This window comes from Durio zibethinus, chromosome 4 (genome assembly GCF_047325235.1).
Source record: "Durio zibethinus cultivar Kanyao isolate XHJ-2024 chromosome 4, ASM4732523v1, whole genome shotgun sequence".
NCBI classification, from domain to species: Eukaryota; Viridiplantae; Streptophyta; class Magnoliopsida; order Malvales; family Malvaceae; genus Durio; species Durio zibethinus.
Window position 1 is genome coordinate 3685112 of NC_143165.1, and position 140256 is coordinate 3825367.

Consider the following 140256-nt stretch of genomic DNA (forward strand, 5'->3'; position numbering starts at 1 on the left):
CTTTTATTTTTCTTATAATTTTTTACTTTTTTACTATGATTTTTTTTTGACAATTTAAGCTTAACTATTAACCATTACTAATAATGAGATTCATTTATTATAATGTTTTCATTTCTATAATTTTTTTAATTTTTTAATAATGATTTATGATTTTTTTTTTTTTACATTTCAAAATTGTTTCTCAACTAATTAGTGTATTTTTTATTGTTTGTGTTTTTATGATTTTTTTTACCGTATTTTTTTTTGTAATTTAAATTTAGCTATTAATAAATTAGAATGTACCACGGTTAATTATTATCTTTTAAAAAGATGATTTGATAATCAAAATTTGTGTTTGTCATTGTGAGATATTTATAATTTTAAAACTAAACAGCATGTTAGTACAAAATTTATGTTAATTGATGAAAATGTATATATATTTTTCTCTGTTTTTGTCACATTACTTTCTTTCTCTAATTTATTTTATTATTTTTTAGTTAAATTATAGGCATAAATATTATTTTTTATATTTTTTATTTATGACTTTTGATTTTTTTATTATATAAATTCTTTCAATCTGTTATATATTTTATTTTTAGATTTTTAGTATGTAGCATGTTACTAATCATGAGATTTGTAAGCGTTCTCTTTATGTTTATATATTTATAATTTTTTTAATTTTTTATATGATTTATGATTGATGTTTTAACTATTCAAATATATTTGCTTGGCATTTGAGACACGTTTAGAATCCATTTTTGCATATGGCTTTTGAATTTCTTTTTTTAAATGACAAATAAATTGTTGTAAAGAGGATTGAAAGGTTTGATTTATCAATTGTATCATAATTTTTCATTTTATTATGAAAGTACAAGTTAATATTTTATTTGCATATTATTTTTAGAGAACCAAGTTAACATTAAATTTGCTTCTTTTTTTTTTTTTTTTATCATGTTTGATTTTGTACAAGAATATAGCATGGTTAATGATTATCTCTTAAAAAGACGATTGAATAGTTAAAGTCTGTGTTTATCGATTGTGAGATATTTATAATTTTAAGAGTAAACAACGTGTTAGTACAAAAATAATGTTGATTGATGAAAAGGTATACATGCTTTTTTCTCTATTTTTGTCATATTACTTTTTTATCTTTAATTTATTTTATTATTTTTAAGTTAAATTGTAGGATTGAATATTATTTTTATATTGTTTTTTTATGACTTTCGATTTTTTTCTTTTGGATTATGTAAATTCTTTCAGTCTTTTATATATTTTATTTTTTAGATTTTTTGTATGTAGCGTGTTACTAATCCTAATATTTGTTAGCATCTTTTTTAAGTTTGCATCTCTATAATTTTTTATTTTTATATGATTCATAATCGATGTTTTTGCTATTCAAGTCTATATGTTTGGCATTTGAGACACATTTAAAACTCATTTTTGCTTATGGCTTTTGAATTTATTCTTTTAAGCGATAAATAAATTGTTATAATGAGAATTGAAATGTTTGATTTATTAATTGTATCATAATTTTTCATTTTATTTTGAAAGTACAAATTGATATTTTATTTGCATTTTATTTTTAGGGAATCAAGTTAATATAAAATTTGCTTCTTTTTCTATTTTTCACAATGTTTGATTTTTTTACAGGAATTTTAAAATTTTGATAAAGTATAAGATTATTGACAATGAAAAATAATACTCAAGTTTCAATATTTCAATAAGATTTTGATTCATTTTGTTATCTTATGTTTTCTCTTTTTCTTCCTTAATCTATTTATTGATTTTTTTTCATTTTTTTCTTTTCATAATTTTCATGTGATAATTAAACTATAATATATATATATATATTATGTTATTATATTCATTTATATTGTTAACAAATTTATGTTTTCTTTAAAAATTTTCTTTTAACTTTTAATGGTTGCTCTATGTGGTTATAGTTTGATTTTTTATGTTCAAGTAGCAGTGTAAATATTTCAAAAACTCGAGATCAATGTAGATTTTAACATTTTTATTTTGTAGGTCTTGAGTTGAGTGAAATTAAAGAGAGAAGCTTTAGTAGATAAAAAAATTTATACCAAAATATTTAGTTAAAATATTTATGATTTTTTTAATTTAATTTCATTATATTCCTTTATTAAACACAAGGCACTGAGTGGTAATGATTTAATTATAATAATACAACTTTTTTTTTTTTTTATAGATTTTTCTTTTTAAAAGGCACAAACATTCACAAAGGAAAAATGAGAATGTCAATATTAAATACTTATAAGGTTTATAAATCTTATGACTAAATATATTTACTTTATTATTTTTAAATTTAAGATTTTTTTATCAAAATACTAACTTAACATGATTAATAAAAATGGGTAAAAATTATTTGATAAAATGTTGTATGAATTTGAATGGAAGCTAGGAGTTTAATATGACATTGATAAATACTATAAAAATCATAATAAATTTTATTTATTTCTTACATGTTCTTTGCAATTTATTATTCATAAAACAATATTTTAACTTTGTTAATAAATATTTTTATTTCTCTTTTTATACACCTATTGTTTAATTAAAATATAGGTTAAAGTGATGATTTATATAATAAAAACTTTTATAGTAAAACAAAAGGTAAATAGTGTTTATATTGGATATATATATATATATATATATATATATATAAACTTGATTAGATTGTAAAGGTTTAATTTCAATTTCAAAAATCTCATGGTTAATTAAATTTATTTATTTATATTCATATTTTATTTGTAAATCAATTCTTTTCAAAACAATACTTTAAATGTTTCTTTTATTTTTTTTATTCACACTCATAATTGAAAACAAGAATTAAAGCAATAATTTATAATAATAGAACTTTCATTTGAATTTTTATTTTAATAATATAAATAAGAGACAAATAAAAATATTAATATTATAAATATATGTGAATTTGGATAAATTTTTTGAATTTAATGCTAATTCATAAAACCATAATTGAAGCAGGACTAAATTTATTAACTTTTTTTTTATATTTTTTCTCAATTTAATTTTTATCAAAAGAATGTTTTGAATTTGTCAATGATAATAATTCTTTTTAATCGCTACATTGATTAATGGCTCTAAGATTAGGTTTAAGGTTTTACATTCATAGGCAATTTATGGTTTTAGTAATTAGCAAAAAGATAATTGTTGTTTCACATTTTTTTCCTCTACATGCATAACTTAAAGCTCATGTTTGAACTATAAATTTTTATACAAATTTTCATTTATAAAAGGCACAAGTATAGCTAAAAAGAAGAGTTAAAAATTTTCCTATTAAACAAATTTGAGGTCAAATAAACATTAGAGATTTAATGCCAAATTGACAAATTTCATCATTTAAAGTAAAATAAAAAACTGAGTGATAAATACTATTAGTAACTTGTTTACCTTTTAGGAGTTGACCTCTTTTTTCTCATGAGATTGATACATTTATTAAAAGGATTGTTTCTTCTTTTGAAAGATAAATAAATTTAATAATCAATACTGAATAGTAAATTTCTTACCTTTTCACATTATTTAAGTATAGTTAATTTATTAAAATCTCTTATATATTTTTAAAAAATTTGTTTATATCTCATTTTTTTAGAAATTGATCAATTTTTTAGTTAAATTGCAATTTTGGTAAATTTCAACATCTACTAAAATTTCCTAAAGAAAATTTGGTTTATAATAAATAAAAATATATACCATTTAGAAGAATATTTTTAATGATATTTTTAACATTATAAATATTTTTTATTACTCAAGTAGGTTAATTTAACCCATATGTTACAAGATCATTTTTTAATATATTATTTAAAATTTAAAATTAAATATATCTCTACAAAATTTAAATATCATATATCAAATATATTATTATAATGTAATTTGGATTTGTAAGACTATTATAATAAATATATCTTTCTACCCGTTAGCAAGTTTATGCATTTTTTTAATTCCTGTTGTGGAATTTATTAAATACATATTAATGCAAATTATTTGAAAATCTCATTAAATAAATAAAGAGTTTAAATATATAAATGTACACACATACACATATACATATATGATTATATTTTTTAAGCTTGTTGAAAATCAAAAGGCAAAAACAGCAATACACAATTAATATAATATATATCTCTTTAAAATGATGAAAAATCAAAATGTCAGAAAAACAAAAAAAAAAATTATCACAATTAATAAACAAACATTATTTTTATTAAAACCAAAAAAAAATTGAAAAGCAAATAAACTCCAAAAAACATATTTACTGATTATAGTTAATCCAAATTTATATACATGAATACTATATTTAAAATTAAAAAAAAAACTAAAAGATAAAAAAACCCAAAAGACACAATTAATTATCACAATTAATAGATAAATATAATTTTTCATATTTGCTAATTATTTAAACTTAATTAATAATAGAAAGAAAAACACCACAAATCATTATTATATTAATTTTAATCTATACATATTCCCTGATAAATCTTTTAAAAATGAAGAACATAAATAAATTTTATTGATTTTTCACTTAATTTCTTTTGTATGTTTCATGATTACATTGATCTTTCATAACAATGTTTTTTCTTTGATATGATTGTTATTTTAATTTTTTGTTTTATTTTTTAAAATTAAGTTTTTTTATCTTAATTTTTATTTTAATAAAGAAAAACTTTTTAAAATTTAGAAAACTTATATATATGTATGAGTGCGTGCGTGTACATACGTACATATATATATATATATATATTATGCACTTATATATTATTTAAGTGTTTTTAAAGATAAGAAACTAATCATGTTAAGCACAGGGTGAAAAAACCTAGTATTTAAAAAAAGTTATAAACCTAAAACATAAACTTAAGGTCTTGAATAACCAATTAAAAATAGTCTTGAATATCTAAATATTGAAAACATGCATTAAAATTAATTTTAATAATCACTTTATGAGATTTTTACATGCATAACTATATCAGAACTGTAATATGCTAAATAAATGAATATAATCATTTTACCAGCAATTGATATTTCTTTAGTTGAATTAAGTACAACAAAACATTTAGGCTAAAACGACAAAAATAATTCTCAATTTCAAAATTCAAGGTAAAATGATAAAATAGACCGATTATTGTTCGAAATTAAAACTTGAAAACATAAAATTTGTATTAAGTGTCATTTTTTTTTTAATGAAAATCTGATCACAACATTAAATGAGTTTCATATTTGTAAGATTATAGTTATCTAAGTAGGATTTTATAAAAATTACCAATGTTAACAAAATTTCATAAGAATATGTTTTTATAAAAGTAAAAATTCAATAAAATAACATTATAATGGGAATTAATTCAGTTTATAACTAAACATAATGATTATTGTCCTTAAATCACTTTTAAAATAATTAAAAATATTGTCATAACGTACAAATTGGTAAACTTGATCGCTAGACACAAAAAGAGTTGTCACCAATCTATTTTGTTTGGATATGATTGACTATATAATTGAATCTATTCTCTTTCAAAGAGATCCTAAGCTTGACCCAAGAGTATATTCTAATCTACAAAGCCAGACTACATTTAACAACAAGATTACATGCAGAGAAGGTTATAATATTCCTACAACGCCCATTTAAAGGATTATATTAGGTGATTTCGTGTTATTCAAAGACTAAAATAATATCTTAAAGTACATCTTTTTCAATAATTTATATATTAGAAAATTTTCTTATATTACTTTGATAGTTTGGTATAAATTTAAAAATATTTTTTTATCTCAAGTGTATTCAACAAAACTTTTGTCACTCTTGAAGATGCTTTGTTATTAGATTTTATTTTCAAAAATTTATTTTTCAAATTGATAAAATCATTCAATAGTTTGGTAAGATTTTATTTTAAAATCAATAAAATCCTCCAATAATTTGGTAATATTAATTTTCAAAAATTAAAATTTTAAAACTAAAAGATAATGAATATGAACATGATCAAATATCGAAATAATGTGAAATATTTCCTTGATTTGTAATAGCACAATGAAAGTGTTGCGGAATCGACACTAACTTGATTCACTAGGCGGGGACAAGATTACAGATTGAAAATTATCCATTATCCATAGCTTAAATACTTAATCGTCGATGTAAGAGATTCCTTAGATGGTTTCTTTCTCTCTGCCAATCTCTCTCTTTTTCTCTCTTATTATCTTTTTGTGGCTTATCGCACATTCTATCATATATGAAAGTTATCTCGTACTTGGTTTTGGATAAAGATTTTTTATCCTTTTTTTCTCATTCATTTGCTATGGTCGAATGCCATGCTTAAATGAAAAGAGGAAGATACGTGATCATTCTTGTCTATTTTAGTTGAACTTTTTCATCCCTTTCATCATTTGGCTTGTAGCAATTTACATGAGAAAAGTAAGAGGGAGCAATATTGTTTTTTTACTTAGTTTGAAATTCAAACTAATTCTAATCAATTGTCAATGGAAGTTATTTGATATAGAAACTTATTCACCTATTATGGGTGGATATTTCTTACATCTCTCACTTGCACAGAATGGGTAACAAACTTTTATGATCAGAAAAATATTTTCTCTACTTTTTGCAATAGGTTCATATAAAGAAATAAGCTATACAACCAACATATTTTGAGAGCTTAGTTACTATACGACTATTAGGTGCATATAACAACTCATAATCACATCTAGTAACTTATACAACTATTAGGTATGAATGATAACTCTCAAGTACAAGTAGAGTAAGTATGCAACACTCTAAATCCATTTAGTCACATTTCAAGTTTCTCACAATCTTTCTTTTATCATATCACATGATATATTTATATATTCACAATTATGTTTGAAATCTCAAACATAATTGATCGATTTATGAATACAACCAAATGTGATACTAGAATGATCTTTTCTTTTTTTTAAATCTCTTTATTTCAATTCAGCTACTATATAGATATGTCCTATTAGATCAAATCATCCATGATCATTGGCAACATTCCAAGATGGCTATCACTAAACTGAAACTTTAAGAAGCATTCAAAAGTTCTTGAGGTACTAAATGTGATATCCTTTAATCTTAAAGGTTTCACAAAATAAGAAGCAGAGATCTATTTTTTTGTTACCCTTGTTGGTTGAATAATGTACATGTGATATAAAACACATGCAACAATATTAATCTTTTTTTTCTAGAGAGTGAATGTCTTTATCATTAAATATCAACATCATATAAGTGATAGTTTAAATACTCCTGGTACCTTAGTTAAGTCCATAAATCTTCTCGATTATCATAATCAATAATACTTCCACTTGGCATATTAGGATAAACAAAATGAACTATTGGATTATTCATTTTAGGTCACAAGTTATATCATTAAGTGACCTCGTTTTGATTGTTGTCATGGTGATTCTATTTTAAGCTTGGACTCTTAATCCATAGCTTAAAACTAATCTCATCTCTATGGTACCAAATCATTGAACTGATTGCTTGTGTGAGAAAACTAATCATTTGTTTGACATACCTTTCAAATCATATCGTATATGTACGTATACATATACATGATGCATGCTTCAAAAAACAAAGTACTAAACTTTAATGACAGTAATTGCATTCAATATAAGTCAACTCAAATGAAAAAAATCATAGATTGTTCACATGAAACATCTTAATTAGTACATCCTTATTAACGCAACCCTAGAGATTTCGTGTGGCTAAGAAATGTATATTTTGGCATGGGCTTAGTTAATGGATCTGTAATTATCTCATGTGTAAAAATGTACCACATATTGACTTTTTTTTATGCATCCTTATCTCTCACAAAATCATACTTGATATCTTTATGTTCAGTCGTTGGGATATTTCTGTGAATGCAGTTATTGCTTGACTATTACAATTCACTAAAATTAAGTTAAATTCATCTTTCTAAATTTTCAAATGATTCAAAACATCTTATAAGCCAAACAATCTCTTACACTGTTATTGAAAAACTTTAAATTCAACTTTCATTATACATAATGCTATTCAAGTCTTTTTCTTACTGATCCAAAATATACTCTAATATTCTATAAGAAAATATAACCAGAGGTAGATTTTTCTTTCATTTAAATCTTCTTTGGTGTCTATATAGCTAATAACATGTAGACCAATTTCTTGATAGCACAACAAGTAATCATAATGCCTTTATGATACCTTAATATCCTTTTCAATATTTTCTAAGGGGATTGACTTGATATATGCTTACCATGCTTGTGGCATAACAGATGTTCACCCTTGTACACAACATAGCATATATAAGGCCTCCAATAGCATTAGAGTAAAAAACTCTTATCATTTGTTCTTTTATCTTATAGAGTCTTAAGACACATTTTTTGGCTTAAGCTTTCACCTTTTGCCATATAAGTATCAATTGGCTTGTAGTTTTGCATATTGGATCATTTAAGAATTTTTTTAATATATTACTCTTGAGAAATGGAATAATTTCTTGAAATGATCTTTCTTGATTCTTAAACCAAATATGTAAGTTACTTCGCACATGTCCTTAATTTCAAATTTAATGACAACCAATGTTCACCTTAGTGAAATACTGCTTATCATTTTAGCCAACAATATATCATCCATATAGAATGACAAGATATAAGCTCGTCTTTAACTCTTTTGATATACATGCAGTGATCTTCTTCAATCATGATAAAATCATATGAAATTATCATTTAATGAATACTAATGTACCACTGCCTAAAAGATTCGTTAAGATTATAAATGATCTTAATCATCCACATGTTTTTGTGTTATTAACCTCTGTCAATGAAATTTATACGTCATTTCATATGAATTTTCTTTTTTAGTTCTCCACTTAGAAAGGTAATTGTCACATCCATTTGATGTAACTCAAAATTTAAACATGTTATAATGGTTAAAATTGCATCATTTGGATAGATCAATCAATTCTCATATATTGTTTGATCTTAAACTTTAATTACTTTCATCCACTTTTTTTTGCCTTACTTATGAGTTTTGTGAAACAAATTTATCAACTTTAGTTATGCTTCTACTTGGATGAGATATTGTTGGTTATTGATCAAGAATATACATTAATTGGTTTGCCACTTACCAAATTATTTGCATCTTCAATCTCATAAAAAGATATTTTTTTGACTTATTTCACCTTTATTAGAAACTAATTTTCTAATGAAGTGGTATTTTGAGATTCAAAATTTAGTTATACTCCCATTTGATTGTTTATTTATGAACAAATATCATTTAGAGTAACTTAAAGATATATTCTTTTTGCATTATGGACTTAACTTACCATGTTAATGAGCGAATTCAAGAACATAGATAGTAAAACCTCAAGTTCTCAACCTATTAAGATGGGTTTTCTACTAGTCCATAATTCATAAGAAGTGGTTATAACTAATTTGGAGGATATTCAATTAAATATATAGATAGTTGATAACAATACTTCACCCTAAACATGATTTGCAAATTTATTAGGGCCAATATTAACCTAACCAATTTCGCTACACATTTTTATGACTCAAAATTTTGTATGTTCCACTTTGGAGACTTGAGCTGATAAAAAAAATAGCATTCCTCTACTCTATCCTTACCAATTTATAAAATTCTTTATCAAAGTTGTAACATTAAAATGTTTCCTCTCATTAGACATGTAAAGATCTTCAAATTTTTTTTTTGTCTAACTATAAAGAGTGTATCTATTCAACATCATGTATGTATTCAAATCCTCCTTACATGTATATTGCTTACAAGATCAACTCTTTAATATTGTCATTAGCCTTTTATGATATGATATACAATACCATCATTATTTGAATCCATTTGATGCTACACTAATTCAATTAGCGACCTTATGACTTAAGCAATTACATCTAAGCCTTTATAACAATAGGAGTTCTCACAATCATTGTTATAATTTTTTGTAACATATATACAAAAAATTTCATGAACATATACGTCTTATAATGACTAAAACTTATGTAGTCATTCTTATGCTTTTCATACTTTTAAAGTTAATCAAGAACTATCAAAATTTTTGAAAAATTTTTCATTTTTAAAGAAAATGTTGTAAGGTAGTTGATTTACATGATGGTAGCTGATTGCATTTTTTATTTTTTCAAATTGTTTGAAAAATCATAGGAAATTCGAATCCTCTGAGAAGGTACTTGAATACCTTGTTTGTTTTTCCATTATATTTTGAAAAACCAAAGGGGCATTTGAATGCTTTAATATGGGTATTCAAATGCCTATAAAAAAATTATGATTACAAATTAAAATTCTCTTTAAGGCAGTTGGATACCCTATTGAGCATTCAAATGCTCGGATTTTGGCAATAAAAAACTTGATCTAAATGTTTCAAACGACTATGGCAACTTGTATTTGAATATTCCAAAACATTCACAATAACTTTCTATTTTTACATAATTCTTTCATAGATTTTCGGATGTATTCCTGTAAGAACCCAAGAATATGTTAAAGTTTTTGGTGTTTCAAGATAAACATTGAAATAATTAAGAATCAATCCAACTTGTCTCTGATACCAATGAAGGATAATGAATACGAACATAATCATATATTAAAATAATATGAAAGACTTATTTGATTTACGAAAGCACAACAAAAGTGTTATGGAAGTGATGGGACTTAATTTACTAGTCGGGAACAAGATCATGCTTTCAAAAACTATCCATTATAGACAGTGTAAATCCTTAAACACTAATGTAATAAATTTTTCAAAAAATTTCTTTCTCTTTGTTAATCTTTCCATTTTCCTTTCTTGTAATCTCTGTGTGATTCATTAGATATTCTATCATATAAGAAACTTATCTTATACTTGGTTTTTGCTGAAGATTTCTTATCCTTTTTTTCTCATCATTCACTTGCTATGCTTAAATGCCTTACTTTATGGAAGAGAGGAAGAGACGTAGCTATTCTTGTCTAATTTAGATAAACTCTTACATCCTTTTTATCATATAGTCAGTTACCATTTATATAAGAGAAACAAGAGGGAGGTCATTCAATTTTTTACTTGGTTTGAAATTCAAATCAATTCTAATCAACTACCCATGGTAGTTATTTGATATAGGAACTTATCCACCCATTATAAGCAGATATTTCCTATAAAAACTATGTAAATCCTCCAACATATTGGTAATATCTTATGAATTTTATCTCAAAAATTATTTTTAAACACATAAAATCTTTCAATAATTTGGTTGGAATTATGAATTTATTTTTCAAATATTATTTTTAAACACATAAAATCCTTTATTAATTTGGTCAAAATTTTTAAGTTTAATTTAAAAAAATTATTTTTAAAACGACAAAATCCTTGAATAATGTGGTACAAGTTTATGAATTTAACCTAAAATTTATTTTTAAACTATCAAAATCTTCCAATGGGAGATTTTGTCTTAATTAATTTTTTAAAAAAAGTTAATTTCAAACCAATGAAATTCTCAAATATATTGCTAGAATTCATCACATAATTAATTTTAAAAAATTATTTAATTTTCAAAGATTATTTTCAATCTCTTGAAATAATTTTTTTAAAAATTCTAAATATAAACAAATAAATAAAATAAAATAAACCAAAATTGGATCTAGTCAATAGTTGCTCAATAGCTTTAAAACGACTCAGTTTGGCCTAATAAACAGCGTGAATGAGTTTTGTGAGAGATAAAAAGCTACAACTTGGTTCGGCTTGAATATGGCTCGACTTAGCATAATTTAGTAGATCCGCAACTTAGTAGCATGATTGGGAGTGCGATCAGATTTTTGATCGACATACAATCTGACGCTCAGATCCTCATTTAAGCATAATAGGCATCGTTTTTGTTTAGTTATAGAAAAGCCAAGATTTTTTCTTATTCTCTCTTTAACTTCAATAGTCTCCAACCTTTTTCTAAAAGAGAGCCCAAATTCAAGTACACGATAACTCTAACCCAAAAATATACTAGTTGTAGTTGTTATCATCGCCATCTTTCTCCACTAATCGTAGCTTGTCGGTGCCGGTTGAATCTCAAATTTGACCACTGAATTCCCCTTGATATGCTTCTTTCCATTTCCTAGTTAAAATTTCTAAAAATCTTCATAAAACGCCTAAATCTAATCTCAAAGCCATTATTTTCAAAGTCCTCAAACACCTTCCTTCCATCGACCACATCTATTAAACTTTTACTACGTTAGACTTCTTTTTATGACCTTTATTCTTGTTGATTTGAATGCCATAAAAGCCTTTCCTACTTTCCCCAATCACTGTGAGTCGATGTCGGGATTTTCAGTTATAGCCTCTCTTTATTTTTTCTTTTCTTTCTCCAACCAAGTCCAGAAAGAAAATCCTACCAAATCCTATTTGAAACCAAACAATTTCTCAATCTAAATTCTTTAAAGAATAATCTGACACTAAAAAAACACTCTTTGCCTAATTTGTTTATTACTTTTTTCATGCATGCTCTTTGTTATATGATTCTCATATTTTTTTCAAAAATTATTATTGATAGTGTAAAACTCTTTCTATGTTGCTGTTGATTGTGTTCAATTGCCCCTTATGTGTATTGTGTTTGGTTGTTGATGAAATGGTTGTATGAATTGGGTTTTGGTGTGGGGCTTGATTCTTGTATGTATAATTGAAAATTAGGATTAATTCTCAAATCGTGTATAGATTATTTCTTTGTTCCTTGCTACCAGTATTTATCAATTGTCGAATCCTTCTAAATCTCCTTGATGCTATCATTACATAAGCCATTAACCTAATTTGAAAAGGATTCTAAATCAAACAAAATTTCAAATACTTCGTGTTATCTTTTAAGAGTTCAATCCAAAATTAATCTTTATCTTAAAATAATTTAATTTGAAAAGCTAATATTTCTTAATTTTTTTCAACATTTTCTATATATTTTCCTTTTTTTTATGATTTTATATATATAAAAAATAAAAAAGATAATGAAATGGAATAAATAAAACTAAATAGTTAAAAAAAATCATATTACAAAAGCTCAATAAAGGTTAAAAACCCATATATCTTGATTAATGGATTAAAAATCCAAAATTAAACTCGAAACTCAAAAATATTTAGAAAGAACTTGGATAAATTGGGTTGTCTACAAATGCAATTTTACAGTTTTAAAATTTTAGCATTTAGGTATCATTTGACATATACAGAGTTACTAAATCTCCTAAATTTCATGATCTTTAATGATAATGAAAACAACAATTTAAAAGTAAGAATGCAGTATTTTAACTTATAATTATGTTTCACAAAAATGATTTCATGAACTTTAAGAGATAAAACTTCGTAAATCATCACAAAATTGTCTAAATTTATGTCATATTCATCAACCTTACATTGAAGCTTTTATTCTTTTAACTTGTAAGTTATTTGATTAAAATAACTATACCTTTAGAAAGAACACATTTTTTACTATCAAAATTATTCGAAAATTAACCTAAATGGTTAGTAAAAAAAGAGTTTTGTTGATGACTCAAAGTTAGGGGTCCAAAATTGTCACAAACCCAAAATCAACAACTTCAAAAATTAAATTCCAATCTCCATATAGTAATCTAAAATTGATAATATAATCTATTTTGGAAAAAATAATGGAATATAACCCCAAAGTAAAATAAGCTACTTAGTGTAAAAAAGGTTGCATGGAATATAATTTATAAAATTAGTTCATAAAAAAGTTCTAATTAGTATTCATAACTTTATATATAAAACATAATTTTACAACCACACACTTTGAAGATTTAAGGAAAAAAATTAATAAAGCTAATAATTAGACTTGCTTATGGGTAGGGATGCTAAATTAACTCGTATTTGACAAGTTCCAACCCTTCCCAATATGATATGGTTGAATTTTTTTTTTAAATCGGAGCTCGGTAAGAGGCGAGTCAAGTTTTTATTATTTTTATTTTTCTAAAGTCAAGTTTGGATCGAAGTCAAGTTTTAGGTTGCACCAACTTGACTTGGGTGTATATAAAACTAAATGCTCAATTTAGGATTTAACATTTACATTTTTTTATTTAAGGATATCATTTTTAATTTGGTTCAATTTATTATTAAACGAATTTAGCTCTGTTCAATTAAATGTTTCGGTACGGTTGTGGCTTATATATGTAAAAAATAGCATAGAACTTACGATTTCTTTTAGTTGGTGCTAAAGTAAAGGTATAAAGGTATTTTTATACTAAAGGTAAAAATTATCATTAAAAAAATGCATCTAAAAAATTAAAATTATTAAATCGATAAAACTGTGAAAAAGGGGATTTAAGGTTAAAAAAATGATTGATTAGAGAAAGATTAAGAAGATTAACGAATTCATGATTCTTAAAAGTAAGATTAAAAAGAAATTGAGTGGTGCTTTTCAACCAAAACACTTGGGTATCCACAATTTTTAGGTGAGTTTTTTTCTTGTGGGTTTTGACAAATGTATGATGCTTATTATGTTTTTTTATTCATTTTTGTGTTTTTGTTGAATGAGTTTTTGAAAGAAGTAGTTTGTAGTTATTTGATTTAGTTTGAATTAATGTTTAGGGTTTAAAAATGAATGGCACAAAAAGATTCAAAATTACAACCTAACATGATTTTCATTTTTGGCCTTTCATATAGTCGACTCTGGAGTTATGAAATATAAAGCTTAGTTTGTTATTGTTATTGTTGTAATGTTTAGGGTTTGATGATCTTTTTTTTTTTTTTTTGATAGAAATGAGTTTTGAATTGGAGACAATATGATGTCATTATCAAGGAAAAAAACTTGATATTCGACCCTAATAAGGTTAGTTTTTATAAGTTACTAAGTATTTGTGAAGATGTTAGATTTATGAACAGTATGAGGATTTTTTATTTAAAGCCTAGTAGAACACATAAGGATGGACTTAGATTAGTTTAAGATTATGAAACTACTCTTGATATGATAGGATAAGATATTTGTTAGATAATAATATAGTAGATATATATATATATATATAGAACATAATATAGATGAGCTTGAATTAGTTCTTAATGTATTGAGTTTACCATTAATAAAAAGGAATCAAGATGTTTTGACTGATGAACCACCTAATAATGTTATTAACGATAAACCACCTAATAGGGTTCATAGTGATGTAGTAGTAAAAGATGTTAATGATGGAAATGGATTAATGATTATAGTGAAAATTATAGTTTCATAAGTCACTTTTGCTTTAAATTTTGAAAAATTTTATGGATTCTTACCATTCTCTACCTTAATGTTTGTATTCTTATTTTTCAGGTTTGCATGAAAAATTTGGACAACTAGGATGAAAATGCTTGAAAGCCATGCAAAGGTGATAAGGAAGGTGGCTATGCATGAAAAGTTATACAGTGCATGCAAGGGTGATGCGCTACCATTTGGCCAAAGCCTAAAAAGTTTACAAGACCAATAAGCCATGCATGCAAACGAAAAGCCAAAAATCCATGCAAAGATGGCAACACCCAGCTTACATTTAAGCTGGACTAAGAAGCCCAAAATATCAAGCAAGCATGTTTAGTCAAAGTAAAAAGAAGAATGCATGGGGAGTTTTTAAAATTCAAAAGACTTTGAAGCCAAGTGAAAAAGATCAAGTAGAGATCATGACAAAAATTCAAACTAGATGAATCTCTATTTAAACTTTTAAATGAGGTTGACATGGCATAAACACCTAAGCAAGGGCAACACAAATGGACCAATCCAAGCTCTACATTTAACCATATAAGCTTTCACCTCTAAGCTTCTCATCCATTTGATAATCTTACTTAAGCTAATCATTTTTTGAATTTAAAAAGCTTTAGCCAAGTTGAAAGTGTTTAGGTTCATCCTTTTACCTCTAACCTTATACTATAAATAGACCCATCTAACTCATTTATAGAGCATCTCATTTGTTTTACTTTTTTTTTTTTCTATTTTTGATTTCAAAGCTTCATTGTTGTACTTTTCTAGTTTTATTCGGCTAAGGTGACAAATTAGCCAAAGCTCTTTTGTTTTCAAGTTTTTTTTTTTTTTAATTTCAATACAAGTTCTTTCAAGTTTTCTTCAAGGCTTTCTTTCTTTTACGTTTTCAAGCAATCTAAGATTTAAGTTCATTTCTAAGTTCTTATAAAGCTTTCGATTTACTTGCTTTCCATTTCCATTTACATTGTTGCAACTTGCTCTTTCATTTCTTATTCTATTTGGCCAATAACAATTGCTAGTAAGCTCTTATTTTATGTAGCATTGCAATCAATCATCTTAGTTTCATCACCTTTTATTTTATATTTATTAAAGTTAATTAGCCTTGTTCAGCTTTTGCTGACTTATTGGTTTTACTTTTGTCATATGTTTTTCCATTCGGCCTATATTTATTTCTTAGCTACTTTTCAATTTCGCTTCAATCACTCTCCACTCAAGTTTTGATTTATCTAATATAAAGTTAAAAAACTACTTTTGACATTTGGTTTTTAGCACCCACTACATAACCCTTGAGGGAATAATACTTACTCACTATTATTATTACTTGATAATGATTTGTGCACTTGCAAGGTAAAAAGCAATAATCAACTAATTGATAGTAAATGTGTAGATCCTATTTATTATGTTTTTATTCAAGCTTTGAGTGGTAATAAGGATGAAAAAATTGTTACTGCTAGGTCCAAGTTTAAGAAAATGAGAAAAAAAAAAGAAAAAAATAATGGACATAGAGTAGGTGAGGGAGTGAACATTACTATTAATGTGGTTGGAGCTAGATTTCAGGGTCTAGAAAAAAAGTCAGATATTGAGCATGCAAAAGATATCATACTAAGTATTATGACTTTGATGAATTTGGAGACCTTGTTAGTGATAAAAAAGACATGGTGTATGATGCTATTGGAGAAAAAATAAGTTTTCAGTTTATAATCCAACTATAAGTAACCTTTGAATAGAATTAGGCATGTTGTTTGAGAGCTTAAAATAATTTAAGCATGCTGTTTCATTATTGGCTATTCATACAAACAAGGCTATAATTTGGGCAAAAAACCATAGGAATTTTGTGAGAAGAAAGTGTGCTATAGCTAATTGTCCTTGGTTGATATATACATTTTTTTTATAAAAAGTTGTAATTATTTTAAGTGAAGACTTGTAATAACAATCATGATTGCAGTAAGGTGTTTAGTAATCTAAAGATGACTAAATCTATTTGGTTGAATTGTGTATTTAAAAATTTATGAAAAACCATTTTATGAAAAATTTAGAGATACAGAAAGCGATTAAGAATAAATATGAAACATGGGTAAAAGTGAGTATCGTAAAAAGGGTAAAAAATGATGCGGTTGATAAGGTGGTAAGTAATTTACACACTTGTGAGAAATTTATAAAGAACTATTTTATGAAAAATTCAAAGATACAGGAAGTGGTTAAGAATGTATATGAATGAGGGTTAATGTGAGCATGGTAAAGAGGATAAAAAAGGATATGGTTGATAAGATGGTAAGCAATTTCCACACTTGTGGTATTATGTAAATGCAATCAGGGAGACATTAATCTTACTAGCACTATGAAGATGTAAGTGCATAGATAAATATCAAACTCTCTACCTGTCTTTGAGAGATATTACATAAGTTTTGCTACCCTTAAAAATCGTTTTAAGAATGGTTGTAAGAACTTTTTGGAGCTAGACGGTTGTTTTCTAAAAAGTTTAAAAATGGTCAGTTACTTTGTAATGTTAATAGAGATGGAAACAATCAAATATTTCTAGTGACTTAGACATTAGCAGAAGTGGAATGCATAACTTCATAACAGTGGCTTATTGACCTTTTAAAGTCAAATATTAAGAACTTTGGAAATAGAATTAGTTGAACTATAATGATAAACTAGCAAAAGATTAACTTATATAAATTGTGTTTGATTATTTATTTTTTAACATAAATTATTCTAATTCCTTATTGCAATGCAGGGCCTTGATAATGAAACTAATAAGTTGTTTCTAGATGCTAAGCATAAATATTGTGTTGGACATATATGTCAATTGGGCTAATAATGGTTATTAAGGTGAATAAATGAAATAATGATTTTGGAAGATTGCTAAAGCGAGCATAGTTAGAAGATTTGAAGATTGTTTGAAGGAATTAGCTGTTAAGAAAACAAAATCAGCTGAAGACATATTCAAATTCCCACCTTAACAATAGTGCAGAGCATTTTTCAATATTGACTCTAGAATTTGATTTAACAACTTATTTGAAACTTTTAATGGAACATTATTGGATGCAAGAAGAAAACTATTTATTTCTTTATTTAAAGACATAAGAAGAGACATGATGTTAAGAATTGTGAGGAAAAAAATATAGTAATTAGTGGCTAAGTAGCATTAGTCCCAACATATAAAAGGTCATAAAGAAAAACTAAAACATTACTTCCAAGTGCATAGTTAGATTTAATGGATATGCTAGATATGAAATAAATTTAGGTGAAGAAAAGTTTGTGGTTAATTTGGAACAAAAGACATGTTACACTTTTTGGTATCCCATATGCATATGCCATATGTACAATTAGAAACTAAAAGGAAAATGTAAAAGATTATGTCTCTAGTTAGTATTTTAAGAAAATTTATATGTTGGCTTATAGTAATGCCTTATAACCTATGCTTGAAACAAAAAAATTGGCCTAAATTAATAAATAAAGACCAGTTAACCCATCAGAGTATAAAAAGATGCTAAAAAGGTCCAAAACTAGGAGATAAAATCAAAACCAACAAAAAAAAATCCTAATAAATAAAAGCATAATAGTAAACATTAATAGTTTGTCAAGAAAAGGTATGATAATGGCATGCACTTTTTGTCATAAAGAATGACACAACAAAAAAGACTATCTTATGAGAAGTAATAAGGTAATTTCATACTATTTTATCTTATTATGTAATAATTTATCTCATTTATAATTTACATCACTATTAGATGTATTAACCCAAACCTAACCTTTTATGCTATCAACCATATCAAGAAAAAAATGATTAGAGACAATATTGATATTGGTGGATCTAGTGTAGGCAATGCAAATATAGTGTCAATTGAGATTGCAAGAACAAAGAAACACAAAAAGGATAATGCCTCTGCCTTTGCCTCTGTTTGTACTATTTCTGTTTTTATTTTTGCTTCTATATTTGGGTTAGTATCTATTTTTGCTTTTGTATCTTCATTTAGGTTAATTTTTGCTTTTGCCTCTGTTTAAGCCTCTAGCATACATTTGCATTTGTTTTTGCACATAGTTGTGGGTTGTCAAGCAAATTAGTCATAGTAAGTAGTGTTGTGCTGCAAGTAGAAGAAATCAGTCCAAATCTAGTAGAGTTTCTTAGATATGTTTTACAAATTCAAAAGGAAGACTTTATGGCATGATTAGTAGAAGAAGTAGAAGTTCATTATCAACGGCTAAATTTGGTTCAACCACCATAGGAAAGAGAACTGTTTAAGCCAACAATATAGGGATAGGGAATAACAACAAACCTTCAAGAGCTTCTACCAAAATCAACAAAAAAGTCATTGAAGAGTATGGACTCTATACAAACTTGTAATAGGGAGACAAGTGTTAAATGTAATTGTTGTTATAGTGTTTTATACATTTTTATTTACTTTAGTTATTAAGGATTGGGTTTGTAAAAGTTTCTTAACTTTTTTTCATTGTTACAGCTTGGGTTGCCAAATCAAAAAGTTATACCAATTGGTGGCTAGACAAGTAAGACGAATAGGAAAGCTGTTAATAATGTGGTTCTTATTCAAGAGAATCAACTTGAAGTTTCAAAAGAAAAAAGAACTAAAGGAAAACAAAGAATGTGGAGGATTTGATAAATTATTTTAGTTAAAGGTTACTTTATTATGTTATGTTGATGTTAGGATGACTTAGTTGTTTATGTATATATGGTTGTAAACCAAATATGAAACATCTTATGAATTATGTGACAATATTATGGTGCTGTGAGATTTGATTACAACATTTTGGTTGCAAAACTATTTTATGCTTTTGAAGTTAATGTTTTACAAAATATATTATTGATGTAATGAACCACCTTTTATTATTGTGAGAATGATCTATTTATATTGTTGGAACATGTCTTTTTATATTTTATCTTCTATTGAATGAAATTAATGTTCTCATGATCCTAGTTTAAATAAAACAACTTGAGTCATGATAAATTGTTGGAAGAAAAATATTTTTGATTCATTAAACCATCAATCGTACATTTCGGAGCAAACAACTTAAATCATTCTTCATATCTATAATCATGATTTACATCACTAAAACAAGCATACAAATCATTCATTCCTTTTTTTGTGTCATTAAAAATAAACAAACAAAAGACTAAAGTAACAAATATTGGCAAAACCAATTTTCATCTCTTCCTAGCTTTATTTTTCAATTTCAACCTTAACATACTCATTTCTCTTTTTAAATGAAAGTTTTCTTAAAAAACAATAGCTTCAACACAATCCATAGTATTTCCCTTCAAATTTAACACTTTTTTCTTTAATTTTTTGACTTAATCATACAACTACCTTTCTTTTCTTCTCAGCTTATGAATGATCTCTTTTACTCTATCACAAAATCTTGGATCATGTCATGGATGAAAACCACATATGATTTCCTATAATCAACTTGAAATTTTTTCATTAACACATTTAGCCCATTCAATAATATATTGTTCTTTCACAAAAATATAAAAGATTATTATTAGGTATTGTTAGCATTCATTAAAACTTCTACCAAGGTTTGAGGTTATTCATAAAATCCACTTGGGTGCCTTGAAACTACAATGATAGAAGATGATTTATCCTTCATAATCAAATTCGACAACATAACTAGCTATAATGAGCTTATAAGATCTCATATTTAAACACCTACTGCTTGACCCACCCTTTGATGAACTGAAAATGTAAAAAAAAAAAACTAAAAAATAACACTAAAAACAAATTCACTAGAAAATAAAGAAAATTTTAACCCTAAACCAAATAATTGAAAAACTTTGCAAAAATATAATAACCTTGAAGAGACAATGCTTAAAGAATTTGTTTCCAAAATGATTTGGTTTTGGGTATTTTATTTTCAACAGGTTTGATCATCAATTTTTTTTCGTGTTTTTATTTTTCTCAACCATCGTGGTTGCAATTCGGGTTTTTATATTAAAATAAGATATTAATTGGATTTAATGACAAATGTAAATGGAAAATGAACCAAGTTTTTAATTGAATAGATTTAAAAATATTTAATTCTAAATTGAACCAAGTTAAAAATGATATTTTTAATTGAGCATTTAATCTAAATATTAAAAAAATATTTTTTATTAGTTATTTAAATTTAAATTTATATATATGTGTTATATTAATAAATTATTATTTAATACTTTAACTTAATATATTAATTTAATAAAAATATTATATTTATATATAATTAAAATATAATTTATATTAAAAATAATATTTTGTGAAAAATATTATATTAAATTAAAATTACTAAATTAATTTTAAATAGAGTTAAATCGGATATAAATTATGAATATACAAATTAAATTAAATCAAATTAAAAAATAATATTTTAATATAATATCAAATAAAAAAAAAAATCTACTAGACCATTGTCAACCTTACTAATGGATTGTATGGCTTTCCCAAACTTAATTCTTCTCATTACTTGAATAAAAATTTTCAAGCATAAGTTTGGCTTGAATATTATTAAATTAATTTAAAATATTTTATTTAAATTTAATTGTAAAATATGCATAAAAATATTTGTAATATATAATTTTTTTAACCTTTTTCATTATAATGAATTTAATTGTGAAGCTGGACCAAATTTGAAAAAGGTCAAGGGCAAAAGCAACCAAGTGATGAGGGATGAGTTGTCAGTTTCTATTGGCTTCCAAATTCAATAAATTTTCCTTATTTCATGCGTATTTTAATAATAGAGTCAAACTGAGTCGTACTTCCATTTAATATTGGACACGTGGAATGAGAAAAATACTGCCCAGAGTCGGGATTCTCACTCATCGAAACGTATCCTTCAACGTCTCTTTCAAAATTCAAACACTTTTTCTCTTGTTTATTTCTTTCGTTTATTTACAGTCGAAACCTCTCACTGTCCCTCCCTTCTTGTACTCTCTCTCTTGGTTTTTTTTTTTTTTCTTTTGGTTTCTGAGAAGATTCAGCTGCAAGAGGGAAGATGATTTACAGGTAAATTTTAGTAACTGTTAATTTTTTTTTTTCGTTTTCTGATTTTACTGCTCTCTTGTTTGGTTGGTGGGAAAGAACCAAATAGAAAAAAAAAAAATCTTTTTTGGGCTTTTGTATTGGTTTGGGTTTGTTTTGACCAATAATCCTAAGCTAAAACAATAAAAAAAAGTTCAAAACTTCAGTAATTATTGTTCTAAAGACGGTTTTTTTTTTTCTTGAAAAAAGAAGTTTGTTATCAGTTGTTAGTTAATAAGCAGAGCAGCTGGGGTTATAGTTTGAGTCAGAAGTTTAGTTACTTGTGATGGCATGCATGGTTTTCTTTCTAAAAATTCAGCGTAATTTAGCCATGAAAAAAAAAAAAAAGTGTGGGGCTTTTATTATTTGTTTTAATTTCTCTGCTATGAATTAAAATTGCATTAGGCTGCTGATGCATTTCAATTGCTGAGTTTAAAAGTATTCAGCTTTAAGGTTAATGAATAATTTGTATTTTAGGATCTTGTTAAAGTAATTTAATTCTCAATTATGAGTGCAGGTTGGAATGAGCAAGTGATTTTCAAGTCCTTGATTATATTTTCTTTTCAAATTTTAAACAGTAATGAAATGAAATTGTTTGGTTTTTTTGAGAATCGAAAATTATTTTTAGTCAAAGTGAATTCCAAAGTTGGTTAATCATATCTTAATTGCTGTCTTTCTTTGTTGTTTGCCTATTGAAAAGGAAAAGGGGGGGGGGGGGGGTGAGGATGAAAAGAAATTGAGGAAAAAAAAATGAAAATGATTTCTTTTTTAGCTATAATAAATTCTTCAGATGTAGATATTCAAGTGTTTTGGTTCCTCAAACTGAAAATGTTGTTGAATTTTCCACTTTAGATATACTTGCATACACTCAAGGATGCAAATACTTGTATTATCACAAGGATTTGATGAATTTCTTTTTTGCCTGTATTGTGTTGGAGCTAAAGTCAGTAATAGTCACTTACTAGTGGAAAAATAACATGATAACCACTTTAAGCAATTTAATGTGCCTTTTTCTCTTAAGATTACGGTAGAAACACTTATGATTGTGAATGAATTAGCTAAATAGTCTACATAAAACACTCAAGTAAAAGGAGAATAGGTTTATGGTTTTTTCAAATATGCTAATAATGTATCTGTTCCAATGTTTTAAATAGAAAGACTTTAGTATCAGTAACAACCACCTAAGCAGCTCAGATTAATTCTTCTTCTGAGCCACCCTATCCAGTTGGTTTTGTATGCCTATGTGTTATGTCAAAGCTAATTTTTGAACTAAATAAAAGAAAAGGCATTGCAGGGTTGAGGGGAGGAGGAGCTCCTTGTTGGTTAAACACAGATACCATTGAAGTTCAACTTATCCCAATATGCTTTAAGTTACTCCTGTTCAGTAGTTCCTGCCCCCTTCAAAGTTTCATTTATTTTGATAGGATTGAGGCTTGAAAGATAGTGAGGGAAAACATTAATATATGCATCTGCAGCGAGTCGGTCTGTCTATTTTATCATGAATGATGTATCAACTTAGGGATTTTTAGTCTTGTTTTTCATTTGATATTAATGCCCTATAAAATTTATTGTAGATTTTGAGATTCTTATGCCCTTGGGTATCATCAAGGAGCAATGCATCTTGTTGTCGTAGTGGTAAAACCATAAAAGAGATACAATTCGTGCTGTTCTTCTTCCAAGTTGTTTACTTACTGTTTGTGTATTTTTTGTATAGAATCCTGAAAATGGTGGTCTGAATAATATATGTTAGAAACATTACACTTTTATCTGCTTGATATGTACTTTGTTGTCTTTATTTGTAATAGCACAGGGTAGTGAGAAGATAGAACAAGGGCAAAGGGATCTTCTGTAAAATTACCATGGATCAATCAGAACAAACACAACAGCAGCAGCAGCAACGGCAACAGCCTGTTATGGGCGTTTTACCTGGTGCTGGGCAGATGGGCTATTCTACTGGTCCTTACCAAAATACTCCGATGGTTGGTTCTGGCACACCAGCAGTAATGGTCCCCTCACCAACTCAGCCTCCGACTACTTTCTCTGGTTCTACACACCAATTTGCCTACCAACAAGCTCAGCACTTCCATCACCAACAACAGCAGCAACAACAGCAGCTTCAAATTTTCTGGGCCAACCAAATGCAAGAAATTGGGCGAACAGAAGACTTCAGGAATCACAGTCTCCCACTTGCCCGGATCAAAAAGATAATGAAAGCGGATGAAGATGTGCGGATGATATCAGCAGAGGCTCCTGTTATTTTTGCAAAAGCTTGTGAATTGTTCATCTTGGAACTGACTTTACGCTCTTGGATCCATACAGAAGAGAACAAAAGGAGGACACTACAGAAGAATGATATTGCAGCTGCCATTTCAAGGACTGATGTCTTTGATTTCTTAGTTGATATTATCCCTAGGGATGAGTTGAAAGAGGAGGGACTTGGGGTCACCAAGGCCACTATTCCATTAGTTGGTTCACCTGCTGATATTCCATATTACTATGTTCCACAGCATCCTGTGGGGCCCACTGGGATAATGGGAAAGCCAATTGATCAAGCTGCATTGTATACAGGCCAGCAGCCTCGACCACCCATGGCAATCGTGCCGTGGCCCCGCGATCAGCCACAGCAGCAGCAATCTCAACAGCAGCAAAGTGAGTCTTGACTGAGAAGGGGAGGAGCGCCAATACATTGTAGTTGGTTTGTTGCAGTACATTTCTTATAGTCAGAAATTAAATCTAGCACTGGTTTATCTGTAGTTAGGTTGTAATCGTAGGTTAGGCAGAAGCTGTAACATTGAAAGTGGAAGATGACAGTTTCAATGAATGACGTCTTTAAGGTGGATTGGATTTGGGTTTGGCGTTTGGTTTATGATTTTTGTTGCTCGGGGTGCTTCTTCCAAGCATTTTTGCTTGAAATATTACATTATTAGGTTGATTGAGTATAGCTTCTTTTTTTATAATCAACAGAGCACATGATTGTTGGGGAGTGAGTATAGCTTCAAAGCTTCAAAAGAGATTTAGAAGGCATTTGTAAGTTGTAATTGACAAGAGATGGCGCCATACTTTCCTCAAGGCATTTGTAAGTTCTAAGTTTTCATCCTTTTCTTGTAGGGTTTTTAAGTTTTGAAGAAAAACTGCGTACAATGTCAAGAAATTTTGGAAATTTATAAAAATAATATTATAAATTTATAACATCTATGAGGAAGAAAGTATTCACTGCCAATAAATTTTTTGCAATTTAAAAAAAAGTTATAAATTTATAACATCTATAACATTATAAGATAAAAGTTGAGTGGGAATCGGTAATGAGATACTTGAATTAATAAACTGGTATTGGCAAAAAAAAAAAAAAAAAAAAACTGTTAAACATGGTACCTGGTTAACACTGTTACTAAAAAGATAATGAGGTAATTTTCATGTAATATACAAATAGGTTAATATTCATGGATTGGATTCCTACTAACATTTCTAAAGATTTGTTCAAAGTTCGATTCAATTATGATTGTTTAGATTCTTTTATTTAAATTTATTTTCAAAATATGAAAAAAAAATTATACTAATATTTAATATTTAAAAATATATTTAAAATTAAAAGTAAATTAAAATAATATTTTAATATTAAAATATTTTCTCGGATCCAATCGGCTAGAAAATTCTTGATCAAGATCCAACACAAGTTGTGCCACGCCTTTGTGGACAAGCTCACATACTAGGTGTGAAGCAGTGCATGAAATAGAATTTTGACTCATCAAAATAAAGGTGTACGATATTACTTCAAAAAATTTGAGTGATAATTATCCCATCAATGTAAAAAGAAAAAAAATATGGTTTTTTATAAATATATAAATAAAATAACATTTTAAACTTAAAATTTTGTGTTATTGATAAAACGGCATGTGCTGTGCTGTGAATAAAAAATTAATGATGACATGAAATTTTTTCTATGTTTCATAAATTAATTTCATGTGACTAATCACGCAAGTATAATTTTTTTAAAATAACACTTTCTTTTTTGATCAGACATCTGCTCTGCCAGATGGAACGTTTACCTCTGTACAAAAAAATCTACTCGACTACCACTGAGCTTAACAGTTAGTTGTATACCATAAACCAAGGTTACCTGGTTTGGAAAGAAAGATGATATATAAAAGAACGAAAAAAGTTCGATAAAAATTTAAAATAGAGAAATGGAGGGACATATATAATATAATATGGGTCTAATGCTCAGAAAGGCTGTTGAAGAAATGGAGAAAACCACAGCACATATGCAAGGTTGTGGCAATATGGAACAAAAGATGTCTATAGTGGAGGCAGAAGGTAAGTTGAAGGAGACAGAAGGTTACTAGACAGAGGCAAATGAAAGAGAGTAATGGAGGGTGAGGCTAGAATTAAAAGGAGATTTACTGAGTTCTACACGTCTCTTTATAAATCTAGTGGAAGCAAGCAGGGAGATGCAAAAATTGTAGATGATAATATTCTGAAGCCAGTAAGATAGCAACACTGGCAGATTGTTCTTGTTCATAGTGATTTCAAAAGGCAGAGGGAAAGTTTCCTGTATACCAAGCTATCCTTGATTAAACACACATCAAATTTAGCTATAGATTGGGTGGCAAAATATGCAAGATTGGGGATGAGCATGGTTAATTGTGTGAATAAGCTCTCATCCTTTCATTTGCTTATTCTGGATAAGGATGGGCTTCCTGCCCCACCATGTGTCATAGTGTTTTTGTATTTCTTCGAGTTAGCTGATTGGTTTCTGTGATTAGTTTTGTTCAATTCTTGTATGGTCTTGTAACAATCTCTTTGTGAAATGAGATTCACTGTTTCTTTGGCCGAAAAGAATAAGTGATACACCAACCAAGAAAAAGAAAATCTACCGATTACCAAACTTTTATGATCATAAGCCACTGTGACATAAAGTTAATTTCTAATGAATTGTTGCATTCCTCAAATCATAAGTATGCAGCTAAAAGTTCAGCAAACATGCTGCAAGAAGCTAAGGGAAGGAAAGCTATAGGTCTAAAGGCTAAAATGTCATAAATGCCAAGGTAAAGCATCAATAACCATTAGAGTAAATTGCTATCGCCAAATTTGATCATAATGGCAATGCTAAACAAGATAAACATAGCGACTACAAAAAACGTTTTGGGATATTTAGTCTCAATCATAGAACCCTAGAAGCAAGTATAGACATGTTTTGTAATCAAAATGCAAAGTTGGGCCTTAATCAGCTAAACACCTGACATTAACTCTGCATTGTTTGCCTCTTACTCTTTAAGAAAAACGCTTATAATGGCTTCACCCAATCAAGCAATTAATAATAAGGAAAAGATGGATTAAAAACATAGCATTAACATATAAAGGTGATAAACCCTAAGTCAAGTAATATACCATTGTTAGGATTTTAATCCCAAACCACGCAGATTTTATAAAAATGGAAAAATAAAAAGAGAAATTACTAATAAATGAACCTTGTAAAACAGTAACCCGATCATCAATCATCGTCAGGATCGACACCTTCGAACGCCCATTCATTCTGTGCCCTAACCGCTGCCTCTTCCTCCGGCGTATAGTCGTTCTCGATTCCGAAAAACCTCCTCACATACTCCACACTCTTATTTTTAATCCTATCAGCCACGGCTTGATTCAACATATCAAGAAGATCCTTGATATTCAGATAGTTAGCGCCCAAAATCATCTCCTTCAGCGACTCATTGTCTTGGGCCTTGACAAACTCTTCATCGTAGGCCTTGGTTTCGTCCTCGACGGATGAGGAGCTGCCGCGGGCACGGAAGGCTAAATGGGATTTGCAGTATTCTATGATGGTTGAGAGGCATTTGGACGAGACGTTGGGGAGTGGAATGGGTGCTTCGGTGGCGTCAGGGTTTTCGTCGAAGAACGTCTTGACAGCGACGAACTCCATGGCAATGGCTTCATCCACTTCGAATTCGTGATTGTCGGCTGTCCGAAGGGTGATTTTCTTCGTCTTGGCGATGGCCGTTGACATTTTGGAGAAAAAAAAAAAAGAGAGTATTAGGGTTACGGATTGGGATTTTGGAGACTTCGAGAAGAAAACTTTTGATTCTTTGATTTCGATCCGGTGGGGAAGACTAAGAGGTGACGGGTATTTATAGTGGTCAATTTGTTTACGTCGTTTGGGGAAAATAAATAAATAAATAAATAAATAATTGGTACTAATTTGGTTTTGTTTAGAATTTCTATTCCAATTTAAGGTTTTATTTTATTATTCAGAAGCACAAAAACTTTATATTGTATTATTATTCTTCAAAAAAAAAAGCGCTAAAATGATGCATTTAGAAACGCTGTCCACGTAATTAATATATATTTTTGGCCTTTCAATTTTTGATTACGTAAAAAAAAGTGCTTAAATTTTTTTTTCTTTTATTTTTATTATCATATCATAAAATAATAAATAAATTTTATAATTTTTTATAATTAATGAGTTAATTAAAAATAAATAACTACATAAAAATAAAAATATTATTTGATATATCACTATTATTTTTATTAATTTTTAATTATTTATTAATAAAATTATTATTTGACATAAAATAATTTAATAATTTTTAATTATTTATTAATATTATAAATAGTATATAATTTTAAAATTTTAATACTTATAATTTTTAATGATATCTTTTTCTTATTACAATTAATTTTGTTGTGCATTGTTGTTTTTGCATTTAAATATATCCTATCGATAATCTTAATCATACCACTAATTAATTTTATTAATTGAAAAAGATTAAACACATAATAGGTATGATTCTGTTTACATTACTTTCACACCATAACGTAAATTTGATAATTTAAAATATGATATAAAAACATGATATGAATACAGTACAAAAAATGAATATGAACGTGATACAATTTAAAATTTTAGTAATACCTATATACGAATTTAATAAAATAAAAAAATATATTTTATATTTTCGTATCAATATAAATTATAATACTTAATTTTTATGTAAAATATAATATAAATACACAAATTTTAATATTTTACATGATATAAATATATAAATTACTGAATTTATAATAATGCTTAATCCTATATATTGTTGTTGAAAAAGTAGAAAGTGGCAGAAATGATTAAAATTTTTTAAGTGTTTGGTATTTGTAATGAAAAATACTATAATAAATAAAAATGTCCAAATATGCATAGAAAAATAAAAGCTAAAGCTACAATATGAAGCTTGAGTTGGAAAGATTTGTTATAACTTCAATGGGTAGACTTGTTTTTGTTCAAAAGTGAAAATAAAAAACTTTATTGAACTCAAGTTATATGTATACGGTCTGTAGTTATTCATATAATTGGAACCAAACAAGCAAGCAACTCCTGGACCAAAAACAACAAAAAAGGAGTGGAGCTTACCATTGTTGCAGTGGAAATGGTAAGGCTTGTGTTGAGAGTATATAACTTATTTTTCTCCTTTTCTTCAATAATCCTTTTTTTTTTTTTTTAAACTTTCTCCTCAATCTTCTTCATTGTTGCCACACGTTTTGCATTACATACCTACCTGCCAGCCAATTTCATACTATCTTCCATAACATACCCAATACTTTTGATTTATTCCTCTCTCTCTCTCTCAACATAATTAGTTCAGTAGCACAAACTCTGCTTCCTAAAACCATTTATGGCACAGTTCTAACAGGATTTACCATCTATTCTCAACCTAAGAGCATTACATGCAATTGCATATGCACTTCACACAGCCAATCCTACCAAGGCTGACTTGTGACAGTTGTCTAAATGTTAAATCTGAAATTCAAACAGAAAAAACCACCCAAAAGAAGAATCTAACTGGTCATACCTTTCTCTTTGCATTCAAAAATTTCCAATTGTTTTCCCAATTCAGCTTCTATTTCATGAAAAAGATCCGACATCATTCTCCAAAATTACATTACTCTAGTAACCAACGCAAGCACGCAAATGAAGAACTAGAGGACTCATACTCCTCAAAGCCTCTCTAGAAGATCAGAAAAAGAGAAGACAATCCATAAACCATGTTACATTCTTTATATATGAGGACATTAAAACAAATTCTTTACATTAAATGAATTGGCATTGAGAGGAGGATAATAGAGAAGAGTGAAGGTAACAGACACCCTTTTGTCAGTAAGTTCTGAATCTATGTTAGAATTTCTGCAGTCCCCACATATAGAGCAGATATCACAGGAAACATGCATGGAATGTCAGCTACGGATTGTTCTATGGATATGACACTCCTCTTCAAGGCATACAACACATGCAAAGGAGCATGCTATCCCCTTCGGTGCATTGTATATGTAAAAAAAAAAAAAAAAATTAGTAACCTAAGGTCTTTATAATTTTGAAGCAAACAGTCAAATTCCTGGCAGGCAGGGAATGGAGTAGCCAAGTCCTTAGATAATTCTAATTTCTAAAGTTAGTATTCTTTAAGACTTATAGAGAAACCTTTGTAAATTGGTGTTCAGAGTGCAGCAGCACTCCAAAAACCACGCAAAAAGACAGTTTCAATGTCAACTACCACTTCATACTCACCTCAGTAACAAAGCTCACAGCCAATCCTCTGCCAGCTCTTGCAGTTCACCCAACACGATGAACGTAGTCCCTAGGCTACCTGAAATAGATGGAAGGTAAATTATAGTGCCCAAGCAAACTTTAAAGAAGCTAACAATTATGAAAATTCCTTAATTAATAGAACCTTGGAAAATCATAATTTATGACAAGATCAACAGTAGGAATGTCTAAACCACGACTAGCAACATTAGTGCAAGCAGTACAGAAAGTCGTCCAGATTTAAAATGCTGCACTATAAAAGGTCATAGAGCCTGTGATTTTAATGAATGAAAGGCTGCAGCCTTCACTTCAAGCTCTTCTAATAATAAACGTAAAAGGTGACAATCTCTGCATCCATGTTTAAAGAATAAGAGGGAAATGTCAAAAGAAAAATGTATGAAGAAATAAATATTTATTTTAATAAGAAACCAACCTACCCAACAAAACCTGCGAGGAAAAAGCATTTCTTGCAGCATCTAAGCAACCCAATGGTAAATTTAACATAAACAATGCTAATTGTTGCAAAGAAAGAAAAGGTCGAGAAACTAATAAGAGTCATGGTAGAGATTCAAAATTTAATATTGTGCTGCTCCTTCTCAAAGCAGTTTGTATCTCCTATTCTGCATCAAAGCAGGCTCATGACACAGTTCAAGGTTAAAAAGTTTCTATTGACATGGAAATCATAGGTTGGTATAATAACTCTTTAAAGTTGTCATACCTAGATCAGGGGCTTATCAGGGCCATGTGCAGTCTTCTCATACTCGCTGGTTAATCACTGAATTTTAGTCAAACTTCCATGTCATCAAGCTAGTTAGCATCCAAGTTTTCTCAGTAATTTCAAAATTCAATGGAGGAGTGTCCAGGAGCCTTACTATGGTAATTTTTTGTACATCTCATCCTTAATTACAACCATCAAGGCTTCCAACAGTTCTTTAGCATCACAGTATATAGCTTCTCTAACTGCATTCACTAACAACCAAACAGCTGAAAATCAAGCCTTTTTCCCATTCCAAGTATTATCATCTTAAACTCTCGCCCCAGGTTGAGGTTGGGATCGGATGGAAGGATTGAAGGCCCTGGAAATTATAGGCAAATTAAAATGAAAGTTGAGTTCAAATAATTTCTGAAAAACCTATAAATAAAAAAAATAAAGAAAACAATTAAAATGCAGGGGCCATCCAAAACAAAACTAAAAAATAATAATGTAAATGAGTAACAATTTCAAAAGGAGCATATTTAATTATTTATTATTTAGTGTTCTAAAAAGGCCTGTCTTAAGACATACGATCTCAGTATGGTCTTTTTGAGAGTTTGGGAATCAGAGTAGTGGGTTTAGGGGTTCTATTGGGTTTGAAGAAAAGAAGGAAGTTTTTGTCAGCTAGAGTTGGAGATTTTTCTTGTTCTTGTCCTTCCTTATCCATGGTAAATTCACTGGTTGGTTGAAGAGAAAGTGAGAGAAACCTCTGAGAATTGGGAAGAAAAAAAAAACCCAATAATTTCTCCTGGAAAATTTGATTTTAGTTTTTTTTTTTTTTTTTCGTCGAGGATCAGGAAAGGAAACGAAAACAAAATTGAAACAGCCGAAAAACGATGTCGTATGAATGCAGCTTTGTCTTTCCCTTTTTTTTTTGAGGAAAATAATATCAAAACGGTGTCTTTTTGGTGAAGGTAAGAAATTACTAGTAACTGAAAATGACACTTGTGAATGATTTTGAGCCCACACATAAATTTTTGTTGGTCGGGTATTTTATTTTTTGGTTTGGAACTGGAGAAAATGAATGTAATTACGTGTGGGGATTTGGAACACTGAGAAAAAGGAAAGGAAAAAAAAGGAAGAAAAAGAGGAATGGCAATGGAGTCACCATTCAAGGCAGATATAGTGAAAGGAAAGGTGGTTTTGATAACAGGAGGAGGGTCAGGCATTGGTTTTGAGATTTCAACACAGCTTGGGAAACATGGAGCTTCTGTTGCTATCATGGGTCGACGCAAATCAGTCCTTGATGCTGCTGTCTCTGCTCTTCAATCCCTTGGGATTCAAGTAATTATATTATTATATCCTCTATTTTTCTTAATTCACAACACCTTTTATCTCCTTTCTGTTGCTTTTGGTTGTCAGATAAGCCTCTGCTTTTTATCCCATCTCTATTCACTTCACTTTCTTTCATTTTTTTTTGTTTATATTTACATGCACCAAATCCATGCCTGATTCTTGTTCTCAGAATTCAATTATTCTTTTTTTTTTTTTTCTTTTAAGTGTGAACTTCAATTGCACAATGGGAAGTAGTCTTATTTGATCCCATCGATCCCAATTTGAAGTGGAGATCTACAAGTTAATCACACATTGCATATAAATATCAATATATTATTGTTATGTGAATTTGTCATATGCCGCACATAAGGTTTGATAATTTCTAATACACACATCATAAGTTGTCATAGTTATATCTTTTTGTTGTTCTTTCTCTCTGTTGCATGCTCTGTTGATTTTGTTTTCCTTTAGTGGCCAAATTGTATTTCTTTGGTTGCTAAAAAAATTGATAGTTGCAGCCAGTCTGATCAATAATGAAAGAGGAAAAAAAATTATGCAGCAGCCCTAATGGACAAAAGTAAAATTGTTTGGGTGCTCAGTGCTCACTTTGTTACATAAAATCCATTCAACTGAATCAATTGCTTTTTCTTTACGTGATGGTTATTGATCCATTATTTGTTTGGCTTGCTGTATTTTGCATTGTTTTTAAAGGCCGTTGGCTTTGAGGGGGATGTTCGCAAGCAAGAAGATGCTAAAAGAGTTATTGAGTCAACTTTCAAGCATTTTGGCCACATTGACATTCTTGTCAATGCTGCTGCTGGCAATTTTCTTGTCTCTGCTGAGGATTTATCCCCTAATGGGTTTCGAACAGGTACTTTCTGGCTTTTCAACAGGTTTGCAATGTAAAAATGGTCATCTAATTTTTAATAACATTGTCTATTGATGAGACCAATTTTTAAGTTCCACAGCATTTTGAAGCTTTAGCTGGATTTGTTTGAGATTTGCTTCTTATCTGACACATGCAGTTATGGATATTGATTCCGTTGGAACGTTCACAATGTGCCGTGAAGCACTCAACTATCTCAAAAAGGGAGGACATGGAAGGAGCTCATCTGGGGTTGGATCAATTTTAAACATTAGTGCTACTTTACATTATACAGCTTCATGGTATCAAATACACGTCTCTGCAGCCAAGGTTTGTTGCATAAATTTCTTCCGCTGATGAATATTTTACTCAGTTATTCTTATTTGCAGTGTTTTCTTTCTGTTAGGCAGCTGTTGATAGCATTACCAGAAGCTTGGCACTTGAATGGGGAACTGACTATGATATTCGAGTCAATGGTATTGCCCCTGGCCCCATCGGTGATACTCCTGGCATGAGTAAACTTGCACCAGATGAGATTAGAAGCAAATCTCGAGAGAACATGCCTTTGTATAAAATAGGGGACAAATGGGATATTGCTATGGCAGCTCTGTACCTTGTTTCAGATGCTGGTGAGTTTCTTTGATACTTTTTTTTGTTATCTTGCCATCACCAATATCCATCTGCAAATTAGAGACCCTGTTATTAAATCTTAATTCACAGATGAATATAACAGTATTATCATGTAAAAATGTATCTTTTTTCTTGCTGAATCCTTGTACATGTGCATTTTGAAGGTAAATATGTGAATGGAACTACCCTAATAGTTGATGGAGGATATTGGCTGAGCAGGCCTCGCGATCTACCAAAAGAGGGGGTCAAGCAGATATCTCGGGCAGTGGAAAAGAGATCTAGAGATAAACCAGTTGGAGTTCCAACCAGCAAGCTGTAAACCAACACCATGGAGTGATCATATAAATGCTTCAACATATAACTAAAACTATAGTTTTCATATGTGAACATTTCGTGAGAGGGCTTTTAGGAACCTCTAAAAGTAGTCATTTCATCAAGTAGAACTGCTTTACCAAGCCATTGAATAAAGTCTTCTCAAGCTTTCATGATATGGGAAAACGCTACTTATTTCAGTTCTGAGGAATGTAACACATGTTTCAGCTTTTCTTTATCCTTGTCAATGCTCTAGTTTGAACGTTGTCACAGTTATCTAAAGCATTGTTGGTGCTTCCTAAACAGCATCTATATATAATAAATCATATCTCCCTGCGGATCTAATTATCAAGTAAAAAAGATCACATATCATCATGAAATATCAGATATCTGTATTAACTTTTGTGTTCATAAGAGTGGCCAAGCTACTGGCTTAGTTCTAGAATAAGGGATCAAACAAGCAACCAACCGCCTCCACACAATCCCGAGGATCATAGCAGAAAAAAAAAAAAAAAAAAAAACAGAGAGCAAAATGGCTAAAAAAAAAATACTTTTTCTTCATTTAAAGACTCGACTTATACAAGTTTTCATATTTTCTATTTCTGCATGTAAACTGCTATACAGAATAAGATTCACAAATAAATCTGAATGGGAATAGACAAAAGCTTTAAGAAAAATTACCGTCTACAATTCAGGAAACAAAAAGAATACAACCAAGCTACACTAAAAGAATACATTTAAATATGATGCTTGCCTCATTGCAGACAATACATCTAAATTCCAGGATTTTCTTCCATGATGATATCAACTGTTTGGAACTGGCTAGCCAATGCATATCAAGATCTTCAACTAAATTTTAGCAATCAAGATTCTAATTTGTTAAAAAATCTAACCGAATTCAATCATGACCATGAACATCCTAATTAGCAAGCTTTTGCAAAGGACAAAGCAAAGATGCCTGTTTGTATATAATAACTCAAGCAACCTTCAAAATTCCAAGGTTATGAGATATGCTTATGGAAATTTAGGAGGTGAGGCAGGATTTCGAGCCCCTTGACATCCAACAACCAAAGGAACCAAAAGACTCACATGCCAGGATTTGTCACTGAAATATAGGCCAATTAAGATCTGTGAAGGGGAGCAGGATATATGTCCAGTGGTTGATATCGTAAGCGATTATTAGGAGGCAATGGTCCCTCATGGGAAATTTAACAAGAAAGTTCAATAAGTGAAGTCAAATTTGATTCAACACTAAGCAAAGAATATTTCATTAGAAAAGTGAGTTTGACAAAGGGACAAGCAACTTGGACAAAAAGAGGAATAAAAAATCATAAACAACTAAGTCATGCAATCCTAAATGATAAATCCAGCAAAGGGAAGGTCAGTTTAATTAGCCTACACGAGCAGATGTTTCAAAGAATGATGTCCATATAAAAGCTGCGTTAGACATGCTAAAGAACTAATATTTATCCTTATCTTCTCAAATCTGTGATGAATTATCATAGTTGTTAAAATGCAAATAAAAATACCTCATCCAAGTTGATCTGGAATGGCTTGACAAAATCCTCAAACATCACTGGAGAGAGTCCCTTCATTTTCTCTTCAACATCCTGCAAGAAGAAACAACTCAAGATGTTTAGCAAGGTGCATAACAAAAATCTAGAGCCAAGTTGTAGGAGTTCCATAGGTGATACAACAGCCCATGACAGATGCCAAATAATTTAGAATTTACTTAGAGATGGACGTAATCTCCCAACCTTAATTCTGTTAACATGTCATAATTTAGTAATCATGGTCAACTAGACTAGTGCAGAGTGTATTTAAATAGAATTGCCCTTTTCTAAGGGCTGGCCTTTGCCATTTGGTATAATTTGCATAATTTCAACATTCAACATACTGTAAAGAATTTTCTGGTATATGCTTCTGATAGCATTTTGAGATCTCCCTCTATAACTAATTTTCTCGTACTCTAATTTGTGAAGCTAATTCATTTTAAAGAAGGAATGAACTTTTCTTGCATAATCTCCATGATTTGAAAAAAAAAAAAAAACACAAGATAAAGTGAAAATCATGCACACTATAAAAAAAAAACCACTCAACGCAATGATGCATCCACATGGTCAAAATAGCAGTAAAATATGTGATTAGTGATTTCAAATTTGGTCTTCTTTTTTATGTGAGCAGCTGGTCACTTTAACTTAAATACCATTCTCTCACCAAATCAACTGCAAAAGTTCAGTGATCATTTTCAACAGGAACCTAGTAAGTTTTGAGCAAAGGTCAATTTATTTTCACCACTACCTGAAAATTTAATGTTTATTGAGGATGGTTATGTGCTTGTGATAAAGCACCTAGACAGTAGACAGAGAGATCTAACCAATATAATAGGCCAATTGCATTTCACAACTAAGATTGTAAAACTGATGTCAACAGAAAGTTTATCACTAAATACAAGATAAGAGTTGCCACAGTGGGTATAGAATGTGGTTATAATGGAAATACATGTATTGATCTCAGGAGGTCTACAGGACACAATGCAGTATGATCAATCTCATCTCATGAAGTGTTTTACTACCATCATATAATAGTTAAGAACATGATTATTAGTAGTAACGTACTTCACACACTATTTTCCCCCTCACTTTCCTAACATAATTCCTATAATCTCAAGTCTTTTCTTTCTGCTTCAAGTGCTGCATATTGTTTTTATACAGGTAATTTCAGGGATAGGATGTCAACTGTACACTTTGAGAATGAGCAATCATGGCATTTACTACGATCATATGGTAGAAAGCATACACCATGTGACATGAAGATGTAGCTGGTGAACTGCATCCATGAATTAGCAGTTTCCACAAAACTTAAGAAGGCAAGAAAAGAGACTGAAAGCAAAGTATAGAGGATCAAGGACACAATAAACCAGTTGATTAAAGGGCTGAACTGACTATGATTTATTCTAAGAGTGGATCTCAAGGATATTAAAAAATTATCAGTGACAACAAATCAGAGGAACTGTCTGAAATTAACTCAACTAATATATGGAATAGGTGTATGCTAGCATACCAATCCGGTTATCCTTGACTTTCCAACAGTTCCTTTGCCATCATATCCAGCATGTCCCTGTTGTCTTTCAAAGCATTTATTGCAAGCTCTTCAGTCTCCTCGATGTACTGCATGAACACCAAGCATCATAATTTTAATTGAAGTTAAAAGGTTAGAAAAATTAAACATATCTTTCATCTTTATACCTAAAAGGAAAAAGAAAAAGCATCTCCCTGACTGTTGAACAAACAAAAATCGTACACTCACAGATACCATAAAGGCAGGCACCTCTTTAGCTGTTATTTACTTCAACCATATATGGAAACATGGATCAATAACAAACACAGGAAAGGTGAAGTATATCTATTCTGATTGAAACAAATTTGTTGGTGAAACTAGGCTTTTTCCTATAGTATGGTAGCAGAATACAATTTTACATGTTAAGAATTCAGTAATCCGTAATATAAAAGTAGGATTTTACAGTAAAAACTTCATCCTACTTCTTTCACATCAATTTCAAACAGGCCATCAGGTAATTAAATGATTAAGCTACAGAGGAAGTTAATATTAATCCCATGTGAATATCAGAGCAGCAAAATGTAATTTGCAAATTATAACTAGTTTCAGCAGGGGCAGACATTCTTTCTTCCTCTTTCTTATATACATGCATATGTACGTGTGTGTAAAGATAATATATATGCATGGCTAGGGCTTAATTCAACCCAAGTGGCTTGCTCAGTGCTTCAAACTACTCCATGCAAGCTCTTACATGCAATTACATGAATGCATATAGATAAACAGGTGAATACATAAGCAAATGCAGTAATTAATTAATCACAAGTTTGCAGTCACATGCTCATATGTTCTGTGCATGCATATGACAAAACCAATTGATCTTGCAATAAGGAATCTTTTTGGCTGTAAAGAAGTCAAATCTAAGACTAAGAGAACGATATCAAGTCTGTCAACTAACTAAATATTGAAGAAAAAAGATCTCCTTAAAAACCTCTCTTCGATTATGAAAAATAAAGACATTTTCACTACATTCGTTCTTCACAGACGGAAATCACATTATAAAAAACCAGATAATTGTAACTTCAAAGCTGGTAGTAGCACCTATTACTAAGAGACTACTGCTACGATGTCACAATAGCTTACAACAGTCATAAAGACAGAGCAAGCTAAAATTACCCTTGTCAACTCTCGAGTAAACAGCTCAGATACTGCCAACTGTCTTATTGGCAGGAATTACATGAGGGTCATCCCACTGGCACATAAAAACGTAGGATAAAAAGAATTAGTTAACAAAAAGGAAAACTTATTCAAAATGTTTCTAATAAAATATGCAACTTGAGACCCTATATTTTATTAATTCACCATCTGGGTTATCTGGCTGATCTAACAGTCCCACTCTTTTCGTTAGTTGAGTAAGCCCTAACCTTGCATTTTGAGGACAGATCACCATTTCTCTTACAATCTGAAGAGACACGTTGAGTGAGAAAAACAAGATATGAAAGGGTACTTTTTCATATAAAAAACAAAGATATAGATTTAAGGATGTCAACGGGTCGGGACGGGACAGATTTTTTTCACCCTAACTCGATTCGATTTTATATTCGTCAAATTTGAATTTGAATCGATTCAAATTTTTTTTATTTTTTTAATACTTGAACTTGAAACCAACTTGAAATTAATAAAATATTTTTTAAAATATAAAATATTATTTTTTAAAATATAAATATTTAAATAATAATTATATAAATATATAAATAAAAAATTAATTTAAAAATTATTTTTATATAATATCAAGTCGGGTCGGGTTTGGGTTTTAGACAAACCAGAACCCGACCTCGACCTTTCTTTAGTATTACCCAATCCGATCCGATCCGATCTAAAACTTGATTTAAAAAAAAAATCGATTCTATGAGATCGAGTTGAATCGAAATCCGTTGGGGACAGGTTCAGTTGTCCACCTTAAATATAATCTATTGTAAAGTTGATACCCTAAAATGCATTTAGTAAATATGATGCCAAAATAAGGTGCATCTAATAATATGAATCAAGACAATCTTTTTAAAAGCTTAGCTCATACTTCATAGACATGATTTCTTGGAGCCTAAAGCTAAGTGAAATACGCCCCCTTATTATCTGAAGGTGAGTTATGAAAATGTCTAAAAGCCATGAGGCTAACTGTCACGAACTAAGCTTTCTCTCAACAAGCACTAGCCCGTATGGCACTTGAATGGACGCTTCCACCCAAGTCAGCCTTCAATAGATCGAGATCTGAACAAATAACCATACACTATGGTTAGTCTCAAGCATTCACAATAAGGCACAATATAGCGAGGTCAATCTCAAGCATACACACAACAAGGCACATTCACATCGAGAAAGAAAAAAACACATCGAGGCAACAATCGGGCATTCAATCAGGATAAATTATATTATAAACGAGAATCATACATCGGGACCTCCCACCATCACCAGGGCCAGGGGACAACCCTTGGTGGGTGGCCTAAGCTCGCATAGCACCCGGTGAGACAGCCCAACACTACGCTGCCGGCGCACCCCCCTAAAGAGCCTTAGAACTTTTAGAGCTATGCTACCAGTAACCGTTACAATGTTTGAAATGGGGACACTTTTCCTAGTACAAGGGATCTACCCGACCATGGCCCTATACATGGGTGGCTCATGGCAACCTAAGTCCCGGTCATGGCCCTATACAAGGGTGGCTCATGACATCTTCCCCCACCTATTCTATCGACGTCCTCATCGACTTGCTGGCTTGAAACTCTTCGATCTTCCTTTGAAATCTCTGGAGGTCGTGTTCTCTCTCCCAGCTGGTTTCTTCTAGTCTTAAGCCCTCTCACTTCACTAAGTATTCTCGAACTAGTCTTCGAGATATCTTGGTTTCCCTGCCGGCTAAGATCTCTTCGACTCGACGCTCTGAGGGTGGCTTCATGGTGATGGCGGCTCTGGTTGGCTCCTTTCGGTTAATATCTGTAGGATCTGTATGGAAAGGCTTCAGGTTGCTTACATGAAATACTGGGTGCACCTTCATCCACTTCGGTGGGTCGATTTTGTAAGAAGCGTTCCCCACTTTAGAAATGACCCTTACTGGACCTTCATATTTACGCACCAGTCTGCGATCTCTTTCTTAAGAACCTGGTTTGTTCTGGAACTAGTCGGACCAAAACCAAGTCACCAACTTGGAATTGCTGAGCTCTGCGATTCTTGTCTGCCCATTTCTTCATCCGCTTTGATGCCTTCTCCAGGTAAGCTTGTGCAATCTCTGTGTTTTATTCCCACTCCTTGTTGAAGTTAAAAGCTCTCGGAATTTTTCCTCTATATTGTTCCAAGAAAGTGTGGGGTAGCCTTGGTAGTTGTCTAGTGACCACCTCAAATGGGCTCTTGTTAGTGGAAGAGCTCTTGTTGGAATTGAAGCATAGTTGAGCAACGTCCAACAATGAAGGCCAGTCTTTTTGGTTGGCTTGGACAAAGTGTCTCAAATATTCCTCCAACAATCCATTGAAGCGTTCCGTTTGGCCATCGGTCTGAGGATGGTAGCTCGAAGAAATGTTGAGTTGGGACCCCAAAATCTTGAAAAGTTCCCTCCAAAAGGATCTCGTGAATCTCGGATCTCTATCACTGACGATGTTTTGAGGGAGGCCCCAATATTTGACCACGTGTTTGAACAATAGTCGAGCTGTGTCTTCTGCTGTACAATACTTGTGAGCGGGGATGAATGTGACATACTTGGAGAACCGATCAATTACCACCAAGATAGTTTCAAGATCCCCAACCTTGGGTAGGCTCGAAATGAAATCGAGGGAGATGCTTTCCCATGGTTTGGTGGGTACCGGTAATGGTTCCAGCATGCCCGCAGGTTTTCTCTTTTCAACTTTGTCCTGTTGGCAAATGAGGCAAGTCTTCGTGTAGTCCATCACATATTGTCGTATGTGGGGCCAATAGTATCCTTGTTTCAATAACGCTAAAGTGCATTGCCAGCCTGGGTGTCCCGCCCATAGGGTGTCATGGCATTCCCTCATCAGCATCTGTCTCAGCCCTCCTGCTCTCGGCACAAACACTCGAGGCCCCTTGGTCCACAAGACACCATTTTCTTGCTAGAAGTATTTGGATTTCCCTTCTTCCACTAGCTTCAAGATGGCACAGGCTTGCAGGTCCTTCCCTAGATGATCTCCAATCAACTTATGAATGTCGGTAGTGGCTCTACTGGTTGCCATTGAGGCCATTCTTCTGAGGGCCGCCAACTCTGATCACCTGTTCAATGCATCCGCCACTTGATTGGTCTTTCCAGCGGTATGCTCAAGGTGAAAGTCGAACTCCGTTAAAAATTTCTGTCACCTAGCTTGTTTCGCTGTAAGCCTTGGTTGGGTGAGAAAGTGGCTAACGGTTGCGTTGTCCGTCTTCACGACAAAGTGTGAACCCAACAAGTAATGTCGCCAAGCCCTCAAGCAATGAACCACCGCCAGGAGCTCTTTTTCTTGGGCCGTATATTTTCTCTCCGCTTCGCTTAGCTTCCTACTCTCAAATGCTATCGGGTGATGTTATAAAAGTACACCTCCAATAGCAAAATCTGATGCATCCGTCTGAACTTTAAAAAATTTTTTTAATATCAAGGAGAGCTAAGATGGGATTTTTCATAATAGCATCTTTCAATCTCTCAAAGGCCTCTTGGCACTCGTTGGTCCAACACCATTTGTGCTCCTTCTTCAATAACTCCGTGAGGGTCGTGGTCTTGTGAGAGTACCCTTCCACAAACCTTCTATAATAGTTGGCTAGTCCCAAAAATGAGCAGAGTTCACTAACATTCTTTGGTGTAGTCCACTCTCTAATGGCCCTAACCTTTTTCATGTCCATTCGAATGTGGCCACGTTCGACAATGTGACCGAGAAAGTGGATTTGGGTCTAAGCAAACGCGTATTTCTCTCTTTTTACATATAATTGATGGTCTTGTAGCCTTTCAAAAACTCGGCGTAGGTGTTCTTGATGTTCTTCCAAGGTGGAGCTGTACACCACAATATCATCTAAATAAATGACTACAAATTTGTCAAGGTAGTCATGGAACACCTGATTCATCAACGTACAAAATGTGGCAGGAGCATTGGTTAGTCCAAAGGGCATAACAAGAAATTCAAATGCGTCATACCGTGTTACACAAGTGGTTTTTGGCTCATCTCCCTCAACGATTTTGACCTGATGGTATCCAGATCTCAGGTCCAGTTTGGAGAAGTACTTAGCCCGGCTCAATTGATCAAATAAGTCGGCTATAAGCGGGATAGGATATTTGTTTCTTACGGTGACTTTGTTCAGGGCCCTGTAGTCAACACATAAGCGCAAACTCCCATCATGCTTCTTCTGAAATAGCACTGGCGCTCCGAAAGGAGCCTTTGATGGTCGGATGAACCCGGTTTGTAGAAACTCATCTAACTGTTTTTTCAGCTTGACTAACTCTGGCGGGGCCATGCGATAGGGAGCTTTAGCAGGGGGTTTTACTCCTGGGAGGAGCTCAATTTCGTGGTCCACTGCTCGTCGAGGGGTAGAACCTTAGGTAGCATCTCTGGCATCACCTCTTCGAATTCTTCTAACACTTTCTTTACGCCATCGGGTATTGGTTCTACTTCCGACCCTTCTTTGTTGATCGGCATGGCCACAAACGAGGGTTCCCCTCTCTTTACCCCTTTCTTGAATTGCAAAGCCGAAATCGTTTTCTTCCCACTCTTTGGCAAGATATTGGCTGGCACCACACATGGGTGCTTTTCTAAGAACAACAAGCAGCTAGCCGCGGGGATAGGGATCGCCTGAGCCAACGTCATAAAGTCCAATCCGAGAATGACATCAAAGTCATCCATAGGTGAGACTGTGAAGTCTACTTTCCCTTCCCATGGCCCCAATCGGGTTGTCACACTTTTTGAGCTTCCACTGATTGCAAAGGCTGGCGAATTGACCTCCTTCATTCTCCCACAGTCTTTACTAATATGAAAACCACACCTTTTTGCTTCTTCTGGTGTGATGAAAGTGTCGGTTGCACCCGTATCCACCATGGCCTTGGTGGCTTTCCCATTGATAGTCAAGTTCACGTATATCAAGCCTCTACTTTGCTCTTTCTTTATAGTGTTCAATTGGGTACGAAGGGCACTGAGGAACCTTATTGAGCCCATCCTGGCTGGCTCCTCTTCAGCTTCTTCAACGCTCTCTGACAATTTCGCGGACTCTTGGGATGAGGTCCTTAAGGCATTCAGAGCTCTTCGATGTGGGCATTCAGCCACTCGATGCGGCCCCTTGCAAAGAAAGCAAGTTAGCGGTTGTCTAGGCCTGAAAATCCCCGTGTTGTTTGTCTTGGGTTAGGTGCTATCTCGCCCAAAGGACCTCCTGTCTGATCTTCCACTGAAGGGTCGATCCAACCTAGTGATCTTTCCCTCACTCCCAAGGTTAAAGCTACTGCCCGTTGATGGAGGATTTTTCCATTTTAAGGAGCCATCATTGTAATCATGAAGGCATTCTACTGCAGCCATGGCCGTGGCCACATCTTGCACTTTCTACCTTTGTAGCTTTGTCCTCGCCCACGGCTTGAGGCCCTCAAGAAAATAGAACATCTTGTCCTTTTCGGACATGTCCCGAATATCTAGCATCAAGGTAAAAAAGTTCCTTACGAACTCTCGCACCGTTCTGGTTTGCACCAACTCTCGAAGTCTCTTTCGAGCCATATACTCCACATTTTCCGAAAAAAATTGGTTTTTCAGCTCTCGCTTCAGATCCGTCCAAGTCTTAATCAGGCACTCGTCATCGACAAACTTGGAGCGCCACCACAACTTGGCATCCCCTGTGAGGTACATCGATGTCATTGTCACCTTGTCTTCCTCTAAACTGGTGTGTACAGCTCGGAAGTATTGTTCCATGTCGAACAAGAAATTCTCAAGTTCCTTAGCATCCCTTGCCCCCTCATAGCATCGAGGCTCCGGCACCTTGGGCCTTTTTCCCCTGTCCATCGAGCTCGAACCCGATTTGGCCACAACCAATTGTAGGATGCTCACCTGGGCCCTGAGCTCCTCAAACTCCTTTTGGAGAATGATCAAGGCATCTCTAGCCTCTTCGCTCACATTGTGGAGAGTATCGAACAACTCCCGCTGGGTTGTCTCGATCTCCCTCACTCGGTCTTTTGTCACCATATGAGTTTTCATAGTGGCCACCGCGGCCTCTAGTTCCTCAATTCTCTGCTGATGATCCGGTCCACCACTTGTGGCCATCTCATCCATTTCTCTAGCACTTCTCAACCGTGCTCTGATACCACGTGTCACGGACTAAGCTTTCTCTCAACAAGCACTAGCCCGTGTGGCACTTGAATGGACGCTTCCACCCAAGTCAGCCTTCAATAGATCGAGATCTGAACAAATAACCATAAACCATGGTTAGTCTCAAGCATTCACAATAAGGCACAATATAGCGAGGTCAATCTCAAGCATACACACAACAAGGCACATTCACATCGAGAAAGAAAGAAACACATCGAGGCAACAATCGGGCATTCAATCGGGATAAATTATATTATAAACGGGAATCATACATCGGGACCTCCCACCATCACCAGGGCCAGGGGGGCAGCCCTTGGTGGGTGGCCTAAGCTCGCATAGCACCCGGTGAGACAGCCCAACACTACGCTGTCGGCTCACCCCCCCTAAAGAGCCTTAGAACTTTTAGAGCTATGCTACCAGTAACTGTTACAATGTTTGAAATGGGGACACTTTTCCTAGTACAAGGGATCTACCCGACCATGACCCTATACATGGGTGGCTCATGACAACCTAAGTCCCAGTCATGGCCCTATACAAGAGTGGCTCATGACACTAACCCTGTGCTGGAGCAATAGTTAGACCCTAAAAGGTTGCACAAGAGTAAAAAGAAAAAAAAGAAAAGACTGAAAACAATCATTCTCTTCATCGTTCTTAACAAAAGAATGCATGCCTGTTCTTGAGTTCATTTTGATCAAGTTCTTACTCAAGGCAGTCGTGAATACTGCATTTGCACCAAGTTATGCCTCGCACATACCGTGCTCATGGAACTAGACAAGCTTTTAATAAGACTTTAACGAAATAAACTAAAAAAGGTTATCAGTGCTAAAATATGAGAAAAAAACAAATTCAGAAAATAACTAGAGCATGAAATCTTCATTTGCTCCATTTTCATAACACTTTCTCAGTAAAGGCATAGTGGAAAAAAGGTAAAGTAGCCCACGAGCCTAGACATCAGTTATTGGTCTATTTGAGCTCTTAGGCAGTGGTGTGGTGGCAGGTAGCTCTACTAACTTCTCGGCTCACATTAGTCTGATCCAGTGCAAGAGAAAAGATAGGGAGCCATCTAAAAGGTTTAGGATTTTAAAATCCTATTTAACTTCGGTAAACCAGTCCACAGTGTTGGTCTTTTGTGAAAGCTGTCTTTTTTCTAATTCCTTCCGAAATAAACCAAATAAGTGCAGACGACATTGTCAGAGCAAAACATTAAATGCCTCAAACTTCCTTATGGTTTCACACGGAGTAAAGTAACAGTGAGGCACACAATACTGAAAAATTATCCTAAACTCATCATTAAACAGATGTAGGAAGAAGCTTTAACTTCAAAATTCGCCAAACCAAAAAAAAGAGGGAGGGGGGGGGGGGGGGGGGAACAAACTTGACAAGAGTTATATTTGTTAATTTTCCTCAATAGGAGCAATGCATTTAAATTATGCTATCAAAAAGTAAATGCGATCACCTTTGTTATCTTTTCCAAATCATCCCTTCCACCATCAGTTATGTCATCACCAAACACAACAAGTTCAGCTCAATGAGCACCATGAGCTACACCATCTGCATTTTCATGTAGCCAAATGTTGTATAACCTTGGTCTACCATGTCTTCAAAGGGGTAGAATACAGATATTGCAGTTTCCTACTCATGTTGGGAGAAAAAACAGAGAAAATAACAAAGAAAGGAAAATACAAATGGAAAAACCATAACAAGGCATCAAATAGAAACCGATCGCTGATATTAAATTTGTACCTTGCCACCAGGCAGGAGCTGAGAAAATGCATCAATCAAATCGAAGAAACAAGTGAGCTAAAACTATATGACCAGCTTCGTGAACAGCCAGAAGTCTCTTCTTTTCAAAAGATTCCTATATTACATCAACTAAAAATCAGAAAAATAAGCAGCACATTCTTTATTACATAATGATCAGCTTCTTTTCATTTTCAAATGTCCAATAAAAAATTGGTAGTAACTTAAAAGGGAAATAATAGTTATTCCACATGCTTCTGTTACTCTCCACTAAATGAATACCCCAGGAGATTCTCATAAAATTTGAAAATCCTTTTTCTTTCTTCTTTTTGCTGTTACATGTTTTTAGAGTTAGGCAGTTTCAGGCTTCCAGGAGATGATTTTTCCAACAATTTTATAACCAGTAATACATGTACAATGGAACTTTGGAACAGAAGACATGAAAATCAAACTTCTTAAAGTTTCTGGCATATTACAACAAAGAAGCTGCATATTTAGTCTGATAACTATTCGAGAATGATAGACTTCAGCACTTACACTTGCTTCACATTTCTGTTGCTCTTCCTCAGTAAGGAGTACACCCATACCTTCAATTAATTGTTTATCTAACACATCAATAATATCTTGCTGGAAGACCACGGAATGTTCTTTTCTCACCTGCAGTCAGATATGTAATTAAATGTAACAGAAATTTAAGAGCATATGAAACTATTCAACAAATAACTTTCGCAGAAATTGCATGAGATCACCACAGTTTAGTACAAAGATTTTCAACCAAGCTTCAGGGCTAGGGAGCATGGACACAAACATGGGAAAATGGCACATGCCAATAGCTGTGCAATCTGTTGGCAGAGTGCTAGATTCTTAATTCCAGTGACCAGGGTTCAATTCCTAGCAGTATCAAAAATCAGCAAGGGGCATAGCGACGTGAATTAGGACAGGGACATGGACACAGAAAGATTATGAAACATATTGATAATTCTATATTTTATAGAATTATCCTAAGTTTTATTGTATGAATTTCACTATCCTAAACTTAGTTTTAGCTTATTTTTTAGGAAATTCTTTCAAATTCCTCTAAACTTGGTTAATTTGTCTTTTGTGTAGATTTCTAGGTCAAAAATGCAAATCAAAGTTTAAAAAAAAAATGGACAAACAAAGATGCCATAATTTCAAGAACGCCAAAACCAAATCACGTGGATCAAGTTGGCGCAAGATTGCTTATCTACGGTTGTAACCAAGATCATGAATGGAGCACCATTGATAATGTGAACTCTTAGGTGGTATTTGGTTCAGGAGAATCCACAAATTTTTCCTCGGAATCTTACTAGTGAGTATTTGATTTTAATGTTTAGTTTAGGTTAATTTGATTACAAGGGAAAGTGACAAATTCCCAACAATACTCAAAGTTCCAAAATCAAAAACTTACATCTCTCAGTGGAATTCTAAGATTTCGAAAAAAAAATAATGTTATTTTTAAATTAGATCTGAATAAAAAACTATAAAATAGCTGTTACTTTTTTGAAAAGCATGCTTGGAAGTGACTGCAATTTAATTGTAGGTTTTTGCTTTTATTTATTTTTTTGGTGTAGGATTTTGCTTTTTTTTTTTGTGTGTGATTGCAATTAATGGAAGGTATTCTAGGACTCAGAGAAGAAAGTAATGTTATTTTCAAATTTGACTTAAATAAAAGATTCTAAAATAGTTGTTACCTTTTTAAAAAGCATGCTTGGAAGTCACTGTAATTTAGTTATAGGTTTTTGCTGCTATTTTTTTTTTTTGTGTAGGTTTTTGCTTTTTTTTTTGTGTGATTGCAATTAATGGCATTTGACATAAAAAAAACACCTTAAATAATCCATCACTGAAGGCATTTTTGTTGAAGAAACGCGTTAAATAATCTTCTTTAAACTTTTTGAAGACCTTAAGCACTAGAGAGAGAGGTTGAACCTGCGACCTTATGGGTAATAGCCATATGCTCTAACCAACTAAATGACTTCAATTTTTTTATATTTTATTTTTCAAATCTTATAAATAATGAAATGTATTTTTTAAGGCATAAAATGATAAAGGGAATGGTCAAACCTACAACTTTATGGTTAATAGCCATGTGCTCTAATTGACTAAGTTATTCCATTTTTTTATATTTTATCTCTTAAATCTTATAAGTAATAAAAGAGATTATTTAATATATTTTTGGATAAAAAAGCCTCAATAGTTCCTTTATATTTTTAAAGGGCATTACTTAAGGTATTTTTGGACCAAAAATGTCTTAAATAATCCTCTACATTTTAAAGGGGATTAAAAAAATATTGAAGATTATTTAATGCATTTTTGATCCCTTTTAGTGACCAAAAATACCTTAAGTAATCCCCTGATACATTTTAAAGGGGATTAAAAAAATATTGGAGATTATTTAAGGCATTTTTGGTCCCTTTTAATCTAAAAAGGCCGTAAATAATCCATTTTAAAAAAATAAAAGAGATTATTTAAGGCATTTCTCAATAAAAAATGTCTTAAATGATCTTTAATTTTTTGATTAATGATATTTTATAAATAAAAATAGCAATCAAATAAAATATTTGTTTTCTTTTGCTACTAAAGGCATCATTTGTCATTTGATTATTTATTATTAATAAAAATTAATAAAAAGTTGCTATCATATATGTCAAGGAGATTATAATAATTATTCAAAAATTAATATATGTAAATTTTTTTCATCCAAACGAGTGAATCTGAATAATGGAAGAAAACCCTATGTACCGCACTTTCCCAAGGATCACATTTTTCCCAGAATCCGAGATTCTATGAACCGAACACCCCCTTAGGAAGTTAACTTGGAAGATGATATGAGCTGACCAAGAGCTAAGTGAAGTCATATTTTGACCTTGATTAAGTCATAAAAATAAAGGGTGGAAATTAGCATCACATGACCATGATAGAAATCACATATAGCCGAACATAAAGGGAACAATTTGTGCTAAAATTGTGCTGCTATAATTGTTGACTTCTAGAAGGAATTGTGTGTTTGAAAATTCCAAGATGATATGGAGTTAGATTGCCTTCCCATTGACCAAGAGGATAGCATAAGGCACACCACACATGAAAGATGTTTTTTCAAGTGAACTAGTTGAAATTTGCAAGTTGTCTTCTCCCCTTAAGTCACTGTTTGTGCTGGCTTTGAGCTGAAAAAATAAATCTTGTGAGTTAGCCCACTAGATGAAATAAGGGAGTATGATTAGTCCAAGAAGTTAACTTGACATAATTCACAAAAAAGATAAACAAAGATAACTAAACTGTTAAAATTTCAGCCTGAAAATGATGCACAAGAGAAGAAAAATTTAAGACTACTGACTTGACTTCTTGGGACAAACTAATTGTAGGAGCAAAGACCTAGAAGAGGCATATTCAAGACACATTTGTCAGCAGTAAATGGAGACTTCTCGGTGGCCATCCTCTATTTATTTTCTTTTCCTTCTTGTTTTGGGAGGGGCTAGTTCTGATTTTAATTTTTTTAGTTTAAGTAGAACTCCCTGGTGGCAGCATTCTTGTTGGCCGATCATACCTCTTTGGAGACATCTTTTACTTCTTTTTTTTAAGTTTATTTTCCAGTGTTTTTGTTGTTCTTCAAGTTTATTTACAGTTTGTTGTAATTCCAGCCTTTGAAAACATTTAAACTTAGTATTTTCTGTTATTAAATTTCAAGTTCGGTTGTTTACATTTGAAGCTGCTAGTTTTGTTTCCAGATTTTAGTTCTGTTTTTTTTATTTATTTTCCAGCAATTCTCGCATGAAATTGAAGCTCTTTGAAGCTTGAAAGGGATGGCTTTGGATGCTAATGTGATGGTTACATTATAGGGCTCCAAAAGCTTAATCTTTGTGTTTGTTTACTTGCATATTATATTTCTTGTGCTTTAATTTTTCTGCTTAGTTTTTATATTCTGCATTTTAATTTTTATTGCTGTTTACATCTTGTTTGTATGCTTATATCATGTTATTAAATCATGTTTAAGTATTTATTGCATGTTGATTAAATGCCTTAGACTTAGAATTTTCATTTCATGCATTTTTCCTTCCATTTATCATGCATTTTTTCTAGTTTTCCTTCACTTTGTGTTCGGTTTTTGCTCTTGGTCTCTTGCATATTTTTGGTCCATTTTAAGTATATTTTGATGCTATGCTCATGGTTTTCACGTTGTATGTAAGAATTTTCAATTTAGTTAGCATTTACCCCATTAGGTCACTAGCTTAGGTTAAATTGCTTCACCCAATTTGTCCTTTTTTTTTTTTTTTTGTAAATTCTTATTGTTTTTAGAAAATGTTCACCTACACTTTTTTTGTTTGTTTTCAAGTCTATTTTAAGGTGGTAAAATAAATTTTATAGATTTTTTAGATAGAGTCACATTTGCCTAGCATCTTAGTTCATAGGTTTTAGGTTTTATTTCCTATTTTAAAATAAAAAATAAAAAAATACTATATTCATAGGTCTTAATTTTTAAAACAAAAAATGCTAATTTCCTATTTATTTTTGTTTTGTTAGGTTAATTTCAGTTTAAATTGGTATCTTCTAGGTTATAATTTTTATTCCTTTTCCTTTTAGTTATAATTTTATTTCATGCTTTTAATTTTTTTATAGTTTAATTTTTAGTTTTGTAATTGTCCATTTTTATTAAGTTTTCTAGTTTTAGTAGCTACTAATTTTAATAACATTCTTTTTCGGTCTTTAATTTCTATAATGTGTAGCTAATTTAGGTTTAATTTATTTGATAATTTTATTTATATTAATTTAGGTTAATTGACCAATTTCAAAATTTTTTATCAAAAAAAATATATCTGAAATATCAAAATTGGTACTTACCTCTAGGACTAGAACTCCCAATCCTTGAGGAGATAATAATTCGAAATACTTCTGATTTTTATTATTTTTACGATCCGTACACTTGCGATACTCCTCAAGGGTAAGCAACAATTTTTTTGTACTGTTGCAGAAATTTGTTGCTTACCTTTAAGGAGTACCGTAAGTGTATGGGTCACAAAAATAATAAAAATTAGAAGTATTTCAAATTATCGTCTCCTCAAGGATTGAGAGTTTTAGTCCTAAGGCTAAGTACCAATTTGGACAATTTGAATATATCTTGTCCTAGGAAAAACTTTGAAATTGGTCTAGTTAACCTAAATTAAATTATCCAATAAATTAAACCTAAATGAACTACACATTATAGAAATTAAAGATAAAAAAGGAAAGTTATTAAAATTAGCAACTACTAAAGATAAAAAAGTTACCAAAAATAGAAAATTACAAAGCCAAAATTTAAACTAAAAAATTAAACGCATGAAATAAAATTGCAATTAAAAAGAGAAAGAATAAAAATTAGAACCAGGAAGACATCAATTTAAATTGAAATTAACCTAACAAAACATAAATAGGAAATTAGCTTTTTTTATTTTGAAAATTAACCTAATTAAAATCCTAACCTAGCCTAAAATGCATTAAATGTGCACAACAAAATTAAACAATGAAAATGACATGAAAATCGTTGGACAAAACACCTTAAACAAATAAAAATGCAAAAACACCTAAATGGAACTAAAATGCAACCTAGATACTTAACCAAATTAAAATGCAACCTAAATGGATACGACACTAAATGTGACTTACATAACCTGAAATACTCAAAATAAGACCAAAAACTTATAGGAAGTTAACTACAAAAATAGAACAAATTGAATAGAAAATATAATGTAAACCGTGACACTAAGATGCATGTAGGGGCTATAAATGAATCGAACACGAATGAACAAACATACGTTCATGATTTATTCATTTATTTTTAGCATTGTTTGTGCCAGGTTTGTGTTCGATAAGAAAATTATTAATTATGTTCGAATTCAATTCGTTTCATTTAAATGATAGGATGTTCACGTTCAATTTGTATTCGGTTCGTTTAAGTTAAACAAGCTTGTTCATGAACATTAAACAAACATGTTCATAAATATACATAAACGAACATGTTCATAAACATATTGTAAATTATGTTTAAGAACAATAAACAAACTATAACCAAACAAACAAAGAATTAATTATAAATATGAAATCCTATATAAAAATGAAACAATTAATTCTATCTCTGGGTTCCAAGTTAATAAAAATAAGATAAGAGAGCAAGGGAAAAGCCAAAAGGATCCAGAAACTAAAAATAATATATCTTGTATTAGTACATTTTTATTTAATGCCCAATATTCATATTTCTTTTCCTTACCTAAATCTTGAAAAAAAAATCGATTATTTTTCAATTTTTGTTGAAGCAATGGCCATGTCTTCTTGCAATAGATTCACCTAGCCCTTGATGCTATCACCTCCTTTGTTACTCATAAAAAAGACCAAATTCTTGTAAACACTGCTAGAACTACAAATAAAGAGTAGGGAACAAAACCACAAATAGGGAACAAAGCCACAAACAGGGAACAAAGAACAATGTTAGGCTACCCCCATCCAAAATCAACTTTGTCTATAGGCAACAAAGCCATAAATATCCAAATGATCCAAAAATATTCCTATTATCCTAACCATTAACCTTAGATTCTCAGACCTCTTGTTTTGCATTAATTTGTAAATTTGAATAGAAAAACATTACCTAATGAGGAATAGGTAAAAAGTAATGATTCAAGATCAGACGAGGAATGATTGACAAGGAATGGGAGGAAAGGAATGACGGTGGCGTTGATGAGTAAGAGAAAGAAAGGTTGGCAGTTTGTTGGTGACAAGAGTAAGAAATCAATTCATGTAGAAAGAAATAAGAGATGCATGCGACAAAAAATGAAAAGTTAGAAAGTGGAAAAAGGTTAAGATAATAGGAATATTGGGGTACAAGGTAAATATGTAATTTGTTGTTATTATTATTATCAAACAATAAATGAATGAGTTTTAAATGAACTTTAAATGAGTTTGTTTACGAACATAAATGAACCAAATAGATCTTTGTTCATATTCGATTTGTTTAATAAATGAATGTAAAAATATTGTTCAAGATCGTTTGTTAAACTTAATAAACCAAATAAATGAACAAAAACTAAGCATGTTCACGAATGGTTCATTGAAAGCTCTGTTTGCTTACACCTCTAATTGCATGAACCTAAGATCTATGAACTAAGATGCTAGGCAAATGTGACTTTAACTAAAGAATCTGTAAAAACTATTTTACCACCTTAAAATAAACTTGAAAACAAACAAAAAAGATGTAAGTCAACATTTTCTAAAAACAACCAGAATTTACAAAAAAAAAAAAAAAAAGACAAGTTGGGTAAAGAAATCTAACCTAAACTAGTGACCTAATAGGGTAAATGCTAACTAAACTGAAAATTCTTACATGCAACGTGAAAACCACAAAACTCAAACAGCTCCAATTTCATGTAAAAATTGCTGAAAAATAAATAAGAAACAAAACTCAAATTTGGAAACAAAACTAGCCGCTTTAAATGTAAACAACCAATCAAACTTGAAATTTAACAATAGAAAATACAAAGTTTAAATGTTTTCAAAGGCTACAATTGAAACAAACAATAAAAGAACTTGAAGAAAAACAAAAATACTGAAAAATAAACTTAAAAGAAGAAGTAAAAGATGTCTTCAAAGAGGTCTAGTCAGCAAGCAAGAATGCTACCACTAGTCTTGGGAGTTTTACCTAAACTAAAAAAGTAAAATTAGAATCAGCCTCTTTCGAAACAAGAAGGAAAAGAAAATAAATAGAGAATGGCTATTGGGAAGTCTCCATTTGCAACTGAAAAATGTGACTTCAATATGCCTTTTCTAGGTCTTTGTTCCTACAATTAAATTGACCCAAGAAGTCAAGTCAATAGCCTTAAAATTTTCCTTTCTTATGCATCATTTTCAGGTTAAATTTTCAAGAATGGTAGCTACATTATTTCTTATCTGTCTTTGTTTATCTTTTTTTATGAATTATGTCAAGCTGACTTTCTAGACTAATCATACTCCCTTATGTCATCTAGTAGGCCAGCTTATAAAATTTTTTTCAGCTTAAAATGAGCACAAACCATGACTTGAAGAGAGATGATAGCTTGCAAATTTCAAATAGTTCACGTGATGAACATCTTTCATGGTTGGTGTGCCTTATGCTACCCTCTTGGTCAATGGGAAGGCAATTTAACTCCATATCATATTGGAATTTTCTAGCACACAATTCCTTCTAGAAGTTAACAATTATAGTATCATAATTTTAGCACAAATTGTTTCTTTTATGTTTGGCAATAAGTAATCTCTATCATGGTCATATGATGCCTTCTCTACTTTTTATTTTTATGACTTAATCAAAGTCAAAATATGACTTCACTTAGCTCTTGGTTAGCTCATATCATCTTTCAAGTTAACGCATTAAGAGTGCACATTATCAAGCATGCTCTATTCATGATTTTGGTCATAAACTTAGGTAAGCAATCTTGCACTAACTTGATCCACGTGGTTCGATTTTAAGGTTTTTGGAATTATAGCATCTTTGTTCCTCCATTTTTTTTAAACTGAGATTTGCATTTTTGACTTAGTAACCTACACAAAAAATAAATTAACCAAGTTTAAAGGAATTTGCAAGACTGTCCTCAAGAACAAGCTAAAATTAAGTGTAATATGGTGAAATTCATACAATAAAACCTAGGATAATTCTATAAAATATAGAATTATCACACCCACAAACTTAATTTTTTGCTTGTTCTCAAGAAAAATCAACTTATACTAAGTGTGGGAAAATAATTAATTATAGCTGGTTGTAATCTTATCCCTAGAATTAAGTATGTTATAATCTGTATCCTTAGAATTAAGTATTTGTATTCCTAGAATTAAGGATAAAAAATTAGGATTGACAACCCTTAATTATAAGGATTAGTTTTAGGAAGATTTAATTTTCTAATTTACCTTCTAGTTAGCTTTATGTAAACCTAAGGTGCTTGTACAATTCAATAGAGGAGTTTTCTCTATACTTTAATTTTTACACATGGTATCCAAGCTTTAGGCTATTTTTAAGAAAAATTTTTTTTTTCAGCATTCATTGCTGAATTCTATTTCAAGCTTTAATAGCCAAATCTTGTTAAGTTTTTCATAGTCTTATTCTTTCCTTCTTTGGCCTTCATTGCCTAAAATTGTCTCTAGTTAAACCTTTACTATCAAAACTTGTTTCAGTCCTGAGAAAGATAACAATGCTAAAAATAGCAGAATCTGTCATTACTACCCGATTTGAAGAAGTGACAACTGGTAAAACCATCAGAGTACTATAAAAGTCTCTGTTGATAAAGAAGAGATAGAGAAACTAAGAAGCCTATTAAAAACCCTTGAAAAGTCTACTAAGGTATGCTTCTTAGGTAAGGTTTTTAGTTTAAGTAAAGCTTCTGGTTCTCGGATTAAATGTCTTAATTAAGTCTATTATGAGTTCTTGGGTCATTGACTCAAGAGCCACATACTACATGGTATATTCCTTACAGAAGTTTAATATATATACCTTGTGTCCTAATAATAAGAAAATTGTTATTGCAAATGATTTACTTACTATAGTGACAGGATTAGGAAATATTCGAATTAATCCCTCATTTGTTCTTAAAAATATTTTTTATGTTTTTGGATTGTCTACTAATTTGATATCTATACAAAAACCTACCAGAGACATAAACTACAATGACTTTTTATCCCTTCTATTGTGAATTTCAAGACTAGAATTTAAGGAAGAAGATTGGACTTGCTAAGGAAAAAGATGGACTATACTATCTTGAAACATCAAACAAAACAAGTAATAACAAGAATAGTTTACGTTTGTCATTTTTTTTTTGAAAAATCTCTTAATAAACACAAAATCTAGCTTTATCATTTTTGTCTTGGACTTCTTTTTTTTGGAACTTCGAAAAACATATATTTTTTTTTGTTCAAAGGATTAAATGTAAAAAATTTTCATTGTGATATTTATGAACTTGGAAAGCATATATATGTGTCTTTTTCAATTAACAATAAAAGAAGTTCTACTTCATTTTAATTGATTCATAGTGACATATGGGGTCCCTCTACAATTTTAATATTTCTAGTGCAAGGTGATTGATTTCATTCATAGATGATTGTATCATGATTTTTCGGATTTTTTTTTACTTAAATCTAAATCAAATATGAATAGTATATTTTTAAGCTTCCAAAACATGATCTAAAATTAATTTGGAGTAAAAATCAAAAGATTTAGGTTTGATAATGCTAGAGACTATTTTAACCAGAATCTATCTACCTATTTTAAAAAAAAAAAGATTATCTATGAATCATCTTGTGTTATTACTTTATAGTAAAATAGAGTAACAGAGAAGAAAAATAACCATTTACTAACCATAACCCGAGCCTTACTTTTTCAAGTAAATGTACCCAAATCCTATTGGAGGAAGCTATTCTCACTACCACACACATTATATATAGGTTATCTTTAAGGGTTTTAAGATTTAAAACTCCCATGAAACTCCTTTCATAATTTTATCTCAACTTTAATACCACAAATAACCTCATACCTAGGATATTTGATTGTACATCATTTATTTATGTTCACAGTCATAATAGAGGGAAATTGGATCCAAGAGAGTTAAGTGTATTTTTGTGGGTATTCATCAACTCAAAAGGGTACAAGTGCTATCATCCTCCTACCAAAAAATTTTATGTCTGCTGATGTCACTTTTGAAGAAAGTATACCATTTTTACTTAACCTTATCCTTAAGGGGACACTTCATTCATGAAAGATAAGGACAAAGACATTTTTCTGTTTGACTTGTCTTCCTCCTCAACATTTTCTCCCATTAATTTTTATAAGTCTAAAGCTATTTTTTCTGAGTCTAAGTGAAAAACTGAATCTAAGTTTAAACCCATTCCAAACACAGAAGCTGTGACTAAGAATAATACTATTCCTAATTCTATGAAGGAACTACAAGTGTACTCAAGAAGAAAAGTTCCAACTCATAAATCGATGTAAGTCCAAAAGCCTGATCCTATGCATCCAAATGAGAATGAATCTCTTAAAACTACAACTAGTGATTATAATTTGTTTATTGCCATTAGGAAAGGAACTAGAGAATGTACTAAGCATCTACTATACCCAATCTCTAATTTGTGTCATTTGAAAAATTTTCACCATCCTACAAAAATTTTTTTGTGAACCTAAACACTATTTCTATTCCAATTACATTATTTGAGGCATTATCTAGTAAGAAATGGAGGTAGGCCATGAAAATTGAAATAAAAGCTTTAGAGAAAAATAAGACATAGGAACTAATAAAGTTGCCTAAAGGAAAAAAATCCAGTTAGGTATAAATATGTTTTCATTATAAAATACAAGGCAGATGATATTGTTGAAAGGTATAAAGCCAAGTTGGTGGCTAAGGGCTATAGTCAAGCTTATAGAGTTGATTATTAAGAAACGTTTACTACAGTTGCCAAGATGAATATAGTTAGAATTTTGTTATCTTTGGCTGTAAATTACAATTGGTAGCTTCAACAATTTGATGTAACGAATGCTTTTCTACATGGTGATTTGGAAGAAAAAATATATATGAAGGTTTCACCCTGATTTAGAGGTCATCTAGAAGCAAACAAAGTATGCAAGCTGAAAAAGGCTTTATATGGCCTTAAACAATCTCTTAGGGCTTGGTTCGGGAAATTTACTAAAGTGATACTAGCAATGAGATATAAAAAGAGTCAAGAAGATCACACACTGTTTATCAAGCACTTAGATTCCAAAGAGTCACAATTCTATTAGTATATATTGATGATATAATTATAACCAGAAATGATGAAAAAAAGAAAGAATCTCTAAAATAGTGTTTAGCTAAAAAAATTGAGACAAAAAAATTAGAGAAATTGAAGTACTTCTTAGGAATTGAAGTAGCTCACTCACGGCATAGCATTTTCATCTTACAATAGAAATATATGATGAAACTTTTAAAAAAAATTGAAATCTCGCATGTAAACTGACAAATACCCTTATAGATCATAATCATAAACTTGGAGAAGCTAATGAAAATGCTACCATAGATAGAGAGATGTACTAAAGATTAGTTAGAATACTTATTTATCTCTTACATATTAAAGCTGATAAAGTATATGTTATGAGTGTGATAAGTCAATTTATGCATAGTCCTAAAGAAGTACACCTATATGCTATCTACAATATATTATATTTAAAGGCCAATCTTGGAAGAGGTATTTTGTTTAAAAAAAATTCAGGGTTGATTTTAGAGGTATATACAGATCTTGATTATGTATGTTTGGTGACTAATAAAAGATCCACCTTAGGCTACTGCACTTCCTTAGATGATCATCTTGTAACTTGAAAGAGTAAAAAATAAAATACGATGGTAAGATCAAATGCTGAAGTAGAGTTTAGATCAATAGCTCAAAAAATTTGTGAACTACTATAGTTAAAGATTATCTCAGAAGACTTGAAGATCAAGTGGTATGGACCAATGAGACTCTACTATGATAACAAGTCTGCAATAAATATTACACATAATTCTGTGCAACATGATAAAACAAAACATATTGAAGTAGACCACTACTTCATAAAAGAGAAACTAGACAATGGGTTGATTTGCACACCATATTTATCAACTAAGGGTCAACTAGCAAATTAATGGACTAAAGGTCTCAGCAATGTAACATTTTAAGAAATTATTTTCAAGTTGAAAATGAAAAACACTTATTCACCAACTTGTGGAGGAGTGTGGGAAAACACTTAATTACAACTGGTTGTAATCTTATAACTAAAATTAAGGACAAAAAATTAGGATAACAATCCTTTAATTATAGGGATCGATTTTAGAAAAATTTAATTTCTTAGTTTACCCACTAGTTAGTTGTATATAAACCTAAAGTTTTTGTACAATTTAATAGAGAAATTTTTTATATACTCTCAATTTTGCCATGCTAAGAGTCAATTTCACTTCCTATGATTAATTAGAAATTGTTTCTTCAAAAAATACATAATGATTATAGCTTAAGGTAAATTCTAAACAAGGGCTAATCATGAAAATTATCCTAGAATATGCATCTACTCAATTTAAGTTCCATTGTGTGCAACATTCATTGTATATCACTACATGCAATTTAGCTATGAACATGTAACTATGGAATTAAAACAACATAACCAAAGTGCACATATATTCATAATTTTCCTTTCATACCTCTTTTCATTAATGTTAGGCTAACACTAATCTCAAGATCCTTAGGTTTTTACTAGTTTGTAATGTTAGGCTAGGGTGGAGGTACCCACTCCCTGATTTTCCACCATCACAACACATTTCACCATATACCGAACCCCTTTATACTATCCACTATGATGGTGTTTTACATCACTTACTCAATATCAACCACTACTTCCACAAGAAATGAAACCTTCTCATGGGGAATCTTTTATTGAATTCATCCAAAACTAAACCAACCTCTTACAAACCCCAATGACTACTTTGAAAAACCTTAATAGACCAGTAGATCCCAATTGGTTGGTTGGAGTAGAGGGCACATTTAAAGATGATAGGAAGAAATGAGGAATAGTGTATGATGATGATGATCATGATAGCTAGCATTTGTTAAGGTAGTAGATGAAAAGATTGCCAAAGTAGAATAGCACTTTTGTGAAATAAAAGTAGACAATGGATTGGCCTTAGGATCTAACATTCATGAGGAGTCTAGCATTTGTCCTACTAAAAGAGAGTCTAAGCCTTTTAGTCTACCCGTGTCATTTTCTCAAACCTCTGAAGATCAAATGCTAAAAGATTTAGAAATGATCGAGGTGGAGAAGCATATTGATGAGATTTGTGTATTTGACGATTTCCTTACACCTTTAGGAACACCCATTGTCAAACTTAGCGAAATGGATGAAATAGAGGCATTTTTAAATGATATGCTAAAAGATTATAATGAAGAATAGTTGGATGATAACAAGATTGAAAAATTTTTGAATAGACACTCAGACTTGAAAGGCAATCATGATATAGATAAAATCAGTGTTATAGAATTTTTTACTCGTCTAGAAGTTTTCCCAACCTCCGATCCTCAGCTAGAACCCTTAGTCATTTCATCCTTTTCATTTACTAAAACTACACCACCTATTGAGGAATCCTTTGCCTTAGAGCCTAACCCTATTCTTTTCATGGTGGTATCGCTCTCATTGGTACTTAGGTTAGTACCCACCTATCTTAGCTTTACTAGAAAGATGCTTAATGCATTGCTAAAGGTGGGGAACCTATCCACTTTCACCATTGTCACTAAGCACCATCTCTTTTAGTTTATAGTTGAAATGTGGTGAAAAGGAAAGAGATTATAAAGTGGGTAGATGTTAGTACCAACTGTGGGGTAATCACATAACCCCAGTAAAAGTCAAGTTGTTTACTATAAATCAGTATTTCTTAGGAGGCAACCCACATGTTAGATGTCTTCTATCCTTTCTTTTATATTTATTTTCAATAGTGTTAATTTTAGTCTTGTTTTGTTTGTAGAAAAAATAAAAGCTGATCATGGTAACTTCAAGGAAAAATCGTAGCCAATCAAGGGAGTTTCCTTCACCTTTTGCACTTAATTTTTATATTGCCTATATATTGAGGACAATGTGCATTTTAAGTTTGAGGGTGAAAAAATTTGAGCTAAAATTTCAAAAAAATTAAAAAAAATTCAAACTTGGGCTTAATTGATTATTGCTATAAATCTTTAGTATGCTTTCCTTGGTTGATCGTCATTGATCCTACGATTGAACCATAATTGACTTTGATTATAGCTTTAAGAAAGAAGGCAAGCCTTGGAGCAATGGTAAGGGTACTCCTTTATGATTGAAAAGTCATAGGTTTAAGTCTTGGAAATAACTTCTCTACAAAATGCAAAGGGAAGGTTGCATACTATGGACCCCCACCCCAACCCTCGCAAAGAAATGAGCCTTATTCACCAATGTTTGCCTTTTTTCTATAGCTTTAGGAAAAGAATAAATATTGGGTGAAATATGAGTGAAATTTAGAATTTGTTGATATTTTATTGTAAGCGTTCACTTGTGGGTATATGTTCTAATCATTGAATTGCAAGTCATTTCATGATTTTTTATGTTATCATAGGAATTGCATTTCATTTTTGAAGTTGTGCCTATGTTCTAGAATTTATCTAATCTATTTCTTGGGGTGAAATTCTAAGCTATACTGAATTAGAAAAGTGACTTAGGCCATATTTGGATCGATTAAGCCTTTCAAGCCAACCTTAATGTCAAACTTTTTAGTAAAATATGATTTGGACAGGCTATGAAGCAAATAAGAATCTCGTAGTAGCTTAGTGCTGCAAACCATAAGAGGTGTGATACTATCTTTTCTTCCAAGTGATTCTAACCTATTTGTACAAGGTCAAAAATATCGCTTGTTTCTTGTCTTTTCCATCTTAGCTAATCATTAAAAAAAACCTTCAATAAGGATTCTTGATTCCTAAACCTGGCTTTCCATCAAACCCAAAATTTTTGTCACAATCCTATGCCTAATTCAATTGTTGAGTTTCCCTTTATCCTCCTCCATCATTATGGTAAGTATCATGAGTGAGATTTCTAAATTGTGCTTGTGATTTCAAATTAGGAAAAAGAAAATCATGATTGCCAATAAAAAGAAAAAGGAAAATCATAAAAGAGATATGCTTGATATGATTAAATGAAACAAAAAAAAAATCTAAAGAAACCTAAAAAAAGCAATACTTTCTTGTTAAAATATGTTCATATATTAAAATCATAATTCATCACTTCGACTAAATGGTATATACTTTTTTTCTTGTGATTTTAAACCTAGGCCCATTACTAATGGTTTCTCTTAGAGTTGGATATGCTTCAATCTAAGGAATCATTTATCCATGATCTTGCATGATTTAACATCGTCCCATTTTTAAGAGCTTGTTTACTTAAATTTAATAGATTTCTCTCCATTTGTTAGACCATCATGTTTTGAAAAAGGAAACAACTTTTGATTGAAGAAAAAGGATTTTTTTATTGAAATTTTTTATAAATACTCCAATAGATTAGTAGTACTTAAAAGAATCTTCTTACTTATAGATTTTATAAGAATTGTTGCATGAATTTCTTTAAAATATCATCATCAAAGGTTTGTGTTTATTTTTCAAAAATAATTTATGCAAATATTATTCATTGTTATAACTTTATTCCTTTAAAAAAAATTCATTTTTTTATTATTTTTTTATTTGAAAAAAGTAAATAAAAACCTTTTTGTATGAAATATATTTCTAAATATTCCAATACATTGGTTTCTTTTTAGAAAAATATTTTCACCTAGATATTTTTTAAGAATCATTACTTAAAATTTTTTAATATCTTATTATCAAAGAATTTTTATTTTTTTACTTGTTTCCTTTTCTCTTTTTTTTATTATTTATTTTAAAGATTTAAAATTTAAATATGCATAAATAAACAAATAAATAACTTTAAAAAATTAAAAATTAAAAAAAATTACCTAAAAACTGGTCAAAGCTTGATAATGGTTTAAGGATGGTTCGGTCTGGTTCACGAGTGGTTCATCAGGCCGGTTCAGATGCTGAGTGAAATTCAATCAGCTCGAGCATGATTTTGCCAGTTCACGGGCAGTTTAGTTGAACCGGTCAAGGCTGGTCAATTGGAAAAGGTGTTGACGCCACGCGCTTCAACTTGGTTATTTTTTTTAAAATATAAAAGCTAAATGTCCTTGTCTTTCATTTTAAACCTTTCTTAAAAACCAAAAACTTTAAAGCCTCTCAAAAGCCAAAGCACCAAATAGCCTGTTTCCAAAAACCTTCGTCACCGACCTTCGGTCATCGGCGTCAGGTTTAAACCAAAATTTCCAAAATTGCTCTTCTTGATCCCCTAAACATGTTTCTCCATTTGGTTTTGGCCAAAACTCCCCTAATCTCCTAGATCTAGCCTTGAAAGCAGCGGGTTTCGAAGCCTAAAACAACCCTTTCCGTTGTGCCAAACACCCCGAGCTTCCACTATGTTCGTCCCCTTGTCTTAAGCTCCCTTTCTTCTAAAAATCAATGCCCAAAACCTCCTCAAATCGAAAGCTTTTCCTCTCTTTTTTTTGTACTAGTGTGTTTTTTTTTTTTTTGGCTTTGTGGTATTGCTTCTCGTTGTTCTAGGGGACGTGGCTTATATTTTTGTGCTTTTTTATTGGTTTTGTGGGCTACGATGGAGCGGCTGTTGGTGGTGATATTTTTTTGATATTTTTTTTGGCTAGCATGGTCTTGGCCAAACAGTAGGCATTTTGTAGTTGTTTTTTTTTTTTCGCTGGTTTCTCTCTTTTTGCGCCCTATGTTTTTGCAAGGAGTTTTAGTGAAACTGTGGGAGGGTGAAAGGTGATGGGTCAGGCCGCGGGATTATGATTTGCTGTGGGTTGTTGGTGGTGTCTCGACTCTAAGCAGTAGGCTCGAGGGATATGTCGATAATGGCGGGGTGGTCGTGGGTTGGTGGCGACTGAGAGCCTTGATGGTGCGGCTAATGGGGCTATTATTGGTGGAATTATGAGCGGTGTTTTAGGTGGAACTTAGGTTTGGCTGTTAACAGTGGCGTGGTAGGATTGGGGGGCAGAATCAGTTAGGGGCTGGATGCTCACTAGGTGGCTTATTTGAGGTGTGGGGGGAGATAGTTGTTTCAGGTTGTGGCGTGGATGGTGGGTGAAAGCCGAATGGTATTGGGTGGGTTTCGATAATGGTGAACAAATTTGTTTACCCCATCCTCCTAATTCAATTCGCTTCCTATTTCTTTGTGTATTGGGGTCTTCCTTGTAGAATCCCCGTTCTCTTGAAAGAACATGGGATTAAATTCATTTTGGACTGTCGCCTTTTGTGGCTGCATATTTTAAGATGATGCTTGCTAACTTTTGGATGAAAAGGAAAGTGATGAATGTTGATCAAATTGTGCTTAAGGCAGAGGGTGGCAAATTTTAAGGGTTAAATGATGAAAGTTGAAATTGGGATGGTTTTGGGGAACATTTTTGGGTTTAGGGAGTGGAAGGCTACCATGGCAGTCGACTCTCTTCTTCATTTATAGTAAATTTTATTTCTTTTTTTTTATTTTTTTAATTAATTAATATAATTAAGTCTAAAAATAAAAATAAACTCGGCATTAAACTTAATTTAGGCCTGGTAATTGACTTGGACTTTTATTAAACCTTTCAAAGCCCAAACGACTTGGATTGCGTTATACGTCGAATGGAATTGTACTTGGTCTTTAAAAAGAAAAAGAATTTAGACCCATATTTTATTTTAAGCCTATAAGATCAAATAATTAAGTTTTGAATCGACTCAAAGTAAATTGAGTTGGAGCTTGACCTATACAAAAATTAATCTCAAACAAGTGCAAACAAGTTCAACTCAATTTATATATTTAAGCAGGCTCAAATTGAAACGTTTAAGCCAAAAATAAAAATTAAACAAACTCAAATTAATTGATTAGATTATTTTTATAAGTGTACAGATCGTTTAAATAATAATAGTGATCAAAGTTTAATATATCATTCTAAAAAGGATTTGCTAAAGAAGTTTTTAGTCTAAGTATTTATTATCCTCATTCTGTTTTTAAAGTTGGTTTAATCGAAAGGTTGGTTGATACAAAACCAAGTTAACTAAAACAAGTGAAGAAAACTATGAACCAAACACCATTCTAGCTAATAGTAAACTTGTAACATGCAAAATAAGCAACTTGAAAAATTCAACAAAAATAGCAGCTAAAATGAATTGTGTTGAACTTAACATGATTAAAAATGTAAATCTAATCTAAGAACTAAAAATAACAAATTTAACTAACAAGTAAAACAATAGCTAAAGAAAGTAAATTGAAATAACTAACTTCAATTGAAAACTAACTTCTAACTTCTAACAAAAGAAAACTTCTAAAAAATTCTTAGAAAGTGATCTAAACAAACTAAAATTTACAAAAATAGAATGTAAATTGAAGATCAAATCAAGATTAAATTGCAATTGAAGTAACAAAAGAGCAATATCTATAAAGAACAAGTAAAACCTCAACTTAGATGCAAAGCTGGAAATTGAATGTTCAACGAAGAATGTAGAGCTAAGCTAATGCAAATTGAAAGAATTTGAACTAGAAATTGCAAAAACAAAAGGTAATCAAAAATCAAAACAGGATTGAAGAAGAATTAAAGTAGCAAAAACATGAAAATCAACTAGAAATTCAAAACCAAAAGCAAAAATTTAAATCTGGAAACTAACAATTCATGGATGGAAACTTAGATCTACAACTTTCTAGATGGAATGAACTCAAACTAAATTAAAGAAAAATAGATCTATGAGTTTCCTACCTAGATCAACAAAGAAATCGCAAGAATCAACGAAAAACTTAGCTCATTAAACTCAAATTCAAACCGAATGCAAGAACAGTAAAAACAAAGTAGTTACACGAAAATAGAGCCAAATAGATTTAAAATGCATGAAATAAAATGCAATCAAATGCAATTTAACAAGTAAATTGATGAATTAAAGAGTGCAAAGTAAAGAAATTGCAAACTAACGCCCGGCTAGGAGCAAAGCAACTTGAAGTGCTGTCACTCACTCAAGCTCCAGTTCACCTTTTGGATTCAATTGAAACTTTACATATTTTTTTGGAATTGTGTGGAATGAATTTGAATTCAATTTTTTCCAAATTTTGTAGAAAAATGAATAAAAATTCACGAAAAAAATTTTTGGATTGAAACAAGTAAGATTTGATTGAGATTCAATAGAAAAACCACAACTAGGTCAAGAACATGAATTGCCAAACAAATTTGAGAAACAAGTGAAAATGCATCAAATTGAACTTGAAAACTTAAAGATCTTGAACTTTTATTGAAAGAATCTTAAAGTACATTGAAAACAAAGGCAGGGAAAGTAAATTTTGCTGGAAAAAAAATGAAACTTTCTTCCAAATAGCCCTCTAAAGAAATAAGGAGGAAACTATTTGGATATAAAAGAAAGTAAATGCAACAAAAAGAAAATTCTGGAAAAAAATGTAAAAATGCTGTAAAAGTCTCCTAATGGCCAGCCACTCTTTATTTATAGGCAAATGGAAGGTGCTTCAACCACTAAAAATGTAGAAAAATCCCAGCTTAACTGCCACTATTCTAAATCTTTCCATCTCAACTACTTTGAATCTCTTGCTTCCTTTTGTTTTTCTTTTTTCTTTCCTTTACTTCAAGCTTTCTCATATTGATCTTTTAAACTCCAAAAAGTCAACATAATGACCAATTAGAATCCCTCAAATGGCTAGCTTAGCAGCTTCAATTGGTCTCTCTTTAAATCTCCAAATTGGCACACACTCATTTGATCACATGGCACTTGCATCAATGGCCTTGATTAAACTTTGCTCCCAAATTTTGGCATCAATTGTAACCAATTCCTCCTTTAATTTGCTGCTAAATATAAACCATTTAATGGAAAATTTATGCATGAAAAATTCTGGAAAAAATCTAGAAAAATCACAAGTTAAAAGATGGTTTCAAACTAATCTAAGTAAAATCGTCTCTTATAAATTATAAATTAATTTGAACTTATTAGTGATGGATAAATAGCATCATAACATCATTTAAAAGTTTATGACATTTATATTATCGTCATATAATATCATACATTGATATGACAAAATTGTACTGTAATTAATAATTAACTAAAGTATTCAATTTGTGATAAAAATTAATAATGTCACCTAGAATCTATCAAAAAAATTTATCGTAGATAAAATTTTAAATTGGTGACAAAATTATAACGTCACCTAAATTAAAAAAAATATCAAATTTTTTTTTTCAAAAGTTGTTGATATTTATGGTATTATCATATAACACTATACATTGACGTGATAAAATTACAATATCATTAATAGTGAACTAAAGTGTTCAGTTTGTGACAAAAATTAATAACGTCACCTAAAATAAAAAAAAATTAGAAAATTTTTTTTCACCAAATAAATTTGACCATAAAAGTTTGTGATATTTATGTTATCATCATATAACACCATACATTGACATGACAAAATTGTAATGTCATTAATAGTTAACTAAAATATTCAATTTGTGACAAAAATTAATAACATCACTTAAAATCTATTAGAAAAAATTCGCCATAAATAAAATTTTAAATTGTTGACAAAATTATAATGTCACCTAAATAAAAAATGTCACAAAAAAATTTCTCGTCAAATAAATTTAACAGTAAAATATTGTAAATTTATGTTATTGTCATATAATATCATACATTGACATGATAAAATTGCAATGTTATTTATAGTTAATTAAACATTCAATTTGTGATAAAAATTAATAACGTTACCTAAATTTATTAGAAAAAATTTATCACAAATAAAATTTTAAATTGGTGATAAAATTATAATGTCACATAAAATAAAAAACGTCACAAAAATTTTTTACCAAATAAATTTAGCAGTAAAAGTTTGTGACATTTATATTATCATCATATAATACCATACATTAATGTGATGTAATTGTAATGTCATTAATAGTTAATTAAAGTGTTTAATTTATAACAAAAATTAATTACGTTACTTAAATTTATCAAAAAAATTTTGTCACAAATAAAATTTTAAATTAGTACCAAAATTATGTCATCTAAAAAAACTTCATAAAAAAATTTTTTCACTAAATAAACTTGGTTGTAAAATTTGACAACAAAATTTTGGTTACGATATTATGTGACAATTTTATATATTGTCATATAAAATATTAAAACAATATAAAAATGTAACGAAATATATTTTTTTTACTTTTTACATGCTTTGATGAAATATAATACAGCACTTAAAAAATTTGTCACAAATTATCAGATTTGTTGTAACGATTCGGGAGATTTGACTTGCACATAATGCTGCCATATTCAAAAGTAAACAGCCCACTATATCCATCACCCAAAGAGCCATCGGGCCAGCTACAGAGTTCTTTGCCATCTCCTACACACTTTCAACAACCAATCTCCCATCTTTTACGCCTATTAAATGGAATCCACCAAACGTTGGATAGGTCAAGCTTAATACTGATGGCTTTTCTATTGGTAACCCCAGGCGTCATTATCAGGGACCACAATGGGGCCTGGATTGCTAGCTCACTCAAGCATATTGGTAAAGCAACAAGTACAGAAGCTGAGCTCTGGGTACTTCGAGATGGTTTATCACTAACTATTCTTAAGCAGATCAAACACTTAGAAATCGAACTTGATGCCAAAGCTGTCATTAGCCTCATTTTTGCCCCTAAGTCACACACTAATCATGTTCTGGAACCTCTTACTTGTAACTGTAGGACACCGTTGAACCAACTATAGCAGAAGAAGGCTTCTCATATCTTTCGTGAAGCAAATCGATGTCTGGATGCTTTGGCAAGGAAACGCAGTGAAGCAACCCCATGTATTGGGGACTTTTGGAACTTTTGTAACACATCACTAATGACATGAACCCTTATTTTGTCATGCTTGTTGAACCCTTAATTATGGCTGATATTACTGGAACTATTAATACCGTACTCTTTATTAATCTACTAGCTTTCGTTTACGACAAAAAAAAAAAAAAAGATTACTTAGTACTCTATATATAGCAATTGTGCCTTTTGAAATACAATCGTTCATATATATTTTAATATGTTTTTTTGTTTAGATTACTTAGTACTCTATATATAGCAATTGTGCCTTTTGAAATGCCAATCGTTCACATATATTTTAATATATTTTTTTGTTTATTATTATCTCTTATGTAGAATTATCTTTTAAGAGATGATCACGATTGTTACCAGATAAGTTGAATCTAATAAAATCTCTTTCCTTAAAAGCTCTCTTTCACTTTGTTTTTTGTTTATCTATTTTCTGTATGCTACAAAAGATACCCTGTTGAGATTGGCTTGATGGGTCATATAGTGGTCATCCCATGCATGCATTGACAAAGGAAAAAGGAGGTCTGAGTCATTTTAGTTGAAAATACGCAAGTTGCCATTACTTAGGTTAGATAAGAGGCTTATCACTTATTGAAAATGCCAACTTCCCAAATGAAAACAATATTAATGTTATGCCAAATTTTATAAGCTTGTGAAATTAAATCCTCAATCAAAACAGAGTAGGAAGTAGATTTCCCTTGACTCAATAAGTCAATCAAATACAACCAATCAAAGATAGGTGATAAATAAATTACTTAATGCATCACCTTAAATAAATTGATGATTTTGAATCTTATAATTCCATTCTTTTTTTTTTCTTGGATGTCACATTCATGTGTGTCATGTTCACATGTGGATGCAGTTATTTTTGGACTCTGTTGGTTATAAAAATGACCACAACAAGGTTGCATCCTTAAAAATAGATAATTTTAAATACGATACGATGATACGACATGAAAATTATATGAAAAAAATTATGTATTCTATTGATTACAAAAATGACCATAATAAGGTTGTATCCCTAACAATAAAACAGCTAATTTTAAATACGATACAATAACACGACATGAAAATGATAAAAAAAATTATGTATGTCTTTAGTATAATTGTGTTTCGTGTCTTAATCATGTTGACACGATTAAGGCACAATATTATTTGTGTCGTATTCGTATCAAATAATGATGACACATTTAAGACATGATACTATTCATGCAAACATATATAACATACAAATTATAAAAGTTATTTTAATTTATTTCTCAAATAATTAATAATCATATTTATTGTATTATTTCAATGTTTAAATAGATTATAAATATTTAATTTTTAAATAATTTTTTATTTAAATACTAATTTACATGATTTTTTTGTTTAAATAAATAAATTAATCATGTTTAATCATGTTTAATTATGCTGCATCATGTTGTGTTATTTGGGTTGTATTAAACAAATTAATTTTAAACATATTGATTGTATTGTATAATGTGTAATATGTATAATAAATATATTATTTTCATATTTAATTTATTGATTTCATTTAAATATTAATGTCATGTTTATATCAAAATTATTCTTATTGTATCTGAAATCGTGTTTGACATAAAATATGACACAGTTTATCAAATCTACTTAAAGAAAAAGAAAAGTTCTATGTTCCTATACAATTTCAAAAGGAAAATGTGAATTTTAATTTAAAAAAGCAACCGATGAGTCAGTATAATTTAAAAGCATTTATTTCTGACCAAGCAGCAGCCAAGAAAAACAAAAAAGTAAGTTAAACGGCCCGTCATCGAACGACTACGTTCGTTTTCTTGTTGAAAGCTTGCGTTAAGCTACAATAACTCGACAGAGCGGCTTTAACACAAATGATAGGTTGTAGTATGTCTATATATTATCGTATGATTTTTCGTTCTTTCCGCTAACTTCGAACAAGAGGAAGAATAAGGAGGATTTTCTCGAAGCGTCATCGTGTTTATACTATATTTTTACATAGGAAGAGTCGTTTCAATATGCAAAAAAAGCGTAAAGTATATATAGAAAATAATATATCTCATTACATTTCTTTGGCAAATTTTTTTTTTTTTTTTTTTTGCATTGATATTGTTGGTTCAGATTACTTTACATGTTAAAGTCTGATGAAACTATTAATAATTTCTGTCCTAATTGTTCTATGGCTATTGGCTAGAACAAGAAGGCAATGAAACATGATCTGAAGGTGAAATGTAGACGATTGAAGGAAGAGATGGAAGAGATTAGCAAGGAGCAAACAAGCACCAAAGAAGGACAATTACAAGTTCAAGAGAAAATGAAGGCAATTGAAATTGAATGTGAAGTACTACAAGAAGAAACTAAGTTCATGATCCAGCGAAGTTTCTTTACCAAGCTTCGTCTGGCTCTCATGTTAACTATACTCAAGAAACGAGAGGAAGGCGATTTCGCTAAGGCTGCTCAGTTCACTCAATTGCTACGGTTGGTTCATGTATCATAGTTTAATTTAGTTTTGCATACGTATGCTCCAAAAAAAAAAAAGAATAAAAGGTTGACAGAATTTTCCTTCTTTCCAGTGAAATAATAGCAGGGGATAACATGCAGCACAGCAGCAGCAACAAACGTGGAGAAACAAATGATCACCTTTAGTCTGGAAGTGAAGTATTAAAAAATAAGTTTATGTCTGAAAATGAGAGCTAATAAATTTTAAAGTGTGTTTACTTTTCATTATGTAATGTGAATTTTATATGTATAATTTATATGTATTTGGATAAAAATCTAATATCAATTATGTCCAATTAGTTTGTCCTAGGTACCTTTTATTCTTCTAAGATTTAGTAGTTTGCGTGGGTTCTCAGAGGAACCGTTAGGAGTTAGAATTGGAGTCCCAGAATCCGCGATGTGGATTATATTCTACTTATCTCTTGGGTTCTGTGTTGGATTTAATTTGTCTTTAACAAATTATTCCAAAATCAAATTTTTTAGGGTTTCAAACAATTTAACGAAAAAGCTCAATTACGTACATTGATGACCAGAAAACTTGGTATGTTTATCTTTTAATGATAAAGTTGAAATTCGATAAGACTCTTATTGAAAGAATAGCAATGGCAGAAAACGTGCAAAAGTAGGAACCTGAATTTCTGAGAAAGCAACATTGTCGTCTGAACCTTGCTTTTCGATCTCTTTATTTAATTTACTGTACCAACCAGTATCCAAGGTAAACTTATCCATTACGGATGCAAAAAATGTTACATAAATAATTAAGAACATGGAATCTCACCCTCAGACTGACATGAATTAATACAAGAAACACCAATGTAACAAAACAATGAAAAGAATACTAACTATTCAACGGAAAAACCCAAGGAACAAATACAAAAAAAAATTAAGCGAAACTTCCAGCCAGGCAAAATAAACAATCTTTTTTATCCAGGCAAAAAAGTAAGATTCAATTGTTAATTTTTTTATTTAAATATGATTGATCACTTAATTAAATCTATTCATTTTAAAGACAACTTAAACTTCAATGAATTTATAAAAAATAAATTTTGGTCTAACAGTTAAAGTTATTCGATAATGTGTAGAAAAAGTTATGGTGCCCAAGCACGCTTGTCCAAAATCAATACCAATTAATTGTAAATCCTCTTAATGGTTTTAGCTAAATGGTCGTCTATTTTATTAAATTTTAATGTATTAGATATTGTAAAGAATTCTTTAGATTTTCTCAATCAATTTAGTAGAAATTTTAAAAACTTTTTTTCATTTCAAGAGCATTCAAAAATTTTATTAAATTTTTTTTAAAAATTTTATCATCGGATTAATTAAATATCTTATGAGAAAGTCTTAAATTTATCTATGTTTATTTTATTGAAAATATATATCTAATTTTTTCATCATTGGATTTATATTTAGAAATATTCTCTCACTTAAAAATTTCTGAAAAAATCATTCATTTGTGATTATTAAAAATTTTCATTTTCAAATTTATTTTTTATTATGAAGGTTTTATTTTCTAATCTAATTTTTTTAACACTATTCAATTTATTAAAAATATGTCTAAAATTTTCATCATTTAAATTAAATTTAAAAATATTTTCTCACTTAAAAATTTTTTTTAAATCGACCATTCATGATTATTAAGAATTTCATCATTGGATTTCATTTAATTTGAAAGTTGTATTTTTTAAACTTGAAAATAAATGCTGGTTATTAATATTAAAATCTTATCTAAAATTTTCACTATTTGGGTTTAATTTTTTAAAAAAAATCTCTCACTTAAAAATTTCTTAAAAAATTAATCATTTGAAATTTTTAAAAATTTAACATTGGACAATCATTATTCAATTTCAAAATTTTATAAATATTTATTTTTTGAGTTTGAAAATAAATACTTATTATTATTAAAATCTTATCTAAAATTTTCACTATTTGGATTGAATTTTAAAAATTCTCTTATTTAAGAATTTTATAAAAAATAAATCATTTGTGACTTCGAGAAATTTTATCATTGAATAATTATCATTTACTTTCAAATTTTCATAAAATTTACATTTACCTAATAGTAAAATTTTTACCTACTAAATTTTAAGTTTTATTTATTAAAAATTATTAAAGCAATAATTGAAATATGTATCCAAAAATAACAATGTAAATAAATTCAAAATCAAAAAATAAAAACATGGTCAACGTCTAAATTTGCGGCTTAGAAATAGCTTGACAGCAATTAGTTCATAGCTACGGCTCCACTGTACCTAGAAAATGGCTTCGGTTCAGCTTAGTGATTTTTGGAAGTTGGTCAGAATTCGGGTCATGTCTAGTTTAGTTGGTAATGGATAGACACATGGATCCCTACATAAATGTCAAAATGACGTGGTTTCACTCAAACTGTAAATAGAAAAATAACTCTTTGATTCTTCATTTTTTCATGCCATTCTCTCTTTACCCTTAAATCTTTTTTCTCTCTACCAAGCCCAAAAAAGGGCACTTCTAAATACACCACCAAATCTCTTCTCTACACCCTATCATTTTTCTTCCAAAAATACCCATATATGAAATACCAATTTTATCCTTTTGTAATTACAATTTTACCCTCCTTTCACCTCACTCACCCACTTTTCTCTTATCCTTTTTTCCCTTTTCTTTCTTTTTTTTTTTCTTTTTTCTTCCTTCTTTCTTGAAACCTAAACCCTAAATCTTTGAAAATAAAATCAAAATTTTGAAACCTTTGTTAAATCCTATAAACTATGTAAAAATGGATAGAGCAATGAGAAACAATTATGGGATAAATGAGCTCAACGAGGTAATGATATCTCACTCAGTTAAACCTATAATTTTTTATGTTTACAAAAACCTATTTTTAAAAATACATCATAATTTTAATAAATGGATTTCCAAAAATTATGCAGTATTCACAAAATTCCATTTTCGAGAATACAACATAATTTTTGAAAACCCATTTTCAAAAATACAACATAATTTTTAAAAATTCATTTATTTAACGATCTGTGTCCTCATTGATGCAACGACTCATCATCAATTATTCACAAACTAACCCCCCAACAAGAAGCTTCTAAAGAGAGACCATTTAGCAAAACAAAGAATATAGGAAGATGAAAGGTAGAAGACAGTTTCTAAAGGAAGAAGATTGAGAAAAATAAAAAAAAAAAAAGAGAAAGAAAGATAGACGAGAGACTGACCCAAAGTTAAGCAGTGGTTAGAGCATGCAAAAGATCAATTTTAACGTAGAAGTTGGGTTGCAAGCATCCTAATCGACATGAGTTCATGAGTCAATTAGTCTGGTGAAGAAAGGTGAATAATTTGTTTTTAATATTATTTTCATTTTTGACATTCTCATTTTATTTTTAGCTTTGAAAATCATAATTCAAATTAAAATAATGGAATCTCAAAATGAGTGTGTTATTTTCATTATTGACCAAGTGTGTTATTTTCAATGTGTTTTTTGGTGTTAAGCTTCTTAGCCAGTTATGATAAAAGTGCTTAATCATGCATTCTTGAGTTGAAAGATGTTATTTTTCTATGATATTTTATAAATTCTTTAAAATATTATTATTGGAAGCTAAATAGAACAATATGAGAATATTAGTTAAAACATGATTGCTAATCTAAATTAGTTTAAGTGTGATATTGTACTTTTTTTTTCTAAAGAAAAAGCCATTGCAAACAAAGTCTAAGCTTCTTACTTTGTAGAATAAGCATTGATCTAGCATGAGATCAAACAAGACATAATTGGATATAAAAAATATAATATTATGACCTAAATTATTTCACTTTTAGTGTACAAAATATTTTATTAAAATTTGATTAAATGGAATTTGTAACTGAGCATTGGATTTTGATTGGGAGTTTGAAGTGTTTTATGGCTTTCTTTCAATTAACACATCTATAACATTTATCTATGTATAACAAAAATAAATAGTAGTATCTCCCAATTAACAATTAGGTTGATTCTTTTTCCAATCAACAACCAACTCAAAATTTTTGTATTGTTGAACAATTAAATTTTTTTCCCTTTTTTATTTTTTTGTCATTAATGAAATTTGAAGCAGGGCTTAAATTTGAAGTATGATTAAAAGTATGCAGGTTTCAAAGAAATGCACCATATTTTGGTATAAAATGTACAATAAATTAATTTAATGCTAAGGAGTTTTAGGTAGTTTTATTGGTTCTCATCAAACTAATTAGCATTTTTTCTTTTAGACATTTTTGATAGATTGGTTTTAAGGTATTGCCTTAATTTTACTTGCATGTTTGATTTCTAAAATTGCTCCAACTATTTTCTTAAATTTAACATTTTACTTGGTTTTCTAGCAGGCAATCTTTAAAGAATTCCAACAATTGCATGAAACTTTGTAGGTGTTTCAGCAACTATTTTGAAATTAGCTTTGTTTTATTAATTGTTGATTTGGATTGACATTGAATAAACTTTCATGTTTGATTTTTTTTTTTCATTTTCTTGCAAGTTGTATTGAAGGTTTTTAATGGTTTGTAAATTGATTTCTTTCAAGGTATTCCAACAAGTGTATTTAAAGTTAAAATTGCTTTTAATTTTGTTGCATGTTGTTTAAAATGGTTTTGAACAATTGATCATTGACCTTTACATTCTTTATATCATTTCATTTGAGTGTTCAAGTTATTTTAACAATTATGTTTAAAGTTGGCTTGAATTTGAAAATTTGAGTGGTTATTTTGGTTTTTAAATGTTTAATTGAATTTTTCAATTTATTTGCATGGTTGTTAAATATATTTGGTTGTGTTTGTAGCACATTCTATCTTTGTAATGCAAGTATTGTTCAAAGTATGCTGGCAATTAAGTTTTAGGCCTATTGGTTTATAATGGTTTGTTTTTGTATTTATTTTAAATTGGATACTCTTTATTGCATCATGATACTACTGTGATGAATGTTTTTGATTTTGGCTTTAATTATTATTTTTCCTTGCTACTGGTTTTGACTTTTTTTTTGCTTTGTTTTTAGTTATTTACGCATATAAGTTTATTGATTGGTATTTTTAGATGTATGCTCAAAGTATGTAAAATATTAGGCAAATAAGAGAGAATAAGATTAGAAGGTTAGAAAAATTAAAGTCTAAAGGATTAAAAAAGCATAATAATGCTATATTGAATGTGATTTTTAAGTTTGTTATTAGTGAAAGGATGGATGGTAGTAGGATTGTAATCGATCGAGTTCGAGCAGAAACAATATCAAGCTTAAGCTCAACTTCAAATTCGAGGCTCGAAACTCAGCTCGAACTCAATTGAGTTTTATTTTTTAAGCTCCAGCTTGACTCGAGATAGAAATTGAGCTACTGAGCTCTTTTGATTAGGTTCAATTAACATGTAAAAATAAGCTTTATTCTTATATTCGACAAAAATTTAATTATTTATGCTCAAACTCGAACTCGAGTTTGAGATTATTTATCAATTAAAATAATTAAAATATATTAAAATATAAAAGCTTGATTAAGCTCATGAGCAACTGGAGTCGGGTATATGAATGCTCGAACTCGGCTCAATCAATAAGTCAAGCTACTTGAGCTTGAGCTCAACTTGATAATAACTGAGCTGAATTCAAATTTTATTCAAATCAAATTAGAGTAGCTTGTGAGTACTAATATATCATTTACATCCCTAGGTGGTAGAATTGTTGGTTAAAAAGGGAATAAGAAGGCTTAAAGATCAAATGCCATAAGAATGAATAGAAAAGGGTCACTTGGTTCAAATGATATTTCTATTGATTTATCAGTGTCTCTTAATGATATTTCAAAGTATAGGTTGATAAGTTATGATGTTAATGGTTGGGATCAACCTCATTCATTTTAGAATTAGGCTCATTCCAACCCACTAAAATAAAACCCTAACCTTAACCCTAACAAGATATACAAGATGTATATCATATCAAATTAGGAAGATGTATTTTTTTTTTTTTCGATAGGTTTGCAATTCAATTTGTTTGCTAATATTACTTTTTAAATTTTGGTAATGCATTTTTTTTAGTATGTTAGTGAAATAAAATAAATTTGATATGCAAATTTTATTGTCATTTAAAACTCATTTTTTGCTTAATATGAAAATAAAATGAAACTTTTGGGCTTTACTGATCTCAAGGTTTTATATTTATATAGGTTTGAGACTATACCTTGATGAGATTCAAGTTCTAAAGAATATAAAAAAAATTCTCAATATTCTTGAAAATTTTTTTTTTAGATGGTTAGCCATGTCGGTTATTGTGATTTTGAATACTACAAGTACTTGTAAACACATATAAGTTAAATACTAGCTTATCTCCTATCAAGCTTTTCTAAACTCAAAATTTCTTTAGATTGCTTTTCTTTTTTTCAACATTTTTAATGTCATTGCAATTTGTGAATCTTCAAGCCAAATTAGTGATATAAGGCAAAAGTAAAGTCATATTCATGTTACAAGAATCAAGCTATGTGTTACATTGGCTTTAACAGTCTAATATATCTCAACAATGGATTTTAAATTCAAAATGTATAGGCTAGCTAAGAGGCATTTACTAGAATATTGAAATGCCTTGCCGTGCAGGAGGTGGATAATTTTGTAAATCAAAAATCACTTTAGACTTCACTTTTCTCATTCACGTGTCTTTATTGTGTTTCTAAACTTCATTTAATTCTTCCATGTAACTATGATTTTTGTTGCTTATGCCTAAAGGTGTCATTAGTAGGCAACAAACTTGGGACGATAGAATAAAATTAGGAAATGGATAGAATTATTAATCAGGATTAATAATAGAATACAGTAGATGAACTTTGAATATAATATATCATGAATATTGCTTCAATCATCGACTTTGTGTGCCAAACATGTACAAACAATAATATTAGCTTATATTAATATATTCATTTATCAAATAAAATTTATTTATCTATTTAATAATTTAACAATGGTTCGCAACAAAGTGCAGGCTCAACTTTAGTTAAATATTATTATAAATATAAAAATTTCATGCATTTGTACAGTTAAAAAACTAGTTTAGTTTATATAATTACTTGTAATTGGCCTATGGCAATTGAAGTTCATTGTCTCCAATATATTGGATTACAACCTATTGGTGTTTGTTAATGATATTATAGTAATATTATAGATTGATTTCAATAATATTATTCTAGTAATATTATAGATTGATTTGATATTAGTTTAGAGAATATTAGATATTGATTTAGTTAATTATAGGAATTGATTTAGTCATTATTTTTATTTATTATCTTTTTTATTTTGTAACATTTTATCTTTATATAAATAGGCTTTAAGCCTTATTGTAAAATACAAGTCATTACAATATAGAGTTTTTTATTATTTTCTCTTTTATCATGGTATCAAAGCTTTTTCATGCTTCATTCTAAAAGTGAATTACCTTGGAATAACCAATATTTTCTTTTTCTCATCCTTGGTTGATTTTTGGTTGATTTACTCTTGGTTTTCAAAATCCAACTTTTATCAATACCCATAACTTCCCACATATTCATTTTATTATTTTTGTCAGTCAAAAGCTTAATGTTAGGTATTCAACGAGAAAATGAGAAGCCAATTTCAATTATTCTTGATGAAAATAACTACAATCGGTAGGCTATGACTATGCGTAGTTATCTAAAAGGAATGAAATTATGGCTTACTGGAGAATACAAAAAACTAAAAAAGAAAAAAATGAATATGTTGAAAATTTTGCAAATTTGTTAGAGGAATGGGAAAGTAAGAATCATTAAATTCTTACATGGTTCACTAACACCACTTCTTTTTCTATAAATATACATTTTGGGCTTGTTAAAGATGCTTGAGATTTTCTTGTCATATGGTATAGCTTTACTATCCTTGCTCATTAATATCATATTTTGACTACTTTATCTTACTTTCGTTAAGAACCAAGTCGGTCAATAAATGATTTTCATTTTAAAATGCAACATTTATAGGACATGCTTGAGAATTCTGAGCCAGAATACTAAGATGAAAGTGATGCTAATAATTTTATTACTTAGTGAAATCAAATTTGTCTTATTCAATTTCTAATGCTACTCTGAGATGAATTTGATAATTCTAGGTCTTCACTTTTACGTTCACACACTTTACCAAATTATGGATAACACCTATATGGAATTGATATCTGATGAAACTAGGTTAGGTATGAGTCAAACTCATAGTGTTACTATTGTAGTTGCTGCTCCTAAGCAAAATACTAGCTCTACTTTTCACATGCCTTGTTGACGATGTAGGAGAACTAATCATCTTGTTTAAAAATGTAAAGTTATATATAATCATAACAGTACTCAAATTCATGATTGTCATACTAAAAAGACTGTTGCAATAATAACCACTAAACCATATACTTATAAGTCTTCTTTTGAGATCATTACAATCTCCACTACTAATCTTCAAATCTTGTTCAATCAAGTATTATCCTAATCTCAGGTTTCTGCCATGTCTACTGCCACATCAGGTATTGTTTGGTTATTTGATACTGCTTGTGGAAACCATATGATTGCTGATATTTCTTTGTTAAAATATAGGATACATTTACCTAATGGTCCAACCATTAAAATAGTAAATGGATCTGTTTTAAAAGCTAGCCATATTAGTAACATTGAAACTTCAAAACTTTGTATATCAAACACTTATATTGTTCCTAATCTTGCCTTAAATTTACTTTTTGTTGGTCAACTTTGTCACCTTAGTCATGATTTGCATTTTTCACGATGATATGTCTATATTGTGTAGGATCCTCAAACAAGTCAGAAATTTGGGACAATGCGAAGATTGGCACATTGTTTGAGCTAGAAATTTTAAAAATTTCATAACATTTGATTACTACAACTATATCTCAAACAACTAACTTTTTGGTTTTTTTAGATTTATTGGATTCTAAGTTAGGACATGCATCTATATCTTGAATAAAGTCATTTGCTTCTACTAATTTCCTAGGCAATGTTTCTTATAATATTTTGGATTGTTTGTCTTATCAACTTGGAAAACAAAATGCTTTACCATTTAATAAAAGTGATTTTACTTCTTTTACTCCTTTTAATTTAATCTATTATGATATTTAGAGTCCAGCTTCCACACTAACCTTAGGAAGTTCACATTACTTTGTTATATTTGTTGATGATTTCTCTCATTATACTTGAATATATTTATTCAAATAAAGAATTGAACTTTTTTCATTTTTTTGTGAATTCAATAACATGATACAAACTTAATTTTTTAGAAAAATAAAATTTTTTAGGTCTAAGAATGGTACTGAATATATAGAAATTGAGTTTTGTAACTTGTTAAAAGATTATGAGACTCTTTCTTATAGGTCTTGCCCGTATACTCCAAAACAAAATGGTTAAGCTAAAAGAAAAAAATCGTCATATACTTGATATAGTTCATACCATTCTCATTTCCTTTTATATTCTTAAATATTTTTAGAGTAAACCTACACTCACTATTGTTTATACTATTAATCGTGTTCCTACACCAATATTAGGCACGTGGTCTCTTTATGAGTGTCTATACAATAAGGTACTTAATTTTCATTCTTTCAAAGTCTTTAGATGTGATTACTTTGTTCTATTTCCTACTCATGAAAGGAATAAACTTGAACCTAAAGCTAAATTATGTTGTTTTTTGGATTATGATATAGAATACAATGAGTATAAGTGTTATGATCCAATGTCTAAACATCTTCGCATCTTGTGACATGTAGTTTTTTGGGAACTTAAAAAGTTCATTAGTGTGTTCTCATTACATTCACTGTGTTCTTCTCCATCTATTTTTATAGATTAATATTTTGACTTTTTATCAAATAAAGAGACTATTTTAGGTACTTCTGACTAAAACAGCGATATATCTTTTTCTACTTCTATTATATTTAATCTAGCTGAGGCTCTTATTGATACAGTTATTCTTTCACCATACATATTGCCTCTACTTCGGCGTTCCACCCAAGTAAGGGAACCGAACACTTAAATTCGTGTTTTCACTGTTATTATATTTTAGCCATGTTACATGAATCTCATAATTTTTATGAAGCTGTCTCTAATCCTATGTGGTAACAAGCAATGGCAGAAGAGTTTTTAGACTCTTGAGAAAACTCATATTTGGGACATCGTTGAATGATTTTTTGATAATTCAATGATTGATTATGAGTGGGTATACAAGATCAAGACTCGATCTAATGGGTTTGTGGAATATTATAAATCTCGTCTTATTGCTCAAGGATTTAGACAAGAATATGGCATTGACTATGAAGAGACTTTTGTCTTAGTTGCACATCTTATATCTGTTTGTTCACTATTAGTTGTTTTTGCAACTAGAAAATGGTCAACCTATCAAATGGATGTTAAAAATGCCTTCTTAAATGGTGATCTTGTCGAAGAAGTTTATATGAAGCCACCTTCTGGTTCATCTATACCTCCCAACATGGTTTATCATCTTTGATGTGCCCTATATAGTTTTAAGGGAACCTTTAGAGCTTGGTTGTCGAAGTTTAATGCCACTTTTGCATAATACATTTAGTAATCATGATTTGAGATCTAAAGACTTTTCTTCATTATTAGTTTGAGATGAAATATTTTGGTTCTTTAAGTTATTTTTTGGGTTTTGAAGTCATTAGTGATTCTACTGACTTACATTTATCTCAAACAAAGTATGCTTCTAAACTTATTACTTAAACAAATTTAATTGATAGGAAAACAGCATTATCACTACTTGAATAAAATATGAAGCTTTCTCTTTTTGATGGTACATCACTTTTAAACCTTTCTTTGTATTGAACTCTGATGGATAGTCTCGTATACTTGATAGTTACTCATGCAAACATTGCCTACACTGTTCATTTGGTTAGTCAATTTTTGTTTACTCCTCAATTTACTCGTTTTATTATTATTTTTTAAATCCTGTGATATGTCAAGTGTACTATATTCCATGGTTCTAATTTTTCCTTTAGTTCTTCTTTGGACTTGTATTGTTATGTTGATTGGGCAAGAGATACTACTAATCGTTGTTCTACCACCATAGGCTATTGTTTCTTTTTTGGTATTTCTCTTATTTCTTGGTGAAATAAGAAACAAACTATGATGTCCCACTCTATCACTAAAGCTAAGTATCAAGCTCTTACAGATGTCACGTCAAAACTTTATGATTACAATGATTATTTTAAGATATTGGTGTTTTTCATCACTCTTGTATTTCTATATTTTATGATAATCAAAGTGCCATTCAAATTAGCTAACAATTATATTTTTCATGAGTACGCTAAACATATTGAAATTTATTGTCATTTTATTTGTCACATTTGTACGCTCATAGTCTTCAACTTGTTTTTATTATCAGTACTAATCAAAAAGTAGAAATCTTCATCAAATTTCATTCATCTTATTTTTAATTTTATAATTTTATTAAATAATAAAATTAAATTTGTTTGATTCGAAAAATCAATAGAAATATACATAAGGAAACGTTTTTTAGTTTAAAAGAAAATTCTATTCACTTTTGACTTTCATTGATAACTGAATATAGTATTTGAACAAAAGAATTAAAAAACATTTAAAAAGAAAGTAAGAATAAAGAAATAGCAGAGCTTTCAAAATGACTTGGCTTTGGAATGATCGAGCAAACGCGCGATAGGCATTGCTTCTACGCGTATGGGCGGCGCCGTTTGCAACGCGGTTACGAAAGCGGATTAAAATATTACTTAAGACTTAAGGTCCACCATCTATAAATATTCGAGGCCCTCTGCGTTATATGTTTGGCGTCCTTTGCAATTAACAACGTGAAGTCATTCTTGCAGGAGAAAAAAGCCGGTAACACTAACCCATTCTTTCATAATAATCATATATTTAATTTTTCTATGTCATTTTTCTTTTTTGGTTTGATATTATATATGCATGCAAAGGTTTCCTAGTAACCAAAATGCAACATTTTATTCGTAGAAGAAAAATATGACATTTTTGTGGTGTTTTACCTTGAGTAAATTGTATTTTATTTATGATTTTTGTGTAATATTTTGTTTTATTTATATTATGCAAGATTGAACTTTATAATGTACATGAAGATATGTTTGATTGAAGCGTCGGGTGAACATTCATAAATCCAAATTGAAAAATGAAACGGACTTGTCTTTTTTTTTTTTTTTTTTTTTACGTGAACATCTATATAGACTTTCACATGATGGTAAGATAGTAAATTTCTTCATATTTCAATAACAATCAACAAAATGAATGAATTTAAACATTAATCAAATTAATGTTACATAAACAAAATAAACATAAAAAATTTTCAAAATTTTACCCTCTTCGCTAAAATAGATTTTCCTCCTATTATCTTTAGAAAATATAGAATTTCCTTTAAAAAAAAAAAAGTGGTATATAATATATTTGATATGGTACAAAAAAATTCATAACCTAGGAGAATGTTTAAATTTTAAACTTATTAGATGTTGCTTTTTTAAAGATAAATATATAAATCAACTGAATTAATTAAGCTCTAAGTTGAAACTTAGTTATTAATATGTCCCTAGGCATGCAGTAGCTTGATCCTTGCTTTTATCTCTACATTTTGTAAACTACTTATTATTAGGACTGTTATTGTTATAATTATTATATATAAGTATTAATTTGGAATAAAGTCTGTTGCAAATTTTTACTAGCGTTGTTTCTTATTGTGTTTAATTATGTTGGAACAGAAAGAATATGGCAAAATCTATGGCAACGAGATTTAAAAGGGTGAAAGTAGAGATGAAAAAGATCTGGAAAGAGCAGCAAGGCATTAAGGAAGCGCAAAAGCAAGTTATAGCAAAATTCAAAGCAGTGGAAGAAGAATGCGAGAAGCTCCGGAAGGAAACCGACCAGATTATCCGACAAAATGCCAACACTCAAATCCGTCTTTGTCTGATGTTCAATATCCTGAAGGCAAGAAAGCAAGGCGATTTTGCCAAAGCTGCTCAATTAACTCGGCTGCTTCGGTAAAGAGATACTTGTTTCCATTTTTTTTTTTTGTTCTTTTCAATTCATAACTAATTGATGCAATTTTCCTTACATTATTGTCATTTTTTTTTTGCAGTGAAATAGTGGCCACAGATAGTGGCAAAAATGAAGCAACCCTGCAGTAGTTCAAAGATGAAGATGGTATCAAATTTCCATAAAAAAATAATTCTATCTACAAGGCTAAACAATATTTCAAATGTTATTTTGATCAAACTTCAATAATATTTTTTTTAATAAAAAATTCCCTATACTTGGAGGGTTGTTCCAAGTATCTTGTATACATTCTTGAGTGTCTTCTCCAATATTTATAACTAAATAGTCTTCTATGATTATGTTTGATAAATAGAATTATTGATAGGATATGATGATAATTATCTTATATTATGTTTGATTTATATCTAGGAAGAGAGATAAGGATTGAAAGGAGGATTAATATCCTCTTGGCATAGGATTATTCAATCTTCTCCAAATGAAAAAAATTATTTTTAATCCGTAGGATTAAACTTATATATCCAATTATATCCTTAAAAATTATATTAATAATTTAAATTGTATAAATTTTAAGAAAAGATAATTTTGATAAAAAAAAATTATCCTATCTTAATATTTGCATACATCAAACACAAAATGAGATGACATTATTTAATTTAATCCTATTTATAATATTATCTTATCTTATCATATCATAATCTTGTATACCAAACATAACTTATACATATTTGCATGTCTTCTCCAATATTTATAACTAAATAGTCTCAATCCTTTTGTCATTTAGTGGAAGGCTAAATGTGAAATTGGGAAACAGAAATTTATTGATAGATTGGTTACAAAGTTTTTAAAAAAGAGAGAAGAATAAAAAAAATTACAAATTTAAGTTTTGTGTTATTTAATTACATAATAGCATTTTTTGTACCTAAGAATATGAATAAAATACAATAAAATATATAAGTTCAATTTCATAAATTAAAAATAATCTGCTCCATTTATAAAGAATTGAATCATCCTATTATAAACACTTAATTTTATATGAATTACATAAAAGCTGTTTCATGATGATTTAGATGAGATTTGATTTTTTTTTTTTTTGTACATGCCTTGGATCCATTTGAAGGTCTCGATTAAGTTGATATTGTTTGTTCAAGTTTTATTTGGTCCTGTCTAGTTTAATTAGAGTCTAATTCGAATGAGTTTAACTTGTTCAGTTTGAAAGTCCAAGATTATTATGTTTGGGTTTTAAGGGCCCAAATTCAAAATCCATTTTTATTTTTTTAAATTTAAAGGAAATTATTAAAATTAAAATAAAAAAGGGGTAAAATTAAAAATTCAATAAAATTAAAAAAAATTGAAAACTGTGATATTGGTGTTGTGCATGGCACCAATCTGCCAACCACCTTACTATTCCCCTACTGGCCACCATACCAATCATCCATCTCCTACTAACCACCCTACCTTCCTTGTGTCCATGATTTGTTAAACTCCTTTTATCCCCAATAGCTACCCTTGGTTTTATTATCTTAGGATCCCAAATTGTTCTACAAAGTGGTATTTAGTTTGAGAGAATCTATAAATGTTTTTTTAAAATCTTAATGGTGGATATTTGATTTTTACGTTTGGTTCAGAGTAATTTGATTAAGGGGAAAAGTGATAGATTTTCAACAATATCAAAAGTTTTAGAATAAAAAACCCACCTCTCTTTATAGTATTCTAAGATTCCAAGAAAAAAAGTTGTCTTATTTTCAAATTTGACCTAAATAAAATATTATGAAATAACCATTATCGTTTTAAAAAGCATATCTGGAAGTGACTGAAATGTAGTTGTAAGTTTTTGTATTAAAAAAATATTTTTTTATATTGCAATTAAGGTGTTTAGCATGAAGAAACACTTTAAATAATCTTTTTTGTTTTTACAAATGGATGATTATCTAAGATGTTTCTGTACAGAAAATGCTTTAAATAATTTTTTTATAAATAATCATTTTATATGTTTATAAATAAATTATTTAAAGCGTTTCTATAGAGAAAACGCCTTAAATATTCTTTTTATATTTTAGGGTTTAGGGTTTAAATGCCTTAAATAATCCTTTTATATTTTTATAAAACTATTATTTAAGGTAGTTTCTATACAGTATATTTTTACAAATGAATTATTTAAGGTGTTTCTGTACAGAAAATACCTTAAATAATTATTTTATATTTTAGAATCTAGGGTTTAGAATTAATATTTTTATAAAAAGATTATTTAAGACATATTCTGTATAGAAAAGCCTTAAATAATCATTTTATGTTTTTATAAATGAATTATTTAAAGTATTTTTGTACAAAAATGTCTTAAATAATCTTTTTATATTTTAGGGTTTAGGGTTTAAGATTAATATTTTTATAAAATGATTATTTAAGGCATATTCTATACAGAAACACCTTAAATAATCATATTATATTTTAAATTATAATTATTAAATGGTCCATAATGTAAAAAAAAATTATTTAAAGCGTTTTTATACAAAAAAAAGTCTTAAATAATCATTTTATATACACATAAAAGGATCATTTAAGGTTTTTTTGTATAGAAAATGCCTTAAATGATCCTTTTATAAATAAATTAAAAGAATATTTTAAAATTTTTTCATGATATAAAAAAAGTGACAAACACATTAATTGAACTTTTTTTCTAACAATTTTTCCTAGCAGTTTCTATTACTCAAAAAAGTACCAAATGCCTCAATTAATAATAATTTATAAATAAAAAAATTAAATAAAATATTTATTATCTTTTGCTGCTAAAAACATCATTTGTCGTTAGAGTATTTATTATTAATAAAATAAAATAAAAAGTCACTATTATATATATAAAAGAGATTATGATAATTATACAAAAATTAATATACATGAATTTTTTTTAATCAAACGAGTAATCTGAACACATTAAAAATAAAAAAAGATTATGAATACTGTACTTTTTCGAGTGTCACACTTTTTTTCGAAAACTAAGATTTTACGAACCAATTGACCACTAAAGGTAAGAGTAAATCCCACCAAGACGAAGGGAGACGAAACTCTATCAGAAAACTCTCTAAAACTATTATTCAAACCACTACTGCCTAGCAAAAAATTTACTCACCATTGTCACTTCCGCCACTCACCAACAACTTAGCCCAAAATCACCATTGATTTACAATCAGCCTCCACCAAAACTGTCCCATGAACACACTGTCTCTAACTTCCTAACATCATCCACAACCATGCCTTGCCAATTGCCATCATCAACAACCATACATAACAACAAAAATCAACAAAATAAAAACCTAGACATTGGCCTAATCACAACACAAACCCAATTCACAACTTCACAACAACATCACCATCACAATAAACATTACCAATGCAGAAAATTAAAAAAAAAATCAAAATAAATATGAGTTTTAGGTACAGGGGATTTTTGGGTTTAGAACTGTTTTTAAGGGAGATTGTAGCATTTATAAGAAAAAAAAGAAAAAAAAAAAGATCGAAGAAGCTGACGATTGGTGATGGTAGGAGGAAGTGGCGCTCGGCAATTGGCAACTGAGAGAAGGTTGCAGTTTCGGTTCTTGAAAAGAGAAGAAGGAAAAAGAAAGAAGGAGAAAGGAAGGGAAGAAAAGAAATAAGAAATGAGGAGATAACAGAGGGTGACTGTCGACCGGTGACTGGAGAGGAGCCAGCGGGATTTGATGGCCAATGACTAGAGAAAGGAGGAAAAGGTGCGTCTGTTTAATAAAAGGAGATAAGAAAGGAAAAGGAAGAAGAGAAAAAAGGAAGTTCGGAGTCACAAATCGGTGGCAGTTGCTGGAAAAATGAAAGGGAGGACATAAAAAAAATTTATTTCTCAAAACTAATAGTTTCAAAACTACATTGCCTCCAAAATAATTTTTTTAAGCAACAAATGAACTGCATTTAAGTTCAAATAAGTACTTTAAAAAAAAAAATTTGAAGAAATAAAAATGATAAAAAATATATATTTTATATAACAAAACTTTAAGAAACAGTTTGCTTTTTATAAGACCTCCCCCTTAAATATTTGTTCAAGAAGTGAGTCAAAAATTTTAAATTTTCTCCCTTAAATAAAACTAGTTTAACAACATTTGGCATGATGTCCACAATTTTCATAGTATATTCTTCAACTAAATATTCCAACACAATCCATTTACAAGATATATAATTTATGCACAAATATTCAAAATAACACAATATATATTCATTTAAGCACTTGAATCAAACCAAGTTTGTGTCTATAAAATATATCTCCTCTCTTTTGTCATAATAAAAGGAATCAATTTAAGACATTGAACAATATCAAGAATAAACACATGGAATACCATTTACTCCATGTAATCCTGCATTTTTTCTAACTCTTTCTTACATTGCTATAAATCCATTTGAGATTACATAGATATTACATTTTTCTTATAATTCTAAAGATTAAGATCTCTATATTTATAGAGTTTCATTATTTGATTTCTAAGAGTTCTTGTCACTAAAACTCTTACCTAATAAATATATTTAACCCTTAAAAGCATTTAATTACCAAATAATTATCCTATCAATTGAATAAGAATCTTGACAGAATCCAAACCTTGAATTCCTATGAATGGTGTTTTATGATAGTGTGGCTGATTCTATCATTAGTTGGTCATTACTTGCTATTTACCTATGAATCCTTAAGTATATTTTTTCTTGCTTTCCATATTTAGTTTCTCATATTCTACTCTAAAACTCAAGTGCAGTGAGCTTCTCATAGAAGGTCATATTTTGGATTTTTGTTTATGTATCTTGATTGCTTTTGCCTATCTTTGAGAGCTGGTAGGGTGCTCTTCTTTAATTTATATTTAGGTGATCTTTGATACTCAAATTTGTATTGGTACTTAGGATTTTGTAATTGTTAGTCTTAACTAGTTTTGTAACTTTATGGCTGCTTCAATAAATTTTGGCTTAGAAAAAAAATCTTGAATAATATATTTTTGTTTGAGAAATTTATCCCCTTAGTGCTCATTAACTTTTCTTTGAGAAAATTTTGAATATTGAATAATGTCATTTTTCTTGAACCTAATTTGGATCAAACCCCACCCACATTTTCCTTCAAATTTATATTCATGATTTTGAAGCTACGAAGATAGATTCGAATTTATAAATAATTCGTAAGACATCTATGTTCCACAAAATGAGATTATTCTCATTTTATTTTCTTGCAGTTTCTTGACGTATAGAGTAAGGTGAATTTTGCTTGAACTAAATTGCATTTTATATTTTTTTGTTGATTGGTTTCATTATTGTGAATTTATTTTTCCCTTTTCAAATTTTTTTTTTCAAATTCAGGAATTTTTTGCATTTGCTTGTTTTTGACCTATTAATGATACGTTGAATTATGAATTGCTTTATTAGTTTCACATGAAAACTTTTTTTTTCTTGGATCAGATTCACAAGCTGGTCTTTTGTCAAAGAGAAAAACTTTATAAGTTTCACATGCCAACTTTTTTAATTTTTGGTAAATTCACGTTATATGTGTTAATGAAGTGAATTTGATCAGGTTAAATCTGGGTGACATCCTTAAAACTTTGCGAGATATTTGATTCTCTTGCTAAAAAAGAAATTCGACTTAAGTTTAATTTAAATTTGATATTGAAATATTAAAAAATAATCTTATAATTATATTTAATGTTTTAAAACTAAATAAATAATTATCTAATATTAAAATGTTGTTATGAGTCCAGTCGAGCACAGCCCACACTAAACCAGGCCCGTGAGTTCAGCAAGCCTGTTGCCCGTGAACAAATCCTGTCCACATGCAGACTCTTTTTTGTTTCTTTGCTAAGATTTACTTGATAAAATTCTAATATTGTAAGTTACAGAAACATAAGTTTCTTAGTAAAATTTTCCAATTATTTATAAAAATAAATGTTTACACATCTTCATATCATTTCCAAGTAATCCTTCATTCAAACAATTTTTGCCTTTTTAAGTACCAATAAAACTTATAAAATTTGACTATTCATATATATATATATATTTCATGTTTGTTTAATATTAAACACGTATAAATATAAATATTATCATATTATAATTTATGTTGACATGTAAACATAAAATATATTTTTATATAATTTTTGTTAATTTTAAATTAGATCTTTTTTATATATTTTTATATTATATTATTATGTAATATTTTAAATTATTAAATTTACTTATTAAATTACACTAGTTTTAAATTCGTACGATACAAGAAAATATATTCATATATTAATAAATCTTATATAAATATAAAATTTTTTAAATGATAATATAAGCTATGAAGTTTATGAATAACTCATAACTTATATAATCATTTTTTAAAAAATTTATATATTTTAATATAATAAAATAAATTAATTACATATTGAATATGCTTATGCAATTATCATAAGTTCTAAAGAAAACTCAAATTATAATTTATTGAATCTAAATAATCTATGAACAAAAAAACAATAATATTTTTTATTTCAAGAAATTAAAAATTTCTTCCTTAAAATTAATATTGCATACAAACTTTTTTCATGGGAGATTTTTTTATAAGTTGTTGAAGCGAAGATGTAGCAATTGATTCTCTAATATTTTTTACTATCTTTCAAGAAGGTCTCATTTTACTTAATGAGCCAATAAATTTCACAGATGAATGTGAAAAGATAGATAAAATGACAATATAATTTGACAACAGTCGAGTTATAATCTAAATTATATAACTTTATAGCAAGCATAATCATTATAATAAGCTTATACATACCTCTTTCAATAATTTTTGACATTCAAGTTTATGATCAAAATCATACACTTTATTCACTGTAAGTTTGATATTATTTGTTTCAAGATTATACTTAATTGCCTCGTCTCAAACATACAAATTTTACCTCTGAAATCTTTAAATATCTCTTGGATTATATAATTTTCATTTTCTTAAATTATAAGTATAAATATATTATTCAATTAATTTGAATATTAAATAATATTAAAATAATTTTTAATTCAATACCTTAATAGATATTTCATAAAGATCGTCAATATCTCTATTAATTAAATCCTTCGTTTTTGTATTGAACAATACAAACATTGTCCTTCCAGAATTATCATATACCTTAATATTCAACTTGTTCCTATAAAAATGCAAAATTCTACAATTATAAATATAATATAATAATTTAAAATACTTTTATTATCATCATGGAATAATAATTTTTTTATGTATCAAATATAAAAAATATAAATACTAATTACCTTGGAGTTGGATAAGGTACATAAACATTACATGAATAACATTGAAATTTTTCATCAATTTCAAATAATTTCTTGTTACACCTACATAACAAATAGTACCAACTAAAAGTGGTATTAACTTTCATGGTAGTGATTCTACTGATGAAAAACTTTCATTGTATGTATCAAATTATCTTTAAATCAATCATCAACAAAAAAAATTAAAAATAGAAAGCTAATTCATAGTTAAAGAAATATAAAATATAAGTATAAAAAGATAATAATCTTTAAGTAGCACTGACCACGAAATATTGCAAAGTAAAAATTAGAGAGAAAATTAGAAAAAAGTTGAGTAATGATTAGAAGATATAAAATTAATAAAAAGTGGTTAAAGATGCATTATGCTTAATCTATAGCTACTTATATAAAAAGTTGTGTTGTAGGTTAATTAATAAGATCTAGAGCTACTTATATAAAAAGGTGTATTGTAGGTTAATTAATAAGATAATTTTAATTATAAAAGATAATATTGAAATAATAAAATTTGTGAGTAAATAATAGTCTAATAATGGCAAGTTGATTGATATTGAAATATTTTATTCTACCATTAATATTTAGAGATTTCTTAATTTAGAAAAATAAAATAAAATAAATTTATTGTATTTAATAATGGTAATAAAATAAAAAAAATTAATTAAATTAACATGCATTAATATTAAATAATAAAATTATAAAATGTTATAAATGAAAATAAATGAAATCAAATAAAATCATATTTAATGAAATATAAATCTATCAATAAAATATAAATTAATAAAATATTTTATTTCATTAATTTAATTATAGAGAATTAATTTGATATATTTACTTTATATATTTACACATAAAATGCATCAATTACTCAAATGAAATACTATATTTAATCCAATATAAATGTATCAAATAATTAATTAGAGAATCAACTATTTTATAATTATAATTGTACCATTTATTAATTTATCAATTATATATTAATTGATTTAATTTGTCAAATTAAATTTTTTTTTAAATTTTAATACTTTTAATATGAATTAAATTGAGAGTAATTTAAAATCAATAATAAAAACATAAATATAATCAATTTAATTTTTAAATTATATTTACTTTATATATTTACATATGAAATACATTAATTATTGGATTATGTATTTAATCAAATATAAATGTATCAAATAATTAATTAGAGAATAAATTATTTTATAATTGTAATTATAGTATTTATTAATTTATTAATTATATATTAATTGATTTAATTTTTAAATTAAAATTTTTTAAAATTTTAATACTTTTAAGATGAATTAAATTGAAAATGATTTAAGATTAATAGTAAAAATATAAATATAAATAATTTAATTTTTAAATTATTTTAAAATTAAAAATATATTAAATAAAATAAAATATATTTATTAAAAGTCACGTGATGATTTTTAAAACTGTGTATGTCAATATTTTAAACTGTTCACATGTAATATTTTTTATTTTTACCGAAAACTTTAACTCTTATATATTTATCATATATATATATATAAATAAATAAATAAATAAAATATGTAAAAGTAGCTGTCCTACTCCTACCAGACCTAACAACCGACCTAGGACGATAACGTGCGATCGCGGCCGCTTGATTGTTGCAAACGTCCTACCTATCGCGCGACTTCGTCAGAAGCGGTTGGCTACAAATTATTTGACTTGTTAAATGCATGAATCATTACTTCTTGCTGTATATGTTTGTCAGTCTAACAACGCACGTACTGATAGGTAAAAAAAAATATTTATATCAACATAAATATGTCTATTCTTTCAATTCATTTTAATTAAAATAATTTACTACACATTTAATTTAGATGAAGCTCCCAATGTTTTCAATTATAATAGTTAAAGAAAACCGAAAATAATAACAAAAATGATAGAAGTTGATCAATTAACATTCAATTAATAGATTAATATGCAAAAGATTAATTAAAAAATAATATTATTTATATAACAAAAATTAATAAATAGTTTATAATCGGCAAGGACTTTTAAGAAATTATTATTTCATATAGATTGAAGAGCTTGTAAACCTTTTAAGAGAAAGTTAAAATATTGTTATATGTCATTTTTCTGCATTGCGGTGACGATCATTGAAGTTGTGAAATTTAATTAAGAATTCAAGGCTTCCACCATCATGCATGTGATAATTTTCCTATAAAGGAGGTAGACTTTTCTATATATAGCTACTCCATGCATTTGGTAATACTATTAAGATTTAAGAGGCCAAGACTTCGCAAGGATAGAAAATATACAGAATGACTTTGTTTTCCCGCTCTCATTTGCATAAGGCGGCAACAAGCAGCAAGAGATGCTTCAAATCGCGACAAAAGCTCAAGGTTAGTCACAGATTTATAGTTTAGATAGATAAATAATTTGTTTTCTCTCTCTTTTTTTTTGTGTTGATGGATATAATGTTCTACCATTTAACTTTTTTTTCCATCCCTAAGGATTCAAATAGGTAAATATAGGAATTATGCATTTAGTTTTGATCAAAAGGTTAAAAAATAACATAATACTTACACCGATGTAAGCGGATTTTTTTATTTTTTTCTTTCTCTTTCTCTCTCTCTCTATATATATATATTTAATGCACAAAGTCACCGACAATCTACCTTATGTAAAAGACGTTAACAAGTAAAGGACTTCAGCCAAAATTAGAGGCAAATACTTTTTTTCTTTTCAAATCTAACTTATATATCGAGGTGGCATTTAGGTTGGTTGTGTTAGATCGAGTTTGCATAATTTTAGATTTAAATTATTTGGGTTTGACACTCGTGCAATATCAATTAATCATAAACCCCCGGATCTAATCCCCACGAAAAGTAAGAAATTCCACATAGACCAATTCAAGGTAAAAAATGGGATTGCTCTCTAGGCAAAACTGGGATAAAGTTGAGCCAAAAATCACGATTCATGGGGAAGTGGGATCTTTTTAGGGTCTACTCCAGCATTTAGAAATTAGTTAATCGGTAAAAATATATGTACTTGATGCTCCACCCAAGAAAAAATTAATTGAATTCATGTTATCTTATATTCAAATTATTAAATTTTAAAGTCAAGTAAATTTTAAATTTTGGATTTGGATTCTACAGGTTTATATTGTTGACTTTTCCTAATCAAATTTAATTGTTAAGTGGGTCATACAAAATTTTTGAGTTTGGATTAACCTTGATAGTTTTACTTGTATGTATAAAGAATTTTGGTTCCTTGGTATCATTCTTTTAAATAGCTCAAGTCTCACTAACTTTTCATTTCAATTTTTTAAACCTTTACCATTAATAATTTTGTGGTGATTGATCGAGGTCTTCAAAATTCGATTAAAAATGAATAAATTAATCGAATTGAATTAATTTAATTAATTGATCGATCATCAAATTAATTTTGGTTAATTTTTAAAAATGATTTTGGATGAATTTTAAATTTTAATTAAATAGATTCAAAAACCAAAATAACTGAAAATAATAAAATATTTAACCGAATTAAGGAATAATGAAACACACCTTATAATAGACTTTCTTTCATTTCTATTCACAAATGACTAAATCTTACCCTATTTCATTTTTGTCTAATGATTGTTGCTTTTTACTTATCCTACAAAGGCACAAATCATTTTAAGTAATAAAGGGAATAAATAGAGTATCGTTTTCATGAAAATTATAATTTTGAATTGTTAAATTGCAAAATCAAGTACCAAAGATGATGTTTTACTATCCTTATATTTAAAGGAATGGAAAGAATGATTGAGAGCAAAATAAAGCCATTGAAATTGTAGATGGAAATTGTGTAGGCTAAGAATCAACTAACCAACAGTCACTTGGTAGTTTCAAGGAATGGCTAAATATAAGAAAAATGTAAAGAAGACAATAAACTAGTAAAGATTTGAATATATGTTGAAAATAAAAGAGAGCATAAAAACAGAATCTTGAAAGCTTGTAAAAGAAAAGAGTGTGTACAATAGTAAAGAAAGAAAGCTTGTAATAAAAGAATGCAAACAGAATTTTATATTGAAAGAAAACTTTAGAAAATAAGACTGTATTGAATTGTGATTAGTCTATCACCCTAGTCAAACTAAAAAAAAAACTATAAAGAACTTTAAAAGAAAACTGAAACTACAAGAGATGACAGAAGAGATGTGAGATATGAGATGGGATTTGTTAGGCATAGGTTCAGCCAAGTGGGGATAAGATTACAAAGTCCTACTTTAATTTTAACTCTTAAAAGATTAAATGTTATCTTGATCTTGGGAGAGGTTTCGCCTAACATGGAATCTTCAAATATGAGTGTGTTGGGCTAATGGAACTTTTTGATTGGTCTTCATTGCTCATTTATCTTGCTTTGCCATGTTTATCTTGAATCTTGAATAGAGTTTCGACTAAGGTTCAATATCCAAGACTGTCTTCTTGATGTTTGGGTTAAGTTCAAACTCTTGAGATAAAATCTTCAAAAAGTCCTTTTTGAGTAAAAACTTTCTCCTTCATTTGTATTCATCTTTTAATAGAACTCTTTTAAACTTATCAAAGAATGCTTGTTCACTTATAATTCTTCATTAGCCAAATGTTTATAGGAATCCTTGTTCAACTTGGATTCGGCTAAACTCTTTCATGGCCAAATATTAATTGGATTAGTGGATGGCCGAATCTTGTATGGAATTTGCATGGCTTGCAAGGATTTCATGCTTTAATGTACCAAAACCTAAAATAAAAAATTAACACATTAAAAATACTAAATTCAACCAAAATTTTAAAATTTTGAACTAAAATTGACTTGTAAATTACTATAAATTTTACAGTCATTACCTAATTTCTGCCGCAACAGTCAGCCCTAGGTTCTTTATTATTCAATTTATTCATTCAACTTTTAGTTTTTTTCTTTGTTTTACATGGCTTGGCCGCTTGGGAGAGGGAAAGACGATGCAATCGGATAGTTGGCGATCTTTTGCTTAGTTCCATTTACAGTCGGGGCGTTCTCGAATTTCTGCTCTTCTCTCTGTCTAATCTTCTACTCTTCTCCTTACAGCACTTTTGTTGATTCTGTCTGCACGTGAATAAAGTTTTGCTTTTGTTTAAAAGAATATTTCTTCTCAATTTTTTTGACTTAGAATTTGTTGATTCTATTTTGTATATAGAAAATGATTTATTATTAGTTTTCCATGAAATTTTTGCATTTGCTTTTAACCGGATTAAGGAATAAAAAATTAGGTAGAAATGAATGAAATTGTGTAGAATTAAGGAATAATAAAATTAAGATAGTGAGTTGTATATTCTGTTTTTACTCTCACAATTGAAGAGTATAGGCAACATTCACTATCTACAAGAGACATTTTTTAAATAAATTTGATCGATTAATTTTTGAAATTAATAATTTTAGTTTGGTTAATAAAAATAAAATGAATTAAACTGATTTTAAATAATTTAATTTAAAATTAATCGAACTGATCGAATTAACATCTTTAGTGATTTATGAGTTTTCTTTTAATTTCATTTTTTTATCTCTCTTTGATAGTCACACTTTCAACTATTATTTTCTCATCGACAAAGACTTAAATTACAGTTTCAGAAAAAGATTGAAAGAAAAGAGATGACCTCAAGACTTATGGAGTTGAAAGTGGAGATGGAAGAGATAAGTGAAGAGCAAAAAAACATAAAGCAAGGACAAAAACAAGTTCGAGAAAAATTGGAAGCCATTGAAGAAGAATGCGAACAACTCAGGAAGGAAACAGATCTCATAATTCAGCAAAGCACGCACACTCAACTTCGTCTTATTCTCATGTTTGAAATTCTTAAGGCAAGAGAAGAAAGCGATTTTTTTAAGGCTGCTCAGCTCACTCAATTGCTTCGGTCAGTTCAATTTACTATTTCCTTTCGAAAACAAAATCTATGAAATGAAGATTAACAAAAATTTGTTCTTTTCCTTTTGTACAGAGAGTTAATAGCAAGGACAACATCAGGCATTGAGTGATCAAAGGATGGGAAATGAAAGGATTGTCTGTTAATTAAAATCTTTCTCTTTTCTCTTTTATCATTGGTGATGCAAAGCTTGACTTAGCTACATGGGTGGATGGTCACTAGAGCCAGAGAGGGCCTTAGCCCTCCCAAAACTTTTAAAAACCCTTAAGTATGTATACATAAATTTGAATAAATTTAAAATGATCCTTCAAAATTAAAATGATTAATTTTTGTGATTTTATATTTAATTACATGAATTAATTTTGGAGGGTTTAAACTCACATTGCTATTTGTCTATATATTGTACCTACCAATAATTGCTTATAAACTTTTAAAATAAAGAGGTTTATTGTACGTTTTAAATTATAATCATGTGAAATTAATAAAATTAAATTCACTTTTTAGTTTTTTTAAAAAGACTCTAAATTTCTAACCAAATATGAAAAATATGTGTCTTTCCTTTTTTTTTTAGAGTATTATAATTTTTTCTTTTCGTATAATATTTTCACTTTTAATTTTACTCTAGATTTGTCTCATCTTATAATGTTAAAATTAAAAAAAAAAAATGAACAACTTTATAAAATGTTTAAGAAAACCATAACTTCTAATCTTAAAGTTTCAATTTTATTATTTTAAAAGTATATTTATTTTCTTACTTCGATAAAAAAAAAGTTACTTGATGATTCATTTGTTTAAACTTTTTTTTATTTTAGTTTTAAATTACCAAAAGAATAAAAAAAGAATAAAAAAGTTTGTGTTATTGAAAGTCTTGTTGTTTTTAAAAGTTTAATATTGTCATAATAATATTTTTGTTTTATAATTTTATGAGCATATTATTTCTATTAGTATATTGTTTATGTGTATATATATATATATATATATATATATATATATTAGGAGAGATCAAGTTATATTGGTGTAAAATAAAGTATTTTACACTCTCTTTATAACTTCATGTAGGATTTCAGCCAATATGATATATATAATTTTGATTTTTATATATGTGATAGAATTCATAGAATAAGTTTTATAAAAAAAAATATAATATTAATTGGTCCCTCAAAATTCAAATGTCAAAATCCATCACTGTTTAGCTAGAAAAAGTGAAAAAGAATAAAATTTGAAAGAAAATTTTTTCTTGAACACCTTAAAAAATTTTCCTGGACACCAAAAGAGCGAAAATAAGAAAACTTGAAGGAAAATTTTATCTAAACACCCCAAAATTTTCTCGTGGACATTCTTTCCATGAATAAAATTAATAAATCTGTCAAATTTTTTCTTATATATATATATATATATATTATAAGTGAATATCCCCCAAAAAATTATGAATCCATCACTGTCTTTTAGCCTTCAATTTGTTAAACTATTTGTATTTGATTTTGTGTGCCAAACTTAATTCATGGCAGTGATAATGCATGATTTCGTCCTCAAACACTTTACTAGTTCAATCAAGGTTATGCACTCTTAATTTCATCACTCGAGCAACCTCCCATCATTTTACAAAAAGAAAGACATTTACCTTTGTACAATTTTCTTAGAAAATTTTAGATGAGGGAACTTTTTCAAATTTCAGAGAATGATATGATCTTGATTTATTTCTAAAACTAACAATAAAAGTAAATAGAAATAGAAATTGAAATTAAAATAATATATAATTATGTAATTTTTGATATAAGTGGAGATCTACTAATTATGAAAATTTAAAAAATTTACTGAGTGTTTAATTTTCTTAAAAATTTCTAAAATAGAAAATTTTATAAATTCAATCAAAGTGTTAGAGAATTTAGAAAATGCTTTCAATATTATGATTTCTATTTATTTCTAAAAATAAAATAAAAATAAATTGAAATTAATAGAAAATCATGTAATTTTTTAAAAGTAAGAATTTACAAATGATGAAATCTGAAAGAAATTTACGGGTGTGCCTTTTTTTAAAGAAATTTCTAGATAAGAATGTCTTTTTTTAAATTCAATCAAAGCATTGAAAAATCTATAAAATAATTCTAATATCAAAGATCTCCATTTATTTCCAAAACAATAAGAATAAAGACAAAAACCAGTAGCAATTAAATTATAAAGATTAATTTTTTGTAAAATATTTAATAAATCTGACAATAAAATATCTTTAAGAACATATATGCGTGTTACTTGAAAATTATTGAAAAATATTTTTTAGGGATTTAACCAAAGTATCTGAGAAAACCTAAGAAAGTTTTTAATATCTAAGTAATGAAATAAAAATAATCAAAATAATCAAAATGATTGAGAATAAAAGACTATTTTAATTAATAGTGAGTCTGTCTTAGAGTCAAATTTTCTGATAGGCTAATTGAGACCCAGAATACATTAAGCCGAAGTCAAATTTCCAAATATTAGGCCCCATTGAAGCCCAGTCAAAATCTACAAACCATTTGCCCAAGGTGGTGGCCCACGAAAACCACTCTTCCCTGACACAGCGGTGATAGCAGCCCTATGCTCTCCTTGGTCGGTCGCACCGTAATGTTGGTCGGTGTGGGCTTTCACTTCATTAGCTTCCTTATCTTATCCATTGTCAGCTGTAACATCCGCAGTTACCATTACTCTTATTTCACCATTGTCAGCGGTCATCCAGAAAAATATGCATTTTTAGGCAAAGTGATTGATTTTCATCATAAAATTTATGAATTATGAAGTTTTAAATTTAGAAGATATTTTGAGCTAAAATGAAGATGTTAAGTTTTAACTATTTCGGTTTTTAATTTCTAATAGCTTGCATTGTAAAAATTCTTATGAAAATTCCATGAGGTTTTATGTAAGTGCACATGCATGAAACTATATGGGATGACCTGGCGAATGTGTGGAAATTTATGAAGTCCAACGCATGGCTAGAAGATGAAGAATTGGAGGCTACAACTTGTGACATTTCAGGGCTGTTTCAAAGCTACCAGGCAGAATTTTAAGTCAAAATTCGAGCTGTTTTGGACGAGATTTAAGCTACATTTGTGATACATTGGGTGACCCATGTTCAAGATTTATTTGGTGATTTTAGGTCAAACTGGTGATAAAAAGGGAAGAAAACAGCAGCTGAAAATCGAAAATCCCGAAGCTGGCGGCAGCTTCTGTTTCGGTTTCTTTCCTCTCTCAAGGCTGCCCAAATTGCTTGCAATGAAGCCAAGCCAAGTTAGGGACATTATAAGCTGATATTGGATGATTTTTAGTGAGCCAAACTTGAAATTTTCTTTTTTTTGGATAAGTTGTATTTTATTTATCCAAAAAAGCAATAAATTGCTACACTACGTACACTCCTTGTCTGCAATCAAATCATATTCTAACTATTATGTAATATAGCTTTATTTACATTCCCAGCTTCACATAAAATCTTGTTGATTAAGTTAGCAGTAATCAAATGCAATCCATATAATCGAGTTCTGACAATTTCTTTAATCTGCTCATACACTTGTTCTTTTGTTTTTTTTTTTATTTTTGAATAATCTATAATTCCTTTTTCTTTATATATAGTATATATAAGCATTCCAAGTAATGTGCAATACTACTGCTATCAATGCTTTGCCTTTCATCCTTGTCACTACCCATTTCAATTCTTCAGTCCACTCCTTGACTACTCTATTGATCCTGCATGATTGTAATACCCTTCTCCACACCATTTTTGCATATTCACAACCCAAAAGAAGTGGTCCCTAGATTCCCTTCCATGTTGACATAGGTAGCACCTTTCATCCGCATTCACTCTCCAATTCCTCAATCTATCTTTTGTTGGAAGCATGTTTAGTATAGTCATCCATGCAATCATTGAGTGTTTCAGGATATGATACTGAAACCAGATTAGTTTGTGCCATTTAACTTTCCTTTGCTTAGACCTTATCTCATTCTAAACCGTTGCAATAGAATAGCTATTGCTAGGGAAAAGCCACACCTTAATACTATTTTCCTGTTTGATGAATTTGCATGCAGTAATCTGAAGTTGAAGTAGTTTCCTCCAACCCCAACTATTACTCTGTTGTGGTGCAACTTGCCATATACTTCTGCCTTTCAAGACATAGGCTTCAATCCAAGCTATCCATATAGATCCTGCTTTTGAGAAAATAGACCAAATATTCCTCATCATGCATGCCTTGTTCCAAGTTAGTGTGTCTTTGATACCCAACCCTCTTTTAGACTTAGGGTGGCAAATGGCTTCCTAACTTACTTTAGCTCCTCTGGCCGTCCCCTCTTGGCCTTTCGAAAGGAAGCTAGAGCATAGCTGATTGATCTTTTTTAACACATGCTTAGGAGCCAAACTTGAATTTTAAATGGCTTAAATGAGCTGAATTAATGAAACTTGGTAATCAAGTTTGAATCAAGTCAAACTCGGAGAAGCTTTAATCTCAAGAAAATCAAGGAAAATCAGCTGCATTATTGACCAGTGGATCTCTTAATTATTGAAGTTCAAGACCTTATAAAAGTTGGAGATGCAAGGAAAGCAACTTTAAGACTGAATGTACAAGATTCCAAGCCAGAAACTCTGATGCCGCCTCTTCATTTGAAGCCCCTCCTATTGCACTCTTCTCGACCCTAATTGAAGACCTCTTGGCCTATAAATACCAAGCTTTCCCTACAGAAAATCCATAAGTGGTTGGGGGTGACAGAACAGCCTTACTTTTCTTCTTGTTCTAAGTTTTCTTCCAAGCATTGTTTTCGATTTTTAAATAGCCTTTTACCTTATTGTTCTTGCACTTAAGTTTAATTTCAAGTTCATTCATCTAACTTTGAAGCTTTTTAATTACAAATTCAAGTTTTTTCTTGAAGTATTTAAATTCAATTTTTATTCAAGCTTTCTTTGTGTTTCGGTTTTCAACAGTTTCTGCCCAAGTTTCTTTTCAGCTTTTAGATCTGTTTTGAGTTTAATTTATCATGTTTTCAAGCTTTAATTTCCTTGTTAATGTTTCATTAAGAATTTACCTTTAAGTTCTAAGCTTTAAACTTTAATTTTTGCATGTTTTGAAGTAGATTTCGGTTTAGTTCTAGCTTACAATTTAGGTTTCCAGTTTTTCGCTTCAATTCTGTTTCAGATTTTTAAGTTCTGTTTTGATGCCTATTTAGTGATGTTTTCAAGCTTTATTCCATTGCAATTTATTGTTAAGAAGTTACACTAAGAGTTTTTAAGTTTTAGATTCAATTCTTGCATGTTTTAAATAGCTAGTTTTCGTAACTAGTTTCCTTCCTAGTTTACTTTGAATTTGGTTTCTACCTAAGTTTAGTATCTAAGTTTTACTTGCTTTTAATTCTTGTTTTCTTGCATAATCAGGTTTAGTTTAATACAAGTTTAGTGTCTACGTTTTACTTGCTTTTAATTCTTGTTTTCTTGCATAATCAGTTTAATTTAATTCAAGTTAGTACTTTTAATTAAGGTTTAATTGTTGCATTCTTCTTAAGTTAAAAAAAAAGAAAGAAAAGTTTCCTTGCAATCCTTGCAATTTCGATTTTGGTAGTAGCTTAGGTGGTTTAATTTTCTGCTTTAAATTTTTAATTCAAGTTAAGTTGTTTTCATTCATAGTAGTTTTAATATTTGCATATTTAAGTTTAAAGTTATTTAAGTTAACAGGACTTGTTTTAAGTTTTAGTTTACATGATTTAGATTTACTTTTGATTGTTCTTTATATTGTTTTGTATCTCTAGTTTAATTCAATATTTAAGTATTTGATTTGATTGAATATAGATAGGATGATACAATGTTGGTACTTAATACACTATAAGGAAATAGATTTTTGGCAATGTTTATTTACACTTTTTGTGGCATTTATGTTAAGAACATTGGCTATACCTACATCAAAGAATTTAGCGATATTTCTATGATAAACACCATCAATTTAATGGTGTTTGTGTAACAAACGTTACTAAATTTATTGGCGTTTTGAAAAAACACCATTAATTGTTTAACTACGTTTTGGTACCAAATGTCGTTGACAAACACCATTTAATATTTAGTGAAGTTTTTTGATACAAATACTACTAAATTTTATCACAATTTTGAGACAAATACTACTAATTTTAGTGGCTATTTTTGTTCTTCAAGGCATTTTGTAAACACTGGGAATATTACATTTAGTGGTCTTTTTTTACTATAAACGTTGCTAACTCGAGAAATTTACTAAATTTAAAGGTTTATTTCTTTCAATATTTAGTACTATAATTATATAAAAAAAGTATTGAAAGAAATAAAACTTAATTGAAATTCATAAATTAATTATTATAAATATGTAAATATTTAAATACATAATTTGATTCAAGTACATTAAAAAGTTTAATACAATATAATTCAAATCGTTTTCTAATTACATAAATTAAATGAAAATTTTAAAAGTATGAAATTGATAATTACTGACAGTTGGAGCATTGCAATTTGATGAAGGATTTTTTCACCATGATTACTAGCATGCTCAAAAAACTATTGAATAAAGTAAAACAAATTTTTACACTTAATAATAAGCTATTTTTGACATTAAAAAAATATAAATAGTTACTAAATTTAAAGTGGACCACCTAAATTAGTTCTTGGAAATTGTTGAACAAATTATTTATACAATTGCTAAAATCTTGCATGGTTTTGATCTATTCTAGCGTGTTTTTTGTCAATTCTAGCATGCTCTACTTCTCTTTATGTTTCAATTTGCTCAAGACATAGTTGCATAAATTGTAACACTCTCTTAATATGGAGATGTCTAGCGAAGACTGACTTGCTGAAAATGTAAATTGTTGAGAGTAATATCCATAGTAGCTAGATAGTGTTGGACCCAATCCAAGGCCTTGATTCGTTCATGTCTTTATTTTCCAATAACTTTTATGAATATCTCATATTCTAGGTCTTGAATGTTAATAGAACAATCGGATACCACTTTAATCTCATTGATCATTTCTTTATCGCTTTCTTTTAAATTAATCAAATAAAGCTATCAAGTTTAATAATTAATTCATAATATATTTGCAATAGTAAACTTATTTTTTGTATAAAACAAATCTAAGAAATCATTACAGTTTCTTGCATTTCGACATTCAAGTAATATCCATATTTTTTTGTATGAGTTATTCGAAAAAGTTTCAAATATCTAAATTTTTCGCCACACTCAATCTCTACATAAAAACCCATACGAGTGTTAAAAAGACATAGATGCCAACTTATTCATTCATATCAACTATGGCAACCAAGGTCAATCATTTGGACAAATTTAATATTATGCATTGGAGCTATCTAAACTATTAAATAGAAATATAACTATAAATTTATATTTTTGCCCTTTGAAAGCATAAGACGTCCTAAACACACATAAATCGTAACTTTTTCATGCATGTCAAGTGTGACGTCAAGTTTAATAATCGTACAAATTTAATATCATGTATTTGAGCTATCTAAACTGTTAAAATAGAAGTATAATTGCAATTTTACATTTTTATCCTTTGACAGCACAAAAAGTTATAAACACACATAAACATCAATTTATTCATGCATATCAAGCATGGCAACTAAGTTCAACTATTTGAACAAGTTTAATATCATATAGTGGATCTATCTAAACTGTTAAAACTTATATATAACTGTAAATTTATATTTTTTCGCTTTAATAGCATAAAAGTCCTAAAAACATATAAATCACAACATTTTCAAATATATCAAGCATAGTAGCCAAGTTCAACAATCGGACAAGTTTACTATCATAAATTGAAGCTATCTAAACTATTAAAACATAAATATAATTGTAAATTTACAATTTATCCCTTTAACAGTACAAAATATCCTAAAAACACATAAACCACAACTTTTTCTCACATATTAAGCATGGTAGCCAAGTTCAACAATCATACAAGTTTAATATAATGTATTGGAGCTATCTAAACTGTTAAAATAAAAATATAATCGCAAATTTACTTTTTTTCCTTTTAACAACACAAAAAGTTCTAAACACAAATAAATTGTAACTTTTTCACACATATCAAGTATGATAGCCAATTTCAACAATTGTACAAGTTTAATATCATATATTGGAGCTATCTAAATTGTAAGAATATAATATAACTGTAAATTTATATTTGTGCCTTTTGACGGCACAAAAATTTTTACACATACAAATTATAACTTATTCATGCATATCAAGCATGGTAGCCAAGTTCAACCATTCAAACAAGTTTAATATCATTTATTAGAGCTATCTAAACTGTTCAAATAAAAACATAACTACAAATCTATATTTTTCTTCACTTTGATGGCACAAAAAGTCCTAAACACATATAAACTGTAACTTTTTCACACATATCAGGCATGGTAACCAAGTTCAACAATCATACAAGTTTAATATTATGTATATGAGTTATCTAAATTGTTAAAACAAAAATATAATTGTAAATTTTCATTTTTACTCTTTAACAGCATAAAAAAAAAAAACTAAACAAACATAAACTGCAATTGCATTTAATGCTTAACTTACTTTTTTTGTTTTTGCTTTATTGCAAAGCTTTTTGATCTACTAGTATGGCTACTGTTATGTTGCTTTCTACTAGAAATACCAACCTTTTCTTTTTCCTATCATAAAAAATTGTATATAAAACATAAATACAAATATTACCAACTAAAAATATAAACCACCTTTATTATTAAAATAGTATTAAAAATTTTAAATTAGTACCTCTTTTTTTTTTTAAAATCAAAATCTAACCAAAGGTTCATATTGCTACCTAATCACACCATGGGGTAGCTTTTTCATTGTAGCATCTTTAGTACTATTTCGATGGAAATATTATTTCGATGAAAATACTTTTTCTTTAAATTATTCTTATAGCTTTTCCAATTCTTTCCTAATGACTTAAGTATAAATGAAATAAATATTTTAAGTAAAAATCTTGACTATAAAAATACAAAAAAAAGTTACAATTGATTTACCAACTTTAAAATAATTAATACCTTAATTTAATTATTTATAGTAATACCTCAATAAAGTTTAAAGTCTCAGTCTTTACTTCTACTAAAACTTTATGCCATATTTCATAATGAATAGGTAACTTCATTCCATTATAGGTAATTATTCTTAAAAATCCAGCTAATAGTTGATACTCTTCACCAATTGGTTGCCTGTCAGAGTTTACAGACATTATAATATACTCGTCTAGAGGTAGTATCCACAATTCCTTCAAAATTGTCCAGTCTTTTATCTTATGTTGACCATTGTTATCAATTGCAAAAAAAAAAATCAATTAATAAATTACCAAAACTTTAATGATTATTGTGAGAATCTAAATGAGGTTTATGATACCTGTATTCAAATTAGAAGCATAATTAACTAGTACGATACTAACAAACCTTAACCTCTCATATTGTTAGATTCAGTATCAGTGAAAAGGTTAGAAGTAACTGAATTAGAATCGACAGTAGGCACATTTTCATTTAAAGGATTCACTCAATGTCCAAGACTAATAGGTGTCGTAGATGATTCAAAACTAATATTTATGATATTTACTTTTATCAATCTACTCCTTGGCATTCTAATTTAACTGCATCATAATAATGAGTCAGTTAAAAATTAAGAAGTTAAGACATGGGAAATAAAATCATTCTAATCCTTAAATTACATGGAAGAATTCATAACCAATGATATATAAAGTTAGGTTTAATTTAATTAAAATAGAATGTAAGATTTACAGCACATTAATTACTCAAAAGCAAATGCCATATAAATTACATAAAAGCATTTATTACAATATATTTTGAAGATTCTAATTATATAATATACATGATCCATCATGGTTCATAAATGTCTTAATCAACATCTTTGTGAACTCACTGAGTAGAGCTACTGGAGATATTTCCATTCAAGTTTTGTTTAACAAAAGAAAAACATTCCATTTCATGTTCAATGTCATCTTTGATTTTTGACTCCATATTAAATAAGTACCTAGGTGTGAAATTTGAAAACTGAAAACTTAGAGTAAAGTGACTTTCATGCCAAAGAATCAGTAAGATGCCTCAATGATTAATCATCTTTTCACTCGTTATGATATCACCTCATACAATCCGCAGTTTTGAAAGATATGAAGATTCGTTGAAGTCTCAATGTTAATGAAAAATATCGTAAAACTTTTACAGGCTTCTTTTTTACATGAACTTCGTCATCATCGTCATTCAACCTTTTTTCGATATTTGTGTCCAACTAATAAGAATTACCATATATATGACAAGATTGTTAATTTTTTCTATCACCTCAATACAATATGTAATAATTGTGACAACTATGAATCTTTTTCTCTTAATTCTTTTATCCTTTTCTTTGAATCCTTACAAGATTTAAAGATTTTTACAAAAAGAAATATTTCTTTCATAAACTCTAATAATAAGGTCAAAGAGTTTCTTGTTCATCCATATAAACCTTTTAAGTAAAAAAGACACATACAAAAAGTCAACTTTGAATGTTTAGATCCCTCATAAAGTTTTTCATTCATATCCTTAGGTAACCTATAAAACTTTGCTACTTCTCCATTAGGTTGTTGGTCACCTACACTAATCTCATGTTTACTGAAATCATTCCTTTCAACATTTGACTCATTAAATCCATTATTTTAGGGAAACAATTATGCAAATATTGGTTATGAATGTTGAAACCATCTCGTAACATGTTTTCTATATCTTTTTGTCTACCAATATTGTGTTGATTTTAAAAAGCCCTTGAAGTTGAAAGAACTCTATTTGATAACGTTTAAAGTACAAGCTCTTCATGAAAATACCAACCAATGTATCCTGAAAGAAATCTAATACAAATTAGATATTCCAAAACAACTTTATGCATTTGTCAATCGATATTAAAACATCTTAAACATAGGCATAATATCATATTATCTTCACTTACATTCTCAAATACAAAATTAAAAGAAATTTTTACTCTCTCTTGGTACTCTTGATTTAATTTTGACTTTTGCATCAAATTCTTATCCATTGAGTACTTGTTACATTATCAAGCCAAAGTTATATAATTAATTATATGAAACTAAACTCTAACATACTTAATCATACTAAGTATTATCATAACGTATCAATTTGGGGACTCGATCACTAAACATAAACATTTATAATCAAGAAAAAAAAAAGGTGTCGCCATCAATCTTTTTTTAGGGTATGACTAGCTATTTAAAAATTTTATATTTTTAATAAAATAATAAAAATGTATTTAAAGTTTATTAAAAAGATAATTTTGGTTTACGAAAATAGGATTAGGTTCGGGGAATGGTTACATATGGGGAAAGATTAACATTCCCATATCACCTATAAAAATTAGTACCAATTAACCATGCACTATGTATAGTTTTGGACAAAATAGTTTTTAATTTAATATTTAATAATAATTCTACTTTTAAAAAAATCAATTAAAAATTTTTATTTAGAAATATTGTAAAAATCTTTAGATTAAAGAAATATCTTATAATTTTTCAACATCTAGGTAGAATCCAAAGATAATATTTTTCATATGAGATTCTCCACAAAATTCCTTTAAAAGTAAAAATAATATTATTTGCAAATAATAATTATTGCTAGCTCTCTAATATCTAAACAGAGTACTGAAAATTATTTTTCTCAAAATGCTATTTTATTTTTATTTTTTATTTGAAATCAATTTTTCGAAAACTTTTTTTTTTTTGCAAAAAATGATGGATGCTATGATTAACTGGAGACAACAATAATTAAAATATATGCAAATGTGTCTTAAATGATGATAAAACGTGACTTGGGATCAGGTCTTTAAATATAAAGAGACTAGCTGGACTTTCTAACCTCTAGGTAGAATTGGGTGTGACTATTTATATTTAAAATCTCATTTTTTATTTTATTATTTTTATCTAATCTTATTATTATTTTGATTATGGCATTACGTAAAATTTTTTATGAAATAAAATTTCCTAAATACTCCATCGTTTAAGCGGCATTCGAAAACAAATTATTTCACAAAAGGTTTTCACATAACCCTTTAGATTTTAGGGTTTTAGGGAGGTTTAGGTTTTCAAAGTTTTATTTAGGATTTCAACTAGAGCTTCAGGGGTTTGTTTAGAGTTTTAGGTTTCATTTAAGATTTAAGATTTTACCTAAGGTTTAGAGTTTTATTTAGCGTTTAGTTACCTAAGGTTCATGGTATCATCTAGAGTTTGATTTTAGTATTTCATTTTAAAGTTTCATTTTGGGGTTTTACTAATTTATGAACCTCTCTAAATCTTCAACATTTAGGTAGATTTTCAAAGCTAGTTCATTTTTTTATAATTTCTCTAATAAAATAAATTTTTATATTTATATATATTTTCCTTTTTCATTGAAAATTTATTATTATTTATTATTTATCTTTTATTATTTAATAATTTTTCAACATCTAGGGGGAATTCTTATTATTTTTCTAAAATGTTAAAACTTGATTTTGAACTCTCTCAACATCTAGGTAGGTATTTATTATTATTATTATTATTATTATTATTATTATTATTAAATTATTTGTGTTTCATTTGATTTTCATTTTTTTTGAATTATTTGTTTTTTCTTTTCTTCTTCTTTTTTTTGTTGTTGTATATATATATATATAACCTATTTTAAACCATTTTTATTTATTTACTTAATAATATTTTTATTATTTATACATTACCAGAAAAATGCATACAATTCATCCAGTAACCCAATATGTATATCAAAACTAAACCCCTCTTGATTCCATCTCTTTTTGGATTGCCTTTTTCTTGGGTTTCAAAGGAGTTTTCGGCTTTATGGATGAAGAAGTCATGCAATTACAGGGACCCTAATTAGCTAGCAATGACAGAACAACTCTCATACAGATTCAATCACAAAGGAGAAGCGTGGAAAAGATACAATGCATAGAACAAGATAACGTTTGAAACATGAATAACAATCCCACATGCAGAAATGGAAAGCGTAAAAACAATAGGATCTAATTTCTATCAACAGTCCAGGCATATGAAACAGGGTAACAGGTATGAAAACAACGGGATTTTTAGTTTATGCGAACAAATAGTAGCCATGCGCACATAGGGGAAATCAAATAACACAAGTTTTAAAACTTTCAATAACAAACTGGCATGCAAGAGAAAAGAACCTGTCTATTCTACCTCCAAAGGCAATTTGTTTATCAACTTTTCTGGTGTGTGCTTTCTGGTTTTTCCTTTTCTTGCTACTGCCGTTCTTTGCCTTTGCTTCACTGCCCAATTTTTTACTGCTTCATGCTTCTGTCTTCCTTTGCTTTTTTTTTTTTTTACTGTTGAATCGTGTTTCAGTTTTGGTCTGCCGCTCTTCACGCTGTTGCTCCTTTTTTCTTTTTTTTGGGTGTTTTTTTTTTAACGTTTCTGCTTGCTATTCTGCCTAGTTTTGTTTTCTGGTTTCCGTTCCTGCTTTTGTTCAATTTTTCTGCTTCAGTTATTATTATTATTTTTTGAATGCCTACTGCCCATGTCTGGTTTAGCAACAGTTTTTTTTATTTTTTGGCCGTCTTCCCTTGCCTACGACTCAAGCTATGCAGTTTTCTCCCTTCCCAATTTCTGCTTTGTTGTCCATGTTCTCAAGCCACCACTCATGCATTTTTTCCCTTTTTTTTAGCGGCAACTTCTCTCTTTCAACTATTTTGCTTCATGGCATGCATTTTTTCACGTGAGCTACAATTTTATTATTTTCTTTTTTGTTTTGCCGAACGGGTTATTGAATTTGGGCCATGTATTGTCTCCAACAAGCTTCCATTTTGGGCCAAATGGGTTTTTGGGTTTGGGCCCTGGGCTATCAAATTTTTATTTGTTTGGCCTAAACTCTTTTTGTTTTTTATTTTTTAATACTTTATATTATTATTTTTAAAAATTTAAAAATTTTAATTTTTAAGTTTTGTAAGTTTTTAATTTGTAATGGGTAATAACAGGGCATTAATGAGTTTTAAAAAAGAAACTTTTTGTCAAAATTTTTATTGGGCTATTTTGGTCATTGACTTAGGCCTATGCAACGTACTTCATTTTTTAGTTTATATTAAGCTTAATCCTTTAGCATTTAAAAATGAATCATTAATAGGTTTGAAAAATTGATCATTGAGACACAATTATAGAAACAAGCTTGGATTAAAAAGATCAAATATTTTGGACAAAATTAGATGTGTAAAAATATAACACCAAAAATAATAACAAGATTATATCACAAAACAAGTTATTATACTTTTTTTTTTTTGTATATTCTACATGAGTTCTTTAAAACTAAGGTCAAATTAAATAATTGAACAAAAAACATACATAATTGATTAACTTTTATGATTCATTTTAAATTTGATAATTTATTTTGAACATAATTTCAAAACACTTGTTCCGACAATAATAATTAGGTAAAAGTTTTAAACATTGCAACACTTTATTAAGTGGTTTGTTATCAAAGTAATACCATCAAACCATGAAGTTTATTTCAAAGGTAGATTGATTACCTTACTAGTATAAATGTTTTTATAGTGTACAAGTTATATAAGGAAAAGCAAAGTGGATTTTTATGTATGATTGAGCTGGTTTTAACAAAGTTACATCTTTGATTTTGACGCTTGAGTTTGAATTTTTGAATCAATCTCTCCCAATGATTGTTTTTCATACTTATCTAATAAAAAACAAAAAATAATTTTATTATTGTTAGATTGAGATGGTACTTGGTAGAATGAAGTAGGTAAAGAACAACTTTAAGTAATGGAATTGGATCATAATAGTAAGTTAGTTAGAATTTTGGTGTTGCTTGAAGTAATGGAATCTTAGCCAAGATGACTTATCGTTGCTATTGTATGGAATTTAGTTGGCTATTTGGCAATGTCATTAATTTGTTGCTTGACCTTAATCAAAAGTTGGCATATTTCATATTAAAAAAATTTCACACAACAAGGATGAGCATTGCAACCATGTGATGACTATGGTGTTCTTGTATGTGACCTTGAGATAGTTTATAAATATGTGCAGACACAAATATTAAGCTCAAAAAATCTGAATGGTAAATTCACCATAATTGAAAGGATTCTACACAACATAATGCTAGTTCTAAACAAAATAAACATAATTATTTATTAAATTTAAAACAAAACAATTAAACCCTAAATAGAAGAAAATATGTTTACAATGGAAGAAATCACCCGAATGAGAGGGAAGTTGAAGGAAGAAATTGCCCAGAACATTGCTCATCATCAACAAACTAGCCTCACCGGCGATGTCCACCGAAATGGGTTTTAGCTTAAAGAGATTGGGATTGCGAAATGGGTTAGTTTGGCAGATGGAAAATCGAAGGAAAATCTAATGGAAAAGAAAGGGAAAGGAAAAGGAATAAAAAAAAAGGATATCTATTGGTTCAACTAGAAATGGAAAGGAAAGAGAAGTAGATGTATCAACAAAACCCTTGATAGAATTATATTTTCAAAGTAATGAATTTTAATAATTATTTTGCACATTTTACTATATAAACACAGCTCAATTGATATCTTAGTAGCATTTAAAGCTCCAAATGTCATTATATATATATATATATATATATATTTATCAGTGTTAAATGCTGTTAAATTAAAAAAAAAAATACCACAACTAGCTGCGTTTGTTAGTGAAATACCACTAAAAAAAATCACTATATTCTTTTTTTCCTGTAGTGATATCTTTTATTTACATTCTCTATGAGATGATACTCTGTTTATTATTATATTACTTGTTTTTATGTGCACTTGCAAATTAGCAAAACAATTATAAATTATTAATTAAAGAAATATGGAAAGATTGAATTGATATAATAACATTTTTTACTATTCATTTTAATGAATTTATTTGTATTCTATCCTTTCACTTAAACTTAATAGTTAGCATAATATGAAACAATTTTAAAATTATAAAATGATTTGAATTAATATGAAAATATCTTATGAATTAATATGAAAATATCTTATTGACTTTCTTTTTTCATATAATTTTAACTAAAATTTTTGGTAAAAATATAAAATTTTTGAAAATTTTATTTAAATGTTTACTTTTAAATAATTAATTCATAAATTAATATTTGTAATTATTGTGTAGAACCTTAACTTGACATAATTTTTCATATTCTTTTTTTTTTGCTAAGCCAAAATTGAATTTTATTAATATCAATGCAAGTTCCACGATTGCATTGACACATACCATTTCTACTTGACTTCCCACCTTTGAGGCAATTACGAGAAGTCTCTAAGGCACATCTTGGAACCTATAACTTAGCTAAGTTTTTAAGAAAAAGACACTACAACCAAGCAACGAAAAACTCATTTGAATTAACCCTTATTTTTGCCAATGCATCTACAAAGGAGTTTGCTTCCCTAAAGGTATGCACAAAATCCATCATTCTACTTTTTTACTAATATTAATTTAATGAAAAAAATTAACACTTGCAGGCATACATTGAAATTAATATTACAACTTTTTATATTTTTTTAAATTAATTTTTTCAAAAGGATTAATATATATTTATTTTGTAAAAACCTAAAACACTTAATTAGTAATGAACATATTTGTTATGCAGTAAACACTTTTATTTTGATTTTAAAATTAGTAATCAATGAAATATAAAAAAATTGAAATATTAATAAGATAGTTTTGTATTTTATATTATTAATAATAATTTAATAAAAATATTGAATACCACTATTAGAAAAATGGTTTTTACTGATGAAAAATTTCATCAATAAAAGTTAATTTTTCACTGGTAATAACATTATCGATGAAAAAGTTTTGTTGATGTTAGCTAAGTTTGTAATGCTATTTCATCTGTAATAAACGAAATTCGTCGGTAATTACGGACGAAATTTTTGTTGGTAATTACCAATGATAAAATCAATTGATAATCCATTGATATATTTCATTGATAATCTGTCATTAATTCATCGATATTCCATTGGTAATCCGTCAGTAATATTTATTTTGTAATTATATTTAATATATTTTATTTATAATTTTTCCATTTTATTTTAGATTTTAATTTAGTCTTAAAATATTTACATGAATACTAAATATACATAAATAGAAAAAATAAATAAACAAAATGCTCCATTTTATTTATTAAAGAATGTACAATATTTTACAAAATTGTTAATGAATTCTATTAAATAAAATTACAAAAAATACATATATGTTACAAATTTGGTACAAACATTTGGTAATATACGCAAGTCAAATAAACATGTACTTTAAGTATACAATAATAAAAATACATACAAAATATGTGAATGTTGACAGCCCTTCCCTCCCTTACCCAAATCTCCACCTAAAAATAACACAAATACAATTGTAAAAGTTTGGTGTTTACTTAAGTTATTACTAAAATAATTTAGGAAAAAATTGTTTGTAACAAGTTATATTAACACAACCTAGTGAAAGATTTGTGCCAGTATATATCTGTCCATATGTATATATATCTTGTCTCATATCTGATATGAGTTGTACATCCAAATGCAAAGAAATAAAAGCCTATCATATAAACATGAAGAATAATGTTTGATAAGGGAAATAATAAATATCACACTTCATAATCAATAAACAGCTTTTGAGTATTAATATGTAGAAAACAAGAAATGATCAATAAAATGAAAAAAAAATAGAAAAGCTCAAAAATTAAAATTTCAGCCTTATCAATCTATCATATTTACCCAACATAGAATATTTTAATTTTCATTATAAATTCCATCGAAAACCTGCCATGTTTGACGAGCACATGTTCTATGTATAAATGGATGAAACATCAGTCCCCATTCTTCATGTAAGTATATACATAAGAACTCACTTATTGTATAGGTTTAATAGGACACTATTAACGTATGTAAAAGTTTTGCCTGGTAGATAAAAGAACTTATAAGTTTTCACAGGAATTATGCAATTAAGAAATTGTAAAGACACTTAAGCAAATAAATAGAGAAAAATAAGTCAACTTTAAATCCAAATATTTACCTTTGCAGGTTGGGTTTTAGGGCTCGACAATGTGCTAAGGCATCATTTTTCCTTGACACGACATGAAAGGCTCAGCAACTCCACTTTGTTACATTTTCATTAATTAAATTCATCATGTAAATTTGTTAATTTCCTTATTCATAACCATTAGACACATGACAAGTATATAAATTGGCTTGCGAAGTTCTAAAACTCCATCTTTTGTGTATAAGATAATAATAATGTTTATAATAAATAATGTATAGGCAACATAAAAGGCTAGAAATTAATTTAAAAGCTTATGTACCTTTACTATTAATAAATACTATAAAGTAAACCTTAATAGGATTATTACATCCCAAACGACACAAATTCACAGCAAAACATTATCTTACTACAATATATACATCCATGAAATCAAATAGTCTTTTGATTTTTAAAATGAAAATAAACAATATAATTGGTGCCATGAGATCAATGACAAGAATATAGAGAACCACAAATGAAGCATATGTGATCAAACATAAAAGGGAAATATGTAAAATGGAATTAACAAGCTGGATAATAGTTAAGATACAACAAATTGGGTTTGTTTTACAAGACCTAGTGGAATGTCATAAATCAAAACCCATTTTTAGCTCTTACATGCATATATGGTTGTGAGTGTTAGAGGAACCTGTACTCAAATAATGAACAATAATGCATAAAAAAGCCTAAAGATAATAAGGGAAACCTTGGTTGCCAATTACTAACTATTTTAGAATATGCATAAAAGCAACAAAGAAAACTAAATTATGTAACCATTGGTATGAAATGAGTGCACCACATAAGACATCAACAATGATTGAATGAGTTAGGTGACAAAGTTATAACAAATTATTTGCATTCATCCACGGGATCTCTATAAAGACAATAGCCCACAAAACACTTCTCATGATGATGAGATTGCAACATAGCCTCTTAACCACCCAAAATAAAAACTACCGAAAAAGCAGTAGCAATTGTATAGAAGTCATACAATATTTTCAAAGTGCTTTTATCATAAATAACTACAAATGAGCATTTAAAACAGATGCATGTTGAGATTTCTAAAGATATATATTATAAGATAGCTACCAATTTGCAAATCAATGAAATCCTTAAACATTATAACTTCATAAATTATGTTATCATGAGAATATGTATATATAAGACAATATTTAATTAACTTGACCAAAAGCATTAGGTGTTCATAACAAATATAAATCTTATTCCATATCAAACTCAAATTTAACATAAAATGAATATAAAATTTTTAATTTCTATAATTATTATTAAAATAAGAAAATATTAAATATAAAACATTCATAAAAACAAATATAAATCGTAATACACATCAAACCCAAATTTACCATAAAATTGTAATACACATCAAACCCAAATTTATCATAAAAATCTTACACATTTAAAAATTAATAAATCTATAAAAAGACAAAAAAAAAACTCAACAAATAAAAAAAATCAACAATACTAAAAAAAACCTAAAAAGATTAACAATACTCAACAAAAAAATCCAACAAAAATTAACAAAAAGTTTAACAAAAAAAAAACTTAACAAATATATAACAAAAAAACCCAACATAAATCGTAATACACATCAAACCCATATTTACCATAAAATCAACATAAATCTTACACATTTAAAAATTAATAAATCTATAAAAAAAAAACTCAACAAATAAAAAAAATCAACAATACTAAAAAAAACCCAAAAAGATTAACAATACTCAACAAAAAAATCCAACAAAAATTAACAAAAAGTTTAACAAAAAAAAAACTTAACAAATATATAACAAAAAAACCCAACAAATCTCAACAAATCTATAACAAAAAATTTAACAATAAACTTAACAAATAAATAATAAAATACTTGAAAAATGAAGAAGTAAATTACCTACGGTGTAAGGAGATGACCGATTGATCGGTGACTTGAGAAAGAGAATCGATGGTGGGGGGAAAGGGAGAGGGATTGAGGGAAAATGAGAGAGGGATTTAAGGATTTAGGGGTTTAAATTTGCATAAGAATGGGTTTGGACCGATTCTGGGAAGGGGGTTTAAAATTTTATCAATTACTGATGAACTTTTCATCAATAAGTGGCAACCATTAATTTTTTTGAAAATTTTTTTATCTATGAAAATTTTCATTGATAAATTTTGCAACAAGTCACGTAATTTTTTTTTACCAATAGATTATCGATGGATTTAATTCCATTGGTAATTCGCCAGTATTCAATCATTGATGGTCCATTTTTTTATAACTACATTATATTGGTATTTCATCCATAATTTGTTGATAATTATTGATAGAAAAATTTTGCCGATAAAATTTCATCGATAATGCTAATATTTTTAGTAATGTACTTTTCAACATTAAAAATTAATATGATAAGCTTTTATATTTTATTTTTCATTAACACTAATTTATTAATAAAAGGTAAAACATTTAATATGTAAACATTGATTGTGCAAAATCCTAACTTTGCATTTATATATTTAGATAATACTGTCAATTGTAAAGTAAAAAGAACCATGGATAGTATAGGCTATGCAAATTTCATTAAGGGTTAAATATAAAAATATCTCATGTGTTATATTTTTTTATCAGTTTGGTACTTAAAGAAAAAAATTTATAATTAAGTATTCAAACTTTCATTCCGTTATACATTTTGATAATTAAGATTAACACTGTTAATGAAGTTGTTAACATGGTATAAATATCCAAGAAAATCATAGCATGTGTAAAAAAAAGGCTAGTCATCACCACATTATCTATTGTCATGTCAATATTAAAAGAAAATTTCAAAAAACAAAAAATGAAAGTATTAAAGCATTTTTTAGAAAAAACTAGAAAAATTTTAAAAATCTAAAAAATTTGAAAACTTTTTTTTGAAGAATTTAAAAAATTTAAAAATCTAAGAAATTACAAAAATCATAAAAATTTCAAAAATATGAAAATTCACAAAAATTCAAAAAACTAAAAGAAAATTTTTTTTTTGAAAAATGCAAAAATGGAAAAATTAAAAAATATGAAATTAAAAAATCTAATTCAATAATAAATTTTAAAAACCTAAAAATTTTTTAAAAACTTAAAAATTAAAAGAATAAAAATTTCAAAGAAATTCCAAAAATACAAAAAAATTAAAAATTAAAAAAAAGTAAAAATTATGAAAATTATCAAAAAAGGAAAAAATCTAAAAGTTTGAAAATTAAGAACATCCCCAAAAATTAACAACACTTAAAATTTTAAAAACTTTCAAGAAAATAAAAAAAAAGAAAAATTTTAAAATTAAAAAAAATAAAGCAAAAGAAAAAATTTGAAAAAAATTAAAAAAAGATAAAGAATTGATGCATTGCAACGCATGAAACGGCTTACCATTATTTTTTTTATTTATTGATTTTTTTGAATTTTTTTAGATTTTTTCTTTTAATTTAAAATGTTTTTAAATTTTTCAAAAATTATGATTTTCCCTTTATTTTTAATGTTTTGTGAACTGTTTTTTTTTTTTTTAATTTGTAAAATTTTTGGGAATGTTTTTAATTTTCATAATGAAAATTTTAAAATTTTTTGGTGTTTTCTTTGAAATTTTTTAGTTTTTGAAATTTTCTGTGATTTTTTAGAAATTTAAGATTTTTTAAAAAATATTCTTTTAAATTATAAAATTTTTAATTTTTCAAAATTCTTTTGAGTTTTTCGAATTTTTAAAAAATAATTTTTCATATATTTTTTTGAATTTTTTGAATTTTTATAAACTTTTACTTTTTGTTTATTTTTTAAAATTTTTGTTTTTCATATTTTATGTTTTAATTTTTTTGAAGTTTTGAAAATTTCATATTTTTCTCTTTTCAATTTTTTGTAATTTTGAAGGTTTTTAACTTTTTTCAATTTTTGGGATCTTCTTTTAATTTTCAAACTTTTTAGATTTTTTATTAAAAATTTCAGTTATTATTTTTTTAATCTTTTTTGGATTTTTTTAATTTTTCTTTTTTTTTTTGAATTTTTTTAAAATTTTCATATTTTTAGGAAAAATTTTTACTTTTATACTTTTTTATTTTTTTGGATTTTTTTAAGTTTTCTAAAAGTTTTTGAATTAAAAAAAATTTCATATAATTTTTAGTTTTAAATTTTTTGCATTTTGTATATTTTTTGAATTTTTTAAATGCTGACGTGCCACCATTGAAAATTTTTTTTAAGTATTGATGAGTACTAACTGGGAACCTCAAGCAACATAAAACGACAGACACGTGCCAATATAAAAAAAACCAAACGCGACGATTTGAGGCAGCAACAACCATTGAAATCTTGGTCTTCATTAGATACTCAGTCACCTAATTCATATAAAGTATGAGAGAAATTCAAGCAAGTCACAACTTTAAAAATATAAAATTAAAAAGCACAGTAAGATTTGTTTTTAAAAAAGAAGATATATATTATATATAATAATACTCTTAGTTTGCATATTTTGTTTTATTTTACGTAAAGTTGGGTTAGGAACGTGGAGAGCTATAGTGAGTTTGGCTACCTTGTCAAACTCTTGGTTGTTGTTGCTTTCAAGATTTGAAACATGAAAGCAAGGTGGATTTGCGTGTTCAAACTTTGTTTCATCAAAAGCTTAGTCTCCTTTGCAAGTTTCCTTTTTTTTGTTTTTTTCTATTACTTGTCTTTGCCCCCTCTTTCATCTTTTTCTTTTTTTTTTTTTTCCTTCACTTATTTCTTTCATATGGATCTTAGCCTTTGCATCTGACTGTTTAGATTTTTCTACGTAAGAACTAAGCAACTTTTGGGTTTCATCGTTTTTACATAACAACATCAAATAATATTTACTATTATCTTGCCACTAAAGAAAAATATCAAAGAAAAGGCTGAAAATCTAAACAATCACATGAAAAGGCTGAAAAAGATCGGACATAAGGAAATAAGTGAGGAATAAAAAAGAAAAGATGAAAGAGGGGCAAAGACAAGTCAGAGAAAATTTTGGAACCGGGAAAGGAGACTAACCTTATACTAAAGCAAAGTTTGAACACCCAAATCCGCCTTACTTTTATGTTCCAAATCTTGAAAGCAGGAAAACAACCAAGAGTTCGACAAGGCAGCCAAACTCACTTGTACCCTCTGGTACTTCTCTTCACAGTTTATCATTTTGAGAAGAATTTTTCTCCGTCGTTGCCATTAAATAGACAATGAGTAACATCATGCAACATCATTGCAATATTTATATTATTATCTTTCTTTTTCACGTTGGACAAACTACACTTACCCAGTTTCATTTTACTCTCTTTTCAGTTGAAAAATATTTTTTTGGGGGATTTGGTCAAAAAGACATTAATTCTTTGAGATTTATTTATTAAGTTAATTTTAATTGAAACGATATACCTTTTATTAAATATTATTTTCTATTTATTTATTTATTTTTCTTTGTTTGTTCTTTTTATCCAAGATTTCTTTTTGACTACAAAATAATGAGTTAATTAGTTTTAATTATTTTCGAATTAAATTCTATTTAATTATATTCTCACTGAAGTACATGTTAAATATTTTAAATTTACTTTATTTCAATTATATATTAATTTTGAGACGAATATATTATGTTTTTTTTATTTAATACATGAATTACCATTTATTTAAAAAAGTGTTTAATGATAAAGAAATTGGATTAAAACAAAGAAGAAATAAAAAGGGTCAAACAAAGAAAAATTAACAAAATGAAGTTATTTTAATTTTTGATGTAAAATTTGAACAAATATTAGTTTGATTAATGAGATCCTAACATTAACTACCTTCTTAACAGAGATAAATGTGTTTTTCAAACAAATAGATAGGTTTATTTTCAAAAAAAAAAAAAAAAAGTCATGGATGATACTTATATTTTTGTTTTTTCTTCCCTTTTACTTTCCCTTCCTTTTCATTTTTTTAAACTAATTTTTATCATTATTTATTTAAATGTAATTAATTTATTGACTAAAGATAATTTAACAAATTCATCTCAAGTTAAAACATAATTTAATTAAAGATAAATTTAAAATTATAGCATGTGTTTGAAGTAGAATATAATAATTAAAATTTAATATGTTATAAATAAAGATAATTTTAAAAGTAATTAAATTCTCATTACTTTATAATTAAAAAAAAATCTTGAGTGATAAATTATTAATAATTAATAAAAGATAAAATAAGTAAAATTCAATGCAATTTTACATGATAAAAAATAGGTTGGCATTTCAAACACAGCAAGATCAACTCACAACATTGCTAATTTTGTCCAATCATAAGAACAGGTGAATCTAACTTTTTCAAGAAATTATTCATTCTTTTAGACAATGTAGACACTCTAATTAGTTCGGATCTAAGTTTATTGGGCTTGGTCCAATAAGATTTGAGCCTAAGTCATTGGATCTGGTCCAAATGAGGCAAATTGGCCTAAATTTTTAATTTTTATTGGTTTATTATTCTGAGTTTTATTTTAATTATTTAATTATTTTTTTTATAATTATTATTTTAAGAGATAGTGATTAAAAATAAAAAAATAAAAAAAAATTTTGCCAAAAATCTGAAGTGATAGGGTTGGACTGGGATTCAAGGATTGATAATCTTGAATCCCAATTAAAGGAGGAATCAATATTGATCAGAAACTCTTCTGATCAATACCTATAAATATAGGCTTGAGTACATAGAATGAACACATGAAATACAAAAAAACAGAAGCAAGAAAAAAAAAAAGAAGGGTGTTTAGAACGTGTAGAAGCAATCTTACGATTTTTTAGGAATTTTTCAAAAATTCTTGTGATTTTTTTTTTAGGAAATTTTTCAGATTTTGGTAAAATTTTCTACAAAATTCATATTTTTTGGAGTGTTTTTTTAGTTTTCGATAGCTTTTTCCAATTTTTGGTAGAACATTCAACCGAATTCTAGGATTTTGTAGAGAGAAGGGAGAGAAAAAAATGAGGAGAAAGAGAGGGGAAGGGGAATTCTAGTAAAAAAGCTGAGATTCAGGCTTATATACCCACTGCAAAACGACGTCGTTTTGTCGTTAATAAAACCCAGAAGATCCGCGTATTTCTATTTGTGCCAACCCCGACCTGATCGCAACCCTCTTAGCCGACCCACGTTCCAACCAACTCTTTAGCCGAGCCAAGCCGAGCTACGTACCCCCAAGCAGTATTTTTGAGTCATTTTCTTTGTCTCAAGCCGAGTCTAATTTCAGTGGCAAGCCAAGTTGTTTAGATTTTTTTTAGTATTATTTTATTTTATTTTATAATTATTTTTTATTTATGTGTTAGTTTATTTTATGAGTATTTTTACATGATTTAATTTAATAAAAATAAAATTAAAAAATAATAAATTTTGAGAATAAATATTAATTATCCAATGATGGAATTTATAAAAATTTCAAATGGTAAATTTTTATAAAATTTTTAGGTGAGAAATTTTGTCTAAATTTGTCCCAAATGGTGGAAAAATTTAGATAAATTTTCAATAATAATAATTAATATTTTTATTTTCAAACCAAAAAAAATTGAAAAAAAAATAAAAATAAAAATTTTGGAATTTAATACAAATTACCCAATGATGAGATTCTTAGAAATTTCAAATGGTAAATTTTCTAAGAAATCTCTATGTGAGAATTTTGTCTAAATTTATCCCAAATGGTAGAATAATTTAGATGAAATTTCAATTTTTCGAATAAAAAATTTTGGTTGAAAATATTTGACAATTATCCAAAGATGAGAACTTAGAAATTTCAAAAGGTCAATTCCTAAGAAATCTCTAGGTGAGGAATTTTTCTAAATTTGTCCCAAATCGTAGAATAATTTAGATGAAATTTCAATAAAAATAATTGTCATATTATTTTTTTTCCAAATAATAATAATAATAATAATAATTTTCTAAATAGGCCCAAATGGTGAAAAATTTAAAAATTCAAAAAGAGAGAATATTTTTAATTTGGCCCAAATGGTGGAATAATTAGATATATTTTTGATAAAAAAGAATAATAATTAAATATTTCGACGAGGAGCCTCTTCAAGAAAACAAATGGGATCTTTAAATACTCTTGGGGTGAGAAAATTTTTTTAGGAATTCTACCAAATTGATGGAAGAATATTATAAATTATTTCCAATATTTAACATAAAAACTTAAAACCCTTAGAACCAAGACCCTAAAATAAATTTAAAATAATATGGTGCCATTCTTTGGATGGGCGTGTGGTGGTGCTATAACCTTCCTCACGTGTAATCGAACTCTCAAACCCTGTTTTGGTTAGTAGACCTGAACCTATTCTTTTAGGGACCCGTAGTCAAGCTTAGGAGCTTCTTAAAAGGATAAGTTCCCCAGGTAACCAATTACACATAGTAAAAAAAGATTGGTGGTGACTCCATCCATTTTGTTAAGTCTAGCTATGGATTTACAGATCTATATGTTATAACAGTTTGGTAACTCCGTTGGGGATAACCATTGAGAGTCAAGCCATAAATTTTTGAATTTATCCTATCTTTTGGTCTAATGGCTTTAAATTGTGATGATTTGTGTTATTTGTTTACTAAAATTTTATTGTTTTGTCTTGTATTTTATTTTTGGGGCAAGAAACCTATATGTTCCTTCACACACACTATCACATGCATTTGCATTTCGTGAGCTCTATTCTTGGGCTCTATTCTTCTTAAGAGGGAGTAAAGTACCTACGCTCTCGTGAGATGATAATCTCTACAATGGCTAGCAAAATACTCCAACTCAAATTGAATCCTTCCATTGGTAGCCTGTGATGGTTGAGGATTGGATTGCCTTATTAATCTATGATAGACGATAATGTAAGGAACAATTTGGGAACCTTTTAGTAGTCAAAATCTCTTAACCTTGCATATAGTGTACACTTAAAAGGCCAGCCTTAAGATAGAACCATTCCTACCTATTGATAGATGTATCCTAAAGTTAAGATACAAGAAGGAACAGTTTATGATCTAACTATTTTATTTATTTGACTTTGTGTATTTGCATTACTATATCATGCATTATTTTCATTGTCATATGTAACATTCTACATCTGTATCATTTTTATTTCATCTATGAAAAGGTACATTTCATGCATCAACATATCATGAATAAAGCATATAATTTTTTATCATAGTTGTGGTGCTCAAGGTTTAAGGATAGCTCCATCAAGCAAGAATCCAACTCTCCAGTACAACACAAGAGCTTGAGCTAGACAAATGGAATAAGAAAATTTTAATCGTCTCGAGAGGATAGAGAATCTAGAAAGGGAGTTGAATAAGATTTTAAAGACTTTAAACAAGTTAAACAAAGGAAAATGAATAGAAAAAAGTACTAGCCAACAAAACCATCCAACACAAAAGGTGGATGACCTACTATACGTTTATGGTTTTAGGTCATATCAAGCCCAACTCGCATAAGGTCCACCACCAAAACAGTTCACCTATTCTGTAGAGTATACATACTCTGAAATGCCATCAGCTTCAAACCTGAGATAAAACTAGAGTTATATAAATCTTATCTTTATTGAAAAGTAGTAGACCCAATACCAATCCCTAATTTGGGTGATCTAGAAGAGAAAAAAAACTGAGGCATAAGGAGAAAGAAACTTTAGAAGCCTTAAAAGCTGAATAGAAGATGAACTTGTTAAAGGAAAGATTATGGGCCATAAAGGGCATTGGTTTTTATGATTTAATGGATGCAGCTGGGCTTTATTTAGTTCTAAATGTGGTTATTCTTTCAAAGTTCAAGGTGTCAGAGTTTGAAAAGTATGATGGTACCAAGTGTCCGAAGACTTACATTACTATGTATTGTTAAAAAATGGCTACTTATGCTAATAATGAAAAGTTGTTGATCCACGTTTTTCAAAATAACCTCACGAGCTCTGCTTTTAGGTGATATGTTCAATTAGATAGGACCCTATTTATTCCTAGAGTGATATGACCCATGACTTCATTAGTAAATATTGGCATATCATAGACTTAGCCCCTGATCACCTGTCTTTACAAAATATGAAAGAAAAGGTGACTGAATCATTCAAAGAATATGCCCAAAGATAAGGGACATGGCTTTTCAAGTACAACCTCTTCTGATTGAGAAAGAAACCATAGTGTTGTTCATTAGCACTTTAAAATCTCCCTATTATGAAAAGATGATAGGGAATGTAATAAAAAATTTCATTGACATGGTGATCTCAGGTGAAATCATTGAGAATGTCATTAAAAATGGTAAGTTGAAAGGAGAGAAAACTAGGAAGACGTCAGAGAAGAAAGATGTTGAAACTCAAGCTGTAAGCTTTGATAGATAGTTCAGAGGATATCAACCCTATCCACAATAAGTTACTATTCATACTATCTTACTATGAACAATACCTCATCCTACTCATACCAACCAGCCCTATTACCATCTTACCCATCAACATACCATCCCGTTTTTAACCTTCAAGCTCTCACATATAGCCTTAACATTCAACCTCTCGCAAGACCCCAAATTTATCCTGTAAGCCTAGTAAATGGTTCATGAGAGCAACAAATTACTCAAAAAAACCTCATCTTTGATCAAATCCTCATAACTTATGTGGATTTATACCGATGGCTCTACAATAATCATTTGATTACTCCTAGCCGTATAGAACCGCTCAAGTCACCCTATCCCAAGTGATATAATTCTACAGCTCATGGTGACTATCACTTTGGAATGTCGACCATTCCATAGAGAATTACATTGCTCTAAAGCATAAGGTGCAATGATTGATCAATGATGGAATGATAAACTTTGATCAATGAGGAGCGACAACATTTAATGTTAGTGGCAATCCATTGCCCAATCATAATATCAATGCTCTGAGTGAGAATTAAGAACACATTGATCCAAAAAGGCCTAGAAAGTTACAATGAATCAGAGAGCCAGATGTTAAGAAAGATCTTTTAGTTGATCACGTGGAGACATAATTTTAGAAAAAAAGATGTTAAAACTAGTTGAATATTGCTTGTTATTTTAGGATTTCTTTCAAAGTAATGTTAGGATTTCTTTTATGCAATAGGATTTCATTTGTTATCATTTTAATAAAAGGAAAGGATAATGCATTTCATTACTTTTTCTCTTTCATTCAACCATTGTTCCATACTTTATCACCTTTTGTAACTTTTCATTCTCAAATTTCAGATGATAAATGTTTAGATAATGATAACAATAATTCTGAGATTTAATTTTGAGAACTCATTCACATTGATCTAAAGAGATTATTTGAGTAAAAAAAGTCAGCTACTAGCAGATGTGAAATAGGTATATCATGAAGATTGTAGTCTGTTATAAAGATCCATGAGCTTGTTTTTGTTCAATAGATGATTTTTAAAGAAAGCATTTACATTTGAGAGGAAAAATGGCCATCTTTCTTTTACCATTTGAAAAACCATTCATTACTACCCCTTTGAGCCTATTATGATTTCTTTTTTTAAAGAACCCTAAACAAGGATCACCCTCCACAATAGGGGGTAATTTTTAAAAAGAAAAGAGGTAAAAAATTGTAAAAGGTCTAAGAGATAGCAAATAAAAGAAAGAAAAGCAAAACAAAAAAGAAAGAGAGAAAAAAGTGAATGCCACATATGATTTGGGACAAAGTAATGAGAGTTCTTTTGTAAGAAATGAGATGAATGAAAAAAAATAGTGAAAAAATATGGAATGGGGAAAAATGCCAAGCTACATCAAATGATGAAGATGATCATTTGGTTTTAAACCCTTTAAACACATGTTTTGAGCTTATTATATCCATTTCTTTCATGACCCCTTTACCATGGCCTATGTTACAACCTTTAAAAGTCCATTTTGATCAAGTGTGAATGCTTGAATTGAATGGTCATATATTGGGCTAAGGTATGCTTATGATGGGGCAATCGAATTGCTTTGTGTGTTAGAGATTGATAAGGAAGAGATATCAATAATGGATAAAAAAATAAAAAAATATAAAAAATGAAAAAAAATAAACAAATGGAAAAAAATGAAAAAAAGATAAAAAGAATACTTTAATTGAAAACCCGAAAGGGCTATTTGGATAAAAAATTCTCTAACTTGAGAGTTGGATAAACAGATCACATGAAAGAAGGTTAAAGACATCTAAAGATCCATCAAAGCTAGGGTAAAGTTCAATGAGCTCAATATGATTTTGAAAAGTCAATGGAATGAGTTTTTGAAAAATTTTAGATTAAAGTTAAGAATTGTCTGAATGTTAATTGTTTGGATGTTGTCACACCATTCAATACCATCCCAATTGATATGCTTTGAATTTGTTTCTTTGCCCATTTGGTTTTGTACTAGACTCATTTCTCATTGATTACCTCTCACCCAATTCACCTTGTGCTCTTATTGTTGTATCTTCAAAATGAATCAAAAAATGTTTGATTTTATTATAATTGTCAAAAAATGAAATGATGATGGATGAATGACAATGTGCATAAAAGATTCTTGCATTCTTTTGAAAAGAAATCTAGGATGATAGAGAGTAAAAAAAATAAAAAGTGTAAAAACTTGAAAAGATGATTTGAAAGGACACATGGTATGACCAAGAAATGAACATGGTGTGGATTGGCCAACAAAATGAAGAGAAGGTAAAATTTGAAAATATGACATGACCAGATGATGGATATGGGGATGAATTGATCGATATAACCTGTGAGTTATGATCAAACGATGAAAATAATGTGGATTAGTAGATGAAATTTATTTTGAAATGGTTAGTGTTGAGAAACCTATGTGTGATGGCCAAGTGATGGAGGATAAAATTTGTTCTAAGATGGCTAGTGCTAAGAAGCTAAAAATGGTAGAGTCTTGAGAACCATATCACCATAATTATTTAGGATTTCATGACATTATTGACATCCATATTCCATGCATTATGTTAGCATTGTTGTTTGAACAATATATGCACATAATTTGATGGATTAAAACTTTGTTTGGACATGCATCAGCCAGCAAGCATTTGAATTATGGTTGAGAATATGGCATTGTGAGAATCTAGATTGTTGCATTTTTTATCATTAAAAAAGCACTTGCATAATTGATCATGACATTCAGTACATATAAAATTCTGACTCTGGTAAAAGTTTGAAAGTTATTTGTAAAAGAAATTTTGAATATTTTGATGAAGTCCTAAATTTTCAAAGAGAATCTTTGGGTCTTAAATGAGAATCTTTAAGATGTTTTCAAATGAGAACCTCTAAGTCTTAAATGAGAATTTTTAAGACATTTTCAAATGAGAATCTTTGAATTTTGAGTTTCAAATGAGAATTTTTAAGGTGTGATTATCAAATGGGAATCTTCAAACTCAAATGAGAACCTTTGAGTCTTAAATGAGAATTTTTAATACATTTTCAAATAAAAATCTTTGAGTCTTAAATGAGAATCTTTAAGACATTTTCAAATGAGAATATTTGAGTTTTGAGTTTCAAATGAGAATCTTTAAGGTGTGAAACCTTAAAATTTATCGAATTTGAATCTTCAAACTCAAATGAGAACCTTTAAGATTTTAGATGTTAAACTCTAAGTTTTATCGGATGTGAACCTTTGAACTCAAATGAGAAGCTCTGAACTTTTGGATGTGAATCTCCAAAATTCAAACGAGACTCTTTGAATGTGGATACAAGTCTTTCAATTTACAAATACGAATCTTAAGATCTTACAAATTTGGATGCTTGTGAAACTAAAATTTTGAGAATAAAATTTCTGTGAATTCTTCCGAAGCTAAAAGTTTCTTGTGAATCTGAACCTTTAATTTTAAACTCAAATTGTGAATCTTTGAGTTTTCATTACAAATTTCATCAGATCTGATCTATGACTCTTCTGGACATGATTGTCAAGTAGCATTTTATTTTTCAAAAGTTGTGGTGCCTCTGTTTAGAGAAGCAATTTAATTTTCAAAGTTGTGGTGCCTCTGTTTAGAGGAGCAATTTATTTTCCAAAGTTGTGGTGCCTCTGTTTATAAAAGCAATTTATTTTTTCAAAGTTGTGGTGCCTCTGTTTAGAGGAGTAATTTATTTTTCAAAAGTCATTAAGCCTCTGTTTAGAGGAACTTTATTTACTTTTTTTTTTAAAAAAGTGATCATATATGGGATGTATACGTCTTTGCACAATTCTTGTTTCATAGAAAATGTGCAAAGAAGGTTAGTTGTAGACACCCTAATTAGTCTGGGCCTAAGCCTATTGGGCTTAGTCCAATAAGGTTTGAGCCTAAGCCATTGGGCTCGGTCCAAATAGGCAAATTGGCCCAAATTTTTTGTTTTTATTGGTTTATTATTCTGAGTTTTATTTTAATTATTTAATTATTTTTTTATAATTATTATTTTAAAAGATAACGATTAAAAAAAAAAGAGGACAATTTTATCTAAAATCTAGGGTAGTAGGGTTGGATTGGGATTTAAGGATTGATAATCCTAAATCCCAGTCAAAAGAGGAATCAACATTGATCAGAAACTTTTTGATCAATGCCTATAAATATAGGCTTGAGTATACATAATGAACACACAAAATACAAAATAATAGAAGCAAGAAAAAAAAAATGTGTTTAGAAGGTGTAGAAGTAGTCTTAAGATTTTTTAGGAATTTAAAAAAAAATTCTTGCAATTTGTTTTTTGAAAAATTTCTAAAACATTTTCAACTTTCGATGAATTTTCTAGCAAAATTCATATTTTTTGGTGTATTTTTCCAGTTTTTGACAGCTTTTCTCAATTTTTGGTAGAACATTTAATTAGATTCTGGGATTTTGTTGAGAGAGGGTAGAGAAAAGAAATGAGGAGAGAGAGAAAGGAAGGGGAATTCTGGTAAAAAAGAAAGTTGAGATTCGGGCTTATATACCCACTGTAAAATGATGTCATTTTGTTGTTAATAAATCCAAGAGGATCCGCGCGTTTCTATTTAGGCCAATCCAACCCGATCCCAACCCGCTTGGTTGACCCATGTTTCAGCTAACCCTTTAGCCGAGCCAAGCTGAGTTACACATCCCTAAGCCGTATTTTTGAGCCATTTTTTCTATCTTAAATCGAGTCGAATTTTAGCCCAAGCTGAGCCATTTTGATTTTTTTTGGAATTTTTTTAACTATGTGTTTTTTTTATTTTAAGAGTATTTTTGCATGATTTTATTTAATAAAAATGAAATAATAAATAATAAATTTTGAGAATATATATTAATTATCTAACGATGAAATTTATAAAAATTTCAAATGGTGAATTTTTATAAAATTCTTAAGTGAGAAATTTTATCTAAATTTGTCTCAAATTGTGGAATAATTTAGATAAAGTTTCAATAATAATAATTAATATCTATTTTCAAACAAAAAAATTGAAAAAGAAAAATAAATAAAAATAAAAATTTTGGAATTTAATACAAGTTATCCAAGGATGAGATTCTTAAAAATTTCAAATGGTAAATTTTCTAAGAAATCTCTATGTGAGAATTTTGTCTAAATTTGTCCCAAATGGTAGAATAATTTAGATGAAATTTCAATAAAAGTAATTGTATTCTTTTCCAAATAAAAAATTTTGGTTAAAAATATTTGACAATTATCCAAAAACGAGAATCTTAGAAATTTCAAAAGGTAAATTCCTAAAAAATCTCTAGGTGAGAAATTTCTCTAAATTTATCCCAAATAGTAGAATAATTTAGATGAAATTTCAATAAAAATAATTGTCATATTATTTTCTTTTCAAAATAATAATAATAATAATAATAATAATAATAATAATAAAAGAATTTCTAAATAGGCGTAAATTGTGAAAAATTTAGAAATTCAAAAAGAGAGAATATTTTTAATTTGACCCAAATAGTGGAATAATTAGATATATTTTCGACAAAAAAGAATAATAATTAAATTTTTCGACGATGGAGCCTCTTCAAGGAAACAAATAGGATCCTTAAATACTCTTGAGATGAGAAAATATTTTTAGGAATTTTATCAAATTGATGGAAGAATCTTATAAATTACTTTTAATTAACATAAAAACTTAAAACCATTAGAACCAAGATCCTAGGATAAATTTAAAATAATATGGTACCATCCTTTGGATGGGCGTGTGGGGGTGCTATAACCTTCTCCATATGTAATCAAACTTTTGAACCCTGTTTTGGTTAGTAGACTCGAACCTATTCTTTCAGGAACACTTAGTTAAGCTTAAAAGCTCTTTAAAAGCATAGATTCCTTAGGTGACCAATCACACCTAGTAAAAAAAGATTTGTGGCGACTCCATCCATCTTGTTAAGTCTAGTTATAGATTTATGAATCTATATCTTATGACAGAAAATGTAAAGCAAAAAAAGGTTAAATGGTAGTGAAATTGGATTCAGAGAAGGTCTTGATCAGTTGGAGTGAAACTTCATTAGGAAAGTGCTGACCTTTTTCAACTTTCCCTAACTATGGATTTCTCATATATTGAGCTACACGTTTTCTTCCTTATCACAACTTTGGTGAATGGGGGATTGTTGAAAATTTTCAAGCCATCTAAGAGGATGAGACAAGGCGATCCTTACCTCTATCATGTGCATAGAGTTCTTTAGTCTTCAAATCCTTGGAGCATGTGAGGATAGATGATGGCGTCTAAAAAAAATCGCTAGGCAAGATCTAGCTTTCTTTCTTGTTATCTTTGTCGATGACATTATTCTTTTTTGATAGACAGATAGGAAAAGAACTAAAATAATGATGGATGTTTTAACCAAATTAATTTGGTTTTGAATTGGGTCAAAAAATAAATCTTGAAAAGTCAAGGGTGTACTTTTCACCAAACACTAATCCTAGTCATTGGCAAGAAGTGCTAAGTTCATTAGAAATACGAAAAACAGATGATCTCGTAGATACCTTAGCTTTCCATTACACAAAAGTTGAGTAAGCAAACAAGACTATGCTTTTATAGTGGACAAAGTTTGTGTTAAATTAACAGGTTGGAAAGTTAGGTTGCTGTCACCTATTAGGAGGTTAGCACATATCAAGTTAGTCATCGAATTGATCCCTACCTACTATATCCAATGTTTAGCTATCCCAAATAGCATATGTAAGGAACTTGACAAAATCAACGAAAACTTCATATGGTGAGACATCAAACAAAAACACTAAATCCATATCTTGAACTGGAAAAAAATTACTAAGAGCAAGCAATAAGGCGTTTGGTACTAAAGGAATCTAACATTCAAAACCAAGCTCAGCAAACATAAGTTGTTATGGCATTTCATGCACCCAAAGATTTAAATAACGGTCGGATAGCGGTATAGCGATCACTATTTCGTGGTCGCACCACTATCTGCCACCACTATTGAAAAAAATGGGAGAGAATTTGAATCTTGTTTATAGTGCACGTATCGCGGTCGCGAATTATGATGTAACATTGAATAGCAGCAACAGCGATCTGCTATTGCTCGTTACTCCGTTTTTCATTTAAAAATTGAAGAAAAAAATTTTCATTTGATTCTATTTAAAAACTTAAAATAAAAGCAGCAAGAAAGAAAATAAACATTAATTTAAAAATTTAGGAAAAAAAAAACCTACAAATCTTAAACTTTCAAAAATATCAATTCTTTTAAATTCAACTTCAATCAAGATCAAGTATATGCAGTTTAAGCTAAGTAATTAATTCAACACTCAAATTATCTTTTTTTTTAATTTCCAAATTTGCCATGATTTTGTGTGTTTGGGATTGGATTGGGCTATAGTGCATTGGTAGAAGATGGCAAGAGTTATTTGGATTTAAAATGAGAGACAAAAGATGATAGTGAGACTTAAGGTTGACAGAGATGAGTAGATAGCACACAATAGAAAAAAAAAGAGAACTGAGAGATGGGGATGAGGATGAAGGTCTGGAGAAAAAAATTATTGAATGCAAGGTAAGGGGATGAGAAGTTATGTGGGTCTGTGTAATTTAGTCAGGAGGCAGAGGAAGTAGACTTGAGGCTATTGTTGTTGAAGATTGCCTATAACATGGAGGCTGCCAAGTTTGATTTATTATAAGCCCATAAAAGACAATTCTCTTGACCCATAAATAGTAATGCTTTTACTTAATTTATAGATGTCTAATCACTTATTATTTGATTTATGCATAACAAAGTATGGTAATAATTTAATGAGTATGAAATTAAATAATTAAATATATCATTCATTATGATTTTTCATTTTTCACATGTTTATTTATCTCTTGTTATTTTTTAATTATTATATGAATAATTTTTTAAATATGAATGTTTTACTATAAATATTTTTTCTTAAATAAATAAAATACATGATATGATATAAATTACTTTAAAAATCATAAAATAAGAGGTTTTATGATTAATAATTAAAATTATTATGTTTTATAGCAAGTTGAGCAAAATTTTAAAAAATTCACGATTGTGATAACCGCAATGACCGTAAAGGTCTTTGTTATATCCGCAACTGTAACAAATACAACGCAACTGAAAACGTGACCATTATCGCAATTTAAATCCCTCATGTACCATAAAGATTCTTTATGGGCTAGAACTCTTCATGCACACTAACCTAATTGTGGAAATGATACCAAACTATGGGTGACCATGTTAGTGACATGAAGAACTACAAAATGGGCTAGCCCTATGTTTGAGAAATGATTAGGTTGGGTTATTCAAAATGGTTCAACTACAACATTTCAAAAAGATAGATGGGTAGGGGAAACTACTAAGTTTATTGTTTAAGGACTTCTTAAAAGATAGGATAATGAGGTTACTATTAGAAAAATGCTGAATGCTTTCAACCTTTAGAAAGATCTACTAATCTCTCTCTTCTTTTGTAAAGTAATAACTTTATCTTTGGTTGAACTGAGGTAGCTATTACTTTTATTCATCTTGAATATATATATACATATGAATATTGGATAGTAAGCTTAAACTTATCATTTGTTACAAAGTTCAATCTATATCTTATACAACAAGTTGATAACAAGCTATCTAAACTATCTAAGAGTCTATCTAATAAAAGTGATAATAGTTGAATAATTCAATTAGATATGTTAGTAGTTGAAACTTGTCTGCAACTTCTAGGTTGTTGTTGCTTGTGCGTATATACATGTTCCACTGATGTAGTTGGTGCAGTAACTACTGTTGATGTAGCTAGTGTAGTAGCTGCTTAAGTATCTCTAATATGCCCTAACAAGATTATGAAACCATTAGCTACACCAGTCTTGTATCAGAGAAAAAAAAACCTATCTTTGGTTAACGGTTTAATGAGACCATCTGCCATTTAATTCTTAAAAGAGATATAGGAGATTTTGAGGTTGCTTAAGCTAACGTATTATCTGACAAAGTGATAGTGGATAATTAGGTGCTTCATTTTGGCTTAGAAGATTGGATTTGTACTTAGATAACTAACACCAATATTGTTACAAAATAGCATAGGTGCCTATTGCAATGGAAAATGAAGTTTTCTAAGTAAGTTTTTGAACTAGAGAATTTTAGTAGCAGTGTTAGCAAGAGCTCAGTATTCTACCTCTATGGATGACCTAGCCACTAATTTTTGCTTAACTAACTTTTAAGAATTAGGATTATTGCCTAAGAATAATATGTATCCTATTATCAATGATCTATTATCTTGGTTGCCTGCCTAATCAGCATCACTAAAAGTAGTGACTTTTAAAAAAGTGTTCTTGTTGAGGAATATGCCATGGTTGACTATGCCTTTTATATATCTAAGAATTTTTTTTAGATTTGTCTAATGCAATTGTATTGGAAAGTGCATAAATTGAGAAAGCTTACTGATTGCAAGACCTGGTTAAAGAGAGGTATTGAAGTGACCTTACCAGTTGTCTGTAGGTAGTAACATTTGCTGGACCAGTTTCATTATGAAGGTTGAGTTGATTTTTGGTTGCCATTGGTGTAATTGTATCATTGGCATTGGTCATAGCAAATTTGTCAAGAAGATCCTTGATATATTTATGTTGGGAAAAAAATAATCTAGAGTGTAACAATAACTTCAATTCCCAAAAAAAATTTAGATCACCAAAGTCTTTTAAAGAAAATCTTTGTGATAGCTAAGCGATAAAATTACTAATAGCTCTTTGGTAATTTATAGTGATGATAATATCATCAACATAGACCAGAAAATAGATAAAGTTATTATTTTAAGCATATAAAAATAGTGAGGCATCTGAAGTGGAATTAAGAAAATCATATTGTAAGAAAAAGTTATTTAGCTCTTGGTACTAGGCCCTTGGGGCTTGTTTTAGATCATAGATGGCTTTATTCAATTTGCAAACATGTGTAAGCTGATTTTTGTCAATAGACCTGACTGGTTGAGCCGTGTACACTTTATTTGTTAGATATCCTTGTAGGAAGGCATTGTTAACATCAAGTTGTTTTAGTGGCTAACCATAGGTTAAGGCAATGCAAAGAACAATTACGATTGCTGTTGGTTTGATCATTAGGCTCTATGTTTCATGTAAATCTAAACCAAGTCTTTGGTGAAAACCTTTGGCAACTAACCTTGCTTTGACTCTGTTAATGGTTCCATCAATTTTACTTTTTGTTTTAAACACCTATTTATTTCCCATAATGTTCTATGAGGGGTTAGATGAAACAAATGTCCAAGTGCCATTTGCAACTAATTCATTGAATTCAATAGCTATTACATTGCTCCATTCTTCTATTCAAATTGCCTGGCTTATAGAAGTAGGTTTAAAGGCTGATGGAAAAGTGTGTTTAAATGCTGGTAGGAATGCTTAGGTTTGAAGATATTATTTTAAGCGTGTCTCACCATGTGACGTGTTCTGGTAAGCTGATAAGGCAAGGTTATGTTTTGTGTAGATTGTGACACTGTAGTGGGTGAGTCGGTATTTATTTCTTGTGGATTAGTAATAGGTGATTAAAGATCATTGGTAGTTATTATGAATATGGCATTGATAGTAGATTAAGGATCATTACCTATTGAAGATTCAATTGTAGGAGCCTCATTAGTGGAAGAATACAGCACAACAAAAGTGGCATTAGGACTAAAATTATAAGGATAAGGGATAACAGTGACTGTTGCATCAATGACATACACAAGTGAAGTAAAAATGTTTATAGACTTTGACTCAGGATCAATAAGGTTTAATTTTATAAATGGCAAGGAAGATTCAACAAATCTAACATGTCTAGAGACAAATAATTTGTTAGTAGATATGTCCAAGCATTTATAAGAACTTTGATTTGTTGAGTAACTAAGAAACACACACAGTTAGGAGTTGGATTGAAGCTTACTGTTAATGTAAGGTTTGAGCCAAAGATAACAAAGACAACTAAAAGTTTTGACTTTGGAGTAGTTATGAGTTGTGTGAAACAATACTTTATATGGTAGTTAAAATTGCAGATTTGGTGTAGGCATTTGGTTAATGAGATATATAGTAGCTTGAAATGCACGAGACTAGTAAACTTTTGATATAAAAGCTTGGTGAGGAGTGTAAAACTAGTTCCGACTATATGTCTATATTTTTCTTCAAAGGCATCGTTGTGTTTAGGAATGTGTGGTGGTGTATTTAAGTGCTTAATACCATAATTAGCAAGCAAGGATGACAAAGACTTGTATTCACCACCATTGTTTGAATAGACACAAAGCATTTGAGTATTAAGCTTTTTCTCAACTTGTACTTTAAATGTTGAAAATATATTGACAACATCAGACTTGTTTCTAATTGGAAACAACCAACTATATTTAGAGTAATGATAAACAAAAAGCACATAATAGTGATAACCATTATGAGATTTAATCTATAGACTACCCCAATCATCAGTAAAGCAACTATAAAGGTTTTGAACTAAAAAAACTTAAGTTATGAAAGGGTAACTTGTGACTTTTGTTACATAAACAAGAGTTAGACTATAGGACCTAAGCATAAAGTTTAAAATTTTTGAAAATGGATGACCCAATCTTCTATGCTAGGCATCTGTTGTTGTTTTGGAACTCAACATGACCGACACAGACTTATTTGATGCAACATGGACAGAAAAACCACTTAGTTTGAGGAGTTCATATATATCATTTCTATTATACGCTTACGCTAGTGGTGTTTTTATGTGTAGGTCATTCATAAGTAAATGATTTGGAAAAAAAATTCAATACAGATATGATTAGTTTTACATAGTTTAAAAACTAAAATAAGGTTTCTTTGCATTTGTGGAAGATGCAGAACATCATAAAGAACTAAAGGTTTTTGTAAGGTGGTGATTTTGGTAGAGCCAATGAATAAATGCATCTCCGATCAAGATTTCATCGGCCACTATACTTTGAGTAAAGTGACAAATTACTAAGATTGTTAGTAATTGTAGGTGTAGTTATTAATTTTTCTTGCTTAATCACTGCTTCAAAGTTAATTAATTTGTCATGCAATTCTGTTAGAGAAATTGCACTTTCTTTGGCTTTGATAGCGATGGAGATTTTTCTAAAATCCATGCCAAGTCCATTTAAAATGAAGATGATTAAGTCATCCTCAGCCATTGGTGCTTGAGCTAGTGCCTATTCATCTACAATGCTCTTCATCGAGTGTAAAAACTCTATGGCTATTTTGTTTCCTTGTGTAGACAAGAATAGTTTTTTCTTTAAGGATATAAACCTTAATATGGTCTTACTTGCAAATAGATTTGTAAGCTTCGCCAACGTTTCCTTAAAGGATTTAGAAGTAGCTACTATGGGAATCATTGATTCCATGATTAAAGCAATAATAGCATGAAAGATCAGTTTGTCTTGTCTAATCCATTCAACTATTCTAGATTTGGAGTGGTGGCTTCATCAAGAGTTTGTGTTGAGATAGGGCATGGATGGGTACCATCGATATAGCCCATAAGATCAAGGCTAATTAAACCAGTTACAAATTGAATGTGCTAGGATGGGAAGTTGCTTGAGTTTAATTTAAGGGGAAGTTGTATTGAGATGTTGATTTGGATGACTTTAAGGTGAGAGGCTATTGTAGTGGTTATGGTTGCAATGTTTATGGTTGAGGCCATTAGATCATAATTAGTGTTAAGCTTGAATAAGCTCTGATACTATATAAAGTAATAAGTTTATCTTTAGTTGAACTAAGGTAGGTATTACTTTCATTCATCTTAAATGATTTGGGAATTTTCATGTTGCATATTTGTTTAAAGAAAGAATCATGCCCAATGATTTTAAAAAATTAAAGAAGTCGAGGATGAAATCGAAATCCAAAAATTTTTTGTTTGGGAAGATTTGGAGCCAAATAGGAGATCATAATCGGATGTTTAATTCTTGAATCTTTTGATTTTAATGAAACCTTAAAAGTTTTGGATTGAAAATCTTTATAAAATTCACAATCACCCAACAAGTAAGGGAGGGAGATGAGAATCCAAGTTAGAACCATTGGAGAATAGGAATCAAAACAAAAGCAACAAAACATTAATCAACAAGCCAAGAAGTAGTAAACCCGAACCCATCAATAGCTAAATAGAAATCAACCCAGAAGCAACAATTGCCTACAAGCACAAAACAAAGAATCAGCATGAATCATATATAGAGGAAGTAAACATCAAGAGTAATAATCAAGCAATGTAAAACAATAACAGTACAAAGAAAAAAAAATAAGAAGATAGATAATTTCTTTTCGTAGCAAGGTTCGAGCTAGGGATTTTTTTTAAGGTTTCAGGAATCTTGAATTTTTCTTGAGGTTTCTAGGATAGTGGTTAGTCAAGAGGGAAAAGGGAGAAGAATATTTAACTGATTTTGGTGAAGAATAGTGGTAAAAAGAAGAGGATACTCAGAAATTTTAATTTAGATCTAGTGATTTTAAAATAGTATTTTAAAAAATTGATTTGAAAAAGTGAAAAAGAAGGTTGGTAGGATAAAAAGAAAATTTTATGAGTTTTTGGTGATTTTTATCAACAACGACAACGGATGTTATAACAGCAAATGGCAACAACTATTGTGGTGCACTATCGATTTCTAGGTTCATATGAACTTTTTGGCATGTTGAAAAAATTTAGAAAGAGGAAAGAGAACAAAAACCTAGAGATAGAATGAAAAATTAGTGTAGAAAGGTGAACATATAGCACCAAAAATGACATCATATAGGGAAAAAGCTTTCACTTCAACCTGAGATAGATCCGCGTATTGACTCATTTCAGGTCCCACCTGTTCGCTTGCCCAAGATTTTTTATTGTTTTTTTAAATTTATTCTTTATATTTATGATTTTTTATTTTTTATTTATTCTATTTTTAAATTTGTTTTTATTTAATTAATATATGATTTTTTTGTTAAAAATAATAATGAAGAAAAAGAAAGGAAAAATTAAAATTTTAATTTTGTAATCTTTAATTGTAAGTAGATTTTTTTGTTTTATATAATTTTTTGTATAATTATTAGGTTAATTTTAGTATAAATAAAAAATTCTTCTAATGATGAAATTTCAAGAATGGTACAGCTGT

General features: G+C 29.1%; 5 protein-coding genes, 1 long non-coding RNA gene and 2 pseudogenes across 11 annotated transcripts; 5 read left to right on the forward strand and 3 right to left on the reverse strand.

The window, feature by feature from the left end:
* Positions 1-22038: 22038 nt before the first annotated feature.
* LOC111287440 (nuclear transcription factor Y subunit C-4-like) lies at positions 22039-25166 on the forward strand. 2 transcript variants are annotated; one of them, XM_022878015.2, is made up of 2 exons: positions 22039-22190; positions 24016-25166. In XM_022878015.2, exon 2 carries the CDS (start codon positions 24065-24067, stop codon positions 24863-24865), a length of 801 nt encoding a protein of 266 aa, XP_022733750.2. In that variant the 5' UTR covers positions 22039-22190; positions 24016-24064; the 3' UTR covers positions 24866-25166. The 2 variants fall into 2 exon arrangements, with proteins under 2 accessions (XP_022733750.2, XP_022733749.2); XM_022878014.2 differs by having other exon boundaries at positions 22057-22190; positions 24011-25166.
* A 2350-nt stretch (positions 25167-27516) lies between these two features.
* Positions 27517-28318, reverse strand: LOC111287441 (SKP1-like protein 14 pseudogene; annotated as a pseudogene). Its single transcript, XR_016341369.1, has one exon. The product of XR_016341369.1 is annotated as an SKP1-like protein 14 pseudogene (transcript).
* A 1341-nt stretch (positions 28319-29659) lies between these two features.
* LOC111287925 (uncharacterized) lies at positions 29660-32415 on the reverse strand. Of its 3 annotated transcripts, none has more exons than XR_016341371.1 (3): positions 31641-32405; positions 31487-31559; positions 29660-30829 (listed from the first exon to the last, which is right to left on the reverse strand). It is a non-coding gene; the product is annotated as an uncharacterized LOC111287925 (long non-coding RNA). The 3 variants fall into 3 exon arrangements; XR_002690037.2 differs by having other exon boundaries at positions 31487-31844; positions 32054-32389; XR_016341370.1 differs by having other exon boundaries at positions 31487-32415.
* Positions 32416-32509: 94 nt separating this feature from the next.
* On the forward strand, positions 32510-34844 carry SDRB (short-chain dehydrogenase-reductase B). Its single transcript, XM_022878624.2, has 5 exons — positions 32510-32806; positions 33509-33668; positions 33823-33992; positions 34069-34291; positions 34457-34844. Exons 1-5 carry the CDS (start codon positions 32615-32617, stop codon positions 34609-34611), a joined length of 900 nt encoding a protein of 299 aa, XP_022734359.1. The 5' UTR covers positions 32510-32614; the 3' UTR covers positions 34612-34844.
* Positions 34845-46501: 11657 nt separating this feature from the next.
* Positions 46502-47339, reverse strand: LOC149519041 (ATP-dependent zinc metalloprotease FTSH 12, chloroplastic pseudogene; annotated as a pseudogene).
* Positions 47340-71004: 23665 nt separating this feature from the next.
* LOC149519042 (uncharacterized) lies at positions 71005-71938 on the forward strand. The gene is made up of 3 exons (XM_089760299.1): positions 71005-71162; positions 71321-71604; positions 71700-71938. Exons 1-3 carry the CDS (start codon positions 71145-71147, stop codon positions 71770-71772), a joined length of 375 nt encoding a protein of 124 aa, XP_089616425.1. The 5' UTR covers positions 71005-71144; the 3' UTR covers positions 71773-71938.
* An 11356-nt stretch (positions 71939-83294) lies between these two features.
* Positions 83295-84953, forward strand: LOC111288039 (uncharacterized). 2 transcript variants are annotated; one of them, XM_089760300.1, is made up of 3 exons: positions 83295-83442; positions 84324-84602; positions 84701-84953. In XM_089760300.1, exons 2-3 carry the CDS (start codon positions 84331-84333, stop codon positions 84747-84749), a joined length of 321 nt encoding a protein of 106 aa, XP_089616426.1. In that variant the 5' UTR covers positions 83295-83442; positions 84324-84330; the 3' UTR covers positions 84750-84953. The 2 variants fall into 2 exon arrangements, with proteins under 2 accessions (XP_089616426.1, XP_089616427.1); XM_089760301.1 differs by having other exon boundaries at positions 83396-83442; positions 84328-84602.
* Positions 84954-94081: 9128 nt separating this feature from the next.
* On the forward strand, positions 94082-98130 carry LOC149519043 (uncharacterized). The gene is made up of 3 exons (XM_089760302.1): positions 94082-94286; positions 97501-97787; positions 97872-98130. Exons 1-3 carry the CDS (start codon positions 94206-94208, stop codon positions 97906-97908), a joined length of 405 nt encoding a protein of 134 aa, XP_089616428.1. The 5' UTR covers positions 94082-94205; the 3' UTR covers positions 97909-98130.
* Positions 98131-140256: the final 42126 nt, after the last annotated feature.

Excerpts from the sequence above, each read along its gene's own strand:
- LOC149519043 (XM_089760302.1), top strand. The coding sequence starts at position 94,206 with ATGACTTTGTTTTCCCGCTCTCATTTGCATAAGGCGGCAACAAGCAGC. Across the intron at positions 94,287-97,500 it reads AATCGCGACAAAAGCTCAAG|TTTCAGAAAAAGATTGAAAG; the intron begins GTTAGTCACAGA and ends CTTAAATTACAG. Across the intron at positions 97,788-97,871 it reads CAGCTCACTCAATTGCTTCG|AGAGTTAATAGCAAGGACAA; the intron begins GTCAGTTCAATT and ends CCTTTTGTACAG.
- SDRB (XM_022878624.2), top strand. The coding sequence starts at position 32,615 with ATGGCAATGGAGTCACCATTCAAGGCAGATATAGTGAAAGGAAAGGTG. Across the intron at positions 32,807-33,508 it reads TTCAATCCCTTGGGATTCAA|GCCGTTGGCTTTGAGGGGGA; the intron begins GTAATTATATTA and ends TTGTTTTTAAAG. Across the intron at positions 33,669-33,822 it reads CCCTAATGGGTTTCGAACAG|TTATGGATATTGATTCCGTT; the intron begins GTACTTTCTGGC and ends TGACACATGCAG.
- LOC149519042 (XM_089760299.1), top strand. Across the intron at positions 71,605-71,699 it reads CAGTTCACTCAATTGCTACG|TGAAATAATAGCAGGGGATA; the intron begins GTTGGTTCATGT and ends CCTTCTTTCCAG.
- LOC111288039 (XM_089760300.1), top strand. The coding sequence starts at position 84,331 with ATGGCAAAATCTATGGCAACGAGATTTAAAAGGGTGAAAGTAGAGATG. Across the intron at positions 84,603-84,700 it reads CAATTAACTCGGCTGCTTCG|TGAAATAGTGGCCACAGATA; the intron begins GTAAAGAGATAC and ends TTTTTTTTGCAG.
- LOC111287440 (XM_022878015.2), top strand. The coding sequence starts at position 24,065 with ATGGATCAATCAGAACAAACACAACAGCAGCAGCAGCAACGGCAACAG.